Source organism: Artemia franciscana, chromosome 8 (assembly GCF_032884065.1).
Source record: "Artemia franciscana chromosome 8, ASM3288406v1, whole genome shotgun sequence".
Taxonomy (NCBI): domain Eukaryota; kingdom Metazoa; phylum Arthropoda; class Branchiopoda; order Anostraca; family Artemiidae; genus Artemia; species Artemia franciscana.
Genome location: NC_088870.1, coordinates 34013465 through 34121974, shown reverse-complemented (window position 1 = coordinate 34121974; position 108510 = coordinate 34013465). Strand labels below are relative to the sequence as shown.

General features: G+C 34.1%; 2 protein-coding genes across 6 annotated transcripts; one reads left to right on the top strand and one right to left on the bottom strand.

Annotated features, from left to right (window-relative positions):
- The first annotated feature begins 14019 nt into the window (after positions 1-14019).
- LOC136030331 (choline transporter-like protein 4) lies at positions 14020-65220 on the top strand. Of its 5 annotated transcripts, XR_010618255.1 has the most exons (7): positions 14020-14113; positions 22245-22332; positions 29710-29850; positions 32343-32602; positions 37508-37727; positions 62190-62417; positions 65005-65220. XR_010618255.1 is itself a non-coding variant. In XM_065709244.1 (6 exons), the coding sequence occupies exons 4-6, from the start codon at positions 32489-32491 to the stop codon at positions 43412-43414; spliced, it is 423 nt and encodes a 140-aa protein (XP_065565316.1). In that variant the 5' UTR covers positions 14020-14113; positions 22245-22332; positions 29710-29850; positions 32343-32488; the 3' UTR covers positions 43415-49462. The 5 variants fall into 5 exon arrangements, 3 of the variants coding, with proteins under 3 accessions (XP_065565316.1, XP_065565318.1, XP_065565317.1); XR_010618256.1 differs by lacking the exons at positions 62190-62417; positions 65005-65220 and adding an exon at positions 43326-49462 and having other exon boundaries at positions 37587-37727; XM_065709244.1 differs by lacking the exons at positions 62190-62417; positions 65005-65220 and adding an exon at positions 43326-49462.
- A 6460-nt stretch (positions 65221-71680) lies between these two features.
- Positions 71681-104800, bottom strand: LOC136030662 (unc-112-related protein-like). The gene is made up of 8 exons (XM_065709730.1): positions 104687-104800; positions 102377-102551; positions 92137-92347; positions 88003-88178; positions 85900-86190; positions 84780-84982; positions 80944-81200; positions 71681-75711 (listed from the first exon to the last, which is right to left on the bottom strand). Exons 2-8 carry the CDS (start codon positions 102460-102462, stop codon positions 75511-75513), a joined length of 1425 nt encoding a protein of 474 aa, XP_065565802.1. The 5' UTR covers positions 102463-102551; positions 104687-104800; the 3' UTR covers positions 71681-75510.
- Between the last annotated feature and the right edge of the window lie 3710 nt (positions 104801-108510).

The window sequence follows — 108510 nt, the reverse complement described above, 5'->3', positions numbered from 1 at the left end:
AGGATAAACAGGAAGGAAGAATTGGATTCACGTTAGATTTCCCAATGCGTAATTTAACTATACAGAGAACATGGACAATGGAAATTTTCTGGTTGTTATTGAAATATATAACATCTCACTCAAAGCAAATATAACGACTGGGGAAAAGCTGAAAAAGACGTGCTTTTGGGGAGAAGCTGAAAAAGACGTGCTTTTGGTATCTATGACGTTATGCGAATTTATTCAGGATTTTGAAAGAATCCGAACAGCTAAAGGTAGCCCCATGAAAAAATGATGCACGAAAATAAAGCACAGCAAGATCTACGTCTAGAAAACACGCAAAACCCAACGAATTTTAAATGAAAATGATAGACAAAGATATATGCGTTTAAAACATAAGTGGCGTGGATGATCACATTAAATTGCAAACGAAAACGAGTCCCGAGAGAAAACAAATCCTATAAAATGGTTTATTCTTTTTGATGCATAAAAAGGAAGGAGGATTTAGATTCATGCCAGAATTGTTTAATTTATTGAAATTGCTAATTTGATGCCTCATTTCTTGAAACTAAAGAATCACAAGATGATTACACTATTGCGTAATTAGAGAATCAAATATATGAAAGCCTACCGCGTGCTGTACCTGCATCGTAGTTTGTTTCACGAAAGAACCCGACTTCACTTATTGAGTGTGTTCTGAATAATACACAGGTACCTATATATATATAAATATATATATATATATATATATATATATATATATATATATATATATATATATATATATATATATATATATATATATATATATATATATATATATATATATACTAGCTGTTGGGGTGGCGCTTCGCGCCCCCCCAAACCCCCCCGCGCGCGTAAGTCGTTACGCGCCATATTAGTTACGCGCCATTGTAGTTGTGTCCCTGTGTCCCACCTGTGAATAGAGATAGATATAAATATATGTTTTAAACTACGTAAAACTTGCGAATATACAACATTCTTCGCTGTCCCATTGTCTGTGCATATAAATAGATTGTCAGGTTTACAGACAGACACACAGACAGACAACTTATTTATATATATATATATATATATATATATATATATATATATATATATATATATATATATATATATATATATATATATATATATATATATATATATATTATATATATATATATATATATATATATATATATATATATACATACATATATATATATATACTATACCTAGTTGGTGGGGCGCTTCGCGCCCCCCCCAAGCCCCCCCGCGCGCGTAAGTCGTTACGCGCCATTGTAGTTGTGTCCCTGTGTCCCACCTGTGAATAGAGATAGATATAAATATATGTTTTTAACTACGTAAAACATGCGAATATACAACATTCTTCGCTGTCCCATTGTCTGTGCATATAAATAGATTGTCAGGTTTACTGACTCTTGAACATGCAACATATAATTGTCCATGGGAAAAACAACCCGTATTCTGATCTATACCTCATTATTCTAATGATGTGTCCCTGTGTCCCGGTCGTCATTTATATTCCCTGTGTCCCGGTCGTCATTTATGTCCCGGTGTCCCAGTTTGTAATTTCTCTTTGAGTGTCCCGGTCGTCATTTATATTCCCTGTGCCCCGGTCGTCATTTGTGTCCCGGTGTCCCGGTCTGTAATTTCTATTCGAACAATCCCTGTGTCCCGGTCGTCATTTATATATATCCCACCTGTGCCCCCGGCGTCCCCGTTGTAGTTGTGTCCCTGTGTCCCGGTCGTCATTTATATTCCCTGTGTCCCGGTCGTGATTTGTGTCCGGGTGTCCCAGCCTGTAATTTCTCTTTGAGGTTCCCGGTCGTCACTTATATTCCCTCTGTCTCGGTCGTCATTTGTGTCCCGGTCTGTAATTTCTCTTTGAGTGTTTTTTCTTTTTAGTTTTTTTTTTTAGTTTTTTACCTTTTTTCTTTTTTCAGTTTTCTTTTTCTTCTTTATTTTTCAGCGTCACTATGAAGTACATATCGACGAACCTTTGTTTTTTTAACTTAAATCTGGTAGTTATTGATGACCTTATCCAAGTCAAAATCCCAAACCCAATCATCATCGCTATCATTTTCAGTTTTGATATGTTTTGACTCTCGCTGTCCAGGTGGATTTTCATCTAACTGCGCGGTTTTGCGTTCAAATACCGTTAATGACGTCACCGTCATAGCAAAAATGACGACAACTAATTTCATGACGTCAGTCAACACAGAAACATGACGTCACCTGATCCACAGACAGACAGACAGACAACTTATTTTTATATATATAGAAGATACATATATATCTATGAAAATAAGTTGTCTGTCTGTCTGTTTGTCTGTCTGTCCGCATATGACGTCTGAATTATATTAATACAAAAGAAGAAAAAAACTAAAAAAAAGGTAAAAAATTTAAAAAAAAATAAAAAGAAAAAAAACTAAAAAAACTAAAAAAGCTAAAAATGGTAAAAAACTAAAAACTAAAAAAGAAAACAAATTTAAAAAAAAAGGAAACTAAAAAGAAACAAAACTAATAAAAAGACTAAAAAAGGCGAAAAAATAAAAAAAAAACTAAAAAATAAGGTAAAAAACTAAAAAAAACTAAAAACTAAAAAAGAAAAAAACTAAAAAAGGAAAAAAAATGAAAAATAAAGGAGAAAAAGAAAACTAAAAAAAAATGAAAATAAAAAAAAACTAAAAAAGGTAAAAACTACAAAAAAAACTTAAAAGAAAAAAGAAAAAAAGTAAAACAGCTAAAAAAAAGGTAAAAACCAAAAAAAAAACTAAAAAGAAAAAGGAAAAAAAAAACAAAATTAAAAAAAAAAAACTAAAAAATGAAAAAAACTGAAAAATAAAGGAGAAAAAAAACTAAAAAGAAAAATAAAAATAAAAAAACTAAAAAGAAAAAAGAAAAATAACTAAAAAAGCTAAAAAAAGGTAAAAACCACAAAAAAAATTAAAAAGAAAAAAAGGAAAAAAACAAAAAATTTATTTCATCATATGGACACTCAAAGAGAAATTACAGACTGGGACACCGGGACACAAATGACGACCGGGACACAGGGAATATAAATGACCGGGACACAGGGACACAACTACAACGGGACGCCGGGGTGTACAGGGGGATATATAAATGACGACGGGAACACAGAGAATATTCGATTAGCAATCACCATCAACAAAGCTCAAGGGCAATCATTAGAATCCTGAGGTATAGATCTGAATACGGATTGTTTTTCCCATGGACAATTATATGTTGCATGTTCAAGAGTTGGTAAACCTGACAATCTATTTATATGCACAGACAATGGGACAGCGAAGAATGTTGTATATTCGCAAGATTTACGTAGTTAAAAACATATATATATATATATATATATATATATATATATATATATATATATATATATATATATATATATATATATATATATATATATATATATATATATATACTACTACTACTACTACTACTAATAACTCACTGCAGCACCAAGCCGCCTGAGGCCAACACAGCCACGCACACTCCTCCTCCAACCTAATCTATTTAAAGCCTCCCTCTTTACACCCTCCAGGGAAGCTCCCATTTCCTTTAAATCTTTATTTATGACATCCTCCCAACCCAGACAAGGACGACCTGCTTTCCGTGTAGCCCTAGACGGTTTGCCAAAAAGGACAATCTTCGGTAATCTGTCATCCTTCATCCGTAGAACGTGGCCTAGCCATCTCAACCTTTCTTTCATTATAGCCCCAGAAAGCTGGATTGAACCACACTGTTCGTACAACCTACTGTTTGAAATATGGTCAGTCAGCCGGGTACCCAGAACAATCCGTAGGCAATTCTCTAGAAAACATCTAGTAAATTTTCATCTGCTTTTCGGAGTGCCCATGCTTCAGAGCCATATTTGACCGCTGTCATCACTGTAGCTTCCAATATTCTAATCTTGGTATGTAGACTTATCTTTCTATTCTTCCAAACTTTTTTTAACTGTGAAAAAACACCCTGAGCTTTAGCTATTCTACTTTTAACACCTTCACTGCTCCCACCATCCTTACTAATAATACTACCAAGGTAACTGAAGCTCCCAACCTGATCAATCTTTTCGTTACCTAATGTCACCTGTTCATCTTCACTTACTCCTAGCCTTAGTGACTTAGTCTTCTTAACATTAATTTTCAAGCCTATTTTAGCACCCTGAACTCGTAAAACCTCTAAAAATTCATTCATTTTGCTCACACTTTCATCTAATATGCTTAAATCATCAGCATAATCCAGTCCAGGAGCGTTCTTCCTCCCCATTTGATTCCATGGTCTCCAATTGCCTTTCCTGTGCTCAATCAAGTACACAGCCAAAAAAAAAATCCCCCATTAAAGGACGACCCAAATGCCATCCACGTTCAACACCGCGTGTCTTATAATCAAACACTCGTAGTATATTCCAAATTATAATTAAACATAAAAATATCATTATCTAATCTATTTTTATCCTCTAATCTGTATTTGGTCGAAATAAATTCCTTTGTCAGGGAATTTACGTGTTAATAATTTTGCCGAGAGTTCTTTATAATTAAGCTGTGAAACACAATCACTATTTATTGTATCGTGCCCATCCGTGTGAAAAGGGGATAACTGTTTTAACATAAACAAACAACAAATTAACTAGAATAAATTAATACTATTTAAAGAAAACACTCACGGTGTGCCGCTGCAATCCTGACAAACCTTACTATCCTTTTAATACTCAGGAAATTTGTCTCTTTCATTCTATCTACCATCCATATCTCATTCAATTTTTCTTTACCATACATCTCTCGCCTCCATTCATTCAATTCGACACATTCAGACAAAAAAAAATGTATTTAACTTTGATCCTGAGATCCACACATAGGACAAGCAATAGATTCTACCTTCTACGTTAAATTAAATAAAAAAAAAACAAGTTTTTTTAACTGAAAGTAAGGAGCGACATTAAAACTTAAAACGAACAGAAATTACTTCGTATATGAAAGAGGCTGCTTCCTCATCAACGCCCCGCTCTTTACGCTAAAGTTTGACTCTGTCTATCAATTCTTCTTTTTAAAACAGTAAAAAACTTTAGCGTAAAGAGCGGGGCGTTGATGAGGAAGCAGCCTCTTTCATATACGAAGTAATTTCTGTTCGTTTTAAGTTTTAATGTCGCTCCTTACTTTCAGTTAAAAAAACTTGTTTTTTTTTATTTAATTTCTGAACGTTTTTGAATCAATGCATGTTTTGATTTTGGCTCTCCGCAGAGGAATAATTAAAACGAAATTTGCATTTTTTTTTTTTTGGCTAAATGGCTTTCTCATAATTTTGATCGAATGATTTTGAGAAAAAAAGAGCGGGGGAGGAAGCCTAGTTGCCCTCCGATTTTTTGGTTAATTAAAAAGGCAACTAGAACTTTTAATTTTTTACGAATATTTTTATTAGTAAGAGATTTACGTAACTTATAAATTAGCTTACGTAAAGAACTTTTGTATTCTCATATTTTTATTACATATATGAGGGGGTTCGCCCCCTTGTCAGATCCTCGCTCTTTACAATAAAAGCTTAAATTTTGTCCCAATTCATTAAGAATGACCCCAGAATCACAAAAGCCGTAAAATAAATAGTTGAAATTACTAAAAATACTTTAACGTAAAGAGCGAGGTATTAGGAGGAGGTGAGCCCCTCAAATGGGTAATAATTTCTGTTTGTTTTAAGTTTTAATGCTGTTCCTTACTTCCAGGTGAAAGTACTTTTTCATATTTATTTTTTCATTGTGTTTTTAAATAATGCTAGTAAATCCTGCGCTCCCTTCATGGATATTTTCATCCCCCATGACAAATTATCGATGGAAAGTTCCCCCAGCATATCCCCTTCTTCTCAACCCCTCCCCAACCGAAAAAATCCTCCTGAAAACGCCTGTACACTTCCCAATAACCATTACTATATGTAAGCATTGGTCAAAGTTTGTAACTTGTTGCCCATCCCATGGGGACTGTGGGGGAGTAAGTCGTCCCTAAAGACATAGTTATAAGGTTTTTCGACTACGCTGAATAAAATGGCTATCTCAGAATTTTGATCCGTTGACTTTGGTAAAATAATTAGCGTGGGAGGGGGCCTAGGTGCCCTCCAATTTTTTTGGTCACTTAAAAAGGGCACTAGAACTTTTCATTTCCGTTAGAAGGAGCCCTCTTGCAACATTCTAGGACAACTGGGTCGATACGATCACCCCTGGGAAAAAGAAAAAAAAAAAACAAAAAAACAAAAAAACAAAAAAACAAATAAACACGCATCCGTGATCTGCCTTCTGGCAAAAAATACAAAATTCCACATTTTTGTAGATAGGAGCTTGAAACTTCTACAGTAGGGTTCTCTGATACGCTGAATCTGATGGTGTGATTTTCGTTAAGATTCTATGACTTCTAGGGGGCGTTTCCCCCTATTTTCTAAAATAACGCAAATTTTCTCAGGCTCGTAACTTTTGATGGGTAAGACTAAACTTGATGAAACTTATATATTTAAAATCAGCATTAAAATGCAATTCTTTTGATGTAGGTATTGGTATCAAAATTCCATTTTTTAGAGTTTTGGTTACTATTGAGCCGGGTCGCTCCTTACTACAGTTCGTTACCACGAACTGTTTGAAAAGTTTTATAGTAGCTTGATAGTACGTTAAAAGTTTTCAACTTTTTTTATTTCAATATACTAAATGCTAATTTTACACATCCATATGTTTCTATATTATTATGGGAGGGCAAAAACTGAAAAACCAATACAGAAAATAGGCTAATTATAAAAACAATGTTGGAAATTGTACAAAAAAAAAAACAGGGCAACACCATTTCATTGCGGAGTCTTTAATACTTCTTTGTAAATTGAAAATGTCACTTTAGAAGGAAGATGGATTCAAAATTATTTCATTTGGAAGAGAAAAGAGTGTTTAATTTGTGCATGTTGTGTTACTATTTGAGCAATTTGTACTTAGACCTGAGGCGCTAAAGAATATAACTGCAACAGCACCCATATATTTTTTCTGGTTTTAAAGCTACATAATATCTTTCTACCTTTCCCCTCCATAATTCTGTAATAATGATAACACTAAGGTCGTATCCAGAGAGGGAGGGAGCAGTTTGACCCAATCCCCCACCCCATGAAACTTTTGTTCGAATCGTAAAAACGTAACAAAAATCTATGTAAACAAATTTGTTGTGCGCTTTTTAAAAAAAATTGTAGCTCCCCCCCCCAAACAAAATCCTGGATACACCCTTGGATAATACTAATGCTGTAACCTAATAACAATTGAACTTTTTACGGTCAATATTCAAAATACTTCTAATAAATACATAACGATTAGTTTGAAAAAATGCAACAAATATTAAATGTATACAACTTGGACTGCTTATCATGAGGACTATTCACGTTAGCTTTAAGTTGTCTTGAGTAAAAGCGGAACGTTATTTCCTTATTAAGATACTAGAGATAGAGATATTCAGTTTTAATGAAACTTGCTTCATTAAAGCGAGAATTTTGTTTTTCCAATTGAATGGATCAGAATTTTACGTAGGAGGATCTTCCCTTGGAGGAATTTTTCATGGGAGAAGAGAAATTCCATTAAGGGGGCACAGGATTTTCTAGCACTATTTAAAAAAAAACAATAAAAATAAATATAAAAAAAATTTTTCCACTGAAAACTTGTTACAACTTTCTTAAAAAGGAGCTGTTCCCTCCTCAACGTCCCGCTCTTTACGCTAAAGTTATTTACTGTTTTATAAAGTAGAATTGAGAGAAAGTCAAACTTTAGCGTAAAGACCGGGACGTTAAGGAGGGAACAGCCCCTTTCATAAACGGAGTCATTTCTGTTCGTTTTAAGTTTTAATGTCGCCCCTTACTTTCAGTTAAAAAACTTATCTTTGACTCTTTGCCACAATTCTACTTTTTAAAACAAATAAAAACTTTAGCGTAAAGAGCGTGGGACTGCGGAGGGGACAACCCATTTCATATACGGAGTAATTTCTGTTCGTTTTAAGTTTTAATGTCGCTCCTTACTTTCAGTTAAAAAAACTAGTTTTTTTTATTTAATTTCTGAACGTTTTTGAATTAATGCATGTTTAATTTTGGCTCTCCGCACATAAATTATTGAAATGAAATTAGTACATTAATTTTTTTTTGGCTAAATGGCTTTCTCTTAGTTTTGATCAGACGATTTTGAGAAATAAGGGGTGGGGAAGGAGGCCTAGCTGCCCTCCAATTTTTCGGTTACTTAAAAAGGCTACTAGAACTTTTAACATTCAACGAACGTTTTTATTAGTAAAAAATATACGTAACTTAAGAATTAACTTACGTAACAAACTTTTATATTCTTGTATTTTTATTATGTGTACGAGGGGGTTTGTACCCTCGTTAATACCTCGCTCTTTACACTAAATCGTAAGTTTTGTTCCAATTCTTTAAGAATGACCCCTGAATCAAATAGGCCGTAGAATAAATAGTTGAAATCACTAAAAATATTTTAGCATAAAGAGCGAGGTATTTATCTCCTCCTAAATACCTCGCTCTTTATGCTAAAGTATTTTTAAAACCCTTCATATGCGTAATAATCTCTGTTTGTTTTAAATTTCAATGCTATTCCTTACTTTCATTTGAAAAAACGTTTTCATGTTTATTTTTTCATTGTTTTTTTATAGTAATGCTAGAAAATCCTGCGCCCTTTTCATTGAATTTTTTTCCCCCATGGCATATTTCTCCAAGGAAAGATCCTCCCACATAGCCCCCTCCCTCAACCCTACCCCCAAAACCAAAAAATCCCCCTAAAAACGTCTGTACACTTCCCAATAACCATTATTATATGTAAACATTGGTTGAAGTTTGTAACTTGCAACCCCTCCCCCAGGGACTGTGGGGGAGTAAGTCATCCCCAAAAACACAGTTATTAAGATTTTCGACTATGCCAAACAAAATGGCTATCTCAAAATTTTGATCCGTTGACTTTGGGAAAAAAATGAGCGTGGGAGGGGGCCTAGATGCCCTCCAATTTTTTTGGTCACTTAAAAAGAGCACTAGAACTTTTCATTTCCGTTAGAATGAGCCCTCTTGCGACATTCTAGGACCACTTGGTCGATACGATGACCCCTGGAAAAAAAAAAAAAAAAAAAAACAAATAAACACGCACCCGTGATTTGTCTTCGGGCAAAAAATGCAAAATTCCACATTTTTGTAGATAGGAGCTTGAAACTTCTACAGTAGGGTTCTCTGATACGCTGAATCTGATGGTGTCATTTTCGTTAAGATCCTACGACTTTTAGGGGGTGTTTCCCCCTATTTTCCTAAATAAGGCAAATTTTCTCAGGCTCGTAACTTTTGATGGCTAAGACTAAACTTGATGAAACTTATATATTTAAAATCAGCATTAAAATGCGATTCTTTTGATGTAGCTATTTATATCAAAATTCAATTTTTTAGAGTTTTGGTTACTATTGAGCCGGATCGCTCCTTACTACAGTTCGTTACCACGAACTGTTTGATTCTACTGGCCGTCGTCTCGTTTGAAGTTTTCTTTTTGTAGAGTTTTATCTCTCTTGATTGTTTATTGCAATCGACGTTGAACGGGAAACCATTAACCATTTTACTGAAGTTGATAGAAAAGACGAGGAACAGATCGTTTTTTCTTAGAGACTTCTTGATGATAAATAAAGCTGTTTCAACATATCTTTGTGGAAATATTAACACGACACACAGATCAAACGCCAAGCTATTTAAACCAATGGATGTATGCCATACAAATAAAAAATGTATGCAATCACATGTGTCAACTGAAGAAGCAATGACTCCCTTTTTGCCAGAAGTCCGATGGATCTAACTTCGTCATAGTGGACTTTCATCAGATGAAGCCAATCAAGGATTTTACATCAGAGGAGAAAGGATTGGATAACAGATCCTTGGTTCTTTGAAACCTCAGAGCAAATACCAAATAGATCCTAAAGAATCTACTGGAAACTTTGTTCAGTCAGTCAAAAAGCATGAAATTAGGGTTGCAGATCTAATCACTGCAAGAAAAACTGGGGATCAATATCTTGGACTGCTATCCTAGTCCTACTAGGAGGTTGCTACAGACTGGGATAAACAGAAGACGACAAAAAAATTGTTGTTAGCTTACCCCTCCATGAAACAAACCAGAGTTATGGTAGTACTAAATAGGTACTAGTTAAATGGCTTTTAACTAGATGAGTCTCTGCGTAGCTTTGACAACCCAGGCATCAGACAATCTTTTCCTTTAATAAAGCAACCAAAAGTGCCGCATGAGCTGATTCTTGAATAACAAGGAAATAAAATTAATTTGGTTGTGGATGATTACGCTAAGATTTGAAAGAAGGGTGGGTAATTCGTTAATATAGAAGTTGAAAAGTGTTGGTCCAAGAATAGTGCCCTGGGGCACGCCACTTAATACAGTTGTGGGAGAAGAGAAATGAGGAGTTCCTTGCAAATCAAAAACTCTGACACTCTGTGATCTTTCAGAAAGGAAGCCCATAATCCACTGTACAACACCTTCGTTGACACCTGCAGCCCTCAATTTGATTATGAGGAATTCATGACAAACTTTGTCGAATGCTTTCGACAGATCAAGAAGAATCATGTTGACAGGAAAACCCTCATCAAGCAGTGTAGTCACTAATTCATATGTTTGGATAAGGTTAGTGTCCACAGATCTACCAGATCTGAAACCATGTTGTGATGTGGAAAGGATATTATTGACCTCAAGATGTTCAATTAGAGCTTTATTAACAAATCTCTCAAGCACCTTAACAACTACAGAGGTGATGCTTATGGGACGGTAATTCTCTGCTGAGTCTCTTCGTCCCTTTTTATGGATCGGAGTTATATAAGATGTTTTCCAATCATGCGGTAGTTCCCCATTTTGAAGAGATAACTGGAACAGCATGCACAGGGGGTAGCTGAGAGCTTTTCGACACTCCCTAAGAAGACGTGGATGAACACTGTCTGGTCCCTTTGACTTATTTACATCAAGCTTCTCAAGGCTATTGAAAACCATTAATTCACCTACTGACAAATCAGGCATAGGGAAAAGCACTTTATACAATGGAGGATCTGGTGAGGAGGTGCCTGAATTTTGGGTAAAGGCAGAAGCAAATTGTGCATTTAGAATGTCAGCCTTATTTATTGGAGATGAGTGTAATACACTGTGGTCAACAAGGTCAGGAATAGTATGATGATTTGGGTTTTTAGAAGAGACATGTCTCCAAAAAGATTTTGGGTTTAACTTGATCTCAGAAGCCAAATTTTCCTCGTAGGCAGATTTCAGTTTTTTTACAGAATCTGCTACACGATTCCGTACTGCCTTATAAAATGACAGGGTCTCCTGGTTCCTCTTCTTCACATACCGTTTCCAAGCTCTAGATTTCTGGTTAATCAGCTTCTTAACTTCCTTAGTGAGGAAGGGAAGTGTTTTGGGCTGTTTCCTAAAAATAACCCAGGAATGTTTCTTTTCAAGAGCAAGAAGAGTTTTTTTGAAATTTAGCCACGACTCATTGATGTCACTGGTGATAAGCATTGACCAGTTTGCAGATGAAAGTTCCTGCTGTATTGCCTTATAGTCGGTGAAAGTCTGAGGACGAAATTTAGGTTGAGGACGACTATTTAGGGACAACACAGACAGAATAACTAGGTGGTCACTACTAGCAATTGGCGGTAAATAATCATTACGAATGAGGGAATCAGTATCACGCAAAATGACAAGGTCTAACAGCGAGGGATTCTGATCAGCTCTATAGCGTGTAGGCTTATCGATAGTCTGATGAAGAAAATTATTTGATAGGCAAGATAAAAAAGGTGAGTCTCTACTATTAGATGAAATATGTCCAGTTCCTTCAACCCACTCAATTGCAGGAAAATTAAAATCTCCAGTGATTATTAACTCAAATGAGCTAGGAAGGGAAATTGAAGATGTCATTTCATCAATGATAGTTTTGAGGGCCAATTCACTATCTTCAAGGGAAGGAGCACTTGGACTTCGATAAACGCACCCAAGACGCAAATATTTATTAGCAATGGAGATATCAAGCCATACACTTTCTATCAAAGATATATCAAGCATAGTAGGATTTACAACACTAACCTGGATACCATCTCTTACATAAACACCAACTCCTCTTCGACAATTTGAATGCTCCAAGCTGCTAAATAGTTGATATCCCGAGATCTGCAGGGATGTTTCAGTAACCACCAAAAAACTATGTTTCGGTAACAATTCAACAAAACTCGCAATATCTGCTGCTTCCTCCCTAAGAAGCACTTCGGATTCTAGAAGCTTATTTGTCAGATAGTCAACATTGCTTGAAAGAACACGGAAAGTATTTTCAGAAAGGGGCTTCTGACTCGGGAAATTTGGCTGTTGAGACTCAGAGGTAATATCAGATATAGTACTTGAAAAACTTGAATCCGCTGAATTCTGACATGACACGAGCGAATTATTAGATATAACATTTGAATTAACATTAGCAGAAATAGCTCTTAAATCGACATGGGAAACATTTGGAGAAGGATTGGATGAAGCTTCACAAGAAATATCAACTGACGATTTATCAAAACGAAGCACTGGGGAAACAAAACTATTTACATGAGGATGCGAGTATATAACTAGGTTTCCATCGTGGATTGCTTTGGAGGGGACCGGGGTGGCGCTTCCCAACTGCGATGAGCAGCCTCGTTTTTTGGAACGATTTGGCCCTTGAAGATCATGAGGTTGGGCTCACCTGAGCTTATTCTTCTTTTCAACTCCTCAACTAAAGCCTTCCTCCTGTTTCTCTCTGTCTTGGATGCGTCACCACGAAATTGTATATCCTCGTGGAGCTCGCGGGAGCGGTTGATGATTGACCTTTTGATGTCCAGGCTTGGGACAGTAAAAAGGACAGGAGGAGGGCGTGCAGATGGCAGAGAATTAGTAGGGATCGGAAGTCTTCTCACATTATTGATGTGAACGTCTCTGAGCTTATACTTTTGATCAATATAAGACTTGATGAATAGTTGGTCATTGGGTTGCGGAGGGATCCCAAACGCAACAATGTTAAGGGCTCTACGTTGTCTGTCCCTTTCTTCAGAAAAGTGGCGCTGGATCTCACTATCAAGATGCTGGGTAAGATTGGCTTTGATGCTTGTTGTCTCTTGAAGAACTACCGTCTGGACTTCAGAACGCATTTCAGAGAGTGAGCATTTTTCGGACACCCGGGTTTCCAGTCCTGACACTTGTGATTTTATCTCACTGACAGTTTGTGAGATTTCAGCTTTTAATGATGTTTCCAAGTCTTTTAAAGATGCTTGGACAATTTCTTGAAAGGCCGCTTGAGATGGGATTTTATCAATAATCTCATTTTTCATGCTATCTATTGTAACTTTTACGATATTCTCAACACTAGGATTTTGAGTATTAAAAGATGTTGATCCGTATTTACATGCTGGGCACTTGATACAAATATCTACACGTCGGGAAATTTTAGTGATAAGCAGATATTCAGGTTCAGGCATGTCTAGACACTTGGTACATATCCACTTGTCACACCCATCACAAAGAATGGCATAAGAATCATTTTCTAATGCAATATTGCAGGCAAGACAATTGTCGGATCCTTTTTTCGGACTTATATGAGTCCTTTTTGGTCTTCTACTTGATGTGGCCTTAATTTCGCTAGGTGGCGGCATGATATGAGAAAAAATCGCTGGAAAAAATTGCGGGGAAAAAAAAAAGCTTTTCAGCCAACAGAAATCAATTTATCACGGGGTTTTCAGAACTTGGGGGACCTGTGGGAAGCGCGGATACTCAAATCGCCTATCCCCAGCAGTTTAAGGATGAATATCCCGCCGGTACCAATACGGCTCTTCGTGTTTGTTATCGCTCTCTTCTGCACAGGTTTCCCCAAATGCAAAAAATAAACGATTCAGCTTATGTAATCTGTGGCTTTATCAAAAAAACAGATACTTCAGAAATTTGGACCGGCAACACTGTATAGGGAAATAATGAAGAACGGGAAGATGTGCAATTCCTGGAGAATTGAAAATAAAATGAATTGCCCAAAAGTCTAAATATATCAATCACAGCACTGAGGTAGGTCCCTTAAATCAAAACCTAGGGTAACACAAGACCAGGGAAAATGCAAAAAACAAAGAAAAACAGTTTTATCTCACAGCTTAATACATATATATCCAGGGTTCAAATTTATACAGCCACATGGATTTGTTGTTGTTGTTGTGTGATAATAAGTTTTATTATGATAATAATTAAATAATAAGTTTTTCATTGATTTAACCTACTTGCTAATAGATAGCCTACTACTCAGGGTGTCCTTTAAAGTTGATCCCAAAATATGGTGATTCACTAACCTGGCTCAGATCCCTCTTTCTTTTACAAAATCACTGTCCCACCTTCTTCCAAGCAAATAACTTGATATTCCATTACTTAATTCTTGTCCATATTTATTTTTTGTTGAATGAGATTTTTGTTGAAGAAGGTGAATTATGTACTTACTGCACTAAACATTCTTTTGAGCATGGTAAGAAAATCACTTACTGTGGTTACTGCTGGCAGTAACTATTCTTGTTCCCAGCGGGTTGGGCAGTAACCATTTTCCCACTTGGAACAGAAATAGTAACCATTCAATTACTACAGTAAGTCCCTGGAACACACTGATGGATCACCACTATCTTTCTATAGTTTCTTCTAAAAAACCTCAAATAAATGATACAATTTCCTAGAATCTTTTGTAGAGTTTTTTGGAACAGCTGGAACAGAGCTTTTGGTTACCTTTTTGTGTCAGCTGTGAACAATGTGAACTGAACAAAACTAGTGAAGAAATTGTAGGGTAAAGGTTGGTGTTTCATCTTCTTAGTTATAATTTCCTAATCATTTTTTTTACAACTATGTCCAAGACTTACAAAACTGGTAAAATTCTAGTTAATTGACTTCTTGCTATCTCGGAAAGGGTTTAGGTTAGGGAAATGAAACTTTCAGGGATGTGTCTACAGGCTAAAGTATGTCCTGGGAAGGTATTTTAAAATACCCATATCCACTCTTTCTCCCTCTAGAGGGCCCTGAAATTTGCCTACATGACAGGTCTATTGAAATTTTGACAAAACAGCATTTTACCTTAATTTTCAGTTACTAGTTGCTTTTTCTCTGCCTTTAGTTATGAAAATGCAATTCCTGTTATTTGAGTAGGGGCCTAGAATTTTAAGCCATATCCATGTTTTTTTTCCAAATTTAGGAAATGTGTTTGTATATCTTTAAAACCTTATAAAATGGAATTAAGCAAAGTTATGAAGCTGAAAATAATTTTGTTGTACTTCAATTAAGCAGAAGATCTATTTTGCAAGGTTTCACTTTTATAACATACATATTTTTAAAGGTCATCAAAGGTCAGGGCCCTCTAGAGGGAGAAGGAGTGGAGGTAGTTACTTCAAAATTCCTACTTTAGCCTGTAGACCCATCCCTTATAGTTTCATTTTGCTAACCTAAACCCTTTCCAAGATAGCAAGAAGTCAATTAACTAGAATTTTACCACAAAACTTTAGGCTATTTGACTAGAGGTGTTTGATCAAAGTCTTATTAAATATACAAGACCAACATATTCAAATAGCCCAGATTTAGGTAGCCTAGCTTAGAAAGAATGTGTATATATCACTTTATGCCTTTTTCTGCTATTTCCAAGTTCAGTAACCACTTTTGGAGTGAAATCCAGCAGGTTAAAAGTCTAGAATAGGGGCTACTGAGAAGGAAGTATGTTAGAAAAATAATTCTTGCTTCATTATAGGCATATGTAGAATATTTGTATCCCACACTGTTTGACTGCAGCTCCACTATAGTTTGTCCCTTCCTCCTTAATGTGGAAATTGTAGCCCAATATATAGCCTATAATTCCCAAAGTTTTTCTCACAATGTGTCTCTCTTGTTTCATTCTGTGTACCTCTAGGCCTATACTAAATCAGCTACGACAAAATAAAAACCAGAAAAACATATTTGACAGGTGGCAGAATGTATAGGTAATATAAATTGGTAAAATTCTAGTTTAGCTAGGCCTATTTTTTGCTATTTTGGAAAGTGGTTGGCCTATGTTAAGAGAATGAAACTTTCAAGGATGGAACTACTGACTAAATTATGTCCTGGGAGGGTATTTTGAAGTGCCCATCTCTACTCCTTCTCCCTCTAGAGGGCAGTGACCTCTGATGACCTTTGAAAATCTGTGTTTTTCACAGTTTGTTTTTGCAACATCAAATGTTGCAAAACAAATATTCTGCTTAAATGAAATAAAAGAAAACTGTTTTCAGCTTGACAACTTTGTTCAATACCAATTTATGAGGTTTAAAAGATTTACAAATACATATCATAAATTTAGAAGAAATCCATCAATATGGCTTAAAGTTCTACTAAAATAACAGGAATTACATTTTCAAAACTAAACCCAGAGAAAAGGAAACTGATAACTGAAAAATAAGGTAAGGTGTTGTTTTTTCAAAGTTTCAATAGGTATAGACCTGTCAAGTAGCCTAGGCAAATTTTGAAGACTTAGAAATTAGGAGAGGATTAACATAGAAGCTTGGCAATACCTTCCCAGATTATGTATTCAGCCTTAGATTACTGAAAGTTTCAATTTCCTAACCTAACCCCTTTCCAAGATAGTAAAAAGTAGCTAAGCTAGAATTTACCCCATTTTGAGCCCTTAAAGGAGTTTAAAAGCTCATGTAACCTAAAGCTTAAGAATGTGTTTAAAAAAGACTGGGTTATTCAAAAAAAAATTTTCATTTGTTGCTGATTTAGGAATAGTAATTATTATTTGTATTAGGCCTAGTCTTAGTTGTAAAATGTCATTTTGAAAATAAATTTAAAAAGAGTCAGAAGCACTCTTTTTTGGAGATCTAACAAAAATGGAAAAATAGTCAACAAAATGCCAGTATCCAAGACATCTGACTACACCAAGCTATAGAATCATAGCCATGACATAATGAGTGATTCAATTTTCAAATATTTAACCCCTAATAACATCTGTTAGCACCTATGTATTATGCTGTAGTTTATGCTGTGCAAAACTTGAGAACAAACTGGTTTTATCTGCCTGTATTAAGAGACAATTATGCTTACACTCAGTTGAAAATAAGTGATAGGTGACATAATACATTGGAGTTATGTAATACGGGCTATATATTTGCTCAGTAACTACCTGTTAAACTCAGTTAACCAGGTAGGGGATACAATCCACCTGATCAATCTTGTTGTTACCCATCATCACTTCTTTGCCTTCATCTATTGGAAGTCTAAGCAACTTATTCTTCTTAAAGTTAACAACATGTTCTCACACCCTTAACTCCCAAAACCTTCAAAGTCAATCATTTTGCTAACATTTTCATTAAGTACACACATTATCTGCATAATCTAAGTTTAGGAGAGTTTTGCCTTCCCATTTAATTTTGTTTTCTCCCATAGCCTGGCCATGTTCCTTAGGCCAAAGTCCACCATAATAATCCTTGAAAATGGAAATAGAAAACAACCCTGTTTAACTCCTGATTGAATACAAAATTAGCTAGTAACTTCATTTCCTACCATAACCACTGCCATGTTTTTCTCATTCATTAGAACTAATAACTTTAATGTATTTATCTGTACACCGTGTAAGGATGTGTCCTTTGCTAAAGCTCTTCAATCAGCTGAATTAAATACTTTTTCATGATGTATAAAACTGAGGGCTAAAGGTGTCTGAATATTTAGGCACTTTTGAACTATTAATTTGAGAGTGAACATTTTGTTGACACCTCCTCTCCCCTTTCTGGAACCACCCTGCTCTTCTCTTAAAAATTTTATCTGCAATATCTTTAAGTCTAAAAAGCTATTTCATACTAAGTTATTTGTTTCCTACAGAAAATGAGTTAGTACCTCAATAATTGCCATGCTCATGCTTATTGCCTTTTTTACAGAGTGGTTTAATCCTTTACTTCCAAATTGGCACAAACTTTTTATTTTTTTATATTGTTTCATGTAATTTTGTCATGATTTAAAATATTCTAAAAATTTTCTGTCCCTTAAAGTTTATATAAGAAACCATTAATAGGTATAGTAACTAGAAAAAAGGTACAAGCCCATCATTGTCAAAGATGACTTCATCCTAACATCCAACTTTAATTTTTAATCCTCTAAAGTTTCTCAGACATTTAAACTGAATTCTTTCTTTAAAGATATATATTAAAACCAAAGTTGTCAACCCCTCAAAAGCTTTCAAATTGCATTCTATTGGAATATCTCAAAAGCTACATTAGTCTTATCAAGCCTACTTGGTTCTAAAAAGCACCTCTTGGCTTTTCATCACATTACTATAGATCAACACTGCTAGAAATAACAGAAAGGACCCCAGTTAGTAATAGCACATGACACCTCATCCTTGAAGATAATGTCTTATGACCAGTTCCTAGTTAAAACTCCCTTAATTGTCTCTGAATTCTATCTGTCCAATTCTTTTGATCAGATATAATGTAAACAAATTTGCAGAGCTCCTTATCTAAGCAGATGACTGTGCTTTAGCAACTGTTTTGTTTTTCTGTGTAGCCAACATCAGACCAATTTTTTTGTACCCTGAAAATAATAGGAACATTCACTAGCCAATTCCTCATTTTTGAAGATGGGCATGGTATAAGAAAGGATTGAAGAAACAGTATATTTTGACTTTATAACCACTTGAGCCATATCCTTCTTAATTGTTGATGTCACTATGGATTAAAGCTTGAAATATCATCTTATATAGCCAAACTAGTATTATCTATCTAATTCTGATTTTTCAGAATCATATTACTGCAGCTATTCCAGATTATAACTATTGTAAAACTACAGCATGTTTATGCATTTTATTTATGTTTGCTGTGCTACCACAAAGAGACAATTTTTTTTTGCCATCAAATACTTACTTGTCCTTGCTGTGGGACCAGATGTGAATGCCTCACCTGGCATCTAAAAGACTGTATGGTTGACTGTCTTCTGTCAGCTCTTCAGCAAACCAGAGCCTGCAACTCTCCCACTTTCGACCAAACTTCCAAAATCCATCAATGATATCAAGGTCGTTTTTGACTGTTGGCCATCAATTCTTCAACTGACCACCAGGATGTCTGCATCAATCTGACAAAGGAGCAGCTAGAAGCACTTGCTTGATGATGCTGTTGTTGGATCTACTCAGGACATGACCAAGCCAATACAGTCTTCTCTGTTTGACAATCATGGCTGTGGGTTGGATGTTACAGTAGTGGTGATTTACATCAGCATTTAAGATTTTTGTTGGAGTATCAAATCCTCAGAATTCTTATAAACAGCATTGGCCAAAGACATGGATATGAAGCACCTTCAGTGGTTAAATCTCAACTGTATAGAAGAGAACAGATCAATCAGCTGCCTTATAGACACAAATCGATCATAAACAAGAAAACAGACAAATTACTTGTGTTAGCCTAAAATCCATATCTAGAATGAGTAAACGGTTATCCGTTTATCAGAAGATGCCTATCTGTCATCATAAAAATTGCAAAGTGGACATGAAACTGGATCTTTGGTACCCTCAGATGTATTAGGAGCAAATAGTTGGTACATTAACTAACAAAAGCTCCATGTCCTTACTGCAAAGATGATACAACAACAACAGCCAATAGTTACTTACATATTCCTCTAGATTTAAGCCAGTTTTTTTTATATGTACCCCTACACTGACGTTGTCACCCCTCCAATCTTTTTAAATTGTGGACAGATGTCTGTACAAAAACGATTCTACTACACTTTAGTCATCTCATTAAGGACTATTTATCAGGATAGAAAAAAAATCTATGTGATAGTTCAAAATGGATTCTCTTGGTGCAGTCCATTTTTCTAATATCAAAGGGAAGGGTCTAGTTTCTTTGGTAGTTTGGCCAGGTAACCATCACCCAGCTCATAAATAACAGTTCAAGTAAGGATAATTACTTTTATTAGACAGTAAAAAGCAATGATAAGAATTCTGGATATGTCAATGACAAACACAGTAACCATCATTATTGCATAAATGTCATCTTCAGCATGATGACAGTCACTGTGTATGTGATCAAAATATCCAGAATCTTTATTATTGTTCTTCACCGTCTAATGAAAGAATATATCCCTATTTGAACTGTTATTTGTACGTCATGGAAAGGTAATGCGGTCTTCATAAATACTTACGTCATTTGCATTTTCATTTTACCACTTCGTTACTTTGGCTCTTTATATAAGGCTGACTTTTGCCAAGAGGGCATGAAGGATTTATTTACACATTCCCTCAGAAATAACCTATTTTGTGACAAGCCTGTAGCTGTAACCTGTACCAAAAGGACAATATGCGTATATAACTGGATTCTGTTATCTCAGATCTATTAATTTACCAAGAACAAAGCTTAAGCACTTTAAAGTTTTATTCCAACTTCTTGTGCTTGTCTGCTAGAAAAGACCTTTCAATTGAAAGCAGAAAAATGGCTCAGTGGCGCAAAGACTTAGGTGTGTAACTTCAGTTAGTTCTCTCCAATGTAGATTACAAATCTACATGCCCACCTAGGAATTTGTAACATCCTGATGCCTTTTGAAAAAATTTTTATTCAAAATTTTATGTGAATTCATCTGAAGGAAGCTTAAAAGACCATTAACTTGGTATTTTTTCTCTGTTTGTCCTCTAGACATTTTATGCTTAAAAATAACTTCTTAGACAATGCTAATTTTTTTCGTGTCACCATATTTAAATTAGTCACAATATTAGACGTCATCTGTTAATTTGTCAACGATCTTCTGCAAGTACCTGTTTCAAAGACTTAATTTTAAAAAAGATTTTTTGTTATGAATGCATATATTTATTTGGTTATATACTTCTTTTTTTGTCATATGCTTATATAGCTGAATAAAGAAATCCTGAATCGAATAAAAATTGAAATGAATATTCAAGTCAAACTTCAAACGCAGAAAAAGTACCACAAACAGGAATTTGGCCATTGAGTTAGGTAATATAAGCGCCACCAGTTGGTAGGGTTAAGGAGGAGGAGATAAGCTCTTTTTTGAACAGACATTGATTATTTTGAAATCATTGGTCAGGTTTCTTAGAGTATGTCAATGCGCAATATTCCAAATACAAGTCTATGTAGAGAACATTGGAAAGAAGACAAAGATATAGTGGATAAAATGATGGTTAGAGGGGAAACGTCCCAGATATTATTGAATTATGAAAATATCTATTAGAAATTAGAAATATCTTCTTTATTCTAGAAACTAAGAATTTTGTTATTGTAAAGTTACCTGTAGAACAGGCCATAGGAAGGAATTTTACCAGTATATACTACATATGATATAGTAATACATTAAGCAATATAGGTATGAACGTATCCAGGGTATTTTTCGAGGGGGATTGGGGTTGCAAAAGGATTTTCTTTGGCGGGGGTACGAAAGTATTCAAAAGTGCAAAAAAAATTTGTTCTTATTACGGCCTTGAATATAGTACACCCGACGTAGGGATAGTCTTCATACTTCTTAGACTGTCACTACCCTATCGTAACGTTTCTTTAATTATAAGGGTTTTCAAGCGTTAAAAATTTGGATGAGGAAACAAAAACTATCATTAATTTTGTTCATTTCAATCTGCTAGCATATAATAGAATCAACCAGCAAAAAATTGGTTCGGTAGTATAACTTTTTCATAGAAATAAATCAAAGATAGGCTGTTCCATTATCAGAGCTTTAAAGTATATATTTCTAGTATTAAATTTAATATATAACTAATGTTAGTTTAATATACGTTTACACACCGAAACCCGTAAGGCAAGTGTGTAGTCTCCTGATGAGCCCTTGTGTTGGGTTGTCGCCTCTGAATTATTTGTCTTTTTTTACTGTTTTTAATATTTGGTAAATGACGACTTATACTTACGACACGACTGCCTGTCCATGGATTATTCTTTATGGTTGATTGTGTATGACTATGCTGTTTGGCCTATGTAATTGGATGGATAAGTAGGGTTAAGGCCTCATTCGAGTACTGATCTATATTAATTAATAAGGTAGGAAAATAGTCTTCCTTTCTCCTTTGGTCTTTCTTTTTTGTTTATATAGTGTTTTTCTTTGTGTTTGTGCTATTGCTTTGGTGATTTCTGTTTTCGTTATGCATAAATTGAATATATTGTTATACTAAATAATCTACATATTTAAAATTGTAATTTAATTGTAGGTGCATTTGCTTCATAGTACTGGGCATTCCGAAAGCCTAAAGACGTTCCTGAACCCCCTATATGGAGTAGTTTTTATCGCGCTATCAGGTAATATCATTTTAGTGTCATCTTTCTCTTTAATGTATGTTTTTTTTTACTAAAGTTTAATTTCATTTCGTTTTCAATTTTTGGAGTTTTTGCCCTCACTCTATCAACAATCTTCTAAGTTTGCAATATAGAAACTAAGAAGTCATACCATGAAAGAGAGAGAAGAGGACAATCGGAGGAAGGAGTTATTCTTGAAAAGAAAGTAGGGTAAGAATCGGTAGGAATTTATTGGGTAATGGAAGAAAAAAAGAAAACACAAGAGGAAAACCAGAAACTGAAGAAGTACGAATAGTGACAGATTTTTTTTCTGATGAACGGAGAAACAAAGTGAAATAAAATCAATATAATACATCCCTACTTCCCTGAATCTGAACCTTCTCAGGAGCTCATTACAGAGAATAAACTACAAGTTAACTTAAATATTTTTGCTCCTTCTAATTTAAATACAATTGATGATTTGATTTAATTAATTATTCAGTTTTGATTGACTATTGTTAATCATAATTAATTTTATTTAAATGCTCAATTTTAATCAATTAGTTAGTGTTAACTGTAATTAATTAGTGAAGTCAATTTAAGTGAATTTGCTCTGTTGCAAATCTAGAGGAATTTGCATCTCTTTAAGTAGATTTTCTCCTTCCCTGTCGAAAATAAAATAATGTAACAGTTAAAGATGAAATCTTTATTTAATCTGACAAATTGTCATCAACGCAGCCGCAAGGTAGATAAATGGCAAACATATGGCAGTTCAGTAATTTTTTTTAATCTGACAAATTGTCATCAACGCAGCCACAACATAGATGGCAAGGTAGATAAATGGCAAACATATGGCAGTTCAGTAATTTTTTTTTTAATCTGACAAATTGTCATCAACGCAGCCACAACATAGATGGCAAGGTAGATAAATGGCAAACATATGGCAGTTCAGTAATATTTTTTTTTAATCTGACAAATTGTCATCAACGCAGCCACAGCATAGATGGCAAGGTAGATAAATGGCAAACATATGGCAGTTCAGTAATATTTTTTTATCTGAAAAACTGTCATCAACGCAGCCACAACATAGTTGGCAAGGTAGATAAATGGCCAACATGTGGAAGTTCAGTAATTTTTTTTTTGAATTTAACAAATTGTCATCAACGCAGCCACAACATAGATGGCAAAGTAGAGAAATGACAAACATATGGCAGTTCAGTTAAAATAGGCTATGCTCGAAGAAACCCAAATCTGAACATTTTATGAGATGAATATTCATTTTGTCAAAAATGCCCAAATAATGTTTAAACTGATAAATTCATGTTTTCTGCCAACCATACATATTATTTGTTATTCTTTTTTTAACATAGCTTTAAGCTACTTCCAGAGGATTCTAGACACTGTGTAAGAGTTTAGAGGAACAATAAAAAATCCTAATTAATTCCTTAGACTACTGACCCCACCATTAAAAAAATGGTAGTATCACTCCCCGAATTTATTGAGACAGCTGCAAGGGATAGAAAGATAAAAAAAGAACATATAAAAGAAGTGATAGATAAAGCAGATTTTAAAAATTACAAACAAAATAAATACAAATTTTCATCAACATACCCACAAAGATGGCTCTGCTGGTTGGTGAATGGGGATTAATGGAAATTCAGTCAAAATATTTTCCAATTAAGATATTCATCTTACGTTTACTGTCATACCCCATGGATTTAATCTTTGAATCTACGAGTCGCTATATACTTATTAATAAACTGTAATTTTCGTAATCGGGCCCTATTTTGCTGGTGTAATATTTAAGTCCTTTTTGTCAATACATTTTATTCTCTTTTTACTATTTTAATGCGTCAAGTCAGGCAAACTCAAAACGGCAGCTATTCATTTTGGTATAAATGGATTTGTGCTTAGTCACTGCCACTTATATTAAATAGATTTTTTTTGTTTTGTGTTTGAGCTGATTCAAAAGGATTTAAAAACATTTCATAAAAATTTGAAAAATCAATAAAGAATTAACTAATTTTTTTTACCACTCTGTTCCTTCCATTCAAGAACTAATACGACGAAAAAAAAAATTAAAACGGCTAACTTTTTAATAGACGGTGAAAAATGAAACGGTAACAGTCCTAATATTTTGATTTCTAAGCCTGGGGTATTTTTCAAAGTGAAAGCTAAATATAAAATGAGAATGGAAAAGAATGTTTACAGAACACAAAACAAATAACACAATCGCATAACACAAAAACAAGCTCTCGGAGAAGGCCGAAAAGACAAAAACAAACTTCTATGCATAGAAGGCCGAAAGAGGAAGATGAAGGCAAAAAAGCTGTGCCAGAAAAAAATAGAAGTTCATAACAATAAAAACTATCCTATGAGATGTTGTCAAATAAGTCACAGAGCCTTTAGGATGACTGGCATAAAACAGGAAAAAAAATTAGCGCATACTGTTTTGTGAGGACTGGAGAAAAAATAGTTTACCCCCCTTTTTCCTGAAATTTTAAGTTATCTACTCACTGCAATAAAGAAAACATCTCCTGAAAGTCTTAGTTCCATCCCTGAGTCGCGAGACAAAACCAAGTATATTCTCTAAATTTTGTATAGATTTTGTCACTTTTTTGTGAAACCTATTGATGGTCTGGGACCTCTATAATTAGATATAGTCATTTCCCTTAGACAAAAATCCACATGTCCTCTTGTGAACATTCAAAAAGCAACTGATTGATCTGACCTCTAACACCCAGGGAAACAGTTCTGCTACCTACTATTTACCATTGCGTTATAGTTTTCAGGTTAATTCACATTATAAATATTAACACAGGAGCGAATGTATTCAGATTAACTCATTTAAACAGTAACGGCAATTTGATTCAGAAATGGGACCCATCACAGCGCGCGGAAAGAGAAGTTACCAATACGTCAGAAAAGTAGATATCCCATAATCCCATCATAAAATTCCAAAACTTGTCATTGCACGTGCGTGAAGGCAGAGTCACGTAAAAAAGCTGTGCGACTGATGTGTCCCCAAAATCTTTATTGGAGAGTATGAGGATTTTTTCTTCTGTTTGGTATTTATATTGAGAGATTAACCATTGGGTGGTTGCAATTCATCGAGGCAGGTTCGCATCCAGGATTTTTTTTTCGCGGGGAGGTTTCACAAATTTTTTTTCGGGGGGGGGGGTACACAAAACGTATTAAAAATTTGTTTATATTCATTTTCGTTACGTTTTCACGAGTCGGACAAACTTTTCCTGGGGGGGGGGGTGGCTCAAACCCCCTAACCTCTCCCTGGATACGGCCTTGTGTCGAGATTTTTAGTTATTTAAGCTAAGGGTGCTTTCCATGTCGCCATCTTACCTAATGATGATGACTTGTTTTGTTTAAAATCTGATCCGCGTCACATAATTTCAATTAATTAGTTCCCGCCCATTAGGTACTTTATTTTCCAAGTCTATAATTTCTGATTAAGTCAGAAGTTAAACTAAAGATACATGGGACGGAATAAGTCTTAGCCAAAGAGAAAATTGATTGAATTCTGTGTATAGAATATTGCCCTCAATATACTTGACAGTGTATAGATTGATATGTAAGAATGTATTTTCTCATTGGTTCTTCCAGAGCATTTCCACATTCAAAAGTCATGATTAATTGAGTCATTAGCTTTTTGACTTTGGGCTGCTGAAGATTAGCATATTATTACCAATGTTGAATTTCCAAATTGCATACCTGAATGGACATTCCACGTCCAGGTCGTAGTTAATTGCGATTTAGCACAGAAAAACGTTACGAAGCCCCGCCTCTTATCATCATTAATTTTAATAATTCGACGGGGAATGCACCCTAAGATTTTGGTCTCTCGTTGAAAAAGTTTTCTGGGATAAAATTGAATCATTTGGATTGCGGTTTTTTTTTTGGTTTTCCTATTTTGTCCTTTTTATTTGTTTCACAGTTAAACTGTAAGAAAAATGTAATAAAATTGTATAAATCGGAACTTTTGGATTGTGCCTATCTTCACTTTCTTGTTTGTTTGTTTTTTTTTTTTGTTTTTTTTTCATTTGTTTCGCAACTAAATTGTAAGAAAAACGGAACATTTTGATCTCTCGGCAAAAAATTTCTAGGACTAAAATCAGAGCAGTCGGATCTTGATTTTTTTTTCATTATTTTTGTTTTTTCCTTTTCATTTGTTTCGCAACTAAATTGTAAGGAAGCGTAACATTATGATTTTGTATTTAATGTAGCTCCAAAACCCAGGCAGTTCGAAAAACCTAATTTTTACGGAGTCGAATATCACTTATTGTTCATGTAATTATGGATCAGATATAAAGGAGACTTATTTTAATATATGAAGTGCATAATTATGAAAGGAGGGAGTCTTCACCTGTAGGCTTATCAGGAGTGGCGAGAACGGAACATTTATAAATAAATAAAAACACAACACTTTCGTGCAGGAGAGACACCTTTGAGGTTTGTGGTTACGTGAAAATTAATATAGCTACTTTAAAAACATTTTAACTTAAAAACTTAAATAAACCTGTTATAATTAAGAGAAAATAGCTAAATTAAAAATAATAACTTGTAAATAAAAATAAATATAATAATAATTATTATTCCACTCTCTATCACTCATGACGATTGTACCATGTCTTGAGTTAAAATTGATTTAACTGTATATAGCGACGTTATTTTCACAGGGAATTTCTGAGAAAGTTCCAAATGTATATAAATATCTCTTGGGCGTTTTCTGCATACTTTTGGCCTATTCTCACTACCGAAAAGGGGAAGATGAACTATTTGTATTTTCATTGTCAGGAAAATTGGACATTACTTTGGAAGTGAAAATTTTGAAAAACGTCAAAATTCCAAATTTACAATAAGTGTGTCATTTTTTTTTCAGGTCATTTATTTCATTTTTCAAAGTCATTTTCCAGGTGATCCTTAGAATAATTTTAGCTAATTCTAAAACCTCTGGTGAAACATTAATTACTTATTTACTTTTAATTGCATTAATAAATTAATTACTTTTTATTGGCGGTCTGTTGCAACAACTTGTATATAATTTTGCATAGTTTATAGTATACAATCTATATATATAAAAATAAGTTGTCTGTGTGTGTGTCGAGTGACGTCATGTTTGTCAACTGATGAAATTACATACCGGAACACCGGGGCACAAATGACGACCGGGACACAGGGAATATAAATGACGTCCGGGAACCTCAAAGAGAAATTACAGACTGGGGCACCCGGACACAAATCACGACCGGGACACAGGGAATATAAATGACGACCGGGACACAGGAACACAACTACAACGGGGACACCGGGGGCACAGGCGGGATATATAAATGACGACCGGGACACATGGATTGTTCGAATAGAAATTACAGACCGGGACACCGGGACACAAATGACGACCGGGACACAGGGAATATAAATGACGACCGGGACACTCAAAGAGAAATTACAAACTGGGACACCGGGACACAAATGACGACCGGGACAAAGGGAATATAAATGACGACCGGGTCACAGGGACACATGATTAGAATAACGAGGTATAGATCTGAATACGGATTGTTTTTCCCATGGACAATTATATTTGCATGTTTAAGAGTCAGTAAACCTGACAATCTATTTATATGCATAGACAATGGGAAAGCGAAGAATGTTGTATATTCGCATGTTTTACGTAGTTAAATATATATATATATATATATATATATATATATATATATATATATATATATATATATATATATATATATATATATATATATATATACTAGCTGTTGGGGTGGTGCTTCACGCCACGCCAACACCTAGTTGGTGGGGGCGCGTCGCCCCCCCCCCCCCAAGCCCCCCGCGCACGTAAGTCGTTACGCGCCATATTAGTTACGCGCCATTGTAGTTGTGTCCCTCTGTCCCACCTGTGAATATAGATATATATATATATATATATATATATATATATATATATATATATATATATATGTATATATTAATATATTTATATATATATATCTATATATGTTTTTAACTAAGTAAAACTTGCCCATTGTCTGTGCATATAAATAGATTATCAGGTTTACCGACTCTTGAACATGCAACATATAATTGTCCATGGGAAAACAATCCATATTCAGATCTATACCTCATGATTCCTTGTGTCCCGGTGTCCCGATTTGTGTCCCGGTGTCCCGGTCTGTATATACATTCGTTTTCGAATTGGTCTTTTTTTTTAGTTCTTTACCTTTTTTTAGTTTTTTTTGTTATACCTCATGATTCTAATGATTGCCCTTGATCTTTGTTGATGGTGATTGCTAATCGAACATTCCCTGTGTCCCCGTCGTCATTTATATATCCCCCTGTGTCCCCCGGCGTCCCCATTGTAGTTGTGTCCCGGTGTCCCGGTCTGTTTATACATTCGTTTTTGAATTGGTATATGATGAAATAAATTTTTGTGTTTTTCCCTTTTTTCTTTTTAGCTTTTTGTTTTTTTTTATAGTTTTTTCTTTTTTCTTTTTAGTTTTTTGTAGTTTTTACCTTTTTAGTTTTTCTTATTTTTATTTTTTTAGTTTTGTTTTTCTCCTTTATTTTTCAATTTTGTTTTCTTTTTTTTCTTTTTTAGTTTTTTAGGTTTTTTAGTTTTTTTATTAGTTTTTAGTTTTTTTCTTTTTAGTTTTTTTTGTAGTTTTTACCTTTTTTTAGTTTTCAAATTTTTGTGTTTTTCCCCTTTTTTTCTTTTTAGCTTTTTTTTGTTTTTACTTTTTTTTAGTTTTTTTTAGTTTTTTTCTTTTTAGTTTTTTTGTAGTTTTTACCTTTTTAGTTTTTCTTATTTTTATTTTTTAGTTTTGTTTTTCTCCTTTATTTTTCAGTTTTTTTCTTTTTCTTTTTTTTTCTTTTTTAGTTTTTTTTTTAGTTTTTTAGATTTTTTAGTTTTTTATTAGTTTTTAGTTTTTTTTTTCTTTTTAGTTTTTTTGGTAGTTTTTACCCTTTTTTTTTAGTTTTTTAGTTTTTTTTTACTTATGTCCTGGTCGTCATTTATACTCCCTGTGTCCCGGTCGTCATTTGTGTCCCGATGTCCCGGTCTGTAATTTCGTCAGTCGAAAACATGACGTCAGCCGACACACAAACATGACGTCACTCGATACACACACACACACACACAGACAACTTATTTTTATATATATAGATATCTATCTCTATTCACAGGTGGGGCACAGGGACACAACTACAATGGCGCGTAACTAATATGGCGCGTAACGACTTACGCGCGCGGGGGGGCTTGGGGGCGCGAAACGCCCCACCAACTAGGTGTTGGGGTGGCGGGAAGCGCCACCCCAACAGCTAGTTTTGTATAATTTACAAGCATGCAAAATAAATGTAAAATTTTGATTTTAGATATCATTTGGGTACACTTGCTTTTGGATCTCTTCTCATTGCCATTTTCCATTTTGTATGTGCCATGTTGGAGTGGCTTGATAGAAACTGAAGGAATACCCCGACAACTGGATCTCTTGCTGCCTTAGTTGCAGCTGCAAGGTAAAAAAAAACAAAGAATATGGGAAAATGTAATAAAATATACACAGCATAATATAAAATAAAAAATACGCACATTTATTAAAAACGTAAAATGCATTATGTTTAAAAAAGCAAAAATATTTTTTTCTGTATTTAGAAAAAATAAATGTATTCTGATTAGAGCAAAAAACAAATCGACAAAAATAGGAATATATACAACAGTCAGGGACATACACAAGGCTTGGCCCGCCTGAAGTACAAAATTATCCTTGCATAATAATTTTATTATTCCCCCCCCCTACCACGCGAAAAAAACTAAATTTGTCCACGAATATGTCATACTAAGGCTAATGGGAAAAATAGACAATTTGAAAATATTTTTGATAATATATGCAACTATTTTCTAGGTTTCAGCCAAAACCTAGGTTACTTTTCGAATGAGCAGGACTCGGCCCGCCTAAAATACTAAATAGTCCTGAATTTCCGGGGACTCCTTAGTTAGATCATACAATAAGTCTATTATCATTGTCCCATCCCCTCCCCCAAGAAAAAAAAGTTACTGTGTACATGCTAGATAGCGCTTTATGCCAAATGACACAAAATAAAAGCGGAAATAATAAAGAAAGTGTTGAAGATTTTTTAAAATCAATGAGGGGAAAAAATTGATAAAGAATAGAAATGACAGAAAAGAGAGAAAGAAGTAAAAAAAGGTAAAAAAGAGAAGGAAGAAAAATGGAAGAAAAAGCAAGAAAGGAGCAAAAAGGTAAAAAAAAGAGAGGGAAAAAGAAAAACGAGAAGAAAGAAAGCATTACTCATATATTTTTCTTATATTTTGTTTGTTTTCGTCTGGAAATATATAAAAAGGCTCGCTATTCTTCTTTTTTTTCTGAAATTCTTTTTTTCAGCAAAACCTTTTTATTATGTTTTGTGGTTCTTATTCAGCTTCTTTTTGCATAAGACTTGTTAAAAATAACGTTGAATTAAAAAAAAAAGTATTATGAATATTTTCTAATGAAAATGTATGCATTTATATTTACATATACAAGTATGCATACATAAAACATATATAAAAACACTAAAAAAACGTAAATAACACTAATGCGGAAAAAAAAATGCTTATTGATCTTTTCAAGGGCGGAGATGATTCGCAAATAAATCTGATTTTTTCTTTCTTTAAGATTGTATCTCGGTTTCCAAGGGCTTTGGAAGGATCCATAAAGTATCTTAAAATTTTTTTTAGCGTGGATGTCGTTAAACAGCAATTGTAATTAGCCCACAGGGCGATTTTATTTGAACTCCTTGTTCTTTACTTAATTTTGTATACGACACTAATAACTGCTTACGCTTAAGAACATTGCCAAGAAAGTTTTACTTTCAGTATCATTTGAAGATTTTTTTTTTTTAATAAAAGAAATACTATTATATTTTAGCGGCATTTCTAAACAAAAATACCAAAAGGTAAAAAAACAAAAATATTAAAATGAAAAAAACAAACTACATAACAAAAACTTTACCCGGCATCCGTGCCCGAAGGTCGTCTAAAATAATTTTTGTATTGGTTTCCTCTTTTTCTTTTTTGGATCTTCTTTTGTTCTCTTTTTTCCTCTTCCTCTTTTTGGATCTTCTTTTGTTCTCTTTTTTCCTCTTGTTCTCTTTTTTCCATCTCCTAATGTAACCAATTCTTTTTTTTTTGAAAAATTGTTATGCTTTGAAAACGGAATTGCTTAGGAAAGGAAAGTCCAGAAGTGTAGAGTCCATGTCAGTCAAGGAAAAACAGCAAAAAAAAGGCATCGCACGCTCATTGTTTAACATAATAACCTAAATGACGTTGACAAGAGCAATTGAACATAGTAGAATTTCTTTTTGTCTTTTTTTTACTAAATTGGTAGTAAAAAACTTTAATCTTTAGATTAAAGGAAGTAAATTTAGTGAAAGAAATTAGTTTGCAATTAAATTAAGTAAATTGAATTGATTAATTTAGTAAATTAAAAAATCTACATGATTGATCTTATGCCATATGTCCATGCCGTGGGTCTCTTTTGTTTAGTTGGTTATCTTTGTCCTTGAAAAAAAAAATGAAAGAAAAGACGAAAATTGCTGAACCCAAAACAGTTTAGGATTTCTTTGGTCCAAAATAGGAGAAATAGCAAAAGAAAGAAAGCATCGCACATTGATTATCTAACATAATAACCTAAATTACGTTGAAAAATGCAATCGAACTTTTTTATTATTATTATTTTTTTTTTAATTACTAAATTCGCTGTAGAAATATAACAATTCACGTGTTTTTAATTCTTTCAAATCAGCAAGAAGGCACATAACGTTCTACCTATGTTCTTTTCTTTTCTTCTTCTTGTATTCTTCTTCTTTTGAATCAAGAGAAAACATAACATTTTTCTTATATTTTTTCTTTGCTCGTTCTTATGTTCTTCTTCCTTTCTCCTATTCTTGTACTTCTTCTTTTTTTTTAATTATTGATTTTTTGATATGATGGACACTATTTCTGTTTCCAGTGCTGTTTGTGGATGCTTGAAAAATTCAAGCATGCAATTCAAGCATACAAAATACAATTGGAATTTACATTGCTGAATACCACATACAAGAAAATTGCAGTCCCCCTACTGGAATAACAGTGAAAACTCACTTTTTTGTAGCCCAGATGCGTTCTCTTTTTTTCCTGTTTGGTTTCTTCACTGCTAGCAGGCCACTGGAACATAATAGAGAGCTATCAAGGGCTCATTTGGAAGGAAACCATTGTATCTACGTGCTATTTGTAAGTAAAAGAGCATAGTATTAAAAATAAAGTACAATTTTTGGAAGAAACTGCATCTTCACCTAAAAGATTGTGTCATATTGGGTATGATGTTTGTTCAAGTCCTTGGCCTTTATTATCAGATAAGTGTCCTTTTCCTAAGCTTAATATTATTTCCTCTTTAAATTCAGTGCTTCTATCCTGGTGGTATTCTATTCATCAATATCTTTTTGTCCTGCTAATATTTTTTCCTGTTTAAGAGACTGCGAGACGTCTTTAAAGAATCTGCTAATTAACTAGCCTCTGAAAAATGTAGGCCGCTGGTGAGTCATACAGGAGACAAAAATAACTTGAAAGGCCAAGGGTAAATTTTCTAGCTAAATTCAAAGGGCCATTGATGCGCCTTAATCGCTATTTGGTCAGAATTACGCCCCTCCACGCAAGAGGTCCTCTTTGAAGTGTGCTTTATTTGAAATTTTGTTGGGTTTATCTGTTGTATAGCAGTATAGCTGTTGACCTATGAATGGCAAGAGTTTTAATTTTTCTAGTATTTTTACTATTTTTGCCTAGGTACTATCTAAGAGTGTTGAATAGGTTAGATCAGTACAGGGAGAGCGTTATACATACACACACACACATATATATATATATATATATATATATATATATATATATATATATATATATATATATATATATATATATATTATACATATATATATATATATATATATATATATATATATATATATATATATATATATATATATATATATATTATCACTTAGACCTTTCGAAAGCGAATATATAGTTTTGGAAAGTACGACCCAAAGGTCTTGGCCAATTTGTAAAATAAGAGCACCAATCGTTAGAGCCAGATTGTTCTCTCCCCCATTCGAACTTCGAGCGGTAGAAGATTATAGTGGTGTGATAATTAGGGGGAGTTGGTTTGTTATAGAAATAACCACTAAAGCCGTAATTTTTTAAGGTTTTTACCTAGATATCAACGGAGGAGTTTCACTATCCCTATCTAGCGATCTAGTACTGGCAACCATGGGCCTATGGTACTTGCTCCCCATAGATAGTATACTTGTAGAAGCGGTACTGATAGTAGCTTGGCACCGTCACAGCGCAAATTCTGTTAGGATCAGTCGTCTTAGAACCTGTGGCCCTCCAGGGATAAACCACAGGTGGCCAAGGCCGTTTGAAAATAATGTTTTAAGCGACTGTGCTGCTTGACTCCCTGGGCTTTGTTGTTAACTATATCCACCTAAGAAAAGCAAATCCACTCCGCCATGCAGATTAATTACTAATAATCTTTGTCACCTAACCTCAGTCTCTCAGCTTCTCCTTCGTCTCAAATCTGTTCGTAGAAATATGAAACTGCCTCTCAGTTTTCTGTCTTACCCCTGGTTCTCATTGCTGCGATTTCGTGTAAAATCCTGCGACATGTGACAAATGACACAAATCCTTTGACAAACGACGCAAAACCATCCGTTTTGCTGCAATGTCGGATGCGTTGAATAATTTCAACTCGAACGACAAACCGCATGCGTCGCATACAAGATTCTCCAAAAAACTGGTGACCCAACTTTAGTTATATATCCTACGTAAACCTAAAAGCAACAACTTGCCTGCTTTCTTGGCTTACTCAGCAGATAAAGTGCAATAGCCTTTTTCTGAATTTGGCTTAACACTCTTATTGCTTCAGTTTGAGAACCTGATTTGAATTCTTTTAGAGTTGGTCGCAGTGACGCAAGAGTCTGCGTTTCTTTGTAAACCTCCATCCGATTCTATCGCACGTCTGTTCCGCCAGAAAAAAATCTTGTCGGGATTGACCCAGCAGTGGAAACCAGGGGTTAGGGGAATCCGTAAAAAAAAAAACTGCATAAATGCTGCAACTGTCTCTGTAATAGATAAACATAATCCCGACCCAAGACTCATCCTCTTAAGATATTCTTATGCAAGAATTCAGTTTTTTCGCTGATACCTTGGAGACATAAGAAGAGGTGTCAATTAACTGTAGCCCTTTATAATTCGTATACAGAAACAAAAATACAAACTTTAGTAATGTAAAAAATAAACTACCGGTAATATATCGAAAACAATAAATAATAGTAGCTATAAATATAATTGGTTAATATGAACGTAATTGCGCCAGTATTGATCACTATATTTTGGAAGAGCGCTGGATATGGAATTGAAAAACATATTTATTTCTTTATTTTGCAGCTTCTGTGTTACACTATGTTCTGTGCAGTTTATGTGTTACGCTAGGCTCTGTGCAGTTTCTTCGTTACAGCAGGTTTTGTGCTACTGTGCGGTTTCTGTGTTACACTAGGTTCTGTGCAGTTTCTATGTTACAGCATGTTCTGTGTTGCAGTGCGGTTTCTGTGTTACGCTATGTTCTGTACAATTTCTGTTTTACTGGAGGTTCTGTGTTACTGTGCAGTTTTTTTATTACGCTAGGTTCTGTGCAGTTTCTGTGTTAGAGCAGGTTCTGTGTTTTTGTGCAGTTTTTTATTACGCTAGGTTCTGTGCAGGTTCTGTGATATTGTGCGGCTTCTTTGTTATGCTATGTTCTGTGAAGTTTCTGTATTACAGCAGGTTCTGTGTTATTGTGCAGTTTTTTTCTTACGCTGGGTTCTGTTCAGTTTTTGCAGTTTCTGTGTTACAGCAGGCTCTGTGTTACTGATCAGTTTTTTGTTACGCTGGGTTCTGTTCAGTTTTTACAGTTACTGTGTTACAGCAGGTTTTGTATTATTGTGCAGTTTTTTGTTACGCTGGGTTCTGTGCAGTTTCTATGTTACAGCATGTTTTGTGTTGCGGTGCGGTTTCTGTGTTACGCTATGTTCTCTGCAGTTTCTGTTTTACAGCAGGTTCTGTGTTACTGTGCAGTTTTTTATTACGCTAGGTTCTGTGCAGTTTCTGTGTTAGAGCAGGTTCTGTGATATTGTGTAGTTTCTTTGTTACGCTATGTTCTGTGAGTTTCTGTATTACAGCAGGTTCTGTGTTATTGTGCAGTTTTTTTGTTACGCTGGGTTCTGTTCAGTTTTTGCAGTTTCTGTGTTACAGCAGGCTCTGTGTTACTGATCAGTTTTTTGTTACGCTGGGCTCAGTTTTTGCAGTTTCTGTATTAGAGCAGGTTCTGTGTTATTGTGCGGTTACTTTGTTACACTATGTTCTGTGCAGTTTCTGTGTTACAGCAGGTTCTGTGTTATTGTGCAGTTTTTTGTTACGCTGGGTTCTGTGCAGTTTGTGCAGTTTCTATGTTAGACCATGTTGTGCTGCGGTGCGGTTTCTGTGTTACGCTATGTTCTGCGGAGTCTCTGTTTAACAGCAGGTTCTGTGTTACTGTGCAGTTTTTTATTACGCTAGGTTCTGTGCAGTTTCTGTGTTAGAGCAGGTTCTGTGATATTGTGCGGTTTCTTTGTTACGCTATGTTCTGTGAAGTTTCTGTATTACAGCAGGTTCTGTGTTATTGTGCAGTTTTTTTGTTACGCTGGGTTCTGTTCAGTTTTTGCAGTTTCTGTGTTACAGCAGGCTCTGTGTTACTGATCAGTTTTTTGTTGCGCTGGGTTCTGTTCAGTTTTTACAGTTACTGTGTTACAGCAGGTTTTGTGTTATTGTGCAGTTTTTTGTTACGCTGAGTTCTGTGCAGTTTCTATGTTACAGCATGTTTTGTGTTGCGGTGTGGTTTCTGTGTTACGCTGTGTTCTGTGCAGTTTCTGTTTTACAGCAGGTTCTGTGTTACTGTGTAGTTTTTTTCCTACGCTGGGTTCTGTTCAGTTTTTGCAGTTTCTGTGCTACAGCAGGCTCTGTGTTACTGATCAGTTTTTTGTTGCGCTAGGTTTTGTGCAGTTTTTGCAGTTTCTATGTTACAGCAGGCTCTGTGTTACTGTGGAGCTTCTGTGTTACGCTAGAATTTCCCCAACCCTCGAAATTAATTATGAAAAAAGGTTAATTATGAAAAAGGAGTAAAATTCTAGATTTTGTTTTTTTCCGATTTTTTATATATAACAATTGTTCTTAATAATTAGCGAGTCGTCCAATAAATCTTAAACGGAATTGTTTTAGTTTGGCTACGGTTCTTTTTATTTATGTAATTTTATTTTATTCTTACATAGTCTTATTTTATTGTAGACATCTTTATTGTATAAAGATGGCTAATAGAAGTGATCATTACTACTAGTTTAATTTTCTTAATGGTTACTGAGTTGATGTTCCTAATTGGTCGCTCATTACTATTAGTTTAATTTTCATTACTATTATTTTAATTTTCTTAAAGGTTACTGATTTAATGCTCTTAATTGGTCGCTCATTACTATTAGTTTAATTTTCATTACTTTTACTTTAATTTTCTCAAAGGTTACTGACTTGATGCTCCTAATTGGTCGCTCATTACTATTAGTTTTATTTTCATTACTATTATTTTAATATTCTCAAAGGTTACTGACTTGATGCTCCTAATTGGTCGCTCATTACTATTAGTTTAATTTTCATTACTATTATTTAATTTTCTTAAAGGTTACTGACTTGATGCTCCTAATTGGTTGCTCATTACTATTAGTTTAATTTTCATTACTATTAATTTAATTTTCTTAAAGGTTGCTGACTTTATGCTCCTAATTGGTTGCTCATTACTATTAGTTTAATTTTCATTACTATTAATTTAATTTTCTTAAAGGTTGCTGACTTTATGCTCCTAATTGGTTGCTCATTACTATTAGTTTAATTTTCATTACTATTAGTTTAATTTTCTTAAAGGTTGCTGACTTTATGCTCCTAATTGGTTGCTCATTACTATTAGTTTAATTTTCATTACTATTAGTTTAATTTTTTAAAGGTTACTGACTTGATGCTCCTAATTGGTCGCACATTGCTATTAGTTTAATTTTCATTACTAATATTTTAATTTTCTGAAAGGTTACTGACTTGATGCTCCTAATTGGTCGCTTGGTCATCTGTATTGGTATTGGAATCCTATACAACTATGTATTCACAGGAGGAGTGCCACAACTGAATTCTGAGCTACCACAGTTGTCCTACAAAATCGTCCCTATAGTGGTCATTGGGTCATATTTTATCACTGGAGCCTTCTTTGGTGTATATGCTATGGCCGTTGATACAATGTTCTTGAGCTTCCGTAAGTTTTTTTTTGTTTTATACCTCGCCGCTAAAATCAGTAAATTCATTCTGTTGTATCATTGCTACAACTAAATATTGATATATGTGTAAAACAGTCGCTAAATGCCAGGAGTGCCCATTTACGAAAATGTATAAGAGGGCAGAATTTTTGTTGATTTTATTACGAGGATACCACAAAAGATGTTTTAAAAAATAATGGGGGGGGGGGATTTTATTGCTTATCTTCCTTTTCTTTTTAATGCAAATACCTAAAAATAGCTATTTTTGAAGATCTAAGAGGGTGGTTGCTCCTCCCTTCTGCCCCTGCTAAGTCCTCAGTAGTTCAGTGAAAGGCCCGCACTTGGTGTTTTTAGTGAAGGAGGGGGTCAAGGAATGTTAACTGAATGGAAGTTATGACTAGGGTAGATACCCAAATCCTATCCCCTACTTTTTGGCGTTAAATTCTTACCAGAGAATACAAAATCTCAGAGGTGAAAATCCTCAAAGTTTTCAACCGACACTACCCTTTTCCTTAGGTGACTCAGGCAAAATATTTATATAGGCATATGTCGAAACGACTCTACCTGTGATAGACGATGAAATATTATCACAGGCTAGGTATACATACAGTTATCTATATTCCTTTCTGCTGTTTGACATTTCCCATTGGCTCCCCATTCGGGCGTGCGTAATGCCGAACTTCTACCGATGGATTGGGCTGTGGTGGGTATTAATATTTCGCTCTGATGACTGCATCCATAGCTAGCCATGACTCCCCGTTCGGGCGTGCATAATGCCAAATTTTTACCGATGGATTTGGCTGTGGTGGGAATTAGTATTTCGCTCCGCTTACCACATCCATGGTTTGCCATGGCTCCCCGTTCGGGCGTGTGTAATGACAAATTTTTACCGATCGATTTGGCTGTGGGATGGCGGGAATTACTATTTCACCCCGCTGACCACATCCATGGCTAGCCATGGCTCCCCGTTCGGGCGTGCGTAATGACGAATATTTACCGATGGATTTGGCTGTGGGATAGCTGTGGTGGGAATTAATATTTCGCTCCACTGACCACATCCATGGCTAGCCATGGCTCCCCGTTCGAGCGTGCGTAATGACGGATTTTTACCGATAGATTTGTCTGTGTGATGGCTGTGCTGGGAATTAATATTTCACTCCGCTGACCACATCCATGGCTAGCCATGGCTCCCCGTTCGGGCGTGTGTAATGACGAATTTTTACCGATAGATTTGGCTGTGGGATGGCTGTGGTGGGAATTAATATTTCGCTCCGCTGACCACATTTGCTTGTGGAGCTGTGATGTGTCCCATCTCTGAAACAAACGTACATGACTGTATACATACCAGGCTGTGAAACTTCACAAAGGCAAGTTGGCAACTAAATAAAAGATCAATGGTAAAAGAAGGTTTTGGTAAAGTTGTTTTGCAATTACATTAATTAACAGAGATCTTGCGCTATTTTGTGATCCTAAAATGATCTCAACGTGGATTGGTATCGTTTGGTATGTTTACTATATCCAGCTAAGAAAAAGGAAAAAGCTTTTTTCTGTGTGTTTCTAAGAAATAATAACGGTATTTAGTGCCACCATGCAGATTACTTACTAATGATCACTGTCACATAACCTCATTCACTCACCTCGTCCCTCATCTCAAATCTAGTGGTAGAAATGTGATACTGCCTCTTGGTTTTCTATCTTAGAGAAATACGTAAAAAAAAATGTAGCGGATAAACATCGTGCCTACCCCACACTCATCTTCTGAAAATATCCTTATGCAAGAATTCATTTTTTTTCTCAGATATCCTAGAGATAAAAAGAGGCTTAAATTAACTGTTGCCCTTTATAATTCATTTACAGGAACAAAAATACATCCTAAAATGATCTTAAAATTATCTTAGTATCGCTTATCTTTTTAGGATTGAAGTGAACACTTGCTGAAAAAACACTCAACAGATCCTTGGTACAACTAATCAAATTAAAGATACACAGTGCCACTGTCAGTAATAGAGAGGTGGCCGACATAACTGTTAACCTTACTTCTTGACAACGTCTTTTTAAATTGTTCTTGAGCCATGAATCTAATGAGATATTACGGTTTTTGAATTTTCTTACTTTTGAGTCATATGGTCATTTTCTAAATTGATGCTAAGGTATCTTGGTTATAATTATTTCTTTTGAAAGATGGTGTAGGTTCACACTAGCAAGCAATTTCAGCTAAATTAACCGAAAATGTTTCTGTCTACCATAAACCAGTTATAGTAGACAACGCTGACCTACAACTCTTCCCTCGTGCCCCCTTAAAGGCTAGTGTCATTTGCGCTCCACTGAAAATTAAATATATATCAAGTAGTTTTTCTCTTTTCATTAATGCATCAAGTAATCGAAATTACGGCTCAAAATTCCTAACTATCGTTTCATATCATTAAATTTTAAACAATAAATCTAGTTTTATTAATCAACGAATTTTAAAGGCATTGAAAATCAGTTGGTCAGTTGAAAAATCAATACTCTCTTTACGCAAATAGTCAAAAGGATCATTTTCAGAAGAATAAAAAAGTGACTCCCTGCAAAACTCCTCTGAAACCCCCGTCTCAATCACCCCCAAGGGATGGATCTGTTCTAATTTTGCTATGAGGAGAGTATCTATCAAGTCTTATTATGGTCACTACTTCGAGCATATCTACATTGAAACAAAGTCCTGAAAGTAGAGAAATTAGTTTTTGTGAAATTTCAATGCCGTGACCGTGATGTCACGGCCATCATCAGTGCATCATGGTGCATCACGTGGCCAAGGGGTGTCACGGTGCATCACGGTCAAAGATCAACCGGAAGGATGTGTGAAAGCACAGGATGGTTGGCCCCCATTGCACTTCCTGGCTGAAGGGCCATGAAACGGAGATCAGCACCGCCGGTTTGGACCTTAAGAGTCTAGTGCCGTCTTACTTACTTTTTTATCACTGCTTGGGAGCCTAGTCTCACAAAACATTAAAGTAGATAACAATAATTACAATAAATTTAGTAAAATAAATATTATGTATCTAAAATAAATAAATATAAATGAATAACTGCAACACATAAAATAAAAAGAACTAAATATAATGAAATAAATAGTATAATAACCAACAAATCTATTAGTCTAATATACCGTAAATTGTCATCGGTGTGTTCTAATGGTATCGATGGTACCAAGAATCAGTTGATAGATTATCAGTTAATTCACCTCTTCAAAATATAGTCACAATTAACTAAACGAATACTTGCAGATTAGAAATGTATGTTTAGTATTGTAATGTGAGGTTCATATTCAAGAAGCCATTTGTTAGACATGTAGGCTCCATCCTGTGTTTGGCTAAAAGGCCGTCATATTTTTGTTAAAGCCTGGCGTTTATAGCCAGCGTTTCAATTTGTAATCGCTCTTCATTTTTCTTTAGAAATCATTTTTTAAAACTTCTGTACTAAATTACTTTTACTAAAAAAGAATGTTTTCATAAAGTTTTGTAGATAGTATGTATGTGTAGTGGTAGTAAGTAATTATTGAATAATAATGATTTTTTTTTCACCTATATAATCAGTAAGTGTGTGCAACTAATCTGGCGTCTGCATAATGCAACGCAAAGCTAAAGATACCCTCACTGCCTCATATCACCTCAGTATTCTCTCCCGGAGAATACCAAACCTTAGGGGTTGATGTCCCCTTTGTATGAAGCGAACTGTTATCTCATGGTGATTATTCTTGGTAAGTTTGGGAAATGATATTCAGAGGCCTACATCGAGAAGTTTACAATTAGTTCTTGATCAAACGGTACTAAAGTTATGAAAGAAATGAACTGAAAAAGGCTCTGCAAAGCTTTCGGCTTTTTCTTTAGTAAGTTCTTAAAAGTGTAACCTCATAGTGGTTTCATTTGTCGAAACAGGGTTGCCAGTGACAGTTTAGACTGATAAAAGACCCGACTTATGTGTTAACCATTATTGTTTTGTTTGTTTGTTTTTTCCTGAAGGCAAGCAAATATTTTCTACAGTTTAAAAAAATTGCTTGCAGGCAGTAGCTTTTATCAAAGTGTGAAGAAGTTTATATTTAATTTTAAATATTTTTAATTATTATTATATTTAATCTTTATATTTAGTTTTAGTATTTACTTTGGTAAGTGCGTCTTGTCAGGGGGATTAGGGATCCAGTTTAAGATTAAATTTAAAAAAAAACTAGTTTTTTCAACTGAAAGTAAGGAGCTACATTAAAACTTAAAACGAACAGAAATTACTTCGTATATGAAAGGGGCTGCTTCCTCATCAACGCCCCGCTTTTTACGCGAAGTTTGACTATTTCTCTTAACTCTTCTTTTTAAAACAGTTAAAAACTTTAGTGTAAAGAGCGGTGCGTTGATGAGGAAGCAGCCCCTTTCATATACGAATTTAAGTTTTAATGTAGCTCCTTACTTTCAGTTGAAAAAACTTGTTTTTTTTTTAAATTTAATTTCTGAACGTTTTTTAATCAATGCATGTTTTGATTTTGGCTCTCCGCAGAGGAATAATTAAAACGAAATTTGCATTTTTTTTTTTTTTTTTTTTTTTTGGCTAAATGGCTTTCTCATAATTTTAATCGAATGATTTTGAGAAAAAAAGAGTGGGGGAGGGGGCCTAGGTGCCCTCCAATTTTATGGTTACTTAAAAAGGACACTAGAACTTTTCATTTCCGTTAGAATGAGCCCTCTCGAAACATTCTAGGACAACTGGGTCGATACGATAACCCCGGAGAATAAAAAAAAAAATAATAATAATAATAAACACGCATCCGTGATCTGCCTTCTGGCAAAAAATAAAAAATTCCGCATTTTTGTAGATAGGAGCTTCTACAGATAGGAGCTTCAACTTCCAGAGTAGGGTTCTCTGATACGCTGAATCTGATGGTGTAACTTTCGTTAATATTCTATGACTTTTAGGGGGTGTTTTCCCTTATTTTCTAAAATAACGCAAATTTTCTCAGGCTCTTAACTTTTGATGGGTAAGACTAAACTTGATGAAACTTATATATTTAAAATCATCATTAAAATGCGATTCTTTTGATTTAGCTATTGGTATCAAAATTCCATTTTTTAGAATTTTGGTTACTATTGAGCCGGGACGCTCCTTACTACAGTTTGTTACCACGAACTGTTTGATAGGAAGTTTATTTGTCTTTTTTGGGTGGGGGGTACTATCAATTTTGAGTATGGGTAAAGGGGCCAAAATATTTCTCCGATCCTAACAAAAGAGTATACGTTTTTTTTCTTGCCTGTCGTCTGAGAGGCTTTTTCGGTAAAAACGGAACTAATTAACAAATAAAAATATGAATTAATTCACATGACGCTTCTGAGGTTGAATGTGGTCAGTGAGGAATAAACCTTAGATTCGGAGAAGATTTGAACTAGATTAGAATGAACTGTTTACTAAATTTAATCTTACGAGATACTGCTAATCCTCTCACAAGGCCTAATTAAACAGCATACTAATCATAGCTCGAGGTTATTATAATCTATATTTTATAATCTAATTTATATAATCGATATTATTATAATATAATTTTCATTCATTTCCCCAATTTGAGATTGATCTTTTTTTAGTGATCGATTGTGAAAATAATGACGGAAGTGAAGATCGACCTTATTACATGTCAAAGGATTTAATGAACATTCTTAGAAAGCGAATGTAGTTTAATGCTTTGCTCTTTTAGTCACTTTCTTGTATGTTTTCAGAATTTTCTCCCTATGTATCTCATTAATGGCTTCTTTTTATTCGGAACATTGCCATTTTTCATAGTAAGAACTTATATTAAATATATGTTTATACAGTATAGATGTTCACAGGAAAATGTACGCATACAACACGTTCGGGCCTCTAGCTATTTTTTTTCCAGTTAATATGAACTTGAAGCACCATTAACAATAGAAATAAACCAAGTGTTTAATTTTGCAAACCTAATTAAGCTATTTATTAAAATTAGTTTATTAAGTATACTCAGATAATTTGTTGGGAACAATGATGCTCTAGAAGTTGTACTAGTAACGTCAATAGGGTACCGAGCAACAAGAAAGATCCAAAATAAAGAAGTGACTAAAGTATAATCTTAGAATAGTATTATAATAAAAATGATTTATAGCTCTACTTTCAGATTTCTGACTGACAATAAATATAAATGACAATGACAATAAATTAAATATCACATTTTCTATACATCTATTTCTGATTAGGTTTTCTAAGATAGTAAAGAAGAAAATGGCTGATATATTTTTACCCAAATTTTGTGTCTGACTAATATAAATAGAAAATAAAGTAATTAATTTGTAATTAAAATTAAAGGCCAGATATTTAAGAAGCCAAAGATTAAAGCCAAGTGAAGTTAAGCCCTTTACTAATAGTAAAGGTAATAATTAAATAAAATATTTCGTTTTGTTAATTTAAAAACATTTTGTTTTGTTTGATACATAACAATAAACATCTGCATAAACAGTTTGTTTCATAAAATAATTAAGGTGAAATTGGAATTAAAAACCACATATTTAAGCAGTCAAAGATTAAAGTCAGAAATTAAGCCAGTTGCTAATAGTTAAGGTAATAATTAAGTAAAAAGTTTTGTTTTATTAATTTAAAAACAATTTGTTTTGTTTGATACATAACAATAAACATATACATAAATAATTTGTTTGATAATTAAGTAAAATAATCAAGTTGAAATTGGAATTAAAAACCAGATATTGAAGTAGCCATTTATTAAAGCTAATCCAAATTTTGCTAGAAATTAAGCCAATTACTAATATTTAAGGTAATAATTAAGTAAAATATTTTATTTTATTAATTTAAAAACATTTGTTTTGTTTATTACATAACATTGAACATTTACATAAATACTTTGTTTTATAATCAAGCAGAACAATTTGTAAAATGATAAAACAGATTGATTTGTTTTTCAATAAAAATTACGTAAAATAAAATAATCAAGCTAAAATTGGAATTAAAAACAAGAAATCTAAGCAGCCAAAAATTGAAGCTAAACCAAATTAAACCAAAAATAAAACCAATTACCAATAATATTTTTTCGAAATATAACTATTGTAGATTGAAGTATTTTTAATTAAATTTGGTATTCTTGCATTTTGATTGTAATTTAATTTTCTTTTTTTTTGGATCTTTGAATAGAGGTTTTGGTAAAATTGTGGGTATCACTTTGGTCTCCAAATCATACAGATTCAAAATCTTTGCGTGGCTCCTGGTCAAATAAGGGACAACATGCCTAACTTTTTGCGATAAACTTGGGGGGTTTGGGGCAGGGTTGGTGGGCGCCCAATTTGACCCACCTGTCAAACGACTTCAAAATGATTGAGTGATGAGTTACCAGAGCTTTGTGGAAGTAATTTCAAAACAAGCTGCTAGGGTTGGAGCTTTAGGTCTAACTGGTGACTCAGTAACTGGTATCACCCATTCTAATTACTAGTATTGCCTATTCGTCCATATAAAATATATATAATAAATCAAGAATATTTGTTAATTTGTCATTATTTTTTTTGTATTTTATTTTTGTATTGAACAGTCTTGATGCACTGAAGATGGAATGTTAATTCTGGCTCCATATACTTGCCATTTTCTTTAATATTACATGCCTTAAATCGTTGCGAGTTTCTTAACATCTTGTGTTTTATGTTTGCTGATTCGTTTGAAAAAATAGCTGAGTTTCAAGTTTATTCAATGATCAATCGCATTCAATTCAAATAATGTGCTGGTTATCTCTACAAAACGAAAACAGATGTAGATTAACCTCTGTATAGCGCTTTCGTTATTCATTTATTGCTTTCATATTTAGTCTTTAAATCTTTGAAATAGAAGTGGTAGTTTATAGTGCCATTCCCTTTATTTATGGGAAAATATGAAAGCACAATGCTTTTCTGCTTTAAACGGTGTGCTATTTACGTGCCTATGATTTTAAATCGTTCAACTAGCTCTTTCTATATGTTAGCCATTATTAGGAAACTTGTTGCTTAGTTATTCACAGTTGAGCCTTTCAGAAGATAACCTCATTAAATGAACTTTTTGTATTTAACCTTATTTGTAAAGTTAAAGGTTGAGAATCACCTGGTTGATTTTTAGCTTTATCCAGTCATGAGGATACCCCCAGAGATAAGGATTGTGGGACCGAACGTGACAGCTATTTTGGGAAGGGAGCCTCTGCGCTTCTCTCTGAAGTATGAATACTTTTACGATTCCCTACGGTTTAAACGACTTGTTTTTTTTTTTTTTTTTTTTTTTTTTTTTTTTTTTTTTTTTTTTTTTTTTTTTCAATGTGACCCCCCATCCAAAACTTATTATTTTAGGAGAATTCCTTAAATAAAGATTATCATCTTGTCATATTTTACGTCATATTAAGATAAGTCAAAATAAGTCGTTTTGGGGTCACTCAAAGTAGTTATACAGGGCCTGAACCCCTCTCCCTTCGATGTTTCAGTATTTTTTTTTTACGGCGTATATGCGATTTCGCCCCCTTTTTGGTTATTTTGCACCTTTTAAAATCTTTTATTTTAGGTTCTTAAAATAACGAATGTTATGTATCGATATTTTGAAAATAAATAGATATTCCGGGGCTACCCCAGATAGCGATGCAGGAGAGGGAGCTTGGTGCAATTTTATGTCTTATTAGGATGTTCCCTAGGATAAGGATTGACATCTTTTATCACAGAACAAAGTAAGTCTAAATTGTGTAGTCTGCCCAGATAGTTACAGAGGGAGAGAGCGACTATATTTTCATCACTTCCTTTCGAATCAAACTTTTGGTTCTCATATTTTATTTCTGCTTGCTTTTTTTGTGTTTTTATGAAATCTACTGTTTTAAGGCCAAAGTGATACCCACAATTTTACCAAAACCTCCATTCAAAGATCCAAAAAAAAAAGCAAATTAAATTACAATCAAAATGCAAGAATAGTAAATTTAATTAAAAAGATTTCAATCTACAATAGTTATATTTCGAAAAAATATTATTGGTAATTGGTTTTATTTTTGGTTTAATTTGGTTTAGCTTCAATTTTTGGCTGCTTAGATTTCTTGTTTTTAATTCCAATTACGTAATTTTTATTGAAACAAATCAATCGGTTTTATCATTTTACAAATTGTTCTGCTTGATTATAAAACAAAGTATTTATGTAAATGTTTAATGTTATGTAACAAACAAAACAAATGTTTTTAAATTAATAAAATAAAATATTTTACTTGATTATTACCTTAAATATTAGTAATTGGCTTAATTTCTAGCAAAATTTGGATTAGCTTTAATAAATGGCTACTTCAGTATCTGGTTTTTAATTCCAATTTCAACTTGATTATTTTACTTAATTATCAAACAAATTATTTATGTATATGTTTATTGTTATGTATCAAACAAAACAAATTGTTTTTAAATTAATGAAACAAAACTCTTTACTTAATTATTACCTTAACTATTAGCAATTGGCTTATTATAAAAAAAGACACACATGAAAATTGAACGAACAATCCTCTACCAAATAATATACACAACTATAAATTTATGAATTAGCCAGCAATTACGTAAAAAGCCTAAAAAGCTACATTGTCCAACACTCTGGTTTTATGAAAACGGAAATGGCAAGAAAGATAAACAAGTCTATTTACATGGGATTCTTGAAACACAATCAGGTACAATTAATTTTTTATGCTCAAATTGAAAACAAACATTTATACAACATTAAAAAAGATGAACTGTTCAGAAGATGATTGGAATAAAGCCATTAAGCAGTTACAAGAAACAATTATGGAATAAGATTCTTTGTTAGTTTTGATTTGAAGTACCAACCATTTGCTGAAAAAAAATTGTAGAGTTTGTCGGTGTTTCGCATACTGAAGTATGATAGATGTCTTCAAGGGCGTTTTAGCATTTGGTTTTAGTTAAAGTATATATACATTTTGAAAAACACATTTACTTTCGCTAGCAAAAAAGTCTTTGTTTATCCTTTGAGAGATGACAAAATGACAACAAAAATTGTCGTTAGGATATCCATATTTTAGGGAAAAGCCTTAAAGAGTAGATTTCATAAAAACACAAAAAAAGTAAGTAGAAATAAAATATGAGAACCAAAAGTTTGATTCGAAAGGAAGTGATGAAAATATAGTCGCTCTCTCCCTCTGTAACTATCTGGGCAGACTACAGAATTTAGACTTACTTTGTTCTGTGATAAAAGATGTCAATCCTTATCCAATTGAACATCCTAATAAGACATATCGTAAGAGGTCAAGTTAAAAAGGTTCAATTAAGAATGGAAATTGTAGAAAAAAATTGCACCAAGCTCCCTCTCCTTCATAGCTATCTGGGGTAGCCCCGGAGTGTCTTTCCGGAATGAAAGCACAATGCTTTTCTGCTTTAAACGGTGTGCTATTTACGTGCCTATGATTTTGAATCGTTCAACTAGCTCTTTCTATATGTTAGCCATTATTAGGAAACTTGTTGCTTAGTTATTCACAGTTGAGCCTTTCAGAAGATAACCTCATTAAATGAGCTTTTTGTATTTAACCTTATTTGTAAAGTTAAAGGTTGAGAATCACCTGGTTGATTTTTAGCTTTATCCAGTCCTGAGGATACCCTCAGAGATAAGGATTGTGGGGCCGAACGTGACAGCTATTTTGGGAAAGGGACCTCTGCGCTTCTCTCTGAAGTATGAATATTTTTACGATTCCCTACGGTTTAAACGACTTTTTTTTTCAATGTGACCCCCATCCAAAACTTATTATATCATCTTGTCATATTTTACGCCATCTTAAGATAAGTCAACATAAGTCGTTTTGGGGTTACTCAAAGGTGTTATACAGTGCCTGAACCCCTCTCCCTTCGATGTTTCAGTATTTTTTTTTTACGGCGTATATGCGATTTCGCCCCCTTTTTGGTTATTTTGCCCCTTTTAAAATCTTTTATTTTAGGATACTTTCTAAAATAACGATTGTTATGTATCGATATTTTGAAAATAAATAGATATTCCGGGGCTACCCCAGATAGCGATGCAGGAGAGGGAGCTTGGTGCAATATTTTTTTCTACAATTTCCATTCTTAATTTCTACATTTTATTTCTACTTACTTTTTTTTGTGTTTTTATGAAATCTACTGTTTTAAGGCTTTTTGCTAAAATATGGATATCCTAACGACAATTTTTGTTGTCATTTTGTCATCTCTCAAAGGATAAACAAAGACTTTTTTGCTAGCGAAAGTAAATGTGTTTTTCAAAATGTATATATACTTTAACTAAAACCAAATGCTAAAACGCCCTTGAAGACATCTATCATACTTCAGTATGCGAAACACCGACAAACTCTACAATTTTTTTTTCGGCAAATGGTTGGTACTTCAAATCAAATCTAACAAAGAATCTTATTCCATAATTGTTTCTTGTAACTGCTTAATGGCTTTATTCCAATCATCTTCTGAACAGTTCATCTTTTTTAATGTTGTATAAATGTTTGTTTTCAATTTGAGCATAAAAAATTAATTGTACCTGATTGTGTTTCAAGAATCCCATGTAAATAGACTTGTTTATCTTTCTTGCCATTTCCGTTTTCATAAAGCCAGAGTGTTGGACAATGTAGCTTTTTAGGCTTTTTACGTAATTGCTGGCTAATTCATAAATTTATAGTTGTGTATATTCTTTGTTAGAGGATTGTTCGTTCAATTTTCATGTGTGTCTTTTTTTATAATAAAATTGTGTGCAGATATATTTACATCATTCTAGGAAAAGTCGATTCATTCGTAGATCCTACTACTACTACCAATAAGTCAGTGCAGCACCAAGCTGCCTGAGGCCAACACAGCCACGCACGCTCCCCCTCCGTTGCAATCTATTTAAAGCCTCCCCCTATGCACTCTGCCGAAAAGTTCCCATTTCTTTTAATTCTTTCCTTGCGACATCCTCCCATCCCACTCGGGGACGACCCACTTTTCGTTTGGCTCTAGACGCCTGGCTGATAAGGACTTTCGTTGGCAATCTCTTATCCGTATAATGTGTCCGACCCATGTTAACCTCAACCTTTCTATCATTGGCTATAAAGCTTTGGTATTACATAAACCACAGAGAAAGGGAGTTTACTTTTAACTTCGTGACTCGAACGCTTTCTGTTCTTTTTAGTGACTCAAATTTTCACTCAGTAGATCCAATCAGATAGTATGTAGCTTGTTTCGTCTTTTTGTGTGGCTGGAAACTTCACATATGAAGTTTTTAAACCAACCAGGCTTATTAAGGGTGGGGCTTTTTGTTTCTCCTGAACTAATGATAAACGTGCTGGACTTACGAAAACACGATAAACGTTCGACGCATTCTAATAAACTTGTCGTATTTAGATTTGTACACCAGATGCGTTTCAACTAGCTAAATATTTGACATAAAGTTTTGCTGATTTTGATGGATAGTAAATTTAATTTGTGTTTGATTTAAATTTCATAAGACCACCATTAGTACTTAGGCTGCGTTTGTACTAAGTATTGTTGTAGCACTTTTCTAATTATAACAACATTTAAAATAAAAATGAAACTACAGTCAAATAAAATCTTGGTCTGATGAGCTTTCAGCAATTAGTGTCATTATCTATTAAATATTTAACCAATGAAAATAAAGGGAGGTTTTAGCCAGGAAGCTTAGATAAGTAATGTCTCTTAATTTCTTTGGTCGTGCGCACATGTCACGAATTAGAATACTGCTGCTTCATATTGTGTAGTATTACACTTTTTTGAAAACCAACTTATTTAAAAAAATACGCCATGTCTACTATTGCTCGGTTGCTAGCTCTTTCGGTAACTAAACTATCTCCTGTTGTTCAGTTAACTAAATAAACTGGTTGTGTCAGCTGCACGAAATTACGCACTTTTTTTTGAAAATTCAAGAACGGCAAATAAATGAATTTTTTTTCAAAAAATGACAAACTTGGCTATATAATTACCAAATAAGGAATAGATTTAGTCTTCGGTATATATAAGTATAAATAATATGAGCAATTTATTTGCACATTAGGTGGAGGGGTAAAGTGGAGTCATGGGCTTTTAGGAATGATATAAATAATTATTTTAGGGTTTTTTAAAGTAGTTTTCGAAGCTTTATAGTATTACCTTCTAGAGCCGTGATTCTCACCTTGGGGCACATGCCCCATCGGTGGCGCTTGACAATATTGTGCTGGGTCCTGGGTAGAACATGTACCTTCAGCTGATTATACTTTAGAGCGTTAATTTTGAAAAAACCTTTTTCATCTGAATAACATCACATTGAATGTATTTAAAGAGCAAAATATATGCATGAGAGTATTGTAATGACGTTATACGTTGTGTAAAAGGTTTTGTATTCAGACAATATTTTTTATTATTATAACATATGTTTAGAAGAAGACCAAACAAACACAACTTAGAAACAATAGGGAAATAGTCGTTATTTATTTTTAGAAGAAGACCCAAAAAATGTACCAAGCTGATGGCCTTTTAGTGGTGCCAATTCACGAAAATGCTGGGGGGGAGGGAAATAATTTTTTTCTTATTTAATGAATATACAAAAAAAACTTAACAACATTGAGTAAGCACGCTTAAAACATGGGATAGCGGTTACTTTTCTATTTGGATAAATGGTCGACTAATCTATCCAAATCGTGTTTCTCCTCACTTTCAACGGCCATGATCATGAGAATACTGAATCTGTCATTTTTCATTGTCGATCGCGGGCAATCCTTCACATGCCCTAATGCCAAGAAGAATTGTTCATTACTGGCACTGGTCTCTGGGAATTAGTGTGCATATGAATCTATGAATCAGTTGTGAGCAATACCGTGAAGTTTTTGACAACGAATCTATCATATTTGTCGACGGATCCCTTCCGTCGACAAATACGATGCCGTGCCCCCGATGTGTTTTAAATGCCAAAAGTTTTACCATTTGCAACAAGGCTGTTCTAATATTATGAAGTGTTCTCGGTGCTCTGGTGATCAAGAAAATCTAAAAGGTAATCCATGTACCCGTGATATTAAATATACTAACTGTGGTGGAAAACATCCATGCTATAATTCGTAATGCCCCGTATATAAGAAACGATTAGAGGCTAATTCTAACAAATGTAAACAATGTATGCAAGTATTTCCCTTTACAGGAGAAATATATACGGGCACAATCCTCATAATTTGTCTCTATAAAGTGATCTAATAGCCAATCATGGAATAACATGCATTCAAGAACACTTGATAACATCCGATCATTTAGCATATACATATATATATATATATATATATATATATATATATATATATATATATATATATATATATATATATTTATATATATATATATTTATATATATATATATATATATTTATATATATATATATATATATATATATATATATATATATATATATATATATATATATATATATATATATATATATATATATATATATATATATATATATATACTATATATATACCCCACCAACTAGGTGTTGGAGTGGCGCGAAGCGCCACCCCAACAGCTAGTATATATATATATATATATATATATATATATATATATATATATATATATATATATATATATATATATATATATATATATATATATATATATATAAATGATAGGATATTGTAGGGCATCGTAGTATCGATGAGTTTCAGCAATTCTTACCAACTGAGCGTTTCGCTTATGAAGAATAATATCTCGAGGTAAAAACTGATCACCGACCATAACGATTGCCGCTTCGTCGATAGTTGGAGCATTGTATCTACGCACATGTTGGCCAGTAGGCGTTTTGACAGCGGAAATAACAATTTAATGCGTATCAGTAGGCATCAAATTGATGGCTGTTTTGAACAGACGCACTAAATTATTATTTTCGTTGAAAAGATGTTGCAATTGGGAAACGATAGTCCTTTCAACGTCGGGAGAAATTTCGCAACGTGCATTCAATTCAGAATTTCTATCACTGATGAAGTACAGCTCTAAAAATTTCCTGAGAATGGTAGAAGGGACCCTGCTGTATGATAAATTTGCCCTTTTACTTTGAAAGTAGGCATAAATTGATTTTCGATTTGGGCACCAAACGACGTCATTTGGAAACATGAGTTATATTTTCTGATGTTTAACAAAAAACGCTGAGATTCTGACGTAGTTCCAGTAAGCAAAGTCTTCAATGGCTCTGGTTGTGCAGCCAGTTGATATATGATATAGGTCAGGAATAAGCAGTTTCGAAAATAATTATAATTTCCGATATTATAGACAATTGCGTTACGATAAAGGTGAGAGGAGAGAAGTAAGCAGAAGGGTGGGGGAGAGCTGTTTGCAAGCGCCGTGGTACCCGCCAGGCTTGTCCCTTAACTTGCGGGGACAGGGTAGACAGCCTCCAACGCTTTCCTTACTTTTCTCGTAAGTGAACCTTCAATCTACACAAAATGGGAAATGGTAATTGGTGCGAAGATGAACTTTTGTATAACCCCACCCTGTGCTTTGTACAGAAAAATCTTGCTAAATGAGTTTCGCCCGATACGATAAAAGAGTACATGGCTGATTTCTTCGAGTCTTCTTCTCTTTGTGAGACCCGTAAATTGCTTTTTTTAAATCTTTTTCCGAATGAAGTCCCATCGAAGCGCGTAGGAGCCAATGCTGCATTGAACTGTGCTTCGGACATTATTTCTTCGCTTGCAAAGTGCGATTCCCAGAACATAAAGCTTCCGGACTTTGTTCGCCTTGAGTTTATAGACAAAGCCGCTCTGAACGCGGTACTGGAGTCGAGAATCCATATTGGATACGAAATTTTTCGCGCTAAGCCTTTTCAATCCATTCCGCGTCGATGCTTTCGCTGTCAAAGTACTGACCACCTGATTGGAGCTTGTCCCCGCTCACCAGCACATCCCAAGTATTCCAGATGTTCTGGCCCTCATGTGAATTCCAAGGAAAATCCTTACCAAGCCTCGCCAAAATGTGCAAATTGCACTATGGAACACGTAAGTTTTAGTCTGAAATGTAAAGTTCTCCGATCGGCTCTCAACAATGCTAATAAATGAATGCTCAAACTCCGTTTAGCTTTGTGTCCCTTAATATTAACGGTACAAAAGACAAGGACCTACTGATTAGTGAGCTGGTTGAAAATGACATTGTGTTTTTATAGGAGCACCTTCTCTCTAAAGTGAATGTTGATAGCCTAAAGCGTTTTCGGACCCATTATACCTTCTTGAGAGCCACCCAGAAAACCCGTGGTAGACCATCGAGACCATCTATTTCAGACATAAGACTCAGCCGATATTATTGCAGTGACGCTAACATCTTAGCGATAAAATGTGGTGATACCGCATTTATAAACATTTATTTCCCCTGTAATAAAAAGACTGTGCAGTCATTTTCTAGTTTTTCACAAGTTTGCAATCGCCTACAAACACTACTTAGCGACCTTACAAAACAAAATACCAAATGGGTTCTCGCCGGCGACATGAACACTGACTTATTATCTAATTTTGACCGATCTGAAATCTTTCTCGATTCACTACCTGGAGGATTCCATCTTGCTGATAAAGATCTTCTATTTACTTATAGTCACAATCGTGGTGGTCTTACTTCAAACCTTGATCATGTAATTGTGTCAGATTCAACTCTACTTTCATCAATAGTTCATGTGGACGACTCTAAAATTGACGATCATTTACCAATCACATGCCAACTATCTTGCTCCATGTCGAGCTCTATGCAACGTAACTCTCCCAAGTGGTTCTCAAAGTTAAACTGGGAAAATACCAATGTTCTATTTTATGTATTGACATTGTCCCAGTTATTATCATCTATTAAGGTGCCTTTCCACTTATTGCAAACATCTGTATGTACAACTTCAACTCGGGTAGATATCAACTCGTATTATCAGCAAATAGTTTTCTGTCTAAAGTCTGCCGCTAAAAAAGCTGTCCCCTCTGAGCGCGTGCGAACGGGTACTCGCAATCCCTTTTGGAAAGTTAATCCTAAAGTGAAGATGGCTAAACAAAAAGCAAAGTTCTGGCTCCCTATGTGGATAGCCTGTGATCGTCCTCCTTCTGGTTCATTTCATCAAATAAAACAGAAAACCAAACGAGAGTACAAATATTCCGTGCATAAAGCGAGACTGAATGCCTGGGATGGCCCTTGTGACAAGAAATCCTGGGATCGCGTTATAAACAGTGTAAAGTGTTTCTCATTAAAAAAAAATAAAATAAAAAATCATTAGAGAAACTTCGTCTCTCATTAAAAAAATACTTTGCTTTCATTTAATATTAATCTCCAAAATCATTTTACAAAGCTTGTCAACTCAGTCCTCCCAATTCGTATCAACCAATCTCAAGTGTTGTCGGTGGAAACTGGTGTTATACTCCGAGCTCTTAAACAAGTGAATAAGTCCGAGTCTCTCGATAGCGTTGATCTTTGCTTCACGTTTTTTGCTTATTATTGTCCTTAATTGCCGAAGCATTTGCAGTTATTGTTTCAGATGTGTTTGGCACAGTCCGTTGTGCCAGATAGTTTTTTGTCCGGTTGTATATCTCCCATAGTCAAGAGGGGTAAGGACTCCAGTGCTTGCTCTAATTACCGTCCTATCACTGTGTCTTGTTTTGTTAGTAAGCTATTTGAGTATGTACTGCTAACGGCCATCAACTCCAATTGCAATTTTACGCCCTTCCAGCTTGGTTTTAGAAAAGGTATGGACTGCGTTCAAGCTCACCATATTGTGGGTCGGCTAATGAAACAAGCTGTTGCTCTAAAAAGTCCCCTGTATTGTTTGACTGTTGACAAATCTAGTGCTTTTGACAATGTAATTTGCTTTGTTTTCTCTAGCAGCCTCAGGTGTTAACCTTTCTATTGTTTCCGTGCTTAAGTATTGGTATGCTAATTTTTCAGGTAGGGTGAAGTGGAATGGTAATGTAGGGGAGTATATTCCTGTTAAAAAAGGCGTTAGGTTAGGTGCTGTGTTATCCCCGAGCATATTTAAATGTGTTTTGGCTTCGTGTCTCCAACGTCTTAAAGCGTCAATTTTTTGCAGTGATAATTTAGGAATTAGTCGCGTTGCATATGCTGATGATGTTCTGCTTCTTAAACAGACAAAACATAGTCTAATCACCAACTTTGACCGGATTTCAGCCGCACTATCCAGGGTAGGCCTTTCAGTTAATGCCTCCAAATGTGAGTTTTTGTGTTTTGGGAGTCCTCCACCAGCATCACCTATTTGCTTGGGTTCTTCAACAATACCATGTTCATTAAGTATTAAATGGTTGGGTCTCTCTTTTTCGAGGTCACTTTCGTCTACTTGTTCCACTAATACGTCCAGCGTGCTGAAAAGTATGCGTGTTGGTTACGGAAAAATTTCACCAAATCGTGGTCGGTATAACCGAAAAGGACTATGGCGTCTTTATTCTAGTTTTTGTGCCCCTGCTGTTTTTTATCTTTCTGGTTTTGCTTTCCTCCTTCGCAAGAAGGATACAAAGAAAATACGCTCAGGGTATTTTAATTATTGCAAGTATTTGCTGCGTCTGCCTCGGTGGTATCGGAATCATACAGTCGTTTCTAAATTTGATATCGTTGATGCGCCCTCGCGACTGAAACAATTATCTAAAGATACATCTCTTAAAACTCAGCAAATGATTGGTGTTTTTCACCCTCTTTGGCCATTTTTTGAATTGAGGTAATTTATTTATGTTGTATGTTGTTATGCTGTTATGTTATTTATGTTGCTATGTTTTATTCTTGTTTTTTTCTTTTTTGTGTGTTTACTCCACAGTTTAATGTATTTTTTTATTATTATTATTATTATTTGAAATTAGTTTGTTTTCTTGAAAACAACTTGATACGTGAATAAGGCCTACAGGTTTGAACGTATCCAAATATATAATGCCTTTAGGAAGACCCAAAAACCGAATATTTGCATTTATTACAAAGGATGATTCTTTGGAGTCACCTGAACTATCAAAAGTGAAAAGACCTTGAGAACAGCCTAACAGATGAAATTAACAATGAGTGAAACTCAACCTGGACCATCAAATGAAACAAGACCAATGCGGGCAACTAAAGCAAAGGGCATTACTAAATTGTCTGAAGTAATCACAATCCAAAACGAAGAAGAAAGACAAATGTGGTTAGAAGACAAGAAACACTGAGAATCTGAGCGATTCAAAAATGAAAATAAAGAGGACAGACACACGTGGTAAGTTACCATGGTGTAATGGAGAAAATACTCATCCTTTAGCTCTGATGGATTCGAGTTCAACTCTCTTTTTGGTAACGATATTTGTATGTAAATACTAGTGGGGGCACTTCGCCCCCCCCCCAAGCCCCCCGCGCGCGTAAGTCGTTACGCGCCATTGTAGTTGTGTCCCTATGTCCCACCTGTGAATATGTATATACATATATATATATATATATATATATATATATATATATATATATACTAGCTGTTGGGGGGGCGCTTCGCGCCACCCCAACACCTAGTTGGTGGGGGCGCTTCCGCTCCCCCCAAGCCCCCCCGCGCGCGTAAGTCGTTACGCGCCATGTTAGTTACGCGCCATTGTAGTTGTGTCCCTATGTCCCACCTGTGAATATAGATAGATATATATATATATATATTTATATATATATATATATATATGTTTTTAACTACGTAAAACTTGCGAATATACAACATTCTTTGCTGTCCCATTGTCTGTGCATATAAATAGATTGTCAGGTTTACCGACTCTTGAACATGCAACATATTATGGTCCATGGGAAAACAATCTGTATTCAGATCTATACCTCATGATTCTAATGATTGCCCTTGAGCTTTGTTGATGGTGATTGCTAGTCGACGATTCCCTGTGTCGCCGTCGTCACTTATATATCCCCGTGTGCCCCCCGGTGTCCCGGTCGTCATTTATATTCCATGTGTTCCGGTCGTCATTTATGTCCCGGTGTCCCAGTCTGTGAATTCTCTTTGAGGGTCCCGGGCGTCATTGATATTCCTTGTGTCCCGGTGTCCCGGTCGTCATTCGTGTCCCGGTGTCCCAGTCTGTATATACATTCGTTTTTGAATTGGTCTTTTTTTTAGGTTTTAGTTTTCTGCCTTTTTTTAGTTTTTTTTAGTTATACCTCATGATTCTAATGATTGCCCTTGAGCTTTGTTGATGGTGATTGCTAATCGAACATTCTCTGTGTCCCCATCGTCATTTATATATCCCCCTGTGCCCCCGGGTGCCCCCGTTGTAGTTGTGTCCCTGTTTCCCGGTCGTCATTTATATTCCCTGTGTCCCGGTCGTCATTTGTATTCCGGTGTCCCAGTCTGTATATACATTCGTTTTTGAAATGGTAAATGATGAAATAAATTTTTGTATTTTTCCCTTTTTTTTCTTTTTATTTTTTTTGGTTTTTACATTTTTTTAGTTTTTTTAGTTTTTTTTTCTTTTTTCTTTTTAGTTTTTTTTTTTTTTTTTTTTTAGTTTTGTTTTTCTCCTTTATTTTTCTTTTTCTTTCCTTTTTTTAGTTTTTTTTATTTTTTAGTTTTTTTAGTTTTTTAGCTTTTTTAGTTTTTTTTATTAGTTTTTAGTTTGTTTTTTTCTTTTTAGTTTTTTTTGTAGTTTTTACCTTTTTTTTAGTTTTTTTTTTACTTATTTCCTGGTCGTCATTTATACTCCCTGTGTCCCGGTCGTCATTTGTGATGGTTTGTTGACGGTGTTTTGTTGATGGTGATTGCTAATTGAACATTCCTTGTGTCCCGGTCGCTTTCTCTTTGAGTGTCCCGGTCGTCATTTATTTTCCCTATGTGCCGGTGTCCTGGTCGTCATTTGTATCCCAATGTAATTTTGTAATTTCGTCAGTCGAAAACATGACGTCAGTCGACACAGAAACATGACGTCACCTGATCCACAGACAGACAGACAACTTATTTTTATATATATAGATATATATGTATATATATATATATATATATATATATATATATATATATATATATATATATATATATATATATATATATATATATATATATATATATATATATATATATATGTTTTTAACTACGTAAAACTTGCGAATATACAACATTCTTTGCTGTCCCATTGTCTGTGCATATAAATAGAATGTCAGGTTTAACGACTCTTGAACATGCAACATATAATGGTCCATGGGAAAACAATCCGTATTCAGATCTATTCCTCATGATTCTAATGATTGCCCTTGAGCTTTGTTGATGGTGATTGCTAATCGACGATTTCCTGTGTCGCCATCGTCATTTATATATCCCCCTGAGCCCCCCGGCGTCCCTGCTGTAGGTGTTCTGTGTCCCGGTCGTCATGTCCCGGTGTCCCGGTCTGTATATACATTCGTTTTTGATTTGGTCTTTTTTTAGGTTTTAGTTTTTTACCTTTTTTTAGTTTTTTTCTTTTTTTAGTTTTGTTTTTCTCCTTTATTTTTCATTTTTTTTCTTTTTCATTTTATTTTCTTTTTTCAGTTTTTTTTAGCTTTTTAGCTTTTTTAGTTTTTTATTAGTTTTTTGTTTTTTTTTTTTTAGTTTTTTTGTAGTTCATTTGTGTCCCTATGTCCCGGTCTGTAATTTCGTCAGTCGAAAACATGACGTCAGTCGACACAGAAACATGACGTCACCTGACAGATAAATATATATATATATATATATATATATATATATATATATATATATATATATATATATATATATATATATATATTTTCTTTTTAGTTTTTTTGTAGTTTTTACCTTTTTTAGTTTTTTTCTTTTTTTGTATTAATGCTAAAGCCAAGGTTCAAACCTGGAGCCTCTCGGACCTAGAACCTGAAACATAACGCTTTACCAACTCAGCTACTTCGGCTTGAATACATTCGTTTTGAGCAGCTTCCTCGGGTGTTGCCATTGTAGGTTCTTCAGTCATTTTACAATTGGAAATTTCTCTTTCAACGGTCTTCTTACAATTAAAAATTTGTCTTTGAACGATATTCTTAAATACCTGTGTCCTGGTCGTCATTTATATTCCCTGTGTCCCGGTCGTCATTTGTGTCCCGGTATCCCAGTCTGTAATTTCTCTTTGAGTGTCCCGATCGTTATTTATATTCCCTCTGTCCCGGTCGTCATTTGTGTCCCGGTCTGTAATTTCTCTTTGAGTGTTTTTTCTTTTTAGTATTTTTTAGTTTTTTAAAGTTTTTCTTTTTTCAGTTTTCTTTTTCTTCTTTATTTTTCAGCTTCACTATGAAATACATATCGCCGAACCTTTGTTTTTTTTAACTAAAATCTGGTAGGCATTGATGACCTTATCCAAGTCAAAATCCCAAACCCAATCATCATCGCTATCATTTTCAGTTTTGATGTTTTGACTCTCGCTGTCCAGGTGGATCTTCATCTAACTGCGCGGTTTTGCGTTCTTTAGCCTCAAGCCTGTTTCCTTGCTGTTCTTTTGATACCTCGGCACGCTTTCTTTTCTGACTTTCTCTATCAGCAGCAAGTTTTTTGGCATAGACTCTTTGAGCATCTTCATCGGCTTTTGCCATTGTAAGTTCATCAGTCATTTTAAACTTAAACATTAATAGATTTCTACGTGAACATATATGTCTTAAATATCTTTAATGACGTCACCGTCATAGCAAAAATGACGACAACTAACTTCATGACGTCAGTCGACACAGAAACATGACGTCACCTGACAGACAGACAGACAACTTATTTTTATATATATAGAAGATTGTCAAAACAAATCTGATTGGCTATGCACACGTGGTTAGAATACATATGACACCGAGAATCTGAGAAATCTAAGCAAATCAAAGTGAAAATGAAGAGCAAAGACACCCGTGGTTAGAAGACAAGCGACACCGAGAATCTGAATGAATCAAAAATGAAAAGACCAAAGACACACGTGTTTTGAAGACATGTGACACCCATAATCTGAGCGAGTCCAAAATCAAAATGAAGAGCAAAGATACACATGATTAGAAGACAAGTGACACCGAGAATCTGAATGGTCAAAAATGAAAATGAAGAGCAAAAACACACTTGGTTAGAAGTGACACCGAGAATCTGATCAAGAAAAAAAATGAAAATGAAGAGCCAAAACACACGCGGTTAAAAAACAAGTGACACCAAGAATCTGAGTGAGTCAAAAATGAAAATGAAGAGCAAAGATAACGACGGTCAGAAGAACAGCGGTGTCGTAACCTTCGACACCAACAGTGTGTGGCGCAAAGACAAGTATATACGTACAAACATGCCATAAACTCAGTAAATGTTACATTTAAGTCAATAGAACCCTTCAACACTGCTTGTATTCACTGTGGAGCCCTCCAATTCTCGAGGAAAGAGCAGCAAACAAAGGTAATTCCTTTGGAGATTGCTGCTTGCATGGTCGAATGTATTGTTACTACCACAAATTCCAAATGAATTGGTTTGATTTTTTTTAAGACGTCACTTGCTTTCTGATGCATTTCATAAACGTATCCGAAACTTGAAGCGTGTTTGCTCTAGCTTTATTCAACGTACGTGATGATTGAACCGTAAATAGTCGTAATATATTTAGCTTTAACGTTGCTGGACAACTTTATCGCAAAATCAATTAAGTGGCATATCCATCACAAACTACTGAAAGTAATATCAATTATCACAAAATCAATTTAGCGGCACATCCATCACAAACTACTGAAGGTGATATTAAGATACCTTCATATGGCCAAACGTACTTTTTAGACCCCGATGAAGCTGTTGAGGAACGCCTCGCACAACCTTTAAATTATGGGATCTCACGTAATCTAATGAATATCTTAGAAGAAAAATTACGAGATACAAAGGACTATTCCAAAGGTTACGACAAGATGCGTGAAGCAAGGATGTTTTTTCTTTCATACGGGGTGATTGTATCAATACAGTGGTTGTAGAATTTTGGATGAGAAATTTTTTAAAAAGAAAGAGCCATATCTAGTGCTTTTTGTAAGTAACGAAAGATAATACTAAAATAAAAGGCAATTTTTTACCAAAACTGCGTCTTCGTTTAGGAGATGGTGTTGCGCACGTATATTATGACAAGATAATTTAAAACACGTATCTGTTGAAAAGTTGCTTTTATGGTGTATGATGTCATATTTAAGTGCTCCGTTATGTCCTTCCCAAAAATTTCGTCATAACCTAGTTTTAAAGGTGTTCTTTGTATTATAAATTAGAAAAAAAGTGTTAGCTTCAGTATTCAACAAATACGGGAAATATGTTTCACGAAAACCAGTTACAAAAGCAAAATATAAAAATAGCAAAAATAAAAATTACCCAACTAATATGCGTATTGCTCTTTTTGTTGTCTAAAAAGACACAATTTTTAACAAAACCGGATTGTTAGGCAGCGCAGCATATTCAAAATATGGTGGTTAAAAATAGTTGTCTTAATAAGCAAAAATAATTAGCATAATCTTAAGCGGCTTTGTTCTTAAAGTCATTTTTGTCTCAGGCAGAAAAGTCCAAGGCACAGGTTGAACTGGATATATATTTAGCAGACCAACTACAATGTGAAAAGAAGCATTCTTGGTACTTTTCCCACATTTCCTATCCGGAGGAGTTTTAAAAGTACGGTGCTAAGCCCCATCTAAGAAAACTGGCACAGAAAGCTCCCCACATACCAATTTTGCTTACATCATTTTTTGATGGGAGCTTCGTTGGGTAGTGCCGTGTGCCAGAGGTAAGATTTATTTCTTTTGTCTTATTTTATTGTCATACTACCTACGTCATTTTACATATATATTGATTGTATATAATTATATATACTGTTTTTTTGTTTGTTAAAAAAAGAAAATAACTAAAAAAAAGGTGGGGCTCAGGGGGGGTACTAGCTGACACTCCATATTTTGCTGAGGCGCACAGCGCCACAGCCACGCGTGGCAGGGGTCAGGTAGTTGCTTATATAATTTTAAGTGACAGCTTAAAGCCAGAGGCTAGCTCTAGCCAGTTCTAGCTTAACCTCTAGCCAGAGGCTAGGCCTATATCCATTTTCTTGTTTACAGTCATTTTGCTTGCCTCATTTCGCTAATGTTACTTCCGCCATTTTTAAATGGAAGCATCGTTGAGTATTGGCATGTGCCAGAAGTCTGTTTTATGATTGCCTGAATAATTTATTTACAAACTACATATAAATAAGCATCACTTTTTCAAAATTTATGGTAAATACATTTATAGTTCATGGGTTAACTTTGTGTTTGTTATAGCTGTTGTTTGAAAGGTGTTAAGGCATTTGTCGCATTTCCTTTTTTAAACCCAGATGACGAGGACAGCTTTTCCCAAAGTCAAATAATTTGATTTTTCAGGCCATTTGAAGAATTCTTACAAACACAACGTAAAATTACGAGGGAATAATTTTTTCCTCACCTGTGTTTTGTCGGACGTAAAAAGAACAACTTAATGAAAATAAGTATTGACACGGGGAGATTTTTCCCCAGTCAAAAGGTTTGATTTTTTTTTCTCAGTGTGTGATAAATGTCTTGGAAATATTTTCACTTAGCTTCTTTTTATCGTTTCAGCACTGGTTAATAAGTTGGAACCTGTAAAATAATTAATAATTACTTAAATCAACTATTATTAATTATTAAATTAATAAGTAATTGACCCGTATGTTGCAATTTTGCCGAGTTTCTGAGAAATTACAGAAATTAAAGCTATTATCTGTGTGGGCATTAGTATTAATAGAGGTGAAGGGTATGTAGATTAATTCCAATTTATAGTAGTTAGGGGACAGGTAAAAATTTCAAACTGTAATTTGTTCCATAATAGTCAACCTTATGAGCGAAAGTCAGGGTGAGATCAATGCTGGAAAGAGTCAGCCCACCTCAGTTAAGTTATCCATAAGCTAAATTAGCTAAGTTAACAATCCATGCAATATTAATGCATAACTTTCCATGAATTGTTGTCATATATAACCTTATACAGCCTATACACTTCAAATGGTCTTGACCTTGTAATTTTAATCATGGGTTTATGTAAATTTTTTGAAATAAATATAGTGTTCCATTTTTGGTAGATCTCTCTGCTAATCTCAAATTATACCAGAGACGATCTGGTGTACCAGAGGCATTTTTTTTTTATTCCTTTGAGTTTATTCAGGCTGTTTACAGTAGTTGCAATATTTTGGAGTTATTAAGATGTGGGTTTTGTTTATTTGTTTTGTGTCTTTGTCTTTTTCTCTTGTATGTTGCGTGTGATATAATTTAACTTTGCGTTTTTGTTCCATTGATAAAGCTCCTGGACGTGGAATCAAAATATTCTGATTTTTATTATTAAAGTTTTTTTTTGTTTGGTTCGCTGTTTTATTTAAGTTATGTCCGTTTTTTCTCTCTTAAATTCTGCAGAGGACTGTAGCTGTTTGCCGCTGTCAAGTGGCTAGAAAACCATGTTTTGTTAACGTTAAATGGTTACAATTTTTTAGAGTTTTGGTAATTTTTACTTTGTGGCGGAAGGACTAGCTAAAATAATAAAATTAAATCTAGTTAGAGTTGAATCACGCAATTATTTTGAATTGGATGGTTCTCCTGGGAATCTTACGAAAAAATAAGGAAAACTCTAAGCTGATGAGGAACGTCACTCATGCCTAATGAGTGTGGGCGCAAATGAAAGTAAATATATTTATTTAATACCTGAGGAAACCGTCGAAAAGAAATACATGCAGACAATAAAAAAGAAAAAGCGAGAGGGGAGAGAGAGGAACGCGTAACATGTGACAGAGTAGATAACGTTGGAAAGAGAATGAAAGTGCACAGAGGAAATTGAGTAAAAAAAAGAATACTGTAACCGCGAAGCAAAACAAACAGAAGCCCAAAACAAAGCAAAACAAAGACGAACTAAATAGGAGGAACATTAATATAAACTTAGGATCCGGGAAATAAAACACATATTTGCCTTTTTTTCAAATCAATTGGATTATTTGACAGCAAAGAGTACTCTAGGATTTTTTTCAACGACGGAGAAGTGATTTACTCTTTCTGCGGTTTTAAACTGAGACCATTTAGTACATGGCTCCAAAAGGGTTATAGAGTAATTTTGGTAGAGTAGAAATCTGATCAATTTTTATAACAATAATACTGTGAGATTTATTAAAAAATCTGTGATCAAAAATAGTCTCATCATAATAAATTAACTCCTTAATGCTGCAACGTTGTAACACTTACATGCTAGTCTGAAGACAGTGTCCGATGTGAAATTTGTTTTTACTAATTCCACCCTCTCAGTTTGAAAGGATAATCAGTTTGAAACTTTGACTGAATAACATTTTGTTGTAGGGAAGATGTAGTGAAAATGTCTCTGCATATAATTGGCTACGAGCAGCCGCAGCATCTTTTGAAGAACCGATGGAGTATGAGATCCGAACTGGTAAAGATCAGAAGGCTGAATCCCACATTATAGCTAGTGTTTCTGGTGACTTTGCCAAAGCGGAACTGTAAACTTTGCTGAGAAGTTTTTTAATTAAGCTGATAGTGGATAATTAAAATGGATTTAATGAGTATTTGAAAACTGCTTTAAGAACGTGGTCCCAGAGGGGTTATGAATTGTAGAACAGCGTACAACATATTTTCTTTTTGTACATTAGTTGCACAGTATTTGTTACAAACATTAATCCAGCTACTTTTTCCATTTACTGAAAATACTGCTGTTATACACTTCCGTCTAAAAGGGAAAAGCACTCCCCCAATCCCCAGGAGTATGAGGACCTTCTTCCTGGGATACTGTTGTAAAAATAAATACTATAAATAAAGCTTACCATGCACGTTTAAAATCCACTCTTTCAACTTGAGAATTAAACCATCACCCCCCTGTATCAAGAGAAAAGCTGTACATTAAATTTCTTTGAAATAAAGCAGAGATAGACCTATGATACTTAAGAATCGAACGTTGATATTAAGGTACTGATCAAATTCACTGCTATTATTTGCGTCCCACTTTTGCTAAATCCTATTCCTAGTTCTTTTTATTTACACATTATGATCAATTATCAATTATATATATATATATATATATATATATGAATATTTTTCATGTGAAGGGTGTCAAATTCAAATACATTTATAAGGCACAAAAAAGAATGATAGTATTTCGGTAACGTTATACATCTTATAAAAGGGGTATGGGTGTAATTGAGCTCTTTTGCAACTTAACCCCCTTTAGCTTAATTCTTGTGCAATACCCCTATTTAATTCAACCCACGTGCGGGAAAGGAAGTAATTAAAACGAGGATTTTAAACACCTCAATGAGTTTTTTCGATCATATAGATTAAGATGCTAGTGGAAACCTAGCTAAAACTTGGAAAATTATTAAAAGTGTTATATCTTCAACAGATCCGGTTCTGCCTGACGAAGTTACTACAAGTGATGGGTTAAAATCGAATGAGCCTGCTGTAATCTGTAATGCCCTTTCGGAACATTTTGCAACTGTTGGGGCTCGATTTTCTCGTGCTACAGTAGCTTCTGATAATGATCCTCCGCTTGAGACTTTTATGGGTACTTCTGTCGATGTATCAATGTATCTGAGACCTGTCACTCATGATGAAGTTCGTAAAATTATCTTTGAGATGAGAAGTTCTTCGGCTGGGAGTGATTCCATTAACCTTGTTGTTTTAAAAGCTGTGTTTCCAAGCATTTCACATATATTAACGTCCCTTATTAATGCTTGCTTTAAGCAAGGGAAGTTCCCCAATTGTCTTAAAATTGCAAGAATAACTCCTGTGTTTAAGGGTGGTATTAAGAATGATCTGGGGAATTATAGACCAATTTCATTATTACCTGTTGTTTCACGGGTTTTAGAAAAATGCATTAATATTAGAATTTATGAGCATTTGGAGCGTCATAAACTTCTACATACCAATCAATTTGGTTTCAGGAAAAGCAGAACAACTGAAATGGCGATTTCATTTATTACTACGATAATGAATGATGCTCTTGATAAAAAGCTTAGGGTAGCTGGTGTTTTTTTGGACTTAATTAAGGCGTTTGACACTGTTGACCATCGAATATTATTAAAAAAATGTGAATTCTATGGATTAAGGGGTGCTACATTGAGCTTGCTGTGGAGTTATCTTCAAAATAGACAGCAGTATGTCAATTTGCAAGGATTTTTGTCTAGTAAAAATGTTGTTAATTGGGGGGTTCCCCAAGGATCCGTACTGGGTCCGACTCTGTTTTTAATTTTTATTAATGATCTACCGCATGTTGTGAAAGCTCTGCCCAGAATTGACGACTTTGTTGACAATGGTACGAGTAAGACCCAGCTTACTATGCCCTTATTTGCTGATGATACAACCTTGATGTGTGTTGCCCCTACAGAAGAACTGCTCATGTCAACGATAAATGCAGCAATGAGCAGGATATGTACATGGCTTAAAATAAACCACCTTGACCTGAATATAGATAAGTCAAATTTTGTTATTTTCTCTCGATCTCCGAATTTTTACCCTTGGTTTACGGAAATAATTTCGGAGCGGGGAATTATTAAACGAACAAGATTCACCAAATACCTCGGAATCAATGTTGATGAAACCCTATCATTTAAAGATCATGTGAAGTCAGTTTCGAAAATATTGTCACGTAACTTAGGTATGATGCGCAAATTAAAACATATTTTCCCCCCAAATGTTCTACGATTGTTATATTTTTCCCTGATTCACCCGTACATTTTGTATTGCTCGTCGATTTGGCTTGGTACTTTCCCTTCGATAGTTCATCCAATCCGTGTGATCCAGAATAATGCTGTCCGAGTTTTTTGTGGTGTTGGGAATCAGGAGTCTTTGAGGTCTATGTATAGTGATTTAAATATAATGCCTGCAGCTGGATTACGTGATTTTTATATATAGGTATTACAGAGGTAGCCTTCCCGATTGTTTTACAGGAATATTTTGTGAGAGGTCTGATGTTCACCACCACAATACTCGGATACGAGGTAATACTGAGGTTCCTCGATTAGTTTCAAGTAGGTCTTCTTTTTCACTTATTTACAGAGCTTCAAAACTTTGGAATAAACTGAGTGTAGATATCAAGGAATTAGGTAGCTTTGACCAGTTTAAGTCTTATTTACGTGTGGAGTTGCTCGGTAGGTATGCTTTTGAAACTGATTAATTAATATAAATTTTACATAGCTTATTCATTTGTAATATTTATGTTTTTTTTTTTTTTTGCTGTTGTCTTGGGGTCACGCAAGGGAGTGTATTGTTTATGTTTTTTTGTTTTTTGTTGATCTCGGTATATGGTCTCATTCTCCATAACTTCTTATTCTCCATATTGTTTCTTTTTTTTCTTTGAATTTAGCACAGCCTCGCAAGCTTCGCTTATGTTGTGCTATTGATTAAGAAATGTTTTTTTCTAATAAAATTGTTCTACTACTACTACTACTACTACTAAAATAGTAGACCTCTTATGGTTTCAAGCCTTTTAACCCCAGAAATTAGGCTAAAATTGGATTTTGGTGCCATAAGGTATTTTACGATGGCCTTCTCATAAGAAAATTGCAAGAAGCTTATAAATGTGAATATTAGATTTCAGATAAAATTGAACAGCTCTCTATTATATTCTAGTACCCAATCAGTACTGGTGAAATAAAACAAGAAAAAGGGAGACTTTTCAAGAGTTTCGGCTCTTTTTATAAGTTCTCAGATTTTTTTTTTCGAATGAACTTTTACTATTAATTTAACAAAAGCTACCAATCCTGAATCAGCATTAACAGCAAGTTTTTTTCGTATGGGATAGTGTTTTTTATTGCGTCTTTAAGATTTTGGCTACTATGGGCTTTCTCCATAATTGGGCATAGCCATTAATGTAACCATGACCTTCAAGTGTGTTTGGGCTCTGGGCAAGAAAGGATCTGCTAATTTTCAAATATATAAGACAGAAGCATAATTTTTGTTTTTTATATGAGGGGGGCGGAGTAGTTTTACATTAAAGCTGTATAAAGGAATTAACCAACAAAAAAAAAACATGCCATTCAGGTCAGCTTTTGCCACCTCTGAAAAAACGGGCTAAATTATATTTCATGTTTACATAATTAATTGATTTGAAGAGGGCTGAGCTGAACGATTTGAAGAGGGCTGTGGATTTGAATGGGAATTGAGTCAGACAGGTTTGGATTAATTAAGGATCGAGTTGAATGAGGACTGAGTAAAAATTGCGTTGAATAGCACAGGTGAGTAGAATAGGGGTTGAAATAAATGAGTTTGAGTTGCACAAGGATATTGAAAACAGTGAAGGTTGAGTTGAATAGGGGTAGAGCTGCACGAGGGTTAAGTTTTACGGGGTTAAGTTGTCGGAGAGCACAGCTCTGCTAATTTTCAAATATATAGGACATAATCTTTTTTTTAGGTTGGGGGGGGGGTGAATAGTTTTACATCGAAGCAGTTCAAAAGAATCAATCAACAAATACAAACATTTCCATTCGTGTCAGCTTTGTCATCTCAAAAAAACGGTCCGGATTTTGGCTACTATTGGCTTTCTCCATAATAGGATATAGCCATTGATGTAACCATGACCTTCAAGTGTGTTTGGGCCCTGGGCAAGAAAGGATCTGCTAATTTTCAAATATATAAGGCAGAAGCATGATTTTTGTTTTTATATGAGGGGGGCGGAGTAGTTTTACATTAAAGCTGCATAAAGGAATTAACCAACAAAAAAAACAAAAAAACATTCCATTCAGGTCAGCTTTTGCCACCTCCGAAAAAAACGGGCCAAATTATATTTCATGTTTACATAATTAATTGATTTGAAGAGGGCTGAGCTGAACGATTTGAAGAGGGCTGTGGATTTGAATGAGAATTGAGTCAGACAGGTTTGGGTTAATTAAGGATCGAGTTGAATGAGGACCGAGTAAAAATTGCGTTGAATAGCACAGGTGAGTAGAATAGGGGTTGAAAGAAATGAGTTTGAGTTGCACAAGGATATTGAAAACAGTGAAGGTTGAGTTGAATAGGGGTAGAGCTGCACGAGGGTTAAGTTTTACGGGGTTGAGTTGTCGGAGAGCACAGCTCTGCTAATTTTCAAATATATAGGACATAAGCATGTATTTTTTAGGTTGGTGGGAGGGGTGAATAGTTTTACACCGAAGCAGTACAAAAGAATCAATCAACAAATAAAAACCATTCCATTCGAGTCAGCTTTTGTCGTCTAAAAAAAACGGTCCGGATTACATTTCGTATTTACATATTTATTGATTTGAAGAGGGCTGAGCTGGATGTGGTGGATTTGAATGGGAGTTGAGTCAGACAGGTTATGGTTAATTGGGGATTGAGCTGAATGAGGATTGAGTTAAAATTGCGTTGAATTGCGCAGCTGAGTAGAATAGGGGTTGAAACAAATGAAGTTGAGCTGCACAAGGATTTGAATTGCAGGGGGTTGTGAGGGTTTAGCTGAATATGGTTGAGTTGCACGGATATTGAATTGAGCGAAGGTTGAGTTGAATGGAGGTAGAGCTGCACGAGGGTTAAGTTTTACGGTGTTCAGTTGCAGAAAGGCTCTTCAAATGGTGGTCAAGTGCATGAGGGTTCAGCTGCATGAAGGTTCAGTTAAACTGAGGTTGAGCTTGACGATGATTCAGTTAAACAGGGGTTCAGTACCACGAAGATTGAGTTGCATGAGGGTTCAGTTGCAATTGGGTTTAGTTATATGACGATCTAGTTTCACGAGGATTAAGTTACAAGGTGGTTCAGTTACACGGGGGTTCGGGTGCACTGGGATCGTATTCACGAATGTTCAGTAGCGAGGGATTCAATTATACAAGAGTTCAGTTGCAGTGGAACCTATAAACAGTGTTATGTTTAGACAATTTTTAATCAATATAAATTAATATATAATTAACATTTTTAATTAATATAGAAGAAAGCCTAGAGGACTATCCGAAAATTGGTACAAAATTAATGGCTTTTTAAGCTTCCTTTGGGTGAATAAACCTAAAGTTTTGAATAAAAAAATTTAACCATCACCAGTTGGGCATCAGATTTTAGAAAAGTCTTGGTGGGGCATAAACCGAAATCGTTTGGGAATCACTGGACAAAAGATTAAGATATGTCGATGCAAAATCATTTTGAGTTGGCCCAACAATTCAGGAGTACCCAAAGTAGCGTCTTTTTTTTGATTCGAGTAATACCACGATTGTCGCTGTGTATCAAAAGTAACAAATTAAAACTTTGACATTCCTGCTTGAGCAAAACAAAATAAATCTCCAAAGGGCTCTAGCATTTTCTATAATTAATTCATCACGGATGGTAATTAAAGAAATGGCTTAAATAGATGATTGACGAAACCGTGTTGGTTCGCCAAAATGTTTAGATTAACTATCACCTGACCATGGTTAAGACTAATAGAATGAAATACTAAATAACATTAAAGAGACAGCTTTATTTCGGCCAAATTATCAATTAACAAGAGAATATGACGAGGAAATTTTGAAATATTGGGTGCACAAGCTGAGCGAATATTTCGGCTAATTATGCAACAGTCGTCGTCCGCGAAATAAAACATAAAACAAACATACCCAAAAAATCTCATCGATAAAATAGATTTTAGAACAGCATATAACCATTTTTAAAGACTCGGCTTCCTCGCCTCACATAGGTTCAGTCAAGACTGAAAAAAAGGAATTATTCATTCATACTATTTTAAAATTTAGTTTATCGATTAGATTTTTTGAATAATTTTTTTTCTCTTTTATTTGCATTACATCATATTTCGCTGATGACGGCTGTTGCAAATATAGCCGAAATATCCGCTTAGCTTGTATTTCACAAATTCTCTCGTTATTTTTACTCGTTTTGTACGAAAGATAGGCAGTAATGTCTTTGTCATTGTTTAAGTTAAAAAACTGTAATATAGGATAAATAATCGACATTAAACAAATTTTCTTCGACCACAATTGGTAATTATCATTTCAGCAAATTTCGACTTAGTGGACTACACGACTCAAATAATATCAAACAGACAGGCTATGTTTAGTCAGAGTTTATTATGTTAAATACAATACAACTATTGTCTGAATTAAAAGCACGAAGAAAACAAAATGCAAACAATACTATTAGATTCCGAGTTTGAGTTACAAGACTATAACAAATGCAGATGACACTTTTGAAGGCACGAAAACCCCTTGATTAGGTATGTAAAACTAAAATAGAATACAGATCTGGCTAAAATCCACATTTACACAAATCTGTTTTAAAAGCGCAGAGGTCCTTCAGCATCTTCTATATAGACTTCATAAGGGTAAAAGATGTGGTACATGAAACAAAAATCTCACAAACCGAACATTTAATTATGAGTAACAGTGTAAACACATAGTAATGTGATTATAAGTAAATAAAGAGGTCAGACATTGAAGGGATTTATTGAGATTTTCATAAGAGGGATGGGAGGGACAAGTTAAATGAGTCAAAGAGACTTATATAGAATATTTATCGAATGAATCTTATAGAATCACCATTCCATTTCCTCTCTGCAATTGTGATTTAAGTGCAAGCATGCGGCATTTCCAATTAAATAAATGAGCCCTGATATTTTGCGGAGATCTCTGCGATTTACCCATCCCTTCCTAGATCTTACAAACAAAAATTCAGTTTTTTCAGACTTGTTTATGTCCGCCACTGAAAGATTATGGGTACCCTCTTTCTTTTTACTCAATCCTCATTCAACTCGATCCTTAATCTCTCTCCAAATTTCTGTGTACGCCCTTTGTCAGTATTAAAATGAATGAATGAGTAGATTTTTTTCGTCACAAATTCAAAAAAGTAAGCGTAGAGCACAATTTAAAAAAGAATAAAAAGAAATAAACAAGACAAAAATAAATTTTACTTATGTGGTCTGAAATTTGGAACATTTCTTGGAGAGTCAAAATCATAAAAAAGGTGGTGAACTCTTTTTGTACCCTTTTTCATAGTGCTCTTTACGCTTAGTCTATCGGTGCAGCCTATCATTAATGTTTACATTTACTTCAATGGTCCATTGATGTACGTATTTGCCTCCGATTTCTGTTGACTGTAGCTAGAAACATAAATAACATTGCATGGCTCATATGTTGTCGTAAGTGGTAACATCACTGGTTAAGATAACCAGAAACAGTATAGTAAGGGTTATAACACGGACGTATAAAACTCTATTCTTTATCTGCTAAATCAAAATACGGAAATAAGTACCATTTCTTACAAACTTTTTAATTAGATGCTTAATTATGTTATTAATTTTTTAGCAGCAACTGAGAACCAAGATGATTTTGTATTTATTTATTATCAAGATAAAAATCATACAATCCTGCTGCTGCTCTCCATGGCCGACTGTGTGCTCTTAGAAAGACAATATTAAGCTTAGTCATCGAACGCACGTGGTTTTCCATTAACCAGCCCAAAAATGAATCGTTTATTACCTCATAAGATAAGCAGTCACCATACTAATGTGTTTCCCTTTAATTTCGTGAGGTTTCTTTAAGAGACAATTCAACCAGAAAAGAAATTTCTATGAGAAAATCTATGCTCGTTATATGAAAGAATTTAAGAAAAACAACAACTCAAAGATGTTACTTTAAGCCTAATTTTTCTTTTGCTTTTAAATTTTATCTATTTCTTATTTCTAGTTTTACATTTCATTTTTGACTTTTTTTTCTGTCTTTTCCTAGATACTCTGTCGATATTCCGTCTAAAGGTCATAGACGACATTCTAAGACTCCGGAAATTATTGCCAAATACTGTCTACTGGGCTGCTCCCAAGAAGAAGACCAGAAGGGCAATGCATGTTCAAGCATACCTTGGTCGTCTTGATCTAAATTATCCTGCTGATCCTCCTTTTCAAAACAGCAAAGCAACAGTTTTGGCTAATTGCCTAAGAAGCATGAAAATGCCAGATACGACTTTTAGGCGTAACAGTAACGATACCAATTTATAATAGACAGCATGTGTTTTGAAAACCTCCTTGCATTCTCACCTTCTTGCCATGAGTCAAGATTTCCTGAAGAGTATGGAACAGACTAAACCGGTTTTTTAGGTCTGCTCTTTATTACCAGCATTCTTGTCAAATGCCTATTGGCTGTTTACTTACTCGCGCATCACGATGCCTTTTTTTATATTGTCTAGCATCTTTTCAGGTAATAAATCTATGCTTCTTTCCGTGTAAATCTCGTTTTTTACTATGCAAAGAACGAGAAACAATACATGAACAAAACATTAGTTATCTATCTTATTAAATCAGTATTAACTGTGTATATTTATATATCTTTAAGTACATGTCTTTCGAAAATGGTTCTATATGAAATCAGGAGGCAACCATAATCTAGAAATGAGAAGTCATTTCCCTACCCATTACCCATAATATTTTTCATAAATAATCTGCTGACTGAAATTAAAATTCCCTGAACACAAGTGCTTGAAACAAATAGCGTTGATGCGAAGGAGCGCTGACTTTTTGGTCTGAAATCAGCATTCTGCCATCTTCTGGTACAAAAAAATAATAATCTAAATAGGACATGACTTTGGGAAACTTCATTCCCCTCCCACGCCCCTGAACATTTTCCATGCGTTGTCTGCTGATTGAAGTTAGAGACCCCTGAACACAAATAGTTGTAATGAATGGCATTGATGTGGAGGAGCCTGGACTCTTTCAACATATGATAATTATTATTATATGTCACAATGTTGATTGTGCTGTTAAACCGTGATTGTGCTGATGAGGGACTGGGTCAATCAAATTTATCTGCACCGACAGCTTAATTAATTATCCGTCTTGCTTGTACTTAAAGTTGTTTTACCAGATTTGAAATATCTTTCTTTTCACTGAGCAAAGCTTGGAATTTTTATACTACAGATTTACGAATATATGGAAACAAAATTTGAACTGGATGCTGAAAAAGATTGCAAAGATATGATGCAAAATTCCATGTTCATTAGTTTTAATTTATACAACCTTTCAAATTTGGCATAAAATGGTGACGCACACAAAAAACAAAGCTAAATTATATTAAAAGCAAAGATTTGATTATTTGAATCAAGAAATAAAATCACCGACTCCATCAAAAGCTATTAAAAAGTCATTAATAATCACTATCCAAAATGCATCGTTAGGATCAATATCACTAAATATTCTGTTAATCCCATGGCAGTTAAATATCATCAAAAAACACAAAGAGCTTAAAACAAAAAGTTGCAAGAATTAAAAATACTTTGAGGGACACAGCGTTACGGAATAATCAACCTCGAAGAAGAAATAATTAAAAAAATAATTTCCAGAACTCAGTTATCACTAATGATGATAAATTATTTTAGTTTCATGACATTGGATAACAAACAATTAGTGCAATGTGTATTACTAATACACATTAGTGTAGTGTGAGCTACACTATAGACTACACTACAGCTACACTACAGTATGAGCTACACTATAGACCACTTTGTGATATCAGAATTTCAACGGCTAGATTTGTTGTTATCTACCATTATGTGCTGAAGAAAAGGAGAAAAACCAAAGCTCATTAATTATAATTGAGTTCTGAACACACGGAACGTTTCTTGGAGGATACTCAGTCCAGGTATCCTCCTGGATCCTTGCAATTTGAGGTTAGAATTCCTACGAGCTTTTTTATTGAAAGATTTGCAGAAATGGATTACCATTTAGTTAAAATTTAGGTTCGCTGCTTTGAAATACTCGTTCGTGTTTTTTTGGGCTTTTGACTCTTTTTTTCCATCGTAAGGATCAACATCACTGCTTCTTTTTTCCGTTAATCTAATGGCAGTTAGACACTGTCACAATTTGTTGCTTGTCATAAATTGTCACAAAAACACTTAATCCTGCCCTCCGGTTAGTTTGTGAAACATGTCTTCATTTAAAGATTGGTTTGCCTCTTTTGACCTCATTGACAGAAATATGTAACCACCAATAAACTCATGGACTACTTTGCAGTCAGCTGATATGACAGAGAATATAGCATTGCCTTCTTCAAACTGGACCATCATGTGCTTGATCTCCCAGTTAACATTCCACGCCTGTAATAAAATAAAATTTATCAGTAGTTTTCGAAGTGTACAAAAAATCTTAGGGAAAGAGATGTAAAAAAAAATTATAAGGTGTACTTTTAAGAGCAAGTTTTTCTTATATTTCTTGAAATATTCTTCTGGTTAAATGTAAATCTAAATACAAAAAGTCGGAATTTGTGGCATTTGTTTTTAAGAGGATTTCCCTACTCTCTTTGGAAGAGTTTCCAGGAGAATCCGGATCCCAAATATTGGTTAAAGGACCCTTCCCCCTTTTTCCCACAGAATGTGCTAAGATTTGTATTTGTTGACATAGGATAATATGCAAGATCCCCAAAACAAAAGACGAGACGAGATGGACTAAAATACCCTATTCTAAATTCACTCCCAAGTTTGATAAATTTAGTTGTAGAATCAAAGTATTTTTTCATTTGTTTGCTTGAAATAGCAAGATTCGTGAAACTAAACAACAAGTATATCCACACCTATCCACTCGTCTAACATCAAAAACTGCATGAGTAGTTATTCCAAATGGCATACAAGGTCCTTCAAAGCAGTACTGTTACGTAAGATAAAGAACATTCACTGATCTTATACTTATCCTTAGAAAAAGTAGAGATATTCCTATAAAAGAAAAGCCCATGATGCCTCACCTTTAAAAGGTGTGGAGTTAGGGACTTTCAGCACTTACGACATTCATGCCCTTTGGGCAGTGTAGCCAACTCACTGTTTAGGTGTGCAGAGTAAATATTATTTGTTTACTGATAACACTATTATTTTCCGTCTATGTGATATATTCTTCGTCTTCCTTTTTCATTCCTCATGTTGCTTCTTGAGTTATTACTGACCATTAAGAAATTTTGTCCTGCTCTAGAAAGTGGGACATTTGGGGGACCCCTTTTCATCAAACCCTTCTTAATAAAAATATTTGCTCTGCTACCGTGAATGTCCGAATTGGTAAATGTCGTCATTCACCGGTGACGAAATACCTTTTTTCTTCTTGGATTTAATCAGCGCCGTCAGTCAACTTTCTGTTTTATATAAGGTTTGATGGTGACAAGTTAGGTTTTTAACCCATTTATGATATTTATAAAACCTAATTTAACTAAACCCAATCTATCTCTACTTTAACTTTTACCATCAAAGGTTGCACGAAACTGAAAAAGCTGATTGGCAAAGCTAATAGAATCCCAGCAGAGGAAAAGGAATTTTGGACATTTACTGGTGAACGTTGACATTAACCAGATTTCGGACATTTACGATAATAACTCTTCTATAATGCTTTATTTTATACAATAATAGTTTTATACTTCTATTATACTTTTTATAATACAATAATAACTTTATTAGCTCGTAATTTGTAATTGTATATTGTTGTGGGGTGGATCCGATTGTATTGAGGCTCAGGCCCCAAAGACCCATTGCCTCCACACCCCAGATTGCTGAACCTGCAGTCACACCACTGACCCTTCCTAAAGCCAGGACTTCGGTCTTGGAAATATTAGTACTTGAACCAAGGGACTGCAATTCTACTCTACTATTTAGTTGGATAAGAAGAATCAGCTCACTATTTAAACGAGCTCAAAACCGATATATGTCTTTCAGATTTACGATCACATATCGATAACTCAACTCAGTACATACGAGCAAGGTTATCTTTTTTTTTACTTCGTTTACAAGTAATTACTTTGAATACAAGTCATTCTGTTGTAATATAACCTGAAACAGCTTAAAATTTAAATGTTAAATGAAAATTTAAAACAAAAATCAATAAAAAGAAAAGAAAGAAAATCATTTCTGTTGCGCATAGTTGTAATTCATTTTAAAGCAAATTATACAAGGCTTCTCTTACGGAAGAGCTAAACCACCATCTAAAAAAGAAATCCATCCTACTCTTGAATGCACTTCCTCCGTGTACTCACTAAAAGTTGCCCAGGGTTCATTAATACACGGATTTAATGTTTAGAATCACTGCAAAATATTCTTCCTTTCTAGTCCCCTGAAGTCTAAATATGTTGATATAATTTCATATTTTCCACCGATTTTTCTTTATATTATTTTTAGCCAAAATTTATGTGACATTCTGCGAAATTAGGTGGCTAATTAAAATCTATTCAGATAATAGAAATAGGACTCAGGGTTACGATAAGTTACCCCTCAGCTTTGGGATGCGATAGTTTTTTTTCACTTTGTAATCCAATCTCTTTTACGTTCTTTCTTTTCTATACCTAATAGCTTCCTTACACTACCACCTATAATCACAAACAAGCAAATTAAAAGATTTACCAAATTATAAACATTGTAATTTGATAACCAAAACTAAAAAGATTTAATTTATGAACATTCTACTGCCAATTATCTAAGTGAGCATAGGGAGTTTTTGAATAAACATTCCCCAGTAATATCTAAATTTCAAATACTAGGCAAGGCATAAAAACACCAGCAAAAACAAGAAGAAAAGTTACACAAGTTCAACATCCCCAAGTCATTTTTCAGGTTACTCTTCCGTCATTGCATTCTGTTAAAAACTGCAAAAACAAACCTCAAATACTTTTTTTTGTCCGAAATCTCTCAGTTATCGCAAATTCCTGCCTCCCAATTTATACACTAATACCCTAACTTCACATAATACAACATTATGTCCTTACTTTATCTTACACAACAATACACTCAACAAATACACAAGATTCTTCATCTAAATCTTTAAACGTAATTCAATCTTAGTTAACGCAGCCCTTCTTAATCCAATATTTGTTCAATTTTATTTTAAAAATTTAAATTCAATTATAAAAAAAAGTTTTCAACTATTGAAAAATCAACTATTAATCAACGATTAACTACCAAGTTATCTTAAATATCCTCCTCAAATTTACTTACTAACAACCAAAATTCATCAAAATGAAAAACATTGTCTTTACATTTTCCACACAACAATGCACCCAAGAATTAGATAAGATTTTCTATTTAGATATTTAAGCTTAAGTTCAAATCTCAAAATTTTTGCATTCAATCAGTTTTATAAAAGCGTGAAGCGAAGTCTTTAATGCTAATTTATTCAAGAAACGAGAGTGACAGAAGTTATGATGGTTCTGATTAAATCTCTTCGTTATGATGAGTTTTCCCTCGGCTTTGTGTTACAATGATTTATCCGTAGTAGCAGTAGTAGCAGCGTTGTAAGTAGTGAAGTATTGGAACATTGTTTTTCGAACCTATTCTTGAAGCCTGAACTCTCAAACCTTTAAAAAAGATTAGTTTTGCTAAGATTTTCCTCTAATATGCTTAAATTAATGTCCCCTTATCCAAAAGAACAATTTACTACTGCTTTGCATGTATGTTGTTTCCGTCTTCACTAAAAAGTTGAAAAAGCAGAAGATGCAAAGTGGAAAGTGTGAATTGAGAAAGAGAGAAAGATGGGTTTATTAATATAAATAATCAAAACAAAACAAGCAAATGGCCCGAAGCAAAGCTTTTTTGGGCTTACAACCCCAATACAAATACAAATAAATACAATACAAAAAAAGGGGGGAGAAAGAAAAGCAAAGGAAAATAAAAGAAGAAAAGAAAAAGATAAAAAAAAAATTCAATTACCCTGCATTTCGATCGATACGGTATTACACTTCAAATTAAAAGTTTCTCTTGGCTGAGAGCCCTAGCGATTTGAATTAATATTTTCAAATGCCACCATTTAGTCAGAAATTGATTCATTGGAAGACTGACAATCATTCTATTTTATGATATCCCGAGAAAAAATTTACTAAGAATGGGGACTGTTTTACTTCCCCATTTGATTCCATGCTGCCTCATAGCATTTGCTGTGTTCTTTAGGACAAAGTTCATCAAAATGACCCATATATGGGGATATAATGCAACCAAGCATTCTTTTCCATGCATCATACTCCTAATTCAATACGAAAACAGCTACTAATCTCATTTTCTACTTTAACCGCGGCAGTATTGTTCTCACACATATTATGTATTTATCTGGTTTCATGTTGCAGCTACAGCTGTGCCTACAGCTGCAGCTAGAGAGATAATGTGAACTAACTAGGTGAAATAAGATTAAGTCATCCACGCAATGAAATGTGTTTGTTCAGATTTATCTGTATATGTACTGCCATCTTTAGCTGATAAACATTATTTGAAAAAAATCCAGGAAGATAGCATTTATATCTTCTCAAGATTACTCTCAATTCTGGAAATTAATAGGAGGGCCGTGCAATTTTTTACCTCCCCCGCCCCCATAATTGATGTCCCTTTTTTAGATAATAAAGCTATATTTTTTTTTACTGTTAAAGCAATTTTGCAAAACTTGCAATTTTGCAAAACTCGATGCATCCTCTTCTCTTCTTTGACATTAATTTTAGCTTTGATTTAAATTTATGGTTCCGCACCTGTTTCTACTGTATTTATTTCTATAGGCTTTACTCATTCAGTCCATCTATGGGCAAGAAACAATTACCCTCAGCCATTTATCTTCGATCATAAGGTTTCATATTACTGCATACTTAATTAACCTAATGAACCTCACTGAACTATTTTTTTCTTCACTTTTATTATTCTTACTTATATTTTGGTAAGTACAATTCTCATTCAGGGCTTTTGAACAATCTTGGTGACTAATCTATAATAAAATAGAACACTGCAAGAAGCTACATTTTTATTTATTTATTTTTCATTATTTTTTTATACATTTATACATTTATTTTTCATATTTCATTTTCCATTTATTAATTTATTTTCTGCACAAGAGGTTTGTTTGAACCTTTTTGGTCCCAAGCAAGCCCTCTATTTAAGGAAAATAAAAAAAAATATATTCACTTTCAATAGAATCATTTTACGACCCAAAACTAATTTTTTAGATATTTCGCACATATTTTGTTGAAACAAATGCAGCTTGGTACGGCAAGGAAACAATATATTTTTGTTTATTTAATATCAAATATTAACAAAAACTATAGCACATAGCCTTTAAAGGCAAGGGAGTGGTATGGAGAAGGGAAAATAAAATAAATCAAACGAAATAATTTAATCTCACTTTTACCCTAGAAGGGGTAAAAAAACGAGCATAGAAACATAATGTACCCTGATACCACTAACTTAACATTAAACTTCGTCTTTAACCGCACATCAATCAACATTAAAATACAGAATAATATCAATGCTAGTTATTTAAGATTATTTTATGAATTGGTGAAATATAAATATACGTATATAACCTTTGCATAACTTATTCAAAAGACTTACTTTCATTGTGCTAAACCTCCAAGTTTTAATATGATCTCCAGTATTCAAATCCATTCTCATAATTCTGTTATTTGTCACTCCCAATAGCTCATCTTTTTTCTGATTAGTAAATCGTACAACAAAGAGGTGGACACCAAACCATGGTAAATTTTGCCAGGCACGAATGTAGCCTAACTTGGCTTCAATTAATGGCAAGTCTTTTACGTTTGTCTGAGCTTCTAAAATACGATTTGTCTGAAAAAAAAGAAAGCTCTGAACTCAATTTTATTTTTGTACCAGAAGGCAGTTATAACTTCTAACAAAAAAATTAACCTATAATAATTAAAATAGTTTTTATAAAGACTTTACTTTAAAATCAGTTAAGAGGTATGATAAATGTTTAAAAAAGTTGGTAACTATGTCGAAAAATAGAGCAAAACATGCATTTTCTGAAAATAAAATTTACCTTTTTGAAAGAATCTTTAGTTGTATACTGATGTCCAAACAGACCTTAATTAAAAAAGCATGCCTCGTAAATACAAGGTAATTTTAAGGATTTAAGTGAGGATTTAATACGAGGTATTTATAAGTACAAAGTTTCTTTATAAGTACTTCTCGTACTAATTCATCGGTCCTTGTGTTTGAGCAGTCTTTTTAAGGAATTATGACAAAGAGACAAACTTTAGCGTTAAGAGAGGATTGAGCAAAGGGAAGCCCCCTTCATATACGAAATAATTTCTGTTTGTTTTAAGTTTCAATGTTTCGTCTTACTTTCAGTTGAACAAAAGATGCATTTTATTTAAGTTCTGAACATTCTTCAAATCAGACCAGACCCCTGCCCTTTAAAATATTCCGAACACTTTCCACCCTACTAAAATTCTTCCCGTGGAGAATCCCCCCCTCTGAAATTTTTCCCCATAAAAATTGCGCATATTTCCCAAAAACAATACTTTATGTGAAAAATGGGCAACCTTCATAGCCTAAACCCTTTCCCCAGGAACTATAGAGGGTCATGTCATCCCCAGAGGTAAAGACTGCATTATCGAGTCTAAGACTGAAATAAATATTATTCAAGAAAAGAAGAAAGATATTATAAAATCCAAAAATAAAAGCTAATTAAATAATTAAAAAATTTCTGATCAGGCAGAAAGCTCATAAGACAAACCAAAGCCATTTGCAAAGTTATCTATAGGTAAGTATACCAAAGAGGTTCAAATAAAAAGAGTATAACTCAAGGACACACGTTATTAAGCTATGTTTACAACTGGGGGGGGACTTCAGGCCTGCCAGGAAATCTTTATAGTTTTCTAACATCTCCTGTAACTTCCTATATTTTTCAGATTGTTTGAGTTGTTTGCGTTTTGCCGAATTTGTAAATAAATTTTCAAAATTTATAACTTATCACAAAAATAAATTCCTCCCATGACAAATTAAATTAATACCTACCGGAAATGAATTCATTCGCAAATACCTGCCACCTTATTAGAAACTACCTCCAAATTTTCGACAGTGTTAACCAATCATTATTTATCAATCCTGTTGAATCTCAAGCCTTAAGCTTAGGGCATGAGCCCATATACCCTATTACTGTTTTAGGCCCAAACGAAAATAAGACATCTGGTATTTTCTATTAAAAATTGAATTCTCGATTATTTTATTTTCATTTTGAAGATATATATATATGCGTTAAAGACCGTATACAGGGGGATTCAAAGTTTGAAGCCCCCGAAATTTTTTTACAACTTATAAAAATGTAACAAAAATGTATATAAACAAATATTCTATCAAACAGTTCGTGGTAACGAACTGTAGTAAGGAGCGACCCGGCTCAATAGTAACCAAAACTCTAAAAAATGGAATTTTGATACCAATACCTGCATCAAAAGAATTGCATTTTAATGCTGATTTTAAATATATAAGTTTCATCAAGTTTAGTCTTACCCATCAAAAGTTACGAGCCTGAGAAAATTTGCGTTATTTTAGAAAATAGGGGGAAACGTCCCCTAGAAGTCATAGAATCCTAACGAAAATCACGCCATCAGATTCAGCGTATCAGAGAACCCTACTGTAGAAGTTTCAAGCTCCTATCTACAAAAATGTGGAATTTTGTATTTTTTGCCAGAAGGCAGATCACGGATGCGTGTTTATTTGTTTGTTTTTTTTCCCAGGGGTGATCGTATCGACCCAGTTGTCCTAGAATGTTGCAAGAGGGCTCCTTCTAACGGAAATGAAAAGTTCTAGTGCCCTTTTTAAGTGACCAAAAAATTGGAGGGCACCTAGGCCCCCTCCCACGCTAATTATTTTACCAAAGTCAACGGATCAAAATTCTGAAATGGCCATTTTATTCAGCGTAGTCGAAAAACCTTATAACTATGTCTTTGGGGACGACTTACTCCCCCACAGTCCCCATGGGAGGGGCAACAAGTTACAAACTTTGACCAATGCTTACATATAGTAATGGTTATTGGGAAGTGTACAGGCGTTTTCAGGAGTGTTTTTTTTTGGTCGGGGGAGGGGTTGAGGAGAGGAGAATATGCTGGGGGAACTTTCCATCAATAATTTGTCATGGGGGAAGAAAATCTCCATGAAGGGAGCGCAGGATTTACTAGCATTATTTAAAAACACAATGAAAAAATAAATATGAAAAAGTTCTTTCAGCTGGAAGTAAGGAACAGTATTAAAACTTAAAACAAACAGAAATTATTACCCATTTGAGGGGCTCACCTCCTCCTAATGCTTCGCTCTTTACGTTAAAGTATTTTTAGTAATTTCAACTATTTATTCTATGGCTTTTGTGATTCTGGGGTCATTCTTAATGAATTGGGACAAAATTTAAGCTTTAGTGTAAAGAGCGAGGATCTGACAAGGGGGCGAACCCCCTCATATATGTAATAAAATATGAGAATACAAAAGTTCTTTACGTAAGCTAATTTATAAGTTACGTAAATCTTTTACTAATAAAAATATTCGTAAAAAATTAAAAGTTCTAGTTGCCTTTTTAATTGACCATAAAATCGGAGGGCAACTAGGCTTCCTCCCCCGCTCTTTTTTTCTCAAGATCATTGGATCAAAATTATGAGAAAGCCATTTAGCCAAAAAAAAAAAAAATGCAAATTTCGTTTTAATTATTCCTCTGCGGAGAGCCAAAATCAAAACATGCATTGATTCAAAAACGTTCAGAAATTAAATGAAAAAACATGTTTTTTAACTGAAAGTAAGGAGCGACATTAAAACTTAAAACGAACAGAAATTACTTCGTATATGAAAGAGGCTGCTTCCTCATCAACGCCCCGCTCTTTACGCTAAAGTTTTTTACTGTTTTAAAAAGAAGAATTGAGAGACAGAGTCAAACTTTAGCGTAAAGAGCGGGGCGTTGATGAGGAAGCAGCCTCTTTCATATACGAAGTAATTTCTGTTCGTTTTAGGTTTTAATGTTGCTCCTTACTTTCAGTCAAAAAAACTTGTTTTTTTTATTTAATTTCACTAAAATCGGCTTTCAATTCAACTTACGTACAACCAAAACTAGTTTTCGATAACGCTTTATTCAAGGTGGTTTTCAATTAGGGTGTGCTCCATTGAAATGAGTCTTGAGTATACTTCCACTTCATCAAAACCGGCTTTCGGTTGCTCTCAAACAGAATAGATTTAATTTTAGGTTTGAGATCAGCTGAAACCGGTTTTCAATTAGGCTTGCGGTTAATTGAAATTGGTTTTCGAATAGGTTTACACTCGATTGAAACTGTTTATTATTTAGGATTGTGCTATGTTCAATTCTCGCTTACACTCAACCAAAACTGGTTTTAACTGTACTAACGAGCCACTCAATATGGGGTTTGGAAAAAAAAGTCAATGTAAACTCTTAAATGATTGCGATGGATGATCTTTATCAAAAGCAGATAATTCGGCTGCGTACATTGTAGGAGAAGTATTGTCTTCAGTTAGTTCTGAGGGAGATATTAACGCAAAAATACTAAATTTACTTATTCTTGCTAAAAATAAAGGAGGACTTAAATGAACAGAGGCTCCGAAAAAACTAGACGAAAGGTAAAATCCCGAAAGCCTAGAAAACATTCAGAAAAGGAAGAAATAAACAATAAAAAAAAGTAATTTTTACCAATATGCCGCCCCTTGAGCGGAAAGATGTAAACAAAATAAATCTGTTCAAAACAAAGATGTGTGCTTTTTTCGGTTAATTTGTCTTTACTTACCCACTGTATCTCCCTCTCTTTACGTTGAAAATTTCTCAATATGAAGAAAAAATCTTTCAGACTTCATGATTTTATTTTTATTTTTGCAATGAAAACTATACACCTTTTTATGTTCATTTGTCAAAAAAGAACCATACAATCTTTAAGTTTATCTTCTTACATTCTTAATAGCTTGGATTAGTGCACCCAAATCAGAGGCAAGGGCAACTACAGGCACAACTGTCATCTTTTGGAGGGAGACCAAACCTTTTTTGAGGACGACAAAACTCGTCATGTTGAACTTAACACTATTCCAACAAACTAACTGTGACCCTGATCAGTCTCGTTCGACACTTTTATATAAATAAAAGTGTCGTACGAGACTGATCAGAGTCACAGTTAGTTTGTTGGAACAGTGTTAAGTATTTCTCCATAGTGTTTTTCCCCATAGTATTTTAATAGTGTTAAGTATTCCCCAGTATTTGCACTTACAGGAAAGGACAACAAACGACTCAAAGAAGGTGTTTGGATCTTATGATTGAACAAAAATATAATTAATACAAAGAACTCAAACTTTCCCGATGTTTAGTCTTTTTTTTTCCGTAAATTTACAAATAAATAAGGTACAATTTGGCTTCTTGTTTGCGGAAAAAGTGCAATTAATTATATGTCAAATTCTTTAAATAATCGTTTAACAGCACAAGTTCCATTTTTAAGATCACTTCTTTCCTAAAAAAAAAAAAAAAAAAAAAAAAAAAAAAATGCTATTTCTAAAAATAGCAATTAATACATAAAATAAAAAACAGAAAATCTAATTAAAAAAACTCCACAAAATAAGATCACCTTGTCACATCTCAGGCATAGTTCAGTCATTCCACCATCTTCGGGGATTTCAAGACGTATCCCAAATTTGTCCTGTTGAAGATTGACGTCTGGGGTTACTTCACAGCTTTTGAGATTGAACTTGTGGTGAGGTGGGATTCCACTCTTTCGATCATCCGCTGATTTATAGCAAAGTAATTGTAGATCCTTGCAAACAAACCAGTATCTCTTGAATCCTTTCAGAATGAATCGCCTTGGTCTAAAAACAATCATTAATATAATTACAATATTAGTAGTTTAAGACACTTTAAGACGTTTTTTTCTATCATCATTTTTAGACCGATAATTTATTTTATAAAAGAAACTTTCATTCTATTATTAATGGTAGTGGACCCAGAGGGCGATGGTTACCCCTCCTTGACTTTGCGTAGTTTACTTTTAAACAACCAAATATGTTTATGCATGCAAATCTGTGGAGTAAGAAAGAAGAAAGTCATCGAAGTTCCCGCTTCGAAACTGTAGAGCAGAGGTTCTCAAACTGTCCGGGACCCCCCCCCCTTTGGCCAACACCAGATATGCACCCCCCTAATAATAGTAATTTTAATAGTCAGTCATAACAAAAATAAATTTAATGATGGCTTACCGTTAAAACAATACATCTTTTATAGATAATGGCCCAAGTTGATTGTTGCTGCCTGAATGTGATGTATAAATATACCAAATTGTAAAAAAAAAAAAAAAAACAGGACGAGATTGTTTTACGCGCATTTTACGAATCTTTTTCTGTCCCACCAATACAATGCTGTTTTTTTTTGTTTTTTTTTTTTGCGCCCCAACCCCCAGAGAGTCACACAAAACACTTTGAGAACCTCTGTTGTTGTAGAGAAAATTTCTTCATTCCGAGAAAAACCTAAGAACCTATGTTTTCCCCTACTACCCGGGAAAAACCTAGATTTTAACATTAGCATTCTTTGAAGGGAAACAAAATTCTATTCAAGTAAAACATTAAGCACATTACTTAATATGTTAAAGAAATTAGCATTAGCAAGGAAGCTTTAGAATAAATACAGAACATTTTTCTGCAGAAGGAGGGAACCATCACCCTACAACATGCCTTTTCAGGCTTAGACTAAATAAAGGGAAATGAAAGATCAATTCCTACCCCTGGCTCACGGAAGGTTAGACAATTTTGGCATTGCAATAAACTCTTTGATACACCTGTTTTTTCTTGTATTTTATTTTCTTAGAAGCAATTTTTTACATTGGATATAAACTCCCTGAAACCAATTTAACATGGAATAATTAAAGTGCATTTAATTTTTGACCGAAATTATAATAAGAAAATATAGTAATGATAATCAGTTTGATTTCAATTATATATTTTTTTAAGAGTTGATCATTTTAATACGTCACTTTTTCAAGAATTCCTAATACTACCAAATTAAATAATCAACAGTTTTTGTTGGAGCACAGATAGCCAATAAAGAGTTAAATATTAAAAAACTGAACTCATAATGCAAACAAAGCTTGATTGATTTCGAAAATATTGGAACATTTATTTCCAGCATTTATAAAAAATAGCTTTCCCAAAATGTGTTGTTGATCGCCAATTATTAATGAAGAAATCTGTTCTTGCGATTGTTGATTAACGATGAGTGTGTTAGGAAATGCATAACAGTTTACCACTAAACGGATTCCCAAACTACCTCCACAAACTCCTAAATTTGATCCAATTACATTCCTTCAAATGAAGGGAGCTTAGGATGTAAATTGCCTCAGCCAATTCATTTAAAGGATGCCTCGCGAATAGCTAGGAAACTTGAGTTTGTCACTCCAGTTTTTAAAGCTTTAAACAACCCCTCACCAAGGCCCGTTTTTGAATACAACTTTTATCTAACTGTCCTACATGTCCTTTAAAAGATTTTTCTATATGAGAGGGGAGAGATGTAAAGTACATTTCAGGCTACAATGCATAATTTTGTCTACGAAGCAGAAAGTCCTCCAGACAGATCCTGGGGGGATAACTCCTCTCCTGTTCACATTGGCTTGTCTTTTAATAAAAACATTTTACCTCATGTATCGCAAATAATCAGACAATTCCGGCCCTTGTGTGATGTCCCCGGAACTGAGGTTTGCATTTGGTCCCTCCAAGGTCATTTGAAGTTCATTCAAGGCAGCATCAATATCATCCTCTTCTTCGCCAGTTTCATCTGTTTGCGGTGAAGCACTTGTTAAGTTCACTTGCAACTATAAAAAAATATGGTAAGTTATTTTAATTAGTTAGGTCAAAATACACATCTTTCAAAGTCAACGGATTTTTGTGCCTATTTAGTACATAGTTATTTTGTTTTTCTATGATTAGTACATAGTAAAATTGCTTTTCTAGAATCAATTCGAATGCAGTTCCTCTGAGGGCCAATGCTAGACTCTAGAAAACAGTCACGAAAATAACTAGAATTATTCCTCAGTCACTTTGCAAGAAACTCATGGAAAACTTTTTGCTGTAAATAAGCAAATATACGGATCTACATTGTGGCTATACCAGATTTCTGCTCCAGCACTGAAAGAAATAGACAAAATGTTGTCAAACTAAATGTAATAGCTAAATCCACTGAACTCATTAAACTATCTATACCCAAAGTTTCGTTGCCTTCTAACAAAAGAAAGAAACGACGCTTATCCAAAGTTGAGCCCACTTTTCTGGAGGTTAGCCTAAACTATGATACCCAGACTTATTACTATGCATACTTAATCACTAAGCGACTAACCGTTTTAAAGACAAAGGATCCATCAATGAATTATCTCAAAGAATTAGCCATCGCCGAGAGTTATTCAGTCTGTGGTTTGACAAAACCCACCCCAATTATTCAAATGATATTTAGTTTGAGCTTATTTTTAGTGTTTTCCAAAAAGCTATGCTGGAACCTTTTTAGGAGCTGCCCTTTCCTAAACTTTAAAAAGAAAATCCTGCTCCAGTTAATATAAAAGTAAAAACTCACACTTTCTAATGATGTAAGTTTCATTAAAACTGAATATCTCTATCTAAACCAAAAAATTAGAGAAATTAAATGTTTTTCTAGGATATATGGGAAATTAGGGGGATCCTTTAAGGCACCGCACAGCCTTAATGGAAAAGTAAGTCGTTAGGATTTACAAATTAAGAAAATCAGGTTGGCTTTCTTTGTTTCCCCCGGGGGGGGGGGGGAAACGTGCAAAGAACCGTCCAACTTAAAACAGATTTACTGAAGGCCGTCCACAATTTAAACACGTCATCCGTGTTTTTTAATAGTTTTGAAGTCTTCTAATGGTCCCACAAAATATTGTCTTTGGGCGAAGTAGAGTTTCACTAACATTTCGCTAGTTTTTTCTTTGTGTAGAAAATGTTCAAGTAAATAAATCACAAAAATTACAATAATACCTGACAAATGTATAAATTACACATTAAAATTTTTCAAACCAACCCAATTTTTCAACAATATACAGGGCAATTATCTGTAAAACGAGAGGAGGGACTTCAGCCCATTAAGTCCCCCTCTCGTGAGTATATCTCCGATCCTGATCCCAACATAATTTAATCCATAGCTTTTATATAAACGTAAATTCCTCTTTAATATTTCTTCTAACAAAATCTCATTAACCGTCATTAATTTATTTGTCTTCTCGGTGGCTTAAATTTGTAGTTTTTGCACTTTCAGCCCCCCTCCCCACTCCACCTAGAAATTGAAACTGAAATTAATTTCAACTCTAAAATATATACATATTATGCATCACAGTCCATATTAGCTCCGACCACCCATCCAAATCCTTTTATCCAAGGTGACGGATTTACCATCATTATGTTGTCTAAGGCTTTTTGGAGCCTTTTAAAGAAAATCTGATTTTTTTTTTTATAATTACTGAGCTTTTGTTACCCCCCCCCCCCCCTCAAAAAAATTCCAGAATTAAAAATTCACTTTAAATAGTCAAACAAAAATGAAAAAAAAAAATCAAGGAAGCTGTTAACATAAAAATTCTAAATCAATTCATTGATTATTCAAAACAAAATTTGCACTGTGCATAAAATGGACTGAGCATAATGTACTTAAATCTTTTACCTGCTCCAATCTCCACAATTGAGTAGACTTAACTGGACACTACATCATTCTCTTATATTAGCAATCAGTCTTTGGTACAATCAGCCTTGATTTCAAACTAATAAGCTACAACTGTGAATTTGAATTTTTACTAAATGTATTCTAATTTTGGAACATTTCTAACACCTCATTTCACTATGATACACTGATGTCGATAATTATATTTTTTCTTTATCTTAATAACAACATGAGAAGATTCAAAACTGTCTTTGGGAAAAAAAATCCCCCTCCCCCACTTGAAATTAGGAGAAGCACAAATTTGCGTAATCCATAGCTTAGAGATATGCTATAATCATCTAAAAATGGAGATAGGTAGTCAGCATGTTCGAAAATATATGTTCAGCCCAATATTCATAATATACTAATTATTGTCAGAATAAACCTGACTTGGTCCATAGTACGTCCAAAAAGTGATGTTGGGTTCCCTATCAGTATGTCTTTTCCACGGAAACAGAACTCTTATCTATTCGAACAAATAGGCCCGAAAAAAATATATTATAACTTTTAAATATTACCCTAAATAACCGCTGACATTAATCGCTATACAGGCTAGGTTGAGTTAGGTTAACAATAGGTTAGGGTTGGTATCTAGTTTCTAACAGGAGTCGGGATCGTGCACAAGTTTTCCGGAGGGGTGATGGGAGAATAACACTTTTTTCATAACATGAAAACAGTCATAACAGTAAAAAACATTTCATAATAGTAAAAAAGTTTAGCCTAGTAACCACTGCTAACTTGGGTGAGGGTTAAGGCCATTGTCTATCATTGTCCAGGGCCCCTGATAAATTTTGAATTTAAGTTAGGGTTAATTATGATTTCCATTAATGCTTACTATCCTCTTGAGAAACAATATTTACGTTTCATAAACGACAAATTTTAGGACACTCCTAAATCATTTTTAGTCCAGGACAAAGCAAAAATCTTAGAATTATACAATGGTCCGAAAATGGTCAAGTCTATAGTATTTTATGCAGACTCAAAACATTTAGGGACAGTTTAATCAAAGGAACAATGGGAAAAAACAAATATTAAAGACAATAAGCATCAAAAATATACACCAAAAATTTAAAATGCTTACATTAAAATAGTTATAAGGTAATAGACAAAACAAAACAAGCTATTTTGTATCCAAATTCGGAGTCCGTTTCCAGAGACGAATCAATAAAGTAAATTTTATTGATTCTTTCCCCGTTTTAACTACAAGGGAAAATTGAAAATCTGAAAACAAAACAAGCTATTTTGTGTCAAAATTCGGAATAGGATCAAACTGATCCAAATTCTGGATCAGTTTCCAGAGAAGGATCAATATCAGTAATTTTTGTACATAAAAGACACATTTATACTGAATTTGCTATTTGAACAAGCTGAAAATAAAATAAAACAAGCGTAAAAACAGTTCACCAAAATCCTCTCCTTCTTATATTTGGCCTAATCTTTAATTACTCAAAAGCATTTCTGGTATGCAGGTAAAACATAGTCTTTATTTTTGTTAAGTTTGGCCTTTGATCTCGATCAATAAAATAATTTTCCCCTCAATAAAAACATTTATTCTTTTTTAATGGGAAAACACACCAGGTTTTTAGATATTCATTACAGCGAAAAGTATATATGGACTTATATTCAATGGAATGCGAGAGGGGGGGGGTAAATTTGTCTTCCAAACGTAATTTAATATCCCTCTAATGCACAGACATGTTTATAGCCCTATGTTTACCAAGTCAATATCCTAGGACGGGTATCAGAGGACTGTTTCTAGAATTTGATGGGTGGTCTAAAACTGCCAAAAAGTATGATTACTCCCCTACATGTTTTTCATATATCTTTTAAACTTATGTCAAAGGGGGGTCGTAATATGCCCTTATCTCCTGAAATAGATATATTTGTTACTTTAATTATAATATCAGACGTGAAGGAAATATAGAAGCTTCATCTTCCGCAAAGTGAGTTTTTCATTCAATAGTTGTCCTAATTTCTCCAAAATCTCCCTAATACATTTATCCATCTGATCTCAAGGAGGATGGGAGTCCCTTTTCCTACTGACTATAATAGATTCAATACTATCATCAAAATACCTGCACTGCAGCAAACATAACAGCTTCAACTTCTGTGCAGTCAATTTCTTCATTCAACAATTCCCATTTGGCTTGCTCATAGATTTGATTAATTCGGACTTGATCCAGTTTGGGATTCAGATCATAAAACGAATAGAACTTATACCTCAATAATAATGTGCTAAACTCTCTGATCCCTTGTTCCATAATTGACATGGAAGAGTTTAACCACCTATAACAATAAGATAAAAACACAAATGAAATAAGACAGAAATACGATAAAAGACAAAATAAATTAAAAATTGATAGAGAAGAACAAGTCAAATAATTGAAATAAAGTAAATACAAAAGGGGCAAAAAAAATAAAGAAAAATAAAATATAATAAAAATAATAGAATCCATAAAATTAAATAAGATAAAGAAAAAATAATAAAAAAATGAAGAAAGAAAGGAAAAATAAGTTATGATAAACTTGAGACAACCCATAAAATAAAATAAGATAAAGATAAAAAAAATAAAATAAGATACGAATAAACAAATATCGAAGAATAAATCAATAAATAAAATAAATATAAAAAAGGGCAAAAAAAATAGGATATGATAAAAAAAATAAGACAACTCGTACAAATGAAATAAGATAATAATAAGATGAAGATAAAACAACAAAAAAATAAATATACAAGAATAAATAAATTAATTAAATAAATTCAACGAGCATAAAAAAGACAAATAAAAATTAAAGAAAGAAAAAATAAGATATGAAAAAATGAAACAAAAACAAACAAATCTCAAAAGTATTCAAACACTACAAGATTAGAATCTTTGGCACTTTATATGGTTCTAGTAGAAATAACGAACTACAAAAGCCACAGTGAGTAGAGCGCTACGCAGCAGAACAATCTAGTTTGATTTTTCTTTAATAAATTGTCTAGCAGATATTTATTAAGTCCTTTCTTAGTCATTCAATGATAGATACACATCAGTGTTGCTTTAGTCACTACTTAAAAAAAGAAAAAAAGAAAATAAACAGTTAACAGTGTGCGAACGCTAAACGACTTGAATCTTTGACGCTTTCAAATGATTTTAGTAAAAATTAAAACTACTAGTGCCATCGTGAGCATGGTGCTACCGAGTGGAAAAAACATCATACATAGTTTGATTTTTAATTATTAGTTAACTTTACTTATTTATTTGTTTATGAAATTTTACTTAGCAAGTAACCGACAAATAAAATTAGTGTTCCTTCAGTTCTTTCATCATCCCTTAACAAGCGGAAGACCAAAAAAATTCAAAAGCACTGATTTGTACAGAATTAAGAAGAAACACATTTTAAAAAGTTCCACCTACTCTTTATTGAATAACAATCTTTTAAGAATTAATTTTCTAAAATGTAAATTTCAAACGTTTAACTTTATTTAGATCAAACTGGAAATTTTCTGAAAGTAGAGACATTATACTTTATGTTTAAAAGCGACTAATTTACCTTAGATCCCGTGTAAGCTAAAAGCAGAAACATATTAAATATTTTTCGCTTCTACTTTCAACTGTTATCGTCAATAATTCAATTTAGAAATACGTCTAAATTACTCTGTACGGTAAATCTAAATTAAATTTAATCTGTTTGTAGATGTGGCTGGTTGTTCAAGCCCCCGTTCAGGGACAGGCAGAACCTTCCTGAATCCACTACTCTACTTCTCTCAGCCAAGGTGGCAATGAGAAAAAAAAACGAACGAAAAAGATATTTACAGGTTGAACTAGTTCTGCAGCAAAAAAGACAAAAAAAAAGAAGAAGAAAAGTCTGCAATTTTGAGGACACATGTCTAAAATGAGACTGAAATAAATCATTAGAAAATTTCTCACAAATGATTTGAGAGGGTCGATAGGCTGACATCATCTCCCTTCCGTCACACCAAGCTTATTTTGGCTTACCCACAAAGGACTGGGTCTAAAAGCCCAAAACGGCTGACGTTTTACTAGTAAACACGTGAAAAAGCCTGATCCAGCAACTATGTCTTTAGGGATATTGGGAATATCAACCCCCAAAAATTACCAAGAATCACTATCAATGAATAAATTGAAACTCAAAACGAACAGAAATTACAATAATAGCCGAGTAAAATTCAAAACGAGGAAAAAATAACATGAGTAGGGCTGACAACCCCCATGCCTTCTCAAGACCAGAACAAAATTTGCACTTTACTGAAAACAAAATATATTTAAAATGTTTTTACTTTTTTACTTATTTTTACTAGAAATCATTAGAAAATTGCTCAAAAATGATTTGAGAGGGTCGATAGGCTGACATCATCTCCCTTCCGTCACACCAAGCTTATTTTGGCTTACCCACAAAGGACTGGGTCTAAAAGCCCAAAACGACTGGCGTTTTACTAGTAAACATGTGAAAAAGCCTTCAGTTTCTTTGCTAGCAAGGCCTAGTAAAGAAGAGACCTCGCTGTCATAACTTTTACCCAAGTCACTCTTTGAAATAGTTAGTACGAAGATATTTATGGTTGCTAACTACCTTGTTTGATGCCGTCCGTGTATTATATCATCTTCTAAAAGCAAAGAAATTATATAGACAAAAAATATTGGAAGAAAACAGCCCTTTTTTTGTCTGAAAAATTTTAGAAAAGAATAATACACCACTGACTAGCATTTTTGCTTTAATGCTATAAAAAGAAGTATCATCTTTGTTTTCAAAGTATCAGTATCAAAGTACTATTGTGCTGCCTAAGTAAAGAGTGACATGGGCACAATTTTTTTAAAATTGAAATTTTTTCTGTGCATTTTCATTTATTATTTTTGGTTTCTTTTTCTTACACCGGGGCACTTGGCATCGATGGAAATGTCGTAGAAACTTCAAAAAGGACTCATTCGATTGAAAATTGAAAGAGCTAGTGCCCTTTTTAATAGTCGTAAGTGATTGGAGGGCAAATAACCCCCCTCCCACGCACATCATTTTCTCAAACGCATCCAATCAAAATTTTGAGATAGCAATTTTGTTCAGCGTAGTTAAAAGGCCCGGCAATTAAGTCGTTGGGGATGACACCCCCCCTGCAGCCCTCAGAGCAAGGGTTTTCAGTTATGCCCTGGGGATATATAAGTTTTTTTAAGATGGTTGTAGAATTTTCGAAGGGTTCTCGTTAGATTTTCTCAGAATTTCACAATTTTTAGTGCCCTTTTTAAGATTCAACATGATCGGAATGCGGATGACCCCCCCCCCCCACACACATACACCTCGTATTTTCCCAAAATGCATCTGATAGAAATTTGAAACGGTCATTGTCTTCGTAGGCACTTCGTTAAGAGATCAAATCAAAAGTGATTGGAGGGCAACTACCCCCCCTCCCACGCCCCCAATTTAACCAAAAAAGCCAATCAAAATTTTGAGAAGGCCACTTCGTTTGATGTAGTTGAAAGGTCGGTAAATTTTGTATTTGGGGATGACACCCCCTCCCCCCCCACAGACCTCAGGGCAAGGGTTGTCAGTTATGCCCTGGGGCATATAAGGTTTATATAGAAAGGGTGATCTGATAAACTTCAGAGAGAGCTCAATGGATTGCTTATCAGAAGTTCTAGTGCCTTTTTTGAGATTCAGAGTCATCGGAAAGTTGATAACCCCCCCCCCCACCTTGTTTTTCCCGAAATGCATGTGATAGAAATTTTTACATGGAAATTTGAAAATAGAAAATTTGACATGGAAATTTTGAAATAGAAAATTTTGATTCCAGTCATTAGATTGGAAACTGAAAGGGCTAGCAATTTTATTGTTTGTCCAAAGTGATTGGGGGGCAACAAACCCCCTCCCCCTCACCTATTAATTCCCAAAAACATACAATTAAAATTTTAAGACAGCCATTTTTTTCAGCGTATTTGAACGGTCTGGAAATTATGTCTTTGAGGAGCGCAAGGATTGTAAGTTCTGCCCCGGAAGCATACAACATTTTTATAGAAAAGTTGGTCGTAAAAACTCGGAATGGACTCATTTGATTGGAAATCAGATGTTGTATTGCCTTTTTTATGAGTTAAAGTGATCGGAGGGCAGCCGTCCTTCCCCATGTCGTATTTTCCACAAATGTATCCGATACAAATTTCGAGATAGCCATTTGTTCAAAAATAATTCAAAGATCATATAATCAGGCCCTTGGGGTTGACAGAATCCCCCAGAGTCTGGAGGTAAATGTTGTAAGTTATGCCTCAGGGCATATATGGTTTTATGTAAAGGGTGGTCGTCTGAACTTTATAGGGGCTTATTTAATCGGAAATGTCTAGTTCTAGTTTCCTTTTAAGAGTTAAACATGATGGAAAGCATCCTCTTTTCCCGAAACGCATTCAATTGAAATTGTAAGATGGAAATTTTGTTAACAAAGTCCAAAAATCATATAACAATGTCTTTAGGGTGAACACAATCCCCCAAAACCCATGGGCAAGGGTTGTAAGTTATGCCCCGGGGAATTAAAGGTTTTATGGAGCGGCTAGTCGTATAAGCTTTGGATCAGATTAATCTCATTTGATTGGAAGTCCGAAGTTTTAGGAGCCTTTTAAAAGTCAAAAATGAATGGAGGACAATCAGCCCCAACCAAGCATATCATTCCCCAAAACATATCCAATCGAAATTTCAAGAGATCTATTTTTTTTCAGACTTGTTGAAAGGCCCAATAATTATGTATTTGGGGATGTCAACCTCCCCATAGTCCTCATGATAAGGGTTGTAAGCTAGGCGATTTTTACATTGTTTACAGATAGTATATGTTATTGAGAAAGGTATGCATGTTTGAACTTATGTTCCAAGAAGACGAAGGGCATTCAGGTGTGCCTTTCAGGGAATGTTGAACTAAATCAAAACACGCTATGTATATAAGAATTGTCAAAGGTGGGTAACAGAGGAATAACTGGGTGCATTAATTTAGAATTCAGAAAATGATATGATGAAAAATTCAGAAATGTGACAAGTTCAAAAAAAAACAATATTCATATTACCAATCCTTCTACAACTACCAGACTACTACTATCAGACTACTGCATTTACAGTATTAAGGGGGAATTCGAACTAAATCAAAAGACGATATGTGGATGCAAATTGTCAAAATAGCGTATCTCAAATATTGATATGGGTATTAAGTTGGATCTTCCGGAGGATGCTTAAATTTACCATAGGCATATCATTTTCTATCATTTGGGAAATGATAAGAGATATTATCAAAAAGACAATATTTGCATGCTACCAATGCTACTACATCTACCACCACTACTACTACCAGACTACTCCATTTACAGTCTTGAGGGAAGATTCCAACTAAATCAAAAGACGCTATATGCATGCAAATTGTTTTAAGTAAAGCCCAAATTATGTTCTGATCTTGAGAATGCATGGGGGTTGTCAGCCCCACTCATATCAAAATGAGATACCTATTTTTTTAGCGTAGTTAAAAGTTCCAGAATTTATGTCTTTGAGGATGCGTAAATTCGGAACAATATTGTATTTTGCTTCTTTAATTGTATTGGGCTCATTATTTGAGAACAATGAATAACCATTCCTTATAAATAAAGTAAAGGCAACAAAACAGACACACCGGAACAATGGCTTTCAGCAAACATTAAATTAGAGTGTAAATTTAAAATGATGTTTCATTTATAAAAAAAAAACTGTCCTATCAGTGTTGCCAAATTTTTGCCAAAACGACTCATTGCCAAAACCGACCAAAAAAATAAAGCTATTATAGAATGTATTTTCAAAAGCTTTTTCTAAGTATTTTGTACTTTCTTTTCAGCTCAAAATGAAGAGTTCTGGCCTAGCTTACATAGAATTTACTTTAACCTTAGAAGAAAGGCTTAGAATCGCTTTTGAGTCATAGATATTTTTGTTAATAGCAATATTGTATATATGATAAAAAGGCACAAAAACATTTAAGTTTTCTGATGAAAGACTTTGACAATATAGCTATTAAAATATCTTAAAATAACTTTTGAGTCATTCTTTACATGTCACCCTGGAGCAACGTACTCGGCTGATAAAGAGAAAAAAAAATCTAAAAAATGTGTTGTTTTTTTTCATTTTTCATGCATGAAAAAAATAAAGCTATTGAAGAATCCATTTTCAAAAGTTTTTCGTTCTTTAGTTTCATGCTCGAAATGAAGAGTTCTGGCCTAGTTTATTTAAATTTACTTTAGCTTTAGAAGGAAGGCTTAGAATAGCTTTTGAGTTTTCAAAGGGAAAGTGAACACTAAATAGATATTTTTTTAATAGCAATTTTACATATTAGATAAAAAGGCATAACAATATTTTATTTCTCTGATGAAAGACTTTGACAAAAAAGCTATAAAACTATCTTAGACAATTAAAATATCTTAGAATGACTTTTGTTTCTTTCTTTAAATGCCACCCTGCAGTAACGTACCCCCCCCCCAAGTTGATATTTTCACAAAACCTTTAAGCATAAGGGTGTTAAATTGAAACTCTTAGGGAACGTTTAGGAGTTTAAATTAAAGGAAGAAATTATATGTATACAGCTTTTCAAACGAGCATATAAGCAATTGCATAGGTAGCACCACTCTATAATTACTAGAAATATCTATCGTAGTAAAATTACCGTAAAATATAAACTCGGTGAGTAAAACTGATAAAATAAGGTAAAACCGGTAAAATAAGGTAAGTTGGTAATATAAGGTAAAATTGGTCGAATAAGGTGCTCCCTAGGAAATACAGGGAAAAATTGGTGTTTCATAGTTGCCCTGTAGCTACAAGACCAGTTGAGCATTTCTTTTTTAATTAGTCTGATTTGCCTGGGCTTGTAAAAGGTAGTGTCATTTCAGCTAGTTCCATCAATTTAGTTAACTGTCTAGTTTACTCCATTGGTAATCTTGTACCTAGGGTAATATCTCAGCAACCGGGCAGTTCCTGAATTCGTACATACATTTTGGAAAAAAAATAATCTAATTTACCATTATTTGGGAGTAAAATCATTTTAGTACTTTTTCTACATTTAAACCTAAGAAATGTTTTCTGACATCTCTGCATATCTAAATCACCATATTAAGCCACATTCCTAATACAGTATTATATTATTTTTCATTTATTTACAAAAGTATCGAATATAAATAAAAAAGAGGTCTGTAACACTTTGATGACTGATTAACTAAGCACTGGTTCATAATAGCGAAACATTCAGTCACTCTCACAGTCATTAAGACTGTCTTCGACAGAATTTGTTTGCAAATCTAGCTCCTCTCCTTCAATCTTAGGTTGAGATTCATGTGACCGTGCCTGTTCCAAAGCCCCCCCCCCTCAAACGAAAGTCTTGGATACATCCCTGAGGATTATACATTAATTTCTACCTCCACCCTCTAATCACCTCTTCCTGAGAGCTAATTCTGCACTTATTTGAAAATTCTTTTAAACAACTGCTGAAACACAAGAATAAGAATTTTGTTAGAATAATAATTTCTAAATAAACTAGAATTTTCTAAAGCTAGAATAAGAATTTCTTTTAGACACGGTATTCGGTATTAAACACCAAATACTAGGGACAATACGGCATGAATACAAGATTTCTCTGAGAATCTGAAATTTAAAATAAAAATGAGGATATTGATTCTAATTAGGCCCTCCACATTGTTGAAAAAACCAGATCAGGCAGTTCTTTTTGATGAGTCAACTTTAATATTTGAAGCAAATGGCTTTCCATATTCCTAAAAGAAGGCAATTGAAATTAAAAAATCGATAAATAGAGACCTAGTTTTAAATAGAGAAACTGGAGATATTCCTATTGACACAATTTACAAATAACTTAAAATTAAAAGATTCAAATAATATTTTCTCCAGCTTAGATTAAGATCATCTGACCATAGATTTAATGAAAATTAGGTCAGTAGACAAGCTAAGTCAGTCACTAAGCAGATAATTCTTGTCCGATCTAATTAGTGAACAGCCTTTATTTATTATGGCTTGGTTTTTTGTTTTTTTTGGTTCAGTCTTTCTTCGGCTCAGTTAGATTTGATTCAAAAATTTAGTTTTCTTTTTTTTTTTAGCAGTGAAGACGGTTGGGCGAAAGTCTCTGATGAAATATCTGCCTTTATAATTTTTGCTTCTTTTTTGTCCAATGGCTGAAATTTTCTTAGCTATTTAATAGTTTTTTTTTCTTGTTTGTCATATGTTAATCCTGTTTGTAGCCTTTCTCTTTTTAACAGTTCACAGAACTAATATAATTTTATTTCAGCTAATATTTCACCATTTTACAATTAGAATTACCTGTAATATGATACATTTTATTGTTCTGATAACCAGAGACATGAGTCTGACAGACGGGCTTTTAAACCAAGGGGAACACAGTAATGCACAAAACCAAATCAAACTCTGTTTCATAAAATATGTCAATAAAATATGTAAGATACCGGTAAAATATGTAAAATATCGGTAAAATACGTAAATTACGTAAAATAGGTAAAATTCTACGGGGGTCCCTAAAATTGCGTAAAAACATAAAATACCCAATTTTACCGTGACCAATTTTACACGCTACAACACTAGAAATATCATTAAAACTTTTAAAAGAGCTGATTCGATTCAAAATTAAAAGGTCAAGTGCCATGTTTAAGAATAAAAAAAGGATTGGAGGGCAAGCAGCCCTACTCTCAAGCCCATTAATTTCTAAACACATCCAGTCAAAATTTTGCCACAGCTACTTTGTTCAGCATACTAGAACGGTCCAGCAACTATGTCTTTAGGGATATTGGGAATGTCAACCCCCAGAAACTACCACGAATCACTATCAATGAATAAATTAAAACTCAAAACGAACAGAAATTACAATAATAACCGAGTAAAATTCAAAACGAGCAGGAAATAACATGAGTAGGGCTGACAACCCCCATGCCTTCTCAAGACCAGAACACAATTTGCACTTTACTGAAAACAAAACATATTTAAAATGTTTTCACTTTTTTACTTGTTTTTACTAGATATATGAAGGGGGAAGTCCTCGCCCTTGTACTCCAGTTGTAGGGCGAGTGCCTGGTGCCCTTTTTAAGGGTAACAAGAAATTGGATGTCAAGCAGCTCTTCTCTTAAGGCCATTCCTTTTCCAGACACATCCTGTCAAAATTTTGCCACAACCACTTTGTTCAGCGTACTAGAACGGTCCAGCAACTATGTCTTTAGGGATATTGGGCATGTCAGCCCCCCACATATATTCATTTGAGTCACTATGTTTTAAAACTAAATGTTGCTTTAAACTAAATCAAAAGGCATTGTGTTTCGAGTTGCCGATAAGACACCTCAGCAATATATCGAGAACAACTAAGGGTATTAAGTTGGAACATTTAAGGCTACTATTAATACTACTTCTGCTCTTACAAAAAGTAAGTAGAGTGTAAATGTATCCAGGTTGTCGCAGAACATGGATAGAATCTTTTGGTAATGATGTTAAGTTTAACTTTTCAGGTCAACTTTAGGAATTATAAAATAAATAAAAAAAATAGTGTTTGTGTCAGGATCAAAAATTGTAGGAAAAGTATCTTCAACATACAAACATCAATTAATTTAAAAGACTTTTCCCACAAAACTAAATTTTTCAAAAAGAAAAATAAAGACACCTCAGCAATATATCCAGAACAACTGAGAACAACTTAAGAATTTCTGCCTTAGTTTAGCCAAAAATGAGAAAAAATAAAGTCAAATGATCTTCCAAGCGTAAAACTACCATTTATCAATAAATAAATGAAACGCAAAAGGAATAGAAATTACACTAAATGGCCGAGTCAAACTCAAAACGAGCAAATATTAACATAAGTAGGGCTGTTAACCCCCATGCCTTTTCAAGAATAGAACATAATTTGTGTTTTATATCTAAATAAAATACATTTTAAATGTTTTCACTTGGTTTTAATTTCATAAATAAAAATTATGAAACTTTAGAGAATAAATATATTTATTGTCAATTAAACTGTCAATCTACGGTTATTTTTTGTTTTCAGTAAAGCGCAAATTATGTACTTGTCTTGAGAAGGCATTGGGGTATCAGCCCAACTTATGTTAATTTCTATGCATTTGGAGCTTGACTGGGCTATTTATTGTAATTTATGTTTTTCTGAGTTTCATTTATTTATTGATAGTGATTTATGGTAGTTTTACGCTTGAAAGATTATTTGACTTTATTTCTGCTAATTTTCCGCTAAATAAAGCTCTTTACTTTCTTTGAAAACTTTTTTGTGGAAAAAGTATTTTAAATTAATTAAAGAAATTAACGAAACAAACTTCATATTACCGAACATTCATTCTGGCCTTTTCTGCCAAGCTTTTAGGTCGGAGAGATCGGGTTTTGACATCTGGAGTGAGTTGAGATGGAGACATCGACTGAGATAAATCCAAACCACTAAAAGACGCGTTCAGGGAGTTAAATGTGCTATTAGGAGAGCCAGGAGCAATCTCTATGTTGCTGACTGCAAAAAGAGTTAAAATTTCTAAAAGCTCTTGCAATATTACATTTTCCCAGAGTTATGGGTCCTAACGTAAATAGTGTCATGGAACCTAACTTTAAGTGCGTCACTTCATGTAAATGGTGTCATGTCATGTTTTATCGGATACAGTTGTCGAGGAACATACAGTCTCGACATACAGTATGTCGAGGAAACGGATACAGTTAATAAAGTAGAAAAATAATAAAGTAATAAAGCTTATGTCATGTTTTATTGACATGTCGAGGAAACGGATACAGTTAATAAAGTAGAAAAATAATAAAGTAATAAAGCAAAAAATATAGTAAAAAAAAATCCTGTAATGCTTTCCCAAAGCCTATAGCCAGTGAGGTCACAGAACATACCTACGGTAAGCATATGCGAGCATGTGAACATAGTTTTTAATTTTGTAAAAAAAACAAAAAAAAAAAAAAAACATACAAGCCCCATTTGTCAATTTAATTTTCTGCGAGATTACAAAGTAAAATGAGAGTTAATTCTCTGAAGTGTATTTTTTTCAAACGCTTAGCTTATTCATGTATATGCCTTTTTTTTCCTTTCCTTTTCTTGAACACTTAAGACGGCTTAAAGAAAATATTTGCCAAAATATCTGCTTTGTCTTTTCGTTTTTATTCAGCTGCTGTAAATCACACATGATTGTTTTTTTTCTTAATTATTTTTAATATTTCGTTTTTCGTCGTTTTGTTTTTTTCTCGTTTCGTCATTTGTTCGTCTGTTTTGTTCTTTGTCTTATCGTTTCATTCACAAGCTGATGATATCAGACTTGTTTGATTTTCATTAATTATTTTTAACAGTTTTGTTTTTCATCATTTTGTTTTCGTCGATTGATCGCTGGTTTTGTTTTTTGTCTATAGTTTTATTCACTGGCTGAAACTACACTCGTCTGACTTTATCTTTTGTTAAATTATATGCTTTTCTTGTTTTTGCTTTGCGTTTTGCTGTTTTGTTTCATTGTTTTTAAGACTTTACTCACTAGATGAGAAGCACACTCACTTGTTTTTTTCCTTTTCTTAACCAGCGTTTTTTTTTATTTTTATCGTAAGAAAAGATATGCAAACATTCGTTTTTTTCGTAGGAAGAAACCCAATAGCCTGATTTCAACCAATCTTCATGTATCTTGTCGTTTAAAGCCAAATATACCTTATAACTAACAAACTTAGCGATGGCACAAAGCAAACAGGTACCGAATCCATTTTCTGATGCTTAGACGATTTGAGTTCTCTAATAAAATCAATTCCTTTGTTTACACTTAGTGGGACTGAGGGCGAGATAGCCAATCTCCATAAGTTAAACATTAATTAACCCCGTCTCATAAATGTAGTTTTAGGTTATTTTAAGTTTAAACATAATCTAATTTTATTATCAAAGCCTAGGTCTCTGGACACATTGTATGTAATGACCTAGACTAAAACATCAAATTTAATAATACGTTAGTAATGTTTCATCGGGCTCACTTCCCTCGATCCCTTACCCATACTAGCTTCAGTATCCTATTTTAACCTTGATATGAAAATTCTAATCCAATTGGTAAAGAAAACACACAATCTGGCATATTTTCTTTTCAACCTTTGACTCGTTTTAATGTGCTTGCTTTGTTTTGTTGTATTGCATCATTTTGAAAATTAGATATGTTATTTTTATATTATTTTAAGTTTATGTTACCGCAATAATTAAACCTAACAATATATAAAAAGGAGAAATCAAGGTGAATAGGTTAAATACTCAGAATTCGGCAATGACTATAGACCAAGTGGCAAGTGGCCAAGGACACCGGCCAAAGTGGTAAACATCACTAGCGCTATATAGGCCGACTGGACTGATTTGAGTAAATTGTGCTTGCATTTTATTTAATAGAGTTAATCTTTAACCCTATTCGCTAATTTTTTTTAATTTAATTAGCCAAATTAAACTTTTAATAGTCAGTTAGGAGAAACTAGACAAGTTGGCAACGCTGTTTATGAAAAATAGGTTTATCTTGGAACATGGAATAATCAAAATAAAAGTTGAACTTTTAGAGAAGGAAAACTATTGTCTATATTTTTTAAGGTAAAGGGCAAAATACATTTATAAAATATATAAAAATTCTTGTAGAAGCATACCGAATTCAAGGGTGTTCCAATACTGTCGCTATGGCTATGACTATGATGGCTTGTCTTAATTGGAGTAATGGGAGCACAATTTGGAACAGACTTATCCAAGCTATTGTTTGAACTAAAGAAACAAAAATAACACATTAATAAAGCTTTATTTTTGTCCTATACGCACTTGTACTGATACAAATCTGTAATTCGAAACATCAAGCCTATATACTAATTTACGGCAGTTTTCGAGCTCCTAAATTGATACTAGAAGTGCTTACAATTTATACACCATTGACAAAAAACTTTCCAATGAAAAAATCCAATAAAAAAATCAACAAAATAACAACAGTGTCGAAAAATCAACCAGAATGTTGAAAAATCAACCTTCACAAAAATGAGAAGGACAGTCGAAATGACGAGAAAATTACTCGACCTGACTTAATTTAGATGGCAGTTTTTGGTGCCTGGGTAAAAGGGACCGTTTTTAACTGAGAAGGATTTTTTCCTTTTAAATTTTTCAAAATTTTTTACTTTAAAGACGAAGAATTTCAAGGGTGCTAAAAAATTTGTGTTAAAAAAATCGAAGCATTGTTATTTTTGTATCATATTTTTGTGATTTTGACCAAATGTTGCTAGGGCATAAAAAGAATAGTTTTATTTACAGAAGTAATCGTAGTTTAGAATAAAATTTTAACTAAAAGGCGCTAGTACTTACAAAGAAAACAAGAAAAAGAACAAAACCCGAGACTATAACTTATTAAACGCTGACATGTAAAAAGGGAAGAACGAATTGAGGAAACGGTTTGTTCTTGGAGTAGGCTATTCCATTCTCAATTTTTAACTTACCGTGTGTTTATTTTATGTTTATTTTATTTGTTAGTTGACCATGTATGTATTTTCTATGTTTGTCGATGCTAAGAAAAAATTAAACAAATTTGAAGATCAAACCCAAACGACGATCGGGAATGGACGGTATCTGTCTGAAAGAATAACTTTAAAGACTCTTTTTTGTAGTGACTCAAGATGATCGCTTAGGTAATTTGTGTTGTTGACGTGAGGGCCCCATACAGGGCAAGCATACTCGAGAATTGGTAGGATGAATGTAAGATAAGCCGTTTTAAGTTGGGACATAGAAAAACCGAAACGACGTAGTAAGATAAGGTGGGCAAATGGTGGTCAAGGTGGGCATAATAATGGGCAAATGGTGCACATCGCACCATTTGCCTTTTTATTAATTGTATCAACATGAGTACTAAACGAGCAGTCAACCCTAAATGTGACATCGAGAATTACAGCCGAAGGTATACGGTGGAGGGGGACTGACAAAGTTCCACTTAAGACGATTAAAGCGAGGGAATTTGGTTTTTCCTTTTTTGATTTGAAGGCTGTTGATATTACATTGGTCTTTAAAGTTGCTCATTACTGCATCATTGATCGAATGAAAGATCTTGCAGGGTTCCCTCATCCCCCCCTTTTACAGAGCATGCTGGTAGCTATCTGACTCTCCCTGTATCAACCATTCACACCAGCATCTCTGAACTAATTTCCCTTAACAAACCTCAATAACATCTTTGTAGTTTCAGAAGATAAGAGAACAGCGTTTATTTTTTTCTTGCTTACATAGACCATTGAACCAAAACTATCCGACTATCTCAATTCAATCGTCGTCAACACAGCCGCTTTCATTGAGTAAAAAGGGAAGTGTGTCTTATGTATTTTTTTTTTTTACAAAAATGCTATCATATACAGAAAATGGCCGTAGAAAGTAAAGTAAAATCTCATTTGATAGCAAATCGTGATTTCTAGTACATTTTTCAAGGTAGATACCCGTCGAAGGGCATTCTGACCCTTTTCAACACCCCATATTTCCCAGGAGCCTAGCAAGTCATCAGATAAAAATTTCAATATAGCTGTTTTAATCAGAATGAGCGAAAAAAACTTGAAAAGTTGGAGCAAAATGATAGATGCAATACCAGGAGTAAAAGCCCCGAAATTATGCAAATGACCCACATAGAGCAAACACTTCGTTGACAAATTTAACACGGGGATAGATAGGATAAGCCTTGCATAAGTCAGAGCAATAAGAGAATTTTCAATTTGCACGATTGAAAGGGCCTAAGTGGGGCCAGGCCGTTGGATCTCTTGAACACCAAGCATTGATTCCATATATGGTACTTGATTTCCAGAAAAACGCTTGATAAGGATTATTGAGCTTGATAATTGCACAGACTTGAAGCTGATACACACGTCCGAAATCAAAATACACTAATGAAGTTTTAACAAATGAGACATTTTGGACCTTCCTGAAATCAGCACCATACAAATATTTTCAATCCGGTTTTGGGGCCTTAAGCAGGGTCCTTAGGCCCGAACCAACGCTAGCACTACTATCGGAAAGCTACAAAAAAAAGCGGCTCTCTTTTGAATATCCCAATTTCCTTTATTTGTACTTTCACCAAGATCACTTTCCATAAATATGGAAAACAGGGTTTTATACTCAAGTCAAAAAAGAAAAAAAAAGAAAAGAGAAAGCCTGGTTTTGAAGGTGTGCATCCTATCTCCCTCACTTCTACACAAGCGATACTCTAGACAACACTAGAGATGCAGATGTTCAGTTTTAATGAAACTTGCTTTATTAAAGTGAGAATTTTGTTTTTCCGATTAAATGGAGCAGAATTTTCTTTTAAAATTTCGGGAAACGGCAGTACCTAAAAATGTTCTAGCATACCCGCTAGGAAACCACAATATTCTACCGCAATTCTCATTTCGCACATATAGACAAGTTATACCTCTTCGAATCATGGACATCCAGGGACAATTTAGAGGATGTTCCTTAAGAATCAATGTTAGCCGTGAAAATATTACAGCATATATATTTAGTCAAAGATGTATTTATAAGAATTTCTGAGCTTGCTGGTAACAATTCTAAGGCTAAAAATGAAATAAAGACGTCTAACACGTCAAAAAACTATTGCATAAATTGTGACCATGTCCATCTTTGCTGAAATACGGGGTATATAGTAATTTCCAAAATGTGTGATAGGAGGGCCGAAAGCGGGGATTTCGGACCATATCTACTGAATCCCCTCTCCTCAGTAAAACATAACACACGTAGCTATGTTATACTAGTTTCAACCCACAATTAGTCAGAGATTACTTGGTATTGAAGAGAAAGATTCAGAAGTTAATAATTAAAATTGATAAAAGATCGCGGCATGAATCCTCTTAATTAATAGACACAAAGCTCAAAATTACAAAATGACATTTCCAAACCAAAATTTGTAATCTAGGGTTTCTGAACTTTTTGATTACAAATCTGAGGCTAAAACTACAACTTAAAAGTCAAACTGTATGTACACGAGTTACAAATTCCTTATATCGTTCACCTTTTTAATACATTTTCCAAAGAAATAAAATCCCCCTGCATTTTGGAAAATGTCACGTACGAGTCCGCAGACGACAAATATCTTTTTGAGTGTTCTTTTTTGTTCTCGGTCAATCAAGTACACGGCCAAAAAAATTCCCCATTAAAAGACAACCCAAATGCCACCCACGTTCAACACCGCGTGTCGTATAATCAACCACTCGCAGTATATTCCAAATTATAATTAAACATAAAAATATCATTATCTAATCTGTTTTTATCCTCTAATCTGTATATGGTCGAAATAAATTGCTTTGTCAGGGAATTTACGTGTTAATAATTTTGCCGAGAGTTCTTTATAAGTAAGGTGTGAAACACAATCGCTATTTATTGTATCGTGCCCATCCGTGTGAAAAGGGGATAATTGTTTTGACATTGTTTTCTCGAAGTTTAAAGCTTGTGGGCCATAGGAAATTTA

Bases quoted from the DNA above. Each gene is read 5' to 3' on its own strand.
- LOC136030331 (XM_065709246.1), top strand. From the start codon at position 32,489: ATGCGTTCTCTTTTTTTCCTGTTTGGTTTCTTCACTGCTAGCAGGCCA. The intron at 32,603-37,507 runs GTAAGTAAAAGA...ATTTTCTGAAAG, and splicing joins ATTGTATCTACGTGCTATTT to GTTACTGACTTGATGCTCCT. The intron at 37,728-43,325 runs GTAAGTTTTTTT...ATCTTTTTTTAG, and splicing joins TACAATGTTCTTGAGCTTCC to TGATCGATTGTGAAAATAAT.
- LOC136030662 (XM_065709730.1), bottom strand. From the start codon at position 102,462: ATGTCTCCATCTCAACTCACTCCAGATGTCAAAACCCGATCTCTCCGA. The intron at 81,201-84,779 runs GTTTACATTGAC...AATAAAATTGAG, and splicing joins TCCATCGCAATCATTTAAGA to TTCAGAGCTTTCTTTTTTTT. The intron at 75,712-80,943 runs GTAAGTCTTTTG...ATTTTATTACAG, and splicing joins GGAGGTTTAGCACAATGAAA to GCGTGGAATGTTAACTGGGA.